General features: G+C 43.1%; 3 protein-coding genes and 1 long non-coding RNA gene across 5 annotated transcripts; 2 read left to right on the top strand and 2 right to left on the bottom strand.

The window, feature by feature from the left end:
* The first annotated feature begins 10,400 nt into the window (after positions 1 to 10,400).
* Positions 10,401 to 13,831, top strand: LOC116229829 (uncharacterized). Of its 2 annotated transcripts, none has more exons than XR_016470424.1 (3): positions 10,401 to 10,483; positions 10,954 to 11,033; positions 13,529 to 13,831. It is a non-coding gene; the product is annotated as an uncharacterized LOC116229829 (long non-coding RNA). The 2 variants fall into 2 exon arrangements; XR_004167117.2 differs by lacking the exon at positions 13,529 to 13,831 and adding an exon at positions 11,126 to 11,270.
* Positions 13,832 to 20,019: 6,188 nt separating this feature from the next.
* On the top strand, positions 20,020 to 23,658 carry LOC116229834 (trefoil factor 1-like). Its single transcript, XM_031594560.2, has 3 exons — positions 20,020 to 20,243; positions 21,502 to 21,648; positions 23,480 to 23,658. Exons 1-3 carry the CDS (start codon positions 20,165 to 20,167, stop codon positions 23,656 to 23,658), a joined length of 405 nt encoding a protein of 134 aa, XP_031450420.2. The 5' UTR covers positions 20,020 to 20,164.
* A 5,005-nt stretch (positions 23,659 to 28,663) lies between these two features.
* Positions 28,664 to 89,734, bottom strand: ABCG1 (ATP binding cassette subfamily G member 1). The gene is made up of 15 exons (XM_031594661.2): positions 87,343 to 89,734; positions 84,222 to 84,465; positions 52,371 to 52,488; positions 51,489 to 51,621; positions 50,082 to 50,132; positions 45,426 to 45,571; positions 44,639 to 44,762; positions 43,472 to 43,586; positions 42,617 to 42,765; positions 42,334 to 42,435; positions 40,303 to 40,471; positions 39,451 to 39,551; positions 38,837 to 38,995; positions 37,438 to 37,556; positions 28,664 to 36,005 (listed from the first exon to the last, which is right to left on the bottom strand). The coding sequence occupies exons 1-15, from the start codon at positions 87,592 to 87,594 to the stop codon at positions 35,777 to 35,779; spliced, it is 2,211 nt and encodes a 736-aa protein (XP_031450521.1). The 5' UTR covers positions 87,595 to 89,734; the 3' UTR covers positions 28,664 to 35,776.
* Positions 89,735 to 102,751: 13,017 nt separating this feature from the next.
* LOC149919950 (uncharacterized) lies at positions 102,752 to 113,608 on the bottom strand. Its single transcript, XM_090122971.1, has 10 exons — positions 113,401 to 113,608; positions 112,344 to 112,456; positions 111,767 to 111,986; positions 111,439 to 111,597; positions 111,258 to 111,356; positions 110,207 to 110,455; positions 108,820 to 108,903; positions 107,987 to 108,099; positions 106,023 to 106,221; positions 102,752 to 104,861 (listed from the first exon to the last, which is right to left on the bottom strand). Exons 1-10 carry the CDS (start codon positions 113,528 to 113,530, stop codon positions 104,656 to 104,658), a joined length of 1,572 nt encoding a protein of 523 aa, XP_089979097.1. The 5' UTR covers positions 113,531 to 113,608; the 3' UTR covers positions 102,752 to 104,655.
* Positions 113,609 to 133,420: the final 19,812 nt, after the last annotated feature.

Below are 133,420 nucleotides of genomic sequence, written 5' to 3'. Positions count from 1 at the left end.
AAAAAAAACCACAGGATTCAAGTCTTATATCATGTGGATGTGAGCAAAGTCCCTAAAGTGGATTTCTGAAGTGTTTTGTTGCTGTAAATGGCTCGGAAATGAGCAATATACAGACTGTAACTACCAAAAAATTCTGAGATCACTGAACAGTCTAAAAGAAAAGAAGAGCTGAAGTGCTATTGTGGTTTCCTGTTTTACAAGCCATTTTAATACAACAACGTCATGTTATGTTGAAAAACGCCTCACCATTTTGTACTTGTTCTTTGTTAAAATCCTGGGACATAAGTTATCATTATTAGAATTGAGTTCTAGGGGAGAGGTAGTCTGAATAACACATAATGTCAGAGATTTTCATTACCAGCCAAAACAGATCTTATCAAGTGATCACATGCTGCTGATCTGCTTGATATGTGGTTTTGGAGGCAGTTTTGTTTGCCTGTAAATCAGTATCTGGATCACAAATACCACCCTTCACAGCTGCAAGAAAGCGCAGGTGAAATGAGAGCTGCTTTCTCGCTGCAACATATTGGGTGTAAATTGAGAGCGAACAGTAAACCAGCACAAACTGGCAACCTCCCCACTGCTCTGAGGACACTTAGTTTATACCCGGAGGTCACTGCACCAGTACCCTTTTCTGTGGCCAGAGGAATAACAGTGCTGTAGGAATAACAGTTCCAGGGACATCATATTGGAAGCAAGAGGGAGGTACCATTGCAAATCTGACAGAAAACTCGGTATAAAATGGGAAATTTCAACTTGAAAGAAATGTGACAGAATTAAAATGAAATATGCTGAACCTTTGTGTAACTAACAGGTTTCAGAAGTGTTTTAATGCTCACTGTTTGTTTTCATAACACTTTCACTGCCACAGTATGGCTCATATATGATATGAGATGAGGGGATTGCTCTCAGTTCATAGATCAGTTATTTCTGAAAATACCCCTGAAAAGTCCTTTTGAATCATTCTATTTCCGTAGAAAAGACTGCTCAGTAAATATCCATTGTGCTCTGCTTTATATTTTAGAGATGTCCAATGTAAACCATGGAGGAGTCTTCCAGACAAGAAGGCACATTATCCCCTAAATCAATGATCATCAATGATGGATGCCCAAGATCTCAGAGCTGCAGATCTTTATTTGGCCCTTATATGGCCCTTATATGGCCTTTGCCATGGCGTCTCAGGTAGAGGAAAAATGTAATCACAAGGGAGTCACTCCAAAAAGCTGGATTTTCCTATCCCAACCTACGCAATTAATAAGAATGCCAGAGGTTTAAAAATAACTTTAATCACAGTACTAACATATTTGTGCTAAGCCAGGTGAAGATACATGGAGGTTTAGAACATTTACTGTGAGAAGAGTTTTGTTAGAGAGATGGCCATTTCCATCTCTCTTTTATTTAAAGAGAAGTAGGATAAATGAGGTGGTCTCTAGGGAATGAACTAGTAGACAATAAAGTACCTTTTCAAAGAGGTTATACAACCACATGCCTGTTTTTTCCTTGGATTTTCTTCTTCCTGACAATGAAAATAGTTAGCTACACCACATGTCTATGCACAGAGGTCTGCCAAAGCAGCTGGAGATGAAGGCAGCTCTCATTAACTAATTTTGATTAGGAGTTACATGGCTAACACCTTGGAAATATTTAAGATCTTTATTCTAGAGGAGTGTATATCTACTGCATTATTAAAGAGGCTGATGAAACAGCTTCTATCTTGTGAACTCACATCACCAGTTAAAATAGCAGCTAAAGAAGGATTACATTACAGTCATAGTATCCCTTAGAAATACAACCTGTTTTGCACCACCCATTTAGCAAACCTGCACCAACAGCAAGCATCTCAGAAAATTCATCCAGTGTAAAACTTCCAATAAATATCTAGCATATGAAAAACAATATTTTACCATCTATCACCTGTTCTTGTCATTGTGATATTAGTCCCAAAACTGAGACAAAGCTAATAAGTTTGGATGAACTTTTCTTCAATATGCACTTTTCCCAGATGCTCCAATAACATCATTTTTCACTTATGATGCATAAATAGAAATACAGTTTCTGCCATGATACATAGATAGATTAGCATAAGAACAAATGTGTGAGAGCAAGCTTGTGTTTCTTGTGTTCAAGAAAGCAAAAGTATTTTCTGAGGCTTTACATGCTTTCATATGGTAACACATCGTGCACCAGGAAGCAATCACTGCACAAGGAGGGGATATGAAACAGAGCTGGGCTCATAGGGCCTTTCTCACTGTCGAGATTCACGTAAGGCTCTAAATACAAATACAATAACAGCACATTAAACTTAAAAAAAGAACAGATTTGGCTCATCTAGCTTTTGACAGTCTTCAACACCCAGCTTCTATCCTAACTGCTGCACTGTAAATCCAGCTATTGTGCTGACACACCTAGGTCGAACCTAGGAAGGGGTATGTTCTCCAGTATCTGTGTGAGTGTACTAATGTTTCAAGATATGTGGATCAAGTTTCTTTTCTTCAACAAAAAGCTGTGTGAAAAGCAGTATCACACCTGTGAGCTGCAGAAACCTGTGATTATATAGAGCACAGTAAAAAATGAGCTTACTTCAGGTGTTTAACTTTAGGGAAAGTACAAGGAAGTGTTTCTTATCTAAACTGAAAGAGCACACTTGATCATTGCCTTTCATCTCTGTTTTTATGTGTTTTACAAGATGGAGGTTTCCAAGTTTGTTTTCTTGCCTTTGCCACATGATTTCTCACTGGTGGAGCTCCATAGCAATTTTGCATCCCCAGCATTGACACTGGGTAGCCAGGCAGGATTTTGAACTCTTGGCTTCAAAATTTGGTATGCAAGAAGTAAAAACATTGTTATGGGGATGGCAGAAAACAGAGTAATTTTTGCTAAAGAATATTGACTCTGTACCTGATTCATTTTCAAAGAGTTCTTTGATAGCTGCCAGCCTGAGCAGTATGAATATGGAAAGCAACATATTCCAACAGATGAGAGGAAAAAAATTAATGATCCCCCAACTATTACTACTGAAGTGTATTTATACAAGAGTACTGCAGGTTCAGGACTTGAAGTCGAGTTGTGAGCCTGGAATCACTATGGGCACCTACGTTGTGCCCATATTGCCAGGGCTGGACACAACTGTACAGCTGAAAAGAAGCTTCACAGAATGAAGAAAAAAAAAAAAAAATCTATTAGCAGAGACCTAAATAAATGTAAATTAGCTGCAGCAAGTAGGATCCTATCCTCTGCACCCATCTTTTAAGGTCCCCTGCCAAGCCTTATCCAGGGCTAGCTGGTGGGACTATGGGAGTTTGGGGCATACTGAGGCTCTCCTGAGAAAGGATGTCCTTGCACGGGTTTTGCTTGATTAAACTCAAGTGGCTGCAGAGGGCAATAATGGGGACAAGGCCTTCTTTTCTGAGATATAGTATTAAAATAGATGCGGTCTCCCCTAAGCTTTTGAGTGAGAAAGGAAAAGTAGTCAGAGAGTGAAAAATGAGGAGGGAGGTGTAACTTAAGTCTGTCTTGAGCATAAACCACTTGGGAAGGGAAATCATTTGCACTTAAAGTCACCAGCAAACTGTAATTCCTTCCTAGGGGTTTCTCCTGCACATTTCTCATTTGTTTGAGCACCCCTACCCTCTGCAGCATTGCCTCCATCAGCACCAAATGTGAAAGGCTCTGGATAATATTCATCCCACAGCAGATGGCAGCATACATCACAATTTCGCCTACGTCCTCCGCTCAGCAGAATAAATAAACGAATAAATGTTTATTTAAACTTTCAGCAACCTTCCCTTTTACTGACATCAGACTAGGATGGTATCACAACCTGCAGGCCTCAGGTGAAAAACATCTGCTACAAAATATATTTTGGTACAGAGGCCCAGTGCTAAGCACTTACAGCTGTGTGTAGACATCCGTCAGATAAGTTAATTTTAATAAACCCTTAAAGTTGGTGGGAAAATGGAAATGTAGGCTGGGTGCAGGGAAAGCAGGTGGTTTATTTACAATTTTTTCCTTTATCTCAGCCTCCTTGTTCTCCCAGTGGGAGGCTGTAGACAGGATCTCCATCCCTGCCCTTTTGTAGCACTGTGTCCCCATGTCTACCCACACCTCCATGATCTCTGCTTTCTATTGTCCCTCCCTGCAGTGCCCCTGGATCCTCTATACCTCTCAAGACCTCCTTCTCATCTCACAAGCCCTCTGAACTCTCTACCCACCCATGGTATCCCAAGGCATAAAACACCTTCCCTCCCCTAAATGCCTCTGGTTGCCCTTCATGTCCCCTTCCTATGGCAACCTCATGATTTCCCTGCTCCTTTCTTCATGCATTGCAGATCCCAGTCTCCTGCTCCAGGGCGTGGGACCATGTGCAGAACCTGCAGAGACAATGACATCCAGAAAGCAAGCACCTCTCTTTCTTACAGCCCCCACCAACCCCTCTGGCCAACCAGATAAAAAAACTTGACCAACAGGTTGAAGAGCTTTATATTGTTTTTCATTTCCTACCTCCCTTCAGGACACTGCTGCTTCCCCCTGCTTCACCACCAGTCTTCAACTGTCTGTATCGTTGATACAGATGTTGAAGAGCACCAGTCCTACAGCTGACCCCTCAGGGACACCACTCATGAGTGGCCTACACCCGGACATAGATCTGTTGACCACAGCCCTCTGGCTATGACCATCCAACCAATTCTTTATCCACCTGATAGTCCAGCCTTCAAACCCATATCTCTCCAGTAAGTATAAGGTGTTGGACCACATCAAAGGCCTTTTACAAGTCTAGGTAGATGACATCAGTTGCCCTTCCTTTGTCCACCTACGCTGTCACTCCATCACAGAATGTCACCTCACAGATTGGTGAGGCATGATCTGCTCTTGGTGAAGCTGCACTGATGATCTCAGATTGCCTCCTCATCTCACATACGCCTTAAAATAGTTTCCAGAAGGATCTGCTCCATGATCTTCCCAGGCATAGAGGCGAGGCACACCAGCCTGCAGTTCCCTGAGTCTTCCTTTCTCCCTTTTCTAAAAAATGAGCATATAGACACACATTCTGCCCAAAGGCTAAAGATGGAGAAGAGCAATGCAGGCTGTGATCAGATTCATCTGAAGTCTGGGTGGTCTCTGGTGGATGTGCGGGATGGCACTGCACGTGGTATGGTGCTGGGACTAAGTTGGACAGAAGGTTATTGATAACGTTTTCTCTGAGGCTGGTGTGACGCAGTGCAGAGACAGCTTCTCATGTAGCAGTGGATGGCAGTGGACAAGTGGGTTTTGGTAAGGCCAACCTGCACACTTCTCAGTGGGTGAACTGATTACAGAAATGAGTAACTAAAAGCTTATTTTTTTCTGAATCTGATTGGGAATTACTGCAGATTTTTGTCTTTCTTGAGTTGGTAGCAAGCAGATTTAATTTAACTACTAAGCAGCTCAAAAGGAGCAGCATCATTCTGCAGGCAGAGTGTGAAACAATGAAGCTATTTCTCTGCTTTGAATTGTGTATGGGTTCTTCTCTGCCACGTAAGTGGCTTCAGGAAAAGTAGTGTTGGGAACATCTCTAGGGGATTGGATTACAAAAGACCTAACCAATTTTCATTCTTCAAGTTAAATGAACTCAAAAAATAAGACAATATTCAAAAGCAAAGGAGATTTTCTAAGAGTGTCATTAATCAACTGCAAGTAATGTAAGTTTGATTTATTTAAATAAGTTTCTATGGTATCATCCTATATTATCTTTGTTATACATTGTTGAGAAATGTTCTTAATGCAAGTGCTTGCAACTCATCCAGCAGAGGAAAGGGGTCACTCAGAGAGCCTTTCAGATATCACAGTGCAATGTGCATGGACAGTATGATGTGCACAGGCAGTATGATGCAAAATAAGAAAGAAAGGATTTCTGCTGTGTTTTGGCAACTAGGAAGGGTGTGACAATGGATTCTGCACAGGAAAGTGAAGATTTTTGCCTGGGGAGACTGAAGGAAGATTCCCCACCCAGCAAGCCTATCTCCATAGAGGAGCTGGGATTTTTTGCATGATCCCCATCCCCCTTTCACAAAGACCTACTCTGTCTCATTCTTTTCAGTTTCAGTGGCCCTGTCTCATGTTTTAGTTAACATTCATGCCCTGCTTCTTGCTTACACTTAGGTAACTTTCAGTGCCTGTTGCTCTCAGCTTGCCGCAACTCTCAGCAGTGTGTTTGCATGGCAGTGCAGAAATAGCCCCTCACAGGTTCATCAGGGTGACACTGCAAGGCAATGAATGGTATGGCCGTAAGTACAGATAGGCACAGGGATAATGCAAAGAGAGTCAGTTTAAACTGAAAGGATTAGCATATTGCACTTCTGAAGGTCCGCCAAGACCACAGCCTTCTTCACTAAGTAGCTCTTTGCTTAAGGGATTGACCTGCGCTATGCCTATTTATAGTGTGAAGTGAATGTAAGTCTGAGTTCATTACTACGTCTGATATGTGTCCAGCAGGTTTGTGAGCCTGAAGCATCTGTGCTGAACTATGCAGAACTATGTGAAGGACGGGCTGTGAGGCCACAAGTGCCACCAGCCATCTTGTAAGAGCAGGTTTTGCTGCCTGGTGCTGCACAGCAATGCAGTTTTCCCTCCAAGCCATGACCTGCCTGGTGGGCTGGGTTGAGCTGCTGTGTCTCCTGTCCATAGCTGGGTCGATCATAGAACAATAAAATATGCCAAGTTGGAAGGGGCTTTCAAGGATTGTCAAGTCCAGCTCTGGGCTGCACACAGGACCACCCAAAAATCAGACCATGTGTCTGAGAGCACTGTCCAGACACTCCTTGAACTCTGATACTGAGGGCCGTGCCCACAGCCCTGTGCATCCTGTTCCATGCCCACCACCCTCTGGTGCAGACCCTTTCCCTAACCCCCAGCTGCCCTCCCCTGACACAGCTCCATGCCGTTCCCTCAGGTTCTGTCATTGGTTATCAGAGAGAGCACACCAGCACCTGCCCCTCACTAGCTTGGGTCTGTGCAGGCAACAAAGTGTACTCCAAAGAAAATCTTTGGTCAACTTGAACAATTTCAGTAGCAACAGGATAGTTCATTTTTTAAAATGTTCTCTCAGACAGGAAAAAGAATAATAAACAATGAGTGTTTAAGAGCTCTCCGTCTTTTAATGACTGAACAAGCAGAATTCCCAGAGTAAATCACTATCAGAGCAAAGGAAGCAATAGAGAGATGAGCTGCAGGAGGAAGGGCTCTGTTAAAAGTATTTATTCAAACAGTCCTGCTTTTCTGCTTCAAACAGAATAAATTTTATGTCAAAATGACCCTTGAAATAGTTTGGTGGGTTTGTTTGTTTGTTTGTATCTCTGAATGTCAAGCTTCTGTTTGTATACACCTTCTGATTCAAAAACTACTTTTGCATTTTTCAGTTGGTGTAAGAACTGAAGGGCTTGCAGGGAACATGTGCCCTGGAGCAGCAGCTGAAAGTGGCCTCAATCATGCACAATGGCACTGAAGAGGCAGGCATAGGCGACTGCATCATATCTCAAACCTCACTGTACATAATAAACATTTGGACCCACAGCACATGTGGACATCTGTAAAGTAGGGGCCTTATTAGCCATAAATATGGATACCTTATAGCTGCCTAACATACACGCTACATACATACTTGCATCATGTACTTCTGGATGAAAGTGCTAGTACAATTGATTTGGGCTGAATCTTACCAGAGCTGCCACATACATCTGAGAACAGTGTCTAGAACTGCCTGTCCAGCAGACAGTGGTCTTCTGTAGGTCCTACCAGCTCCGCGTAGGTATTTGGGATCTTCCAGGTGAGCATGGGCAGCACCAGCACCATTTGGCAAGCAGACAAATCTGGTCCCATGTGCCAACAGTGGAGAACTTCTCCATGCTCTCATGAGGGAGCTGGGAAGCTGAAGGGCTCAAATGCAAAAGCAAGCACCATCAGGGTCATCTCCCCAACACCAGGTTTTTGCTTTAGAGACCCTCCCATTGGGGCCTGCACCTCCCTAAGTTCAAACAGGAGGCTCCTGGCACAGACGGATCAAACAGTTTCTCTTCCAAAAAGGAACCAGAATCCTTTTGAGTGGGCAGGGATGACTGCAGACAGCTGGGCTGGAGGCAGCAGATCATAGAAGGGCTGAAGGCAGGTAGGGCCCAGCTGCCAGCACCTTTGGGCAGGGGACCATCACCACTGTTCTCCTTCACCCTCCACAGCACCCAATCCATGTGCCAGAAGAGGGAGTGCCAAGTCTACTCACAAGCTGAGCACAAATCCCTGGAAGATCTCAGTGCTCCCTAGGTTCCAACGTGCTTAATTTACAGAGGGAAAAAAAGAAGACCTCCAGTAATTATTCCCTTCGTATTTCTTGTCCCAACACTGGTGAAGAAGAAAAAGCAGAAGGCAAAACCTGGTTTGCACTTACCAGCCCTACTCATGCAGTGTGAGGACTGGTGGATAAGGGTGGCTGTGGGCCAACAGGATGCTCATTCATTGAGCACCAGATTAAAAGCCAAGAAGAAATGAGCATACAGTGTTGGGCTGTTTTTCCCCAGTGGAAAGGTGTTGGCACATTAAGCCCTCTGAAGCACGATATGCCTGTCCCATGAGGAGCTTGGGTGACACACCAGCAGAGGGGTAGCTTGCAGTGCAGCTGGAAACTTGAAAGCAAGTACCCATCCTGGCATGTGACTTTACATTTTAAATCATCTAAAAACAAAAAATGATACTAAGAGAAAACTATCTCTAAAAACCTTCTTCCAGTTACCAGGTGTGTCAAGGGAGAATATAGAGTTCAAAACAGTGTTAGTTGAGCAAAGCACAGGATTTAAAGTGCTTCTGCTTCATGGAAGTCCATGTTTGTTCATGGAAGTTCATGTATGTCCAGAACTTCCTAGATTTAACTTGCTAAGAAGGAAAGAAAACAAAGGGAAGATAAAGAAATATACAGTATTTAAGGGTTTATTTTCTTCCCATCAGGCCTACAGATAAATGGTTCACATTTCTATACCACAGAGAAACATAACAGATGATGGATGGAGCATATGAATCTTTTTGTCCCTTCAAGAACATGTGTAAACCTGTTTTATTTCTTTCTGTTAAAAAATGAAGTGATTGAGATCAAACCAACAGCACGGAGTCCTGTTGGGGTAGTGTGACCCACCTAACACAAATAGTAACCAAATGTTCATGCACAGCTGAAGCCCTGGCCATTGGGGCACTGCAGTACTCACTGTCATTAAAGGATTAGCAGAAGCACAGCAGCATACGCAGGACATGGGTGTGCTGTGACCCTGTGAACCATAGCTGCCATGTCCCTACAAGAAAATATTTCATTCTTCTGGCTCATGAAGGCAGAAATTTCACTTAAACTGGCTAAAATGATTTTCCAAGGATAAACTATCAAACATTTTTCAACCTGTTAATTTTACTATTTCCTTCTCAAGTTTCCAGCCACCATTTCAACTGATGAAAAAATTCTGTCTACATTTTTTTTCCCAGTGACATTCTTCATGACGGAAACGAAGTGAGAATTTTATTACACTTAACAGAATGGACATGTACTAACAAATAAAGCGTACTACAAAGATCAACTGAAACACTTGTTGTTGTTAGTCATTTGATAGAGGTGGCTCATCACTGCACCAGACAGCACAGGATGCTTTCAGACAGGCAGGTAAGCATCATCTTTATAGGGAAAGATTATAGGTGACATATATCTGTGCGGTCAGTAGAATATGGGCAAAAACAAACTAAGCAGCTGAAAGGAAAACCCATAAAATGCAGCCAAAAAAGTATAAGACATCAGAAGGATTGTAATGTGGCCAAGTACTTTGTTTAGCCAACATTATTCAGGCAGCTGCCTTACTTGCTTCTATCAGAGGAGGAAAGCACTGTGGCACTCTGGGCACTAAGAACAGAAACGCCCACCGTTCCCACATTCTCATTTGGTGATGCTGGGACACTGCTTCATAGCAACCATGGGAAGGTGAAGTTCTACCTCTTGGAGGCTGGCCACAAAGCTCATTTAAAGCTGGAGAGGCTCACCTTCACAGAATCACAGAATCAGTCACAGAATCAAAGAATGGTTTGGGTTGGAAGGGACCTCAAATCTCACCCAGCCCCACCCCCTGCCGTGGGCAGGGCTGCCCCCCAGCAGCTCAGGCTGCCCAGGGCCCCATCCAACCTGGCCTTGAGCGCCTCCAGGGATGGGGCACCACAGCTTCTTTAGGCAGCTGTGCCAGAGCCTCACCACCTTCTGGGGAAAGAATTTCCACCTAACAGCCCACCCAAATCACCCCTCATATCTCCTGATGGCACTTCCCACTCAAGCTCTCATCAGAGGTTGTCTTTTAGGGAGAGAAAACCATTTCTTTTTCTTGAGAAAACCATTTCTTTGCACCATTTCTAGGCCTGTTTTTCCCAAGAGCCAACAGTGGAAGATCTCTGATACTAATGTATACCTGAGAATTTACCAATTTTGTCTTTAAAGGTAGCAATCATTTTGTTACAGTTAAAATGGCCACCTTTAGTTGCAGAACTAAAGAAAACCTCTGAAAATTTCTGACCAGCATGTTGGCACCTCTAACATGGGCAGGGAACTATCTAATCTACAACTGTATAAAGGAACACTGAGGAATGGCAAACAAAGCATTTACTAAATAACAGTTATTCAGAAAAGATCTCAATGCAATCATCAAAGATTATAGAGACAAGAAATAATTTGAGTTAAACTACTGGCAGAACTTTTTCTGAATACTAATGTAATTTCACTAAAGATAAGTGTTTCAGAAGGGTAAAGGGGCTGAGCCAGGAATTACAGTACAGTCTAGGCTAGGCTTTGCAGAGAGCAAGGGGAAACCCCAAGGCAGAAATGCTCATGTTAGGGCACCTGGCCAGTACTCCCAGTTTCTGAGGCCTCCCTCTGACTCACGTAGTTCCTCTCTGTTTCCTCTCTTGCAGGAGGCCTCCTTAGTGCAAACAAATCTGTGTTACGTGAATGTGGCCAGTTTAGCTGCTTAATGAGTACCTTTGGCAGAAAGGTAAGGGCAGCTGGTTTGTTGTTCAGAAACCTGGCCTTTCATACAGAGGCCTCAGGTTTCCCACATTTCTAAAGTTCTCTTTTGTTATTAAGGAGATGAATAAAGCAGTTATAAACCTCTCCAAACAAAATCCAGCCAGCCCAAGACTATGATCTAGGAACAGCATTTGTGGAATGAGGCAACGATGGGTTCCAGCAACACTAAACTTGTCATTTATACATAATTAAATCTTGCTATCCCTCCCATCAGCAGTGGATGCTGCCATCACAATGCCTTTGCCTGCAAAGTGCTGGGGCTGTGGGGCTGGGAGCACAGCCAAGCCAGGGTGCAACAAAGCAGGGCTCTAGGGACGTGCAAGATATCACAAAGCAAAGCTCCAGGAAAGCAATAGACCCTGATCTCCCCAAAAGCCTCCTATGGTTCTGTAGCTGAGCTGGCTTGCTGTGTGTACTGTGTGGAAATGGCTGCCTGTTGGGTTACTGCTGGAGTGGCCAAATATCACCAGAGGCAGCAGAATGTCCAGGATGGTCTGGTGCTATTTCCCTTCACCCTTCTGGAGGGACCCACGGGAGAAGTGCTGCCTGGTATGGTGGTTTGCTTTGGGTGTGGGTTTTGGATGTTTGCAGAGGGTAGACAGCCCCTCTCTACCACCAGGTGTACATGCACAAGTCTTTTGTCACCTGGGTGAAAAACCTCTCTGAACTCTCAGCACTGGCTGACAATCCCAGAGCATGCGTTTGTGGCTATTTTGACAGTTTTGCAGCCAGTATCCATGTAAAACAGCATGTAAGAGTCTATTTCGCTAGCACAGATGCATCCCCTTCCTTGAGAAGGGGTAAAAGCCCTCAGGACATCTTTGATTCTCTCACTGAAGCTTATCCCAGAGCAGCATTCATCTGCACTGACACCAGCCCTTTCCGTTCCCTGCCCTTCCCACACACCAGCATCCAGCTGGCTGAAACTGAGCCCAGCAAACTGTGTGTTTCCTTTTTATATCTATTCTTAATTGTAGCCCCTTCATCATTAGTTCCCACAGGACCATCAATAGCATATTTGTCTGACACAGGCAGCTTCACTGCTATAAATTCTCCACAGCCCATTGAATAGAGACTTTTTAATTAGGTTTCAGAAATTTTCCATTAGCAGAAAGACACTGAGAATTCAGATCTTCTGAAAAGCAAAGTATGTTAAAGATGGCAGTGACTTGATTTATAGAAATATTAATATTTTCATCCCTCTATTTCTGGGCATGAATTAAGAGATGTTTTGCTAGTGAATGTCAGTTGTGCAACAAATGAGAGCATATGAAGTATACTCTCAGGAATTCACTGCATTCTAGTAGGATGCTGAAGCCCAGTTCTAGGGAAATTACCAGTAACAAAAGACCCTTCCTCTCCATCACCTTCTGTCATCTTCAGCCATACACACATATAGTGAAAGCTGTTTGCAGCATAACACTTATGTCTCATTTGCAGGACTCCCAGGGCACCTTGAAGGCATCACCCTCAGCAACCCCACATGCTGACTGTACTGGCTCAACACCAGACAGGCTTTCTGATTTCCCAGCTCAGCTTTGGACCAAACTTCGGTTTGGTCCTCAAAGAGAAGCTTGCATGAGATGATAGAGAGCCACAGGCTGGTCTCTCCCTACAAAGGATTTTCCTTGGATCCCACCAATACTAAGAAACTGGTTTACAGTGCTCTCCAGATCAGTTCATATAATTTTTTGCCACTTAATTAATTAATTAATACTAATTAATACTGGTCACATTTGTAAACAGAGCCTGAAACCTAAATATCTCCCAAACTTTATTTTTTTGCCATGGTGCCTTTTGATTTCCCCTCTGTATGGAAAGATACCCTTTCCTGAGCTAATTTATGCTATAAATATGTCCTGAAATGGGTAAATTACATTATAATGTGTTTCTGATTTTGCCTGTGTGGAAAGAACAAAAACGTCTTGGAGAGGGAACAAGAATTGAAAGGGAAATGCTTTACTTCCCCTGCTAAAATGTGAGGAGATTTTGGCTTTGAAGGGAGGAAAATATTCTTTCCCTTTCAGTCTCTTTCCAAATCTTTACAGTTCACTTCACATGCTCATTCTCTTTAAAATCCTTAGAAGGAAAACTGCAAAGGAATTTTACAGCAAACCTTCTTCTTTCTTTTAAAATTAAAACAAAAAAACTACTTATTTCCGTCATTATTTTGTAATACCTTTGAAGAATTTTACCACATGGTTTTTCCCTGGAAGTTCTCCCATCTATTTTTTGTATTCTCTATCTAGCATTAGAGTTTAATATTTCTCCTATTTTTTGTCTGTTTAATTGGTACAGAACAAACACGTTCTCCATTCACTACTGTCAAATAGTTAATGGATATTCATAACAGCAATGTTTTCACAAATATAAAAAGAGCAATAACTTAAAATTGCTAAAAGCAGCAACAGTTTTGGCTCCACTGTGCCACCACACCACAGTAGGTATTTTTGCTCGCAGCCCACGTCATTTCCTGCTGCTCCAAACAGTTGACCTCAGCACATCAACATATGAAGATGGTGATCAGCTTTGGTATCTCCCTGTTCCTGGTGAGAGATGCTGAATGGATCCTGCCCTTCGTGACTGCACCAGCTAGCTTCCCTCCCTCCCTCCTCACTGAGAGAGGAAACCATCACAGGAGAACCATCCCCTCTTTCATCAGTGGCATCTTTCTTCCAGTGATCACAACTGATATGCAGGAATGGGTTTGCTTTGAGATCAGGTGAGTCTCAGAAGCATCTCCATTCATCATGGCATTTTCCATTCTGCAAAGTGGGACATTTTTAACAGATTTAGAATTTAAACCAAGCTGTATTATCTCGATTCTGAGCTTTGCACTTTCAGCATGTGATTAAACTCCAAAATTTAGGACAGTTTGAAAAGATTTTCCTAAAAATATAACAAAAAGCACAAGAAGTAATCATAAAATCATAGGATTGTCCAGACTAAGCCAGGCTAGATCCATCTTTATTCCCGATCTGATACCAGGCATGGCCAGTCACAGATGCTTACAGGAAAGCTTTAAGAAGGAGTACAGACCAATCTTTCTAGTAGGTCATCCCAGCCAAACAAGCAGAAGTTTAGAGCCTTCTGAAGACAGAATTTATACCTTGAACATCATAAATAGCACTACCAGTGGCCCTCTGTGCTGGGTAGTACCATCTGTCTTACAGTCCTTGCACATCCCTGGCCTTCTGCTTCTGGAGAAATGAATTCCAGACCAGTCATACATTATATTCTTCTCACGTGCAGCTGCAGCCTCACTGTTGCAATGACTGACTTTCTCATTTTTGTATTCTGAGGAGCAGTGAGCAACATGAGCTGAAGGCCAGCAAGCATCCTGTCCTAAATAACAGCAAGAGCTGATGCTAAGGAAAGTTAAAGAGCAAGTCAGATGAGCAGTGACACTTCCCCGGATTCTTCCAACATCCAATGATTTTCAGCTTAGGCTTTTCTTGAGATAGACTTACAGCCCAGAACAAATTTTCTTCTACAGATTTTGATCACTCCCCAGATCCATGTGAAGCTTTAGCAAATGCAGGATCCTGCAGGAAGGAATTCCACAGCTTACCTACATCCTGCCCACGTGCCCATCTTCCTTCCTCCACTTTGAATGTGCTTCTCAGATGGTCAGACTTTTAAATTAGGTGAGATAATGAGCTAGTGGTATATTCTTCTGCCTTTTGTGACTTTGTAGACCTTGCAGCCTGGATAGAACCAACCTACATGGTCGTTCCTGGTGTGGATGCTGTCCAGCTTTCTTTCATCCTCGTGACTGGACCTTTTAGAGGTTGGAGACTGAGAAAAGGGCATGAGAAAAGCAGATGTACCATGAGTTTATAGGATGGCACAACAGTGTTTTCCATTCCATGTGCTATCTCTTCCCTAACTACTAACTGTCATTTGATTTCCTCAGTTACTAAGCACTGAGCTCTGTTTTCACAAAGCTCCCTCTCCTCCTCCATATGCCAACATCACACACTGCACTCACTCACAACCAGGTGATAAGAAACAGCTCAGGGCCATCATTTTGTTGAAGAGTTAGGGTTGCTCCTTTCCCAAATGAGCAGTGCTTCATATTTATGGGCAGTATCAACTGCAATCTTACCCTGCATCATATCATCAGTTCTGCATCTGCTTCATATCTTCACCACCATGGTGTTGCCAACAAATTTTACCCTCTCCTACCGTTTCAAGACAGTTTACAAGTTTGTTATGATGCAAAGGTCCCAGCATGGCTACTTCTGGCCTTTCCCTTTAATGAAAACCATTCACCTACTCTCACGTTATCTTCTTTCTTATCCAGGAAAACACTTCTCCCTCTGGCCTGTGACAACTTAGTTTCTAAGTTTCTACACTCCCCTAAATCTGGGTCCATAGCTGATTGCTTCCAAGCCTGGGACTTTTCTTAGCATCTCTTCAAATTGCGTTTTCTCCGCTTAATGTGGGGCATCCAGAACCTCACAAAGGGATGCAGGCATGGGCTCAGCGGGAACTGCAGTGGTGTCAGAATTACTTTTGCCACTTTGCACTCAGTCCCTTTTCTAATAACAACTAAAACTCAATTTGCCTTCTTGACACTTTGAATATTCAGTTGGTGTAACCAAAGCAATGCAGAGCTCTGTCTGAGTGACAAGAGCTAATTTACAACCCATCTTTGTGTTTACATATAATTAAGTTATTTTTCCTCCATGCACTTTACTTTGCAATTACTTACTCTGCCTTTCACTTGACATTTATCACTCTTGTAAGATATTTCTACAACTCCTCAGTTACCTGCACTTTTGGAAAAATATGACAAATAATTCTGAATCATCTGCATATTTATCACTTCATTATTCACCAGCATTTTCTTATCATTTCTGAGTTTGTTGAACAACAAAAATCCTCTTCTCCTCTTTGTGATAACTAAACTTTGTCTCCTATCTCAGAAGAAGTTATTTGTTTATCTCTTTCTGATTTTACCTCCATGCACTCGTTCTTTTTTTCTGTTTTCTTTATTTGGCTTTGAAAAAAAAAGGCCCTTTTTTCTTATAGTAGCTCCTTTACTTTTTGTTTAACTCTTCTGATCTATGAGCATACTTGAGGACATATCTTTTTTTTTTTTTCATGGTAAATATTTGTTCTCGGTCTGTCATATTGTGCCTGTAAATACCCACTGTGCTGTTTGCAAGCATTTCACCCATTTTACTCATCCTTTAAGTTCCATTTAGTTATAGAATCAAAAAGTATCCTGAGTTGGAAGGGATCCACAAAGATCCACAAGGAGTCCAATTTTGGGATCCACACAGGACCACCCAAAATTCAAACCCTATGCCTGAGAGCTTTGGATGTTAAAGTTCAGGCTTTTAGACCTAACTGAGCTCTGAGTTATATATCTGATTAACTTCATGTAATTACTTTTCTCATTTTACCATTTAGGCATGGATGCTGACCACAGAAATGTGTAGAAAGTTCATACTGTTTCTTAAAAAAGTCCTCTGAAAGAGTTTGTGCACACCAAGTTAAACGTGGTTTGGACACCCACGCTAATATATCTGGTATAGGTATATTTATCTAAGAGATAGGGCTGAATGGCTCTCAATGCTTACTTTAAACCATTCGTTCCCAGAGTTAAGATGTAAGGTTTTTTCTGTTTATTTTTTGAACCCACGGTGTTATTCAGTAGATAGGCAAATAACAACCTGAACTGAGAGCTTTTGTGTGCTTATTCAGCTTGTTAAAATACATGAGAGGCTGACGGTCCCATTGGCACCAGAAATGCAAGAGTTTTCTCACAGTGTATGCCTCAAAACAACTTAGAGAACTGTCAGAGACCCTGTTGCATCTCTTATCTTCACTGCTCGCTTTTTTGTATTTCCTCTTCTACAGGGGAAGGCTTCTACCTCTTTTTGTAGTTCTTCCCCCAGACCTATGCAGCTCTGGCTCTGGTCCCATGAGGATGATGTCTTGGCATTGTGGGGAAATGTGAGATGTGGTGGGACTCAGCCTTCAGTAGGAGCATTCATCCAGACTGAGGTGAACAGAAGGGTCACAGAGTTCCTCTTGTTTCCAATTGCTCCTGACTCAGTGTCTGTCCATGCTTTTCTTAGTGACAAGTATCTACCTCTGCAACAGAGGCAGATTTCTCTGTGGTGTGTCTTGCAAAGTAAGCTGTGCAAATGGAGAGCTGCAAAGCCTTTGGATGTACTCCAGGAGATTACAATTATAAACATGTGTTTAAATTTTTCCTAAGTTTCACCTGTTCTATTTTTCAGTCTGTATTTAACGGCATGCACACTTCCAAGTGTTGTGGTCTCATGTGCTGTCACACTCCACTGTTTGGTTTAGCTGTTTTTTTCCAGAAGTATTTCTTAGTTTGTCTGTGAGGCCTAGTTTTGCTGTTTGGTTCCAAAAGCAGGGCCCTCCCTAAAACAGAAAGGGAAAACCCAGCTTCAGCTCATGCCCAGCAAGGCTGACCCAGGCACAGGAATCTCTGATCTGCAGCACCCTTGTAGAATAAGGAAAACTGTCTGACAACAAAAGAGGAGAGTATTGCTCATTCCTGCAGTTCTCATAAACATTCTCTTAAAACTCAGCATTGCAGTGAATGGCATGAGATGAGCTTTGCTTATGTGGTGTAGATATACTATTTCCTCTCACGGGTCCTCCTCTTTACTGGGCATCCCTTGCAGAGTTTGAAGGAGCAGAATTGATGAAGACTCCCACAGAATGCAGAAATACAAACTGGAGACGTTCATTGTTTCTCTGTGCCTGAGCTCCTAGCTCCATTGTAGAGAGAGTGGTGGTGAGAGAGGCCAGGAGGCTGGAAGGAGGCAAAGAGCCCTTCCAGTCCCTTTGGTGCTCAATGCAGAGTGACCCAAAAGTCTGGGTGGATACTGGCCTCAGGGAAGGAAACACATTTGTGGAGAAACCCCTGATTGTGTCCAAGACTTTGCTATATAAACATATCAAAGATCTTAAAGTGATCCGCTGGCAGAAAGCGAGGGGCTCATTTCTTTCAAAGTGTTTGCTTTAAGATGCCAATCATGTGCTCTTTCCGTAGCAAGAACTCAGTGGTATATTTGCCATTGTGCGTGTGGTAGGATTGGGCCCAGGAGCTGACAGCTGGCAGATAAGGGCTTAACTAATGTTCTGTAAGAGGCAGGAGGGACATGGTGGTGTTATCATGGTGGCCTGATTCATGCCCAGGGCCAATAATCAGCTGCAAGCTGCTGCTGTAGCATGAAGGCTGCAAAGCTTTCGTGTGAGGCACAACATTTCAGCCAGGCTCAATGCCTTCTGAAGGAAGCTGGTGGAAAACTGATCTGGGCTTCCCCGGGACAAGCATCACCTCTGGCCTTTGGGAGTGCTGTCAGCATTCCCTGTATGGAGAAAAATGGATTTTTGAATTTTAGATCTGGTGTTTTCCCTCACCGATGAAAGTTGAAGGCGAGCGCTGGCATGCAGTCCTCCTCCACCTCCAGTTTGGTATCTTGTGCAGTGAAGGATGCACACAGTGTCTGATATTTTAATCATGGCTTTCAATGAGAGAACATAAATGAAGTCTTTAAGAAGTTCTACAGCAGGATTTGAGACCCTCTCTCTAAGAAAGAAATTGAGGCCCTGGAGTGTGTCCAGAGAAGGGCAAAGAAGCTGTGAGGGATCTGGAGCACAAGTCTTATGGGGAGCAGCTGAGGGAACTGGGATTGTTCAGTCTGGAGAAGAGGAGGTTCAAGGGTGACCTTACCACTCTCTGTAACCATCTAAAAGGAGGTTGTGATGAGGTGGGGTCGACCTCTTCTCCTAGGCAACAGCAATAGGATGAGAGGGAATGGCCTCAAGTTGCACCAGAGGAGGTTCAGGTTGGATATTAGGGAATATTTCTTAGAAAGAGAGGTGAGGAAGTGGCACAGTCTGCCCAGGGAGGTAGTAGAGTCACCGTTCCTGGAGATGTTCAAGAACTGTGTGGATGTGGCACGGAGAGACATGATTTGGAGTGGTCACAGGCATGGGCTGATGACTGGACTGTATGATCATGGTGGTCTTTCCAATGTTAATGATTCTATGATTCTATGAAAATTAATTCTTGTGTTTTGTTTTTTCTTCTTTGTAGACCAAAGGGTTCAAAATACATCTAAACAAATAAATTACCCTCAAAACTGTCTTAGAAGTTCAAAGTTTATCAAGGAAAGAGGAAGAAAATTAACTCATCTACAATAATTAAAGACATAAAGACATAATTTTGTCAAGGAAAAAAAAAAACAACTTTGAATTTCACTTCTGATTATGAACAAGATGAGTTCCCTGGTGGCGGGGAAGTCATAAGCCCTTGAAATTGATAGTATGCATATATTCTATCTAGGTTCACTTAGCTGGAACTAGTAAAGAAAAATACAATTAAAATATTCATACAGTAAATTCAGTTATTTAAAGAACCCAGATTTCCATGGGGCAGACACCCTTGCATAGGATGACACAAGCAGTATCAGCTGGGAGGTAGGGGACCAGCCCATGGACAAGCACCATTCCCAATGGGTCAGGCTGAGATCACACAAAAACTGTTCTTTTCTTACCCAAGTGTCCCATAGCTTGAAGGTGTCACAGCTCCAGCTGCCCTGCCACATAAGCTGAAGAGTAAATGTAATCCAGAATGAACTTAAGGACAAGGAATATTTGTGGCAGAAAGAACGCACTTGGAAAAGAAATATATGTATATGTTTTTCAGTAGAAGCAACCATTTGAAGCTGTTTAGTGTTCTGAAACACTCACATGGCTATGATGTCAGCTAGGAATGCCAGAGGCATGCAGTAATGTCCAATTAATAGATTAGGGGATCACGTAATAGATATGTGATCTAGGGGTATATAATAAATACGCAATGAAAAGTTCACACAAGCCTAGAAATTTATCTCAGGGATATCAAACTATACACTGTAACATTTCCTAATAAAACAACAACAAAAAAAGCAGCTTCTGGGTGAAGCTTTGCAGGGAACAATGTTATCAGATCTGTCCAGGTAAACATGAGGACCATATAAAACAGGCTGCTTGAGGCAAAGCAGCACCTCTCCTCCACCTCTCTTCTACGCCATCGGCCTGAGGGCTCCCAGAGCAATGGATGTGAAGGGGATCTGCTTGCTCTTTGTCATCCTCGCTGTAGCCCTCATAAGCTCAACAGAAGGAAAACCACCATGTAAGTACATTTACTTCCTGTTGCTTTTGCAGGTATGTACATCCGCTTGATCATACTGATTGTAATAATAGCAAGAGCATGCCTCCAGATCACATGCCAGACGATGATTATATTGCTCTGGCACTATTCCCAAATCTGGAGTCTTCTTTTTAATTCTGTTTTCAGAGAAAGCTACAGTAAAACAACAACAAAAACTGCAGGTGAACTACTAGTGAAATAACCAGAAACCTGCCTCGAAGATGGAAGAACAAAATGCCCAGGAGTTCACTAGAACAGGACGGGGACTGAAGTAGTAGTTAGGTTTGTCTAAAGAGTCTCCTGAAATCCATTTCATGTTACTTTTCTGCAGGAATGTGTTTTCAGATAAGTCTATCTGCCTCATCAGTAGAAGACAAGTCATTAAGTAACTTGGGAAGTGGAAAGCAAGTAGCTCAATGGCACGTGCAAAGGGACGTCTCCAGAATTTCTTGGTTGTAGTTGACTACGTAGTAGATATTAGTAGCAAAATATTAAAAGTCACCACTCAGAGAGTGGTGACACACTGGAATAGGTTGCCAAGGGAGGTTGTGGATGCCCCATCCCTGGAAGCATTCAAGGCCAGGCTGGATGTAGCTCTGGGCAGCCTGGTCTAGTGGTTGGCAACCCTGCCAATGGTGGGGGGGGCGGAGTTGAAACTAGATGGTCATTATGGTCCTTTTCAACCCAGGCCATTCTATGATTCTATGAAAGGTGCAGCTGCAATTATTTGTATGCAACACTGTTCTTACAGTGACCTAAAAGATAACACTAAGGTTTTGTATCTTTACACTTAGTAAAGATCCACAGGACCCTTAACTCATTCTTTTCTCAAATGAGATGAGCAAATCAACAAATATTTACCAGCTCAATACCTGAAGTTATGATTTTTTGGCATTTGAGGTGATCTGTTTGAATTTCACTGTCCCACTGTTCTGGGCTGGGCTGGATGCATGTGGGACCATGGCATACTGGGTGAAGTACAGATCTTACTGAAGTTGATATGGGAGTTTCACCTCAGCCATTAGGGAGGGGCCCAGCATTTCACTTGCCATCTATTTGCCATGAACAGATCTTAAAACAAACATTTTAAGTTCTGATCTTAACAAGCAAAAGAAAACATACACTTACAAGATGGACAGAGTCCAGGGAAAGCTTATGGTTTCAAGAGAACACTTGATAAATGCACCTCTGCTAAAAAGCAAACTAACACCAAGTAACTTTGGATTTCTGTGCTCAACAGCAAAATGCCAGTGCAAAATAGCTGCCAGGGAGCGGAGGAACTGCGGCCCCCCAGGAATCTCAGCAGCAGACTGCAGGAAAGCTGGGTGCTGCTTCAATGCGTCAGTGCCTGGCATCCCCTGGTGCTTCACTCCTAAACCAAAGAAAGGTAACACCTCCACCAGAAACACTAGCTTACCTACTGTTTGCTTATACAGAAACATGTACAATCAGGGAGCAGCTCTGTTCTTACTCTTGAGCCAAAGAAGTGGGTGCAAACCTCTCTCAGAAGACCTTTGGTAGAAAAATGCAAAGTCAAATATTGATTGCCTTGTCAGGCTTGGAATGCATCTTCTTTGCACAAGATATTTCTTTTTTCTTCAGGCTCTTAGTTATCAGATAGCCCAAGCTTACTGTTTAAAAACATTTCACTGCCAATTGTGGTCTTGTCTGTCAGTGGAGCATATGATGCTTGGCACTTACCTAAAATGGGCTTTCAAAGGCTTTCTATGTGTCTGACAAGGACATTAACGCCGCTTTAACAATATGTGTTAAAGAGATCAGAAAGTCCTCAGCAGATGAATCCACTGCAGTCATTTAAAAACATGGACAGGTTTTTCTCCTTTTCTAAGATTATTTTCATGTTTACCACTTTCTTCATTTTCTGCATGGTTCCCAGTATAATTCCAATGGGTAATTCTTTTTTTCTCTCCTGTTTTTTCTTCCAGTGTTCATTTAATGAAATCTCCAAATTACATCAGGGCAGATCATTTTCTCCATTAGATTCTTCCTTCTAAGACCCAATGGAAAATCTGAACTCCTTCCATCTTTTACCCTTATGTTCCCACAGAGGGTCAGTGATACTCACCCAAATCCTTCAATAGTTGAGTGCATTTCATGTAACTGTTTAATGTGCAGTGCCAACTGCATGACTCCTTCTTAGGAGAACTTCAGTGCAATTTTAGCCATTGTACCACCAGCCCTGGACACATGAAATAAGAGGAAGTGAGGGTACAAAGGCAGTGTTAACAACTAACTTGGTGTGAATCAAGATTGTTCAACAGGGCTTAGAACCGCTGAAATTTAATTTTGACTTTGAACACTGCTTGCTTGTCTTGTAAATCTTGAAAAAGAAATGGCTGTATCTTACAGTGTCATTTTCATGGAGTTGCTTCTCTGAGCAGTAATCTTCCAGAATAGGAATACCTAATTATTCAATCTGGGTGGTGAAAATATTTTAAGAAGGTTTTAATGTTGTGGAAGGGGGCTTAATGTAGATTCCCCACAACTACAGTTCCTATCTGTTGGTTGCATTCCCACAAAAGTTCCTTCCTTGCATGTAATTTTAATTTTCTGGATGAGCTGTGATTCCTCATAAGTGACTTACCTTCCTCCAGAACTGAAGTTGATATGGGGGTGAATGGATCTTCCTTTCCCCACGTCAGCAGGGCTGCTGAAGTGTTGGCCTCTTGCACTGAGCCAGACACAAGGCTGCTGTCTGTGGTATCATCATGGAAGACAAAGAATCATTGAATATTCTCAGTTGAAGGGAAACCACAAAGATCACTGAATCCAACTCCTAGCTCCACACAGAACCACTCGAATTCAAATCCTATGTCTAAGAGTGTCGTCCAAACACTCCTTGAATTCTGGCAGCTTGGGGCTGTGACCATTCTGCAGTCGGCTCTCTGCTCCACTGCTGGATCTGCAAAAGGCAAAAACAGATTGCTGCCTGCCAGGCACTTCTAGGGATGAACTTTGGCCCATCTAGCCCCTAGGGTGCAGCAGAAGTTCCTCATCTTTTGGTATGTAGCTTTGCATACTAGGCATAGTGAGAGTTTGTGTGATCGTCCTGCCTGAAATCAGTGTGGAAAAGATCACCACAGCTGTTGTGCTTGCTCATGGATCCCATCTACCTTTTATTTGTGAATTTTTCCACGAGGTACGTTGGGCATAATGTAACACAGCCTCTATCCTTCCTTCCTTTTTGCTTTACACAGTTAAGAAAGTGTGCCCTGCTGATCCTCGTATCCGAGTGAACTGTGGCTACCCTGGCATCACAGCTAAGGAGTGCTTAAGCAGGAGATGCTGCTTCCGGGCACATCCTGCTGGTGTCCCCTGGTGCTTCTACCACCGCACAGTTGAAGAAGGTAAAATCCAAATGAGATATCTCCCCTGAATCCCCATGGCCACACCACAGTTCCAGAACAGAACAGGATCATCTCTGATTCTCAGTGTGAGTTCAGAGCCTCCTCACTCAAAAGCATGAGTGGGTGATAAACCCTAAAAGACCAGCTTTTTGCACGGAGGGGTGGTGCTGATGTGTCCCAGGGTCAGGGATCTGAGGGCAATTGGGACTCTGGTGTGAGTGCAAGCCCTTGGCTAGCATGATGATAGAGGTGTGGCTGTCAAGTCCACATCTGCTTTATCACAAGAGGTAAAGGCTTCTTTTTAGAGACATGGAATGAACCTGACAGAAATTTCTGATGCCCTCTTCCTGTGTTACAGCACAACTGCTGCAGCCCTGGCTGTTTCCAAGCCACACCATAGTCTATTTTGCCACTGGGACTCTCATTTGGTTTTAATGATCTGAATCATAGCTAGGAAACACATGTCAAGATGGGTGGGACACTAGTTGCTAAAGTATGCTTGTTGGATGCACACACTCTTTTTAATGTACTGCATCTAGGCAAATACTTCCTTGCATCGTGTCAAATTTAAGGAAAAAACATATCCCTTAACCTGCTTCTCCTCTTTTCCTCTCCAGGTTGTTAAAGTAGAAACTTCCTGAAGAACCTGCTCAACTGGGAAATAACAGCCAGATGTCCCAGCTCCAACTTTCTGTTTGTAACAACAATGATTTCTAGGTGATTTTTTCTTCATTCTGAAGAAAATATAACCACAACTTTTATTCTCTCAGTAGGGTAGTACGTACAGTTTTTCAGTGTAATAAAAGAACCAAGACACAGTCCATGAGTCCTCTGCTATCTTTATTTTAAAACTGCATATTTCTGCTTTCCAGGAAGTCAGACAGCTCAGTGATGTCCGCTGCTTACATTTCACATCTGTGAGCAGCTGTGTGTACATGCTACCTGATAGGTGGCTGCACATGGACCCCTTTCTTTTCAGCACTGAAAATATTCAGCGCTTCCCTTCACACCGTTACAACAGTAGGGCTGATTTGCTTTTTCCCCTCAGGACATAAGTGAAGTTCCATTTACTTGGGTGCTCCACAGAAAAGAATCATAGTATCATAAAGGTTGGAAAAGATCACTAAGTTGACTTAGTCCAACCACCAACCCATCCCCACCATGCCCACTGACCATTTCCCTTTGTGCTGCAAGAAGAGAAAATCTCCTTGGAGATTCCACTATGATGATGATATCATCCAAGTGTGTAAAAATTAGTTATTCATAAAACTCCATTATCTCACACTTAAAGTGGGCTTAATAATAATGGGATTTGAACGTGGTTGCAATATGAGCAAATAAACTGAGAAGTCTTCTGAAGACCTTTGAAGTTCTTTGCTAAGGAAGATTTGGTGTTGTAGCCCAGAGGAATTTGGGAGGCCTAAGTACAGGATTTTATGTACTGCTACTATACAGGTCCTGCTGGCCCCCCCCATTACAACTTCCAGGATGTGTGTTTGGTAGAGATATGAGGTAGGGATGGGATGTGATCAGTAAGTCCTAAGGGACTTACTATGTGGGGAGTTTACAATATGTGAGTGACTGAGGTTTGTAGATGGTTTTCAACATTGCCCAAATATACTTGGAAAAAAAAGTGTGAAGAATGTCTAAACTGATAAGAGAACCGGCTGAACAAGGAAACAAAGTTCTGAATATTTTTCTGGGGAAACAAAAGTAGGTCAGCTACAGAACTATCATCAGCAGAGGTGCTACCATAATAGGAATCAATTCTGTGACACAAAGCCTTTGTGCTGACGAGGATGTTCCGCAAACAGTGAATGATGTTGAAAATCACCAGTGCCTGGTGGTCCTCAGTGGGCTGTTATCAGGACAGCAGATTGCAACCCATGCTTTGGCTTCTCAAAGACTGAGAAGAAATTGTTGGGACTGTAGATCGATTCCATGTGTGGCTCTTCAGTGAGGAGCAATCTGGCAGAAAGACGTGACTGAAAACACCTCTGCAGATACACTTTTTAACGTCTGCTTACTGTTGATCCCATCCCCAAATATCACTAGAAAGACCATGCTTTCTGTTCAAGCTCTGGCAAAGCTCCCATTCAGAGGGAAGATTTCAGGCAAGGTGCTGAACCAAACTGAAAAAGAGCACAGAAGCTGAAATTCCTGTAGAAAACAGCTAAACCACAGAGTTGTGTCACAAATATCCATGAGCTACTGGCCTAAAGTTTCAGCTCTGGAGTTTAGGAGACATTTCAAGACTCTTGGTCTCAAAGAAGAACCTGAAAGCTTGAAATGATGCTCTCAAACAGCAGAAGCTAAAACATAAGAGCTACTTCTGATTCCCTGATACAGCATGTGTGGTCCCTGCCCCAATTTACCCCAGGTACACCATGGCAGGAGGAGACTGACAACGTGCTCAGTGGTAAAAGACGATTTGGAAAACAGATAGACTTTGCCTTATGATACTTCTGTTGCAATGCACAATGTTTGGTCCACTTAAAGCAGCACTCGCACGCATGGGAGTGGACTGGTGTGGTTTGAAGCAGCTATCATCAGTCTGGTGATTTGAGTCTGTTGCATTTTGAAAAGCTGAATCTGGGAAGTAAAACCTGATCCATGTGCACCTTCTTCCTACAAAATGGGAATTTCCCCACTTCCTGCCCTTTCTCAGGGTTGGCACTAGACCTTATCCAAGGGGACACTGTCATGGCAGCATGCAGCTTTCAACAAACAGAAGCAGAAAAATCCTAAGCTTCATTTAACTTTTATTTTTTCTGTAATGATTTTGAAGCAACTTTGTCATTGTACCTCAGGAGAAAGCAAAAAAAGCACCGGTAAGACTTCTGGTAAAGCTACAAAGTATGTTTAACATCTAACTGTAAGGATATGGGGGAGTGAGTGAGGAGTGCCCAGGAGCAGGGGTCACAATTTGATGTTTCACTTTCATGTTTTCTTAATATTTTTCATCTCTAGGAGAGATCAGTGACAGGCACAAAACTGCAATGGTAAGCAGCTAGCAATGCAATTGTACAACATTGCATAAAAAGCTCTCAGATATTCTTGAAAAAATCTGCAAGACAACAAAAAAAGGAAGAGAAGGGCAGGAAAAAATGAGGCTATGGAATAAAAAAGAAAGACACAATTAGTACTAATGTGACTAATGCTGCCCTTGACAGCATTTTCTGACATAAATGGAGCTTGCAATATACATTTCCCAACCAAAACCTTTATTATGGTTCTCTTCAGATCAGATCTCGGTGTTGAAAACTGACAGCGTAACAACTGCTCACTGTCAACCTGGGCACTTGCATCCTTCCATGCTAAAAAAGGGGTCATCCTTAACTGTAGCAGCTTTCCTACCTTCTTCTGTTTCTCAAACTGCACTATGAAGGAGATTTTAAATTGATAGCTACAAGAAAATACAGCATAAACTGTTGTTTTCAAATGTTCTTTGTTTTATGAATCCATTTGGAGCACAGAGTGGAAAGTAATCGTGTGTGAGGAACATTAATTTTTGCACAGTTGCTAATGAGAAGCTTACAGTTGGCTTATTTCATAGCATTAATTATAATATAAGACACTAAAAGTAATTTAAGTTGCCCCTCTGGCTACAAAGGAGTTCTGTTCTTCTTTTCTGGTCTATGGAGATTTGGCATGGGGAGGCATCTAATTGGGGGCTGTAAATCCTTCAGTCCAGCATTTCTTGCATAGCATAAAATATGACCTCTATTATCATTAGAAAACTGTCTTGCCTTTAGTATGAAAAATGCAATCCTATTGCATCCTATGGGCTGTTTGTCCTTTAAAGCATCACGGCTCACACTGTCTAGGACTGGACACTTGACCAGCTTGCGAAAGCTGTGGCCATTATCCTTGAACTGTGGTGACAAATAGCTAACTCTGAGGCTGTGACAGGCAGGATGGGTGGCACAAGGACAACTTAGCATGAAAAGTCACCCTGCCAACAAAGTGTATGGCAAAGTAAGACACATCTATACCACAACCCATCTTCTGACACTGCTGTTCTTGGGGTTTGAAACAGGTCTAGTTTCCTATCCAAGAGTTTTTCTCTCAGCACAACAGGAAGCAGCACTCCCAGTGTCTCATGGTTTCTACACTGGGACACTGTTTCAAGTGATAGAGCTGGGAAGCATGTCATTTCTTGGACAAAGCAGATCTTCAGAAGAAATGTGAGCAGAAAAATACTGGTTTTCTAAAGGAGCTAAAGAGACCTTTCATGATGTACAACTTGACAGAAATGCATAGGAGGCCACAGAAGAACACTGTATGTGTATTGTGGCAGAACAAGGGAGAGCTGTGCTTTGTAAAACAGGGGATAGGTGTGACTGGCAGAATAAAACACGCTTTCCCTTCTCTTGGAATACGGGAGGAGGAAATCTATACATTCCTGAATACTGAGCAGAAAGAAAAAAGGGAATCACAGAATCATTAAGGTTGGAAAAAACCTCTGAGACCATGTAGTCCAACCATGAGCCCATCTCTCCATGTCCCTCAGTGCCACATCTGCATGTGATCATTCACTGCCTCCTGTGATGCAAGAGCATGGGGAACCTGTGCTGAAAAAGGTAGTGTGATGAATACGAGCAGGTGGTTCAAATAGGAATTAGACAAGTCCATGGAAGTTAAATCCATCAAAGGCAAGAAAATACAGAGAAACTCCCAGAGACTTAGCTAGTTATTGACTTGTCAGCCAAGCACACCTTGATGTTTTGCCCTGTTCTTACACCCTTCCCTGCGTAGTGCTGTTGCCACTATCAGATCCTCGGCAGCACAGATCTTTGCCCTGAGCCAAAGATGACTGCAATTCTGTTTTGAAGAATTTTTCTATTTGTATCCATAACCTAACTGCTCTGGGAATTTCATGAAGCTACCACAATGTACATCCAAACCAGGCAGTTTGCTGTCCTTGCTGACTGCCAGAACCTCATGCAATCCGTGAGAATGTACCTCTACCAACACAGCTGCCACATACTCCCCCTTGAGAGAGAACAGGGACAAAAGCAACTGTCTGAAAATAATAACACTTTATTTGATTTTTTTTTTTTGTTACATTATCATAAATGCTCTCTATTGTCAGAAAACAAAGCCCTAGTTTGGAAAATAATGCACATACAAATCTCTTACGGGTATTAAGTATACAGAAATATACAAAGATTTCTCTATTGTTGTAATATATCATCAGAATGTCCCACATCCCACATTTTTACTCAGGTTCACCGTACCAGTAAGCGTAAACTACAAAGGTAACAAGCAACCTGAAAAAGACATGGTTGATATAATTACATATATGTATATATATATATCTACAACAGTGCAAATATATCACAGCGTGCAGGCAGCAGTAGTCTCTAGAGAAGCATAATAAAACTGATTCATAGTAATGCAAATGCATTACAGAAACAAGAGACAACAATGACATTCGATATACAGAATATGCACACTTCAGCACGCTGATTTAAAACGATGCTTGCATTGACTCTTGCTTTAAAAACAAAAGAACAAATATTAAATAATTCAATTACAGATTCAAGGGCAGTATCTCACAATAAGGTCAACTGACTCAGATAAAGTAATTAACAAATCTGTACCAATACAGGTAAGAGTTTGGCTACACTGTAGGACTTGTTTTCTTGTTAGATATATCACGTGATCTTTTTCCTTAAATTTCATTCACTTTTATTGTAAATGAGGAGCATTTGTTCCATATTCTTTTTCAGAGTTGCTCAACAACTTTGAGAAGCAGTAAACCTGCTTCTTAAAGTGAAATAAAGGAGTCTGTATAACACTAAACGGGTTACTAAAATAATTTAAACTAGGGTCCAAAAAAAGACATCACAGATGTCAACATCAGTGTTAAAAATTCTCAAGTCACCTTATAATCTGCATAAAGAGACCCATTTTAGATTTTTCTTTTCTTCTTGAAAGAAAGAAGCACACCCTTAGATCCAGACTGTTTGGTATTCTGTAGCCCAAAGAAATCTAAAATGTCTGTGCTCCTTCTCAAACTACTTTGCACTACACTCCAGAAGCTCACTGTAACCACCCATGTGGGCAACAACCATTATCTAGCAAGGAGGACACACTCAACTGGTTCAGGTGGCCTGAGCTGTACAGCAGCCTCCAGAAGAAAAAGGGATCAACAAAATCTTGGTGAACATTGAAGGCATAAACAATGTCCAGAATGCAGGCTGGCAGGCTGAGTTATGGGAATTCGTTTTGCAAAAGGATCTGTATTTTCCTTAATCATCCTTTGTTTTACATTTCTTGTAATAAGTCTCAATAGAATTCTAAATCTCCATGAGGAAGCTTCTACAACTGACAAATACATAAAGTTACGGTCTATTGTTTTCAAAATAATAACAAACTTAAAGGAAGCTTATAAACAGGAGAGAAAAGGGTTTTTTTTTACATGGGTAGTAGGCCAAGGGGGAGCAGTTTTAAACTAAAAGAGGGGAGATTTAGATTAGATGTCAGGAGGAAATTCTTTCCCCAGAGGGCGGTGAGGCTCTGGCACAGCTGCCCAGAGAAGCTGTGGTGCCCCATCCCTGGAGGGGCTCAAGGCCAGGTTGGATGGGGCCCTGGGCAGCTGAGCTGGTGGGGGGCAGCCCTGCCCATGGCAGGGGTTGAAGGCTTTGAGCTCCCTTCCAACTCAAACCATTCTGTGATTCTAGGACAGGACAGTAGGAACTGATCCCTGAAAATGCTACTGCCTCTATCCAATAGCAAAGCCCATGTTTAATGTCGGTGGCACCCAGCACTTAAGCACTCACTTGTGCTGCGTGGCACCATCAGTAAGACCTGTGTCATGAGCTGAGCAACGATCAGCCTGTCATAAACTCTTACAAAGGATGTGACATAGTGTCATTTTCTGCCTACTCCTTGTTCCCAACAGTTTTTCAAAATGCCTTTGTGATTGTTGTATCTTATTAATGGATTTCCATACAGAACTAAAAGAAAGTAACTCCTGAGCAATCACACCCTTTTGGGGTGTTTGGTAGGAACACAGATACAATACGATCATTTGGTCTCAAATGAAAAAGAACAAAAGAACAACCTTTAGGACTGTATCTCTGCAGCTACCATTGAGATGCCCTCTGCAGAAATCCAGATCAATTACCCACCAAGTCACCTTGCTCTGGGGGAGTCTGAAGTCAGATAGTGCTAAAACTAACCCTGAAATTTTTTAACATTCTTGCTTCTGGCAGGGATTTTGCTGTCCTGCATGAATATTAAAGGTAAGAACAATTCTAACAGAGCTCAGAGTGAAATCCACTGTATCTGATAAGACATTCTGCAGTGCTGGGGAGGTCTCCCATTAGGCAGGACAAACACAAACACCCCTCTTCTCCACCAAGCCATCAGGTGTGATGGACCTACAGCTCAGTAAGTAAAGGCGATGTGGAAGAAGGGGCAGAGGCTGCAGAAAGAATTACTAATGTCATTTTCACTCTTCTCACATGCATTTTTTGAGGATCTCTGGAAACATCGCTGCCCACCTTAGGTCCCTCCCTCTGCCCTTTTTGTACTGGTCCTGAATATAAGTGCCACATGGCAGGAGACAAAAGAAGGAAATTGCATTTCATTTAAAGCTAATGCTGAAAATTTAGAACTAATAATTAAGAACCCTTCCTTCTTAGTTTGGAAAGAACAAATAAACACTGGCATTTTTAGTATGCAGAGCACTCCTGGATTGGCATTTCTGGTGCAGAAAGAAAAGAATAGAAACATCGTTTTTCCTTATCAAAATTATGCAGATAATAAAAGCTATTATGCAAACCCAAACTAAAAGTAAATATATAGGAAAACATACACTCCTCTCTATGCTCTATTTTAACTCTCCTTTGCCCCAAATATTTTCTGGTTCAAAAAGATTAATTCAAGATCACTGTAATCACCCAGCAACTAACCTAAAGCAAATGGACTTTTTGCTACAGTCTTTGAGTCTGTTCACACAGTCAACATCTCAGTTTTTTCCCATGCAATACGCCCTCAAACAGCAAAGCACTTAAGCCTGGACTTTATTTTAGAGATATCAGTCGTTCCTTTGATTCACGAAACAATACAGATATGAGGAGTTATTAACATAGATAATTACTTTTTTGGAAAAAGCTTTGGAGTAACCCATTAGAGCAGAATGCATCCATCTAATGCTGAGTACATCGCACAGATAGGATGTCCTTCTGTGAGAATCACTGCAGTGGTGCTACACGTCAGGGTGCACTACCACACTTTGTTTTAAAAATAAATGCTTAACATAACATTAATTTCTTTTGTCAACACAGACACTGGCACAAAAGAGTAGACTGAAATGGCTGCCATCTGATACATCCAGTTTTCAGACTCAAGTGCTCATTATCTCACAATTACATAATCATCTCTCTCTTTAATGTGCATATATACGCCCCATCAATAAGAAAAGAGATATTTGGGGTTCCAAATGTTAAGAATCGCACAGGAATTCAGCACCAGATATTTTTTCCATTACTCCCTTTGACCCATAAAGATGACATTTTCTCAATTTCTTATGAGAGTAGAAACCATTTTCCAAATCATTTATTTCATTGTAAATAAAAGAAAAAATAATTACTCCTAAAAACTTCCAGATTATATGTACGTTTCAGCAAAACAAAAAGGAAAAAGAAAAAAAAATTGAAGCATAAAGTCTTAACTGATGCACATAGTAACCAAAATTACATAAAAATAAATAAAAATGAAACAAGGAAGCCAACAGAATGCTAAAGATTTCTAGTAATCACAACAGCAATCATAGGTCTAGTCTACAAGAGACCATTTAAAAACCTTTGTGCCTTGTGCAATTTTTAAATGGATTGCAACAGGTCTGAATGGTAATAATAGCATTGATTTCAACATGTTTATGGCTATTTGTATATAGTTATAAAAATAGACTTTCTGAAATGTTTAGTTTCTTGCTGGCCTCATCTTTTTTTCAGCATGAAGCCCCCAGAGGTTGGCAAAGTGCTTGCTCAGTTCACTAACACAGGAATGCATTTTATCCTAGGCTGTTAGAGCTTATTTCTGCAAAACAATAGAAAGGCCAAACAGTATCTGTGTTAAAAGACTTCGCAGCTTACGAACATACAATTGGGATGCACTTCAAATATTTCTGTCCCACAGTAACATCAAGGGATGTCATTAGTTAATTTTAGCACCAAGGCAGGAAAGAATGATTATCTCATCTGTGGGTAGAACTGGCTTCAAGAGAATTCATTTATTTCTTTATTGGGATACTACAGCCTGAAAGTGTTCCTCAAAATAGTAACTTTCAGCTAAATTCTGCCAGCAGATGGCTGGGAAAAAGCACAGCTAATAAAAGCAGTGACAGAAATATTCTGGAGCGTCTATTTTCTTAGGAACACCCACAGAGGATCACATTTTTGGCTACCATCATACAATATATCATTACAGTACAGAAGGATATATTGCAGACTAAAGAGCTAAGATAAAATCTACCAACAGAGGAACAAGCACACAAGACAAGACAGTGTCCAAGGTGCCCATATTACTAAATTAGGTTAGATAGGAGAAGACAGCATTGTCCTCATCTAAGTGTAGAAATATCAGTTTTATCAGCAAGGTTATTTCATTTGGTAAACTGCAGGTGATCTTCAGTGTGCTGTTTGGTAAGTGGCGTTGGTAAACACAAAGCTTAAACCCTGAACTGATTTAATGATGTGGATGTCATTCATTCATACTTGACTACCCCACAGCTAGACCATCAGTGTGCAATAAAACAGTCATCAGGCAAACCCTGTTTTTTATCTGTTTGCAAACAGCCTGAAATACTTACAAATATTCTGAGAGTGTCAAGATAATCAAAGCAGGTTGTACCAAGGTATTTCCACTTGTGACTTATTTCATAACTGTTCATGGTTCTGAGTATTATTTAGAGCAGCCAAAATTCTTAATTTCTCATAGCTAACAGCCAAGTAGACATATACCTTCTTGTTAGCACGCCTGGAAACGCTGTGGAGCTGTACAAAAGCTCTACTGGCTTCAGGGATATTTTAAGAAAAGGAAAAAAAAAAAAAAAAAAAAACAGCAACAAAACCATGCAGATTGTACAAGGATTTTTTTTTCTTCTACAGTAAAGATTAACCTTGCTTTCACAGGCCAACCTTACTTCCAGGGAACATTCAGCTACCATTCCTAAAATGTGTGAAAAGACTTCAGTCTTCTGGAACACTGGCTTAACTCAATTATGCTGATTTTAATAGGTATACATAGTCTGTGTCTGCACCAGTAAATTAAAGATAGTCTGGGCATGGTTAAGGAAAACTAATTGTCTTCACTGAAAAATGAATGGCAGAGTTGTAGCCCAGCACAACACAAGCTTTTTCGGAGAGCATTTGAAGTTAGCATAGGGCAGAGATTGTTCCTAGCAGTCCCAGTTGTTAACAAAATAGCAGATTGTGCAAACTAGCCTAAAGGCCAGAGATCAGATCCTGGCATTATTTAGTTAACTAGTAAAGATATGTGGAGTCCTCAAACATAGTCTGTGAACTGTATTTGATGATGAGCAGATGAACAAGGTGTCTGTCTCTTCATCTACTCTACCATTATGAATTACTGAGCTCCTGAGTGGTTTGCTGTCACTGAGCTGCTTCCAGTCTACAAGACTTCAGCACTCTGTTAGGAATAATGCATTTATAGAATGTGTAGGTCTGGCTCAGATATCTATGACATTAGGTAAATGGAGAATAACTGCAGAAGATACTTGAAATACAAAGAATTTCACCAGGGTGTCCAACATGGGCATGAGTGCCATGCCATCATTTTGGGTTGCCAATCCATACCCATGAAAATCAGTAACAGAATTCATAACAACTTAGAGTCAGAATTCCCCAGCAAGTTTACAAAGGTGAGATATACAAAACAAATGCATGCCTCTTGCAATAGTTTCATTGGTGTTTAGATCAATTTGCTGTTAATTTTCATTTCACTTATGTAGACTTTTGGATGCAAACAAAACTGCTTGGCTTGCAGTGTTACATGGCCCTTTGCATAATCTGAGGAGACTCCTGCAAGTCATTTTTAACAGGTATTTCAAACACTGACATACAAGGCAGTCACAAGTGGTTTAACACAATACTCCAAGCTCTGAACTATAGACAGGTTTTGGACTCCATCAGACTATTTCTTAGACTTTAGGGATAGATTCTGCTTTCATAATTTAAGAAAAACTGAGCCTTGGAGCGCTTTGATCTTTTCATTCACAGGAGGTAGATCAAACAGATAAGGAGCGGTATCAGCATTTTCAAGATAACAAATCTTTAGGATTTAAAAGACACTGCAAAAGAATATATTTTCAGTCATTCAGCAGTAGCTTGAACATGTCTGTGCTATCTACTGCTGCTTCCAAATATGGATCACAGACTTAGCACAGACTCAGAATCTGTCCTGTCCTCCTGTCATGACCATTTTCAGATATGAGACCAGCTCGACAAGTAAAGCACCAGAATTCTACATTTAAACAGAAACAAAAATAATGACTTGAATCATTTTAGACTTTTTCTGTTTTTAAAAAGTACCCATATCAAAAAGATGACTCTTCCTTATTAATTATTACAGTTACAGACTATTGGCCAATAGGGGTAATGGCATGGAAAATAACTGCAAAATAATACATAGAAAACTACAAAGATGAAACTCTTCAATTTAAAAAGATGAGATAATCGTATTTTCTTTGCATTTCTCATTTTGCATTTCATTATCTTGTCACCTACAGATGACATTATACTATTCTGGCTACCAGGACTTGAATTACCTTATCGCATAATTGGTTTTCAGAAAGAAATTTCCTGCAACCAGTTTTTTTTTTTTTTAATTACAGTTACACTGTCTCAGTATTGAAATTCTGTGTTGTAAAATTCCCTTCTATTTCTTCTTCCTAGTTAAAGCTAGAAAGTGTAATGAAAACATGACCCAACCCAACTGGACTGATTGACGTAACACTATATGTCTTCTATCCCAGTGTGGTTCTCTATGGGCTAGGTCATAACAGCATCTAGCTGGGCACTGGAGACGGGCCTGCCACAGTGAGACAATGTCAACTGCCCTCTACTGTATGTCTAAAGATCTTCCTACTGCATCATTTTGGTTGTTTTTCCTCTACCTCTCTGCTCGGATTTTGTATCTGAGAACAAAATAGGCAATTAGACGCAGAGAGAAGAAGAAAATTCCGAGAACAATGAAGTCCAGGTAAAGTTTGGCATTTTCTACATCCAGTTCTCTCAGAATGGCCTCTGATTTTTGAAAATGGCAAGTATCATCTTTGTCACAATGCAGATCTTCTCGATCCAGTCCATAGATGGAGAGAATAACTCCTTCGAACCCGTATCTGGAAAGAAGAGTGGATCATAATGTAAAATGTTGACGATCCGTTTAGAAGTACTCCCACTGAAATATACTCTCTATAAGAGCTTGGATGGAAACACTGGGGAGTCCATACTATTCTGATGTATGTCCCAAGGTAAATTCTATCCTTATTACCATAAAGCAAATGACATGCCACAGGTATTTTACATGGTGCGATTTCTCAAAAAGGAAAATGTCAAAATGGTCTGAAGTCAGAAATATATTAAAACTATTATCAGTCTAGAACATTTCTTCTCTTTCCTTCCATGCACCGCAGTTTCGCTAATTAATATTGCACAGTTCTCCCATGTCTCTCCTGAAACCAGGTGCACTTAAGATTTTACTCTATGAGCAGATATGTTATCACAGTTCCCATGCATATGATAGCGACCTTCAGCTCCAGGAAACCCTATGCAGGCTGGACAATGACTTAAGGCCTCATCTTGAATTCTAGCTTAACTAATTCAGGGGGTGCAGTCTCTTTATCAGTGATGGGTCTTTGTGTAAGACCTCATTAGACAAATAAAAGGATATTCAGTTTGAGTTTTCTTAGTAATACTGCAGTATGGGCATGGTGGGGAGAAGGGAGTGAGCAAAGTGGGTATCACTAGAAACCTTTTTCCTCATACTAAAGGAGCCCTACACGTACACAAGCCATATACAAAATGATAGTCAAAAGACTTCTTATTAAGATGCACTTTAGCTCCTTCTGCGACATCTACTTCCTAATCATTTCATCTGATTTCAAAGAAAACCTTTTTATAATCACCATGGGAATTCACCATTTAATTTTAACCATAAATATTTAGGCGCCTAGTCCAGACTAGTCTGGCAGCCTCCAGAGGTTTCCTGATGACAATCAGACCATAAGATAACTGTCTCAAGCAGAGCGTGACTGACATAGATAGGATGCAATATGCCTATGTCTATCAAGTCTTGAGCAAAGAATTCAGATTAGTGGTGAAAAAAATCCTATGCCTCTTTGCTACTGCAAAATTTAAAGAAAACAATTTTTTGTCCAACAAGGCTACCTAGGATACAGCAATGATTTATACATAATTTTCTTCTGAAATGTAATGCTGACAACAATTTCTCAACAATTTTGCTGCCTTTATATCATAAATTCCAAGGAGATTTGGATGCTGTGCAATCCAGAGTACTTTCACAAGTACTTACACAGACTTGTGGCCAAGGATCCATACCAAATATTCCTGTTTATTTCACAGTAAACACAAAATAAAATTAAGTGAGGTAATGTGGCATTCACTTACATTCTCTCTCTCTATATATATCTATACTTCAAAAGAATGTCTTTTGAACATAGACTTCTTGGTGTCCAAAACAACCAAACAATCATGCAAAGGCAAATAAGTAGCTTTTCTAAAATGGGAAATTAATGGACTCCCTAGCAGTACCTGACATAGGAAATGTAGGACATCCACTGGAGGTATGTTGGGATGGTATCAAAGCTGACAAAAAACCCAGAAAACAAAAGCACTGGAATGGCAGTAACTGGACCCACAAAAGTGGCAACCTGGGAAGAGAAGGAATAGGTAGATTCTTGTCAGACAGAGAAAAAACTAAAAATTAACTTGCTCTTTCATCTGATGTCCAGACTTCAAGTTAGGAAGCCAGATTGTCAAATAGCACTTCTCTTACAAAAATCCTGGATTTTGTGCCAAACCAAACAGACAGTCAAATTCTACTTTCTTAGGCAGTGGAGAGTTCTACCATTCAAGTCATGCTACTTCACTAAATAGTTTCAAATGCCAATTGCTGAATTTTTTGGACAAAGTTCCTTAGAGGCAAGTTAACATTTAGTAGAGGAAAACGGGTCTTCTCATCTTCCTAAAACTTGTTCCTACTTGACTACATTGCTGCTTCAGGATCCATCCTTTGAAGGACTTGAACCCACCATGAAATTTACAGAGCAAGATGTACACTAGGATTCCTTTGATACTCAGTGTAAGTGTCCCCTCTTCCTCCCTGTTGGTTTGACAGACCAGTAAACACACAGCCCTCCCTCCTCATTAATCCCACATACAGAGCAGTTTCAACTGGTTCTAAAATTTGATGAAAGTGGTAAAAATCATTTCCAATTGAATGGCTTTGGTGAGGAAGACAGATATTGGTCTATCTCCAGCCTCTCCTCTCTACATCTCCTCTAGTGCAAAGGGTCATACAGGTATCTCTGGTGAAAGCAGAAGAACAGAGGTAGAAAAGAGTTTTGCTAATTTCCGCGGGATGGTACAGAGTAAACCAAGATTCACACTTCAGAAAACTTCACACTATCAGTGCATATTAGTATCAATATAACGTGTTAAAACAGGCACCACAGAACATTTCTGTTGTGAATTATTGCTTCATCCATCTCCCTGCCAGAAAGCAGAATGGAGTTACATGGCTAGCTTCCAACCTGGCAGTCACACCAACAGCTGCTTCCTGCCCTTCTTCTGCAGAAGTTTAATGTTTGGTCAATCTTTTTTCTACCCTTCTCCCTGCAACCTTCTTGCATGTGTGTGGAAGAACGCCATCCTGAGCTGCTAATCTCCATAGCCAATCTCCATTCTGTATATGCATACAAATGCATCAGTCCTCCTCAGCCAGGGATAAATACCAAAAGACAATCCGCTCAAGCAGGCACAGCCCATTCAGATCTGGTAGCAAGAAGCATCAAGTAGCTATATCAGGCAAAGAGAACTTTTTGCCTATCTTCTTTTAACAAATGTCTTGGGGACACAACAACATTCATAGCAAGCAGTCAGTGCTAGGAGATATCAGGATTCCTGTGAAATCACCAAATGCCATCGGTACCTGGAGAGATGTAGAGGCTGCTCCTATGAGAAGGCCCAGTGACTGTGCCACCAGGGATGTCATGGTTCCCAAGGCTGCAAAGAGGACAAATCGGAGTGCATCAGATGGCTGTGAAGTCATCCAGTACACGATGCTGCAATAAGCTACAGGAAACATGATCTGCAAGGAGATATACTTGTAGTTAGTCTATTGAAGCCTGATGTTCACTTTTACTCTGAATAAGATAAAAACATAGGGAGACCTAGTTAATCCATAGCTCTCAGTCTGCACATTACATGACACGCATGGTGTTCAGCTGAGAAGAATGAACTAATCTGCCACAGACTGTAGTATTTATCATATTACTTGTGTTTTAGACAACAAATCCCGCACACTTACACCCTGTTTCAACTTCCCTTTACACAAAATCAAAAATGGTAATTTTTTAATTAAAACAATACTAGGTCAGTTGTGGGCACACTATTTCAAGGTGCTTTTTATCTGAACCTGAGTCTAAGGCACACATGAAAAGTTTCTCCATCACTCAGATAAAATACTGTTACTGATCTTCTCAGCAAATAGACTTGCCATGAATTTAAAATGGTTCTTATTTCATTGAAGAGTAGCACATATACCTGAAAAGGAACATCAGCCATTGTTTTGGCAAGGTAGTAGGCTTTCAGGCTGTACCAGTAGTTCAGGTGCTCTCTAAGAAACACTCCCATCTCAAGAGGAACTACAGAAAATACAAATAAAGTTAGGTAGGTTGTCACTGTGTAATATTCTTCCACACAGTAACAAATCTAATAATATAATATAATAACAACATAATCCTTAACTGCTGTAGTCCGACAGTGGGACTGGAACTCAAATACCTTTGACAGACCAGCAGTAGTTTCAATATTTATAATGAAATGTGAGAAGTCAACCCTGAGAATTGCTAACTGTTGAGAATATGTACTGGGCTATTCAAATGATTTGAACTCTCCTCTAAGAGGCTTTTTAAAATAAAAAGAATTTCAAAGCCTGAAGGATCTGGTTATTCCTTTTGGTATAAAGGCGAATCTGAAGTAACAGTGCTCCCAGAAGAAGTACAGAACAGTTTGTTTCAGATATCACATGATTATACTGATTTAATGCAGCAGTCATGACTTCGAAGTCCTAGAGAAATTAGCATAGTTTCTCTAAGATTTAAAAAAAAGAATCTTAACAAAGCAGAGATACACTGGCACGTTAGGAAAAGGAGTAATTCCAGTCCAGGATTGTAACAGTAGACTGTGAGAGTTGAGAACTACTTGCAGAACTGTGGAGAGAAGTCTGTCCCTGTTAGCTTCTACACAGCAGTTAGTGAGAACAAGCTTTACCCTAAAGCCTGTCTTAGAATTGGAAGCACAATCAAATGTTATGGTACATGAAATAGATACACTGCCCTTCCAACTTGTTGTAATCTCCTTGTTTTTTAATTTAAGAGTATGACTGGTACTCACATGTAAGGACAGTTGGCATGAGTGCAGCAAACATAAGAAACAACATGGAAAAAAAGAGGAAGCCAGAATTGCTGAGAACCTTCTTAGCTTCATTGCCAATGCCTAAGTAGAGCAAGCCAATAAGCAGACCAATTCCAATGTGAGAGGTGATACGCAAATGTGTTAGGACCTATAAAAGCAAGGAAACAGAAGTATTTCTGATCAGAAAGTCTGAGTTCAAAAACAATGGAAATATGACTGAAATTAGATATACAGCGTGCAGAAAAATAATAATTATGTCCAGAAGAACAAATATAGGAATGTTCACTTTGTACTAGGAAACTGGGTCTTGACTAAGGAAAACTTACATTAATGAACTTTCTAGTGTGAATCAGACCCCGGGCTATTAGTCCAGATAATTTCTTCCACTAAACAAAAGCAGAAATTGTAAATATTGCAACCTGAAATCCTACTGTCAGGCAGTGTCATGGAGCAATTGTCCCTCACGCATCAGGAGACTTTCTCTCTCACTATAAGATAGACATCCCTGAGCAGATAAAAGTGGTAAGATAAGGACCAAATTAACTTAATCAGGCATACATAAGCCTTTTGTGTCTTCTCTGCAAGTCAGCAGTCCTACAAGAGACATGGATGAATAAAGAAAATAATAAAGTATGGAGAACCTGCAATAATTCAGTAAAAAAGTAATTTAGTTAGAGAAAACAGCTGCTTGCTTTTACTATAACAGTCAATACAGTGTTTCTCTTTCTAAAAAGGAACTAACACTTGTTATCTGACAGTGGAGGCCTGAGCACAGAGCCCCAGTAGATTTCTTCCAAGCCTGTAGTTCTGTGTACATGCCTATACTGTAAACTATTGTGTCCTAAAGAGCTACTTCCCTAGGTATGGGGCAAGAGCAGCACAGTCACAGCATCTGGAGCTCAGTGAAACTCAGCTTACTCTGTTGCAAGGGTAATTTACTCATGCTGAGCTCCATTTGGCTCAAGCACTTTTGGGTTTCTAGCTATCTCATACATACATTTTATGGCTTTCCCCTTTCTTAAAGACAGATATGTCTAATTAATGTGTATATTAGTGTCTTTTCTCCTCTCTCATGTGAAGCACTGAAAAACTTCCAAAAAACAGAAAAAGCTGCAAATAAACCTTCCTCAGATTTATCAGATGGCAAATTTGTCACTGAGAAACCACTTGGCCAAGGACACTTAACACTGATGAGTCCCTTGGACAAGTTTTTACATAAAGTCTACTTTTGAGGAAGCTCATCTCCTTAGCTTGTGCCTGTTAGTAGAGGGACATTCATATCTAGAGGACCTTTCAAAACAGGAGCATCAATCACAAGTGTAAATACTCCCATCTCTTAAATTCACAAACAATTCAGCTACTTCAAGATAAGAAAGACTTTTCTGAGTTTAAAAAAAATGTCCCTTTATATTTTGCTAATGCAAACTATCTCTGCAAAACATTTAATAAACTTACAAGAAAACTGCAGGCCTGGAAACTTTGAAGGAATTTATTTTTAGAAAAAGGTGAAAAATAGTTTTTTTTCCCCTGTGAATGAAGAGTTTCATTCCATTGCAAGCGTATGGAATCAAGTATTTCTTTTTCAGATAAGCAGGTTTTGATTTATTGATTTTATGTTTCAGGAGTAAAAAGAAAAATTTTAAGCATTAACTTTACATTACACTGATATTGTATCTCTGCCACCTTGAATATTCTGAAGAGACAATAATTTTGTGGCATGCTAGTACACCATCATTATCACTTTTAATAGGAAAACTTGCCAGCACAGAGAAAATTTAAGCTTTAGGTTTGTAGCCCAAATGTGTTTGAATTCTATTGAAGAAAACTGCTGTTCACAATTAAGGTGGTACAATTAATAGCAAGATTGAAAGAGAAGAGTCTTTACTTCAAAGATCATTGCCAATCTTCATGCATTGGCTGTGGACAAGACCCTTAAAGCATATTTATAATGCCTCACAACTAACTGAATAAACCTTTAGGCTCCAAAGGTACTATCAAAAGCAGACTTACTGAATCCCTCATGATGGTGAGAAAAGTTCTTTTGAAGAGGATACAGAATTGGGTTAGGCAGCTGGCGGAGAAGCTGTGGCAGCCTTCTGTGGAGGAGGAATCCTGCGGAAACACATGAAAGAATAAACTCCTTTCTTTGCAGTGTCTTGCTTAGTTTTAGTTTAGAAATCCCATTCTCATCAGCTGAATGTGCCCAAAAACTCCTCAGCTGACTGAGAATTTAAATTCTCTTCCTCCCTCTCCAACCTCAAACCATACCCATTACTTGTGATATATAAAATACCTCTTCAGAGGGCCGGTGCCAGAGAAAGGGATTCAACTCATTCTCACCGCCAACATCTCTCTTGTAGTCTGTGTCACATATCCTCTCCCGTACTGCCCTTACCAGTCGGCTGTTCTGGTCTCCATATTCACCAGATGCTACTTCCATAACTACACAAATCAGAAGATGAGTTACTGGTTTATACTATGGGTTAGTTACAGGCCTTATTACTAGGTTCCCTTGATTCCGTAGCGTTAATAGTTGTAGGAGTTTGTTTTTAAAAGGGCTCTAATCTAAATTCATGTGTATATATACATAATTTAAGTGTATTTTTCTATACATCTTCAGATAATTCACTTGATCTTCATAGTTAAATGAACCACTTTAGATGAAAAGTAGTAAATATGAAACAGTCTTGGTAATCAAAAGTGACAAAAGTCTATTTTGTGGTCCTTAGTTCATCTTTAGAATTAAGAAAGAACAGAAGAAAAATCTCAATTCTATCAGCTGTACGATACTATGATATTGTTCATGAAAAACAAACAAACAAAAAAACCCAGAAAAACGAACAAATCCAAAACACTAGAATATTGGAGTCACTTTGAAAAATCATTAAGATTAAATTACTATGAAATACAAAACGATATGTTTAACGTTTTATTTCATGAACCTGCACTTCTATCGGAGAGAAACAGTCACTAAATTCGACCACCAGATGGCATTCAAATTGCTTAGAAATAATCCAATTGATTCTAATTCCAATTTTGGTACATATACGTACACAGAAACATGTACAAAAGTATAAACTTCACCATGATTCCCCTTATCCTGAAGGTGCTAGCCAAACACATAACAAATTACTCAAACTTTCCTTACCAAAATCTGCAGGATTGTGATAGGTCGGACAATTCAAACCCAGATCTCTTAAGTAAGGGACAAGGTTTAATACTTTTCCCCGGTAAATACATTGACCTTGACTTAAAACATAGAGCTGAAACACAAGGCAAAGAAAAGAGAATCACAACATGAAATCATATAATAACATTTGAACATCCTAACTGTATGACAGCAAACCATGAACACAACATACTGTTGTAGGCCCAGTGAGAGAAATATCTTGGGAAGATTTGTTACCATTTGAAACTATGTTTGTATGGAATAACAACTAATGGAAGATGAAATGCTTGAGATGTGAATTCTGCAAACATTCCCTCCAGGACTTAAAGCACATTAACTCAGAAGCAGACTAATTCAAGCCTTAGACACATGCTGAAATCAGATAAGAAACTGCATAACCAAGCCATCTAATTTCCATATATTATGGATATTTTTTGTTGGGAGACGAGGCTGGTGAATGTAAGAACGGAAGAAGCAGAACAGCACAGCAACAGGAAACAGCTTGATTATCCTCACTTTTTGCTGCACTGCTGACATTAAATAACCCCCACCTTGCCAGACTGGTAATTTCTTGCAAGAGTTTGTTCACCTACGGTGTAGTAAGTTTTCTCTTGGCTCTAATTTAGATATCCTAAAAAGATTCAGGTAAATTTAAATCTAAAATCTAATCTAAAAGCACATGGTTCACATCTTATTGCTAGGTTGGAGAAAAGATCTCCAGCTGACTTCATTTCAGTTATTGTCAATAAACACTTCTGAATTTACACCTGTGTAACTAGGATAAGAATGTGTACTAGTAACACCGCAAACATCTGCAATAAGGCTCTCCTGCTCTTAAATTACCTCTCATTTACTTTACTGACAGCACCGTGCCCAGGAACAGTAGTAGGTGAAGGTATATAATTCCTAAGTGTGATAATCATAATTTTACAAACATACCAGAAAGATTCTTCAAAAATATTGCACTTTAAATAATGGGAACAGGCAGAGAAAGAAAAAGATAAAAGAAAACATAATAAAAAGTATTTTTTACTCCAATTTATTTATGTATTTGATTTCGAGCCATAGAGTTCATCTTTTTACTTAGAGAATGTAGCTTGGAAAGTATAGCCTTCCTAAACCATGTAAAAAGAGTGAGAATTATACCTGATCAAACAACTCAAAGAGTTTAGCACTGGGCTGATGAATTGTGCAGATGATGGACCGGCCACCCTGGGCTAAAGCTTTCATCAGAGAGACAACTTGAAAACATGATGCACTATCCAAGCCACTGAATGAGAGGAAAGAAGTCTGTTATCCATATGCACCACTCAGAACTATGTATCACATGTACTTGATACTTTGGTATCTCACTGTTATCTTTCTAGAAATTTTCTCTTTAACAGTTTAATTTTATCATATGCCAACCTTATGCTTGTATTTCTCCATCAGTCTTTTAATTAAGTTGGAAGCATGCCCAAGAATGAAAAATAGGAGTATTCTCAAAACTGCCTTAAGGGATTTCTGCATTTCAGAACTACAGATTTAAATGAGCCTAATTTTAATGAATAGATACATATTCATGGCCCTCCCAGCCTCCTCCTAAATTGATCATAGAATTTGATCCAAAATATGCTACACTTGTTATAAAAAGTTAGTCTTCAAAATGCTTATATTCAAGCTATTTTTGCTTGAAGAAGAAAGCTCAGGTGAAAACAATATCCTCTCTTTTCCTATTTCAGTTTATGTCTTTTTTAAATATTACTTATAGACCCATTGTCTCATGTTTACAGAAGTGAGCCAAGGCACTAAGTACTCAAATGAAAGTATTGGGACATTATTCAGTACCTGCATGCAATACAACATGAGCCTTTTCCAATAACTTAGACGTGAATAGCTGTTCTGAAGCACTATGCTACCATGTGAGCAATCTTAATTTTTGCCCTTGAAGTACCTGGTTGGTTCATCAAAAAACATAACAGGAGGATTGTTCACCAGCTCCAAAGCAATGGCAAGACGCTTTCTCTGGCCTCCAGAAAGACTCCCAGTCCTCGTATTGGCACAGGTTAGCAAACCAAGGGCTGTCAATATTTCCTTTACCTACCGGAAACACAACAATGCAAATCATTTAAATATCTTAGCAGAAAAGAAGAGCTTCTTTACTATAGCACCAATTTTCATGGAGAAAGTAAGCTAGTGTATGACTTTGTTTCACCACCTCTATATTAAAGACTATTTTCATATAATGTAGAAAAGATTAAACATTTATTAGATTCAGTGGGGCTTAACCTAGCACTAAACATTTTGACCAAAATTCTACTTGTCTGGACTGCACTATTTGTCTCAGTAGAAAGCCAGACCTTCCATAGTGCTCCTTGGATATGGTGCATATATCAAAAGACCTTGGCAGTATGTGAAGGCTTACTACACAGCAAAACCAACAAGCTTCTTTTATAAGAACTTCTAGGCTTACAAGAGAATGGAGAACTGTATAACACAAATGAATAGTTTCTAAAGAGGCTTGAGCTGTTCTCATATCTGTTCTTTCAAGTCCACTCTTTAAATGTGGCCACTGATTTTTAAGTGTTTTCATTCTCTCAGAGCCAATTGAGCTGTCATTAATTCTCAGATGTTTGGGAGTTCCTCAAGACATTGCCTTGGGAAAAGCAGTTTGTCCGAGGGTCTTCAGAACAAAGGAGAACAATCCTAGCTGCTGTGAATTTTTCTGTTTCAGTAATTGCAGATCCGGACTTGTAGCTCTATATAAGGAAAGCAACGCTTTGGCATCAGTAAAAACACAGACATAAAAATGTCTGGACCCAAGCAATACTACTACAATAAACCAACTGCCAACCAACTCCCATTCTGAGAGGAGCCCAACTACCTCTACACTTAATTCTCGGGAAGGTACTATGGAACATGGGCAACACATGCTAAACCAACCAGAAACTTCAGAAACAAACCACAAACTTCACTGGAGATCTTTCATTTGTCCCTGGCTGTTTTAAACAAGCATCTGTAATCTTGTTAACACAAGCGCATAAATTCATACAATTTAACAATGACCAACATTTACCAATTTTTAATAATAAAATGAATGATTTATTCCAGCACAGGCTAATAATACTAAAATGAGTGCCCTTTTAACTAGAGTTGTGCAAATGCATACAACGAAGTCTTTTCCTCAAATTGCTGTTCGTAATTACAGAAGAACTTGCTTGGCCTAACTTAGTAAAGTGCAAACAAATTAAGACTTTCAAAGTACAAGTGAAATAACAGTTGTTTCTGAATAAATACACTTTTCCAATTAAAAATGTGCATTTGTCATACTAAGAAAAATATATTTGAGTCAACCAAAGCAATTCTAACCAATATGTTGATTCACCTACCTGTCTGGAGTTTGTTCTGAATTTTCACAGATTATCTGAGATTGAAGAGCTTTAGAATGTTCCAATTAATTAGGAAATAAATATGGATAGCAGGCAGCAATGGAAACTGCTTCTGCATCTTTGAAGGTACCATTTTCATATTGTAGGCAAAGGATATACTTTCCCCCAGATGGATGAGAAGTAGTTTCCCATTCTCCTTCTGCGTGTGGATCTTAGGCCAGAAACATCTTTTACTAGAATAAGATACTCCTCTGGAGTAATTAAGTCCAGAAAGTCAAGTTCAGGTGTCAATCAGATGTGCAAGAATAAAACGAATAAGAAAGGCTGAGGGATCTGGGCTTGGTTAGCTTGGACAAGGGAAGGCTCCTGGGAGACCTCAACATGATCCTCTAGCACTTGAAGGAAGTGTATAAACAGGAGGGGTACGACTGTTTATGAGGGTGGATATTGATAGGACAAGGGGGAATGGTTTTAAACTAAGACGGGAGTGGTTTAGTTTAGATATTAGGAGGAAGTTTTTCCCTCAGAGAGTGGTGACACACTGGAACAGGTTGCCTAAGCAGGTTGTGGATGCCCCATCCCTAGAGGCATAAAAGGCCAGGCTGGATGTGGTTCTGGGCAGCCTGGCCTAGTGGTTGACGATCCTGCCCATGGCAGAGGGGTGGTAAAACTAGAAGATCATTGTGGTCCTTTTCAACCCAGGCCATTCTATGACTCTAAAACAAACTGGAATGTGAGGAAGAGTAGGAAGCATCTCATGTTCCTGAAACATCAGGCCACACCTTTCCCATGTGCGTGCTCATCGCCTTCTTCGTTCTGCAGACTTTTGTTTTAGTTGAGTTCTGTTACATGGCTTTTTCCAGCTGCCTGCACTATTCCTAAATTCACCTGTTAAGTGTACAGTTTTGGGAGCACAAAATACACCAGAATGAAAACATGACCCTTTCTATTATATGGAAAACAAACAAACAAACAACTCTGAAAAGCCATGGAAAGATTAGAACTTGAATTTTACAGGAAATATTTATCCAGAGTAACACAGATAGAAGGAGCTGCCAGTCTTCTTGGAAGGTAGATTTTAACTTCAGCAGTCGGACCATGTTATCACATAATCCCCATCAGCACTCACACCAACTCCCAAATAGCAAGTTGAAAAGGCAGTATATGAGAGAGAGCGATTATGCAACATCTCCTTGCTTGGTGTTGTTTTACACTGGACTGAAACATAGCTTGAGGCCAATAAAAACATTTCCAAACACTCTCTGAGCTACAGTTTCACTTTTAATGAGTCTCTCAGCAATGCAAACCACCTCTATTTTCAACAGCACCATTATTTTTTCTTTTATTTTTAGCTGCAGGCGTAATCCTCCCCAGGTATGTGCTGTTTTGAAACACTGCAGCACAGAACTATTCCTCCCATATGCTTCAGCATGTTCTGGTAATGCCACTCAAGCAGACACAGACACCTGAGTTCTGAGTATTCTTGGGTATGTAGAGGGCCAGATTTTTAAAGTGCAGAATAAATGGGGAGACATGGTACATTTTCAGCTCTTTGAACTATAACTGAGGTAACCAAAGCCAGGTGAGAACGCTGTCTCATAAGCTAACATGTCAGCAGCCCTTATGACTAGTCCAACACCTCCAAAACATTTTCTTTAAAAACACAGTGGTATGTAAGATCAAATAATCAGGAGGAACTGTGATAGTCAGATAAGTGAGAGAAGCACACAGTGCAGGTTCAGGTAGGTTATAAGTCTTCACAGGCAAAAATATACCATGGCTTTTCTCTCACTCAGACAAGCTGCATGACAGCAACAGCCAGAAGCAAGACAGTGCACCAAATGTACAAGTGTAAACTGTGCATCTAATTCCTGGTGTCTTCAAAAAGACACATGCATGTTTTAGCCTAGCTTCCTACTTATCCAAACCTTGGACACTTAAAAAAGCTTCAAATACATTAGCCTCTACCTGAACTGCAACTGCACTATCTTACCTGTCTGAGCAACATGATCTCAAAACCCATCCTTTCTGCTCACCAGCACAGCTACAATGATCAAAACTTTCAAACATGAGCACAGAAATTTCTGCAGTAGTTGCAAGAACTCCTGAATTTTTCATAATCCTTTGGAAAAACAAACACTTCAACTTTCTTGTTGAACACATCAACCTCCCTTGAAGCATTCAAGTGAACAAAGGCCTTTGCTCACTGTTGCCAGACATGACTGACACACAGAATCACAGAGAATTGTAGAATCACCAAGGTTGGAAAAGACCTTCAAGATCATCCAGTCCAACCATCCACCTACCACCAATATTTCCCAGTAAACCATAACCTTCAGTACAACATCTAAACATTTCTTGAACACCTCCAGGGTAAGTGTCTCCACCACCTCCCTCGGCAGCCCATTCCAGCACCTGACCACTCTCTCAAAGAAGTATTTCCTGACATCCAACCTGAATCTACCCTGGTGCAACCTGAGGCCATTCCCTCTAGTTCTATTGCTAGTTACTTAGGAGAAGAGGCTGATCTACTCCTCGCCACAGCACCCTTTCAGGTCTTCCCTGAGCCTCCTCTTCTGCAGACTGAACAATCCCAGTTCCCTCAGCTGCTCCCCAGAAGACTTGTGCTCCAGACCTCTCAGCTCCACTGCCCTTCTCTGGGCACACTCCAGGGCCTCCATGTCTTCCTTGCAGTGAGGTTCACAAAACTGAACACAGCACTTGAAGTACCGCCTCACCAGGGCTGAGTATTGAAGGATGATCACCTCCCTGCTCCTGCTGGCAGCACCATTCCTGATCCAAGCCAGGATACCATTGACCTTCTTGGCCACCTGGGCATACTACTGGCTCATATTAAGCTAAGCATCGACCAATACCCCCAGGTCATGAGCATGCCTGAGCCATCAGATATGCATATGAAAAAATCTACGCGTTAAGTAACATCAAAAGGAATCCTACAAAACCTCTGAATTCATTTTGATAATTGCAAAAAATCTATCAACTCATTATCAGCATCAGGCATACTGAAAGCAACTTTTATGCAATCTGTACTATGTCTTCCCTCATAATGATACCTGTCAACTTTGAGGATCTGATTTATTCCATTAATTTAAGTCCAATGCAATGTTCAGTTTTAGATTAAGAATATCAGTTTAAGAGTGCTCACTTCAGACCACTTTGGCTTCCCTAAAAATTCTCAGTTTGATGGAGAGTACACATACCATTTCTTTTCTGCCTTCATCTTTTTCTTGAAGTTTCAGATGAGCAGATACCTGGAGTACAAAATACAAAGGAATCTGGTTATGAACTGTTCTGATGCTTGCCCATCAATTACAGTGGATGTCTCAGGCAAAACATCGCAATGTACCATTTCACTGACCACTTCATTCAGTTTAGGCTGAACTATAATGTTCAAATCACTATTATCACATATGCCTGTGCATGAGAGTAATCTGACTTGAACACTCCAGCATCCAACAAAAATCACATCAGAAAGAAAGTCAGTTTTGCAAGTTAAAGGAAGATCAGAAGAAGACTGAAGAATCATGTTTTTGCAAAGCCACTAACTTCACAGGCACTGCTCAAAGCACAGATAGTCTGTGCTTCACCTATATCATGAGGATAACCAAAAAACGGTTGTTCCCAAGGAGGTAAACAAATGAGTACAGAAATAAATAATCTTATGAAAGATGTCACAGCTGTCCGAAGAGGTAGCTGCACAAAACTTTCTGATTAGCCTTTATGAGAAGCAATTAAACTGTTAAGAAATTATTTTTGTCAGAGACTTGATTGATTAATTTAGACAGGAAGTATCACCTGCGCCCATTTCTACGAAAGTGATCCTATGGGATTCTAACTACAGCATTCAAACAAACAAAAGAGGAAAAATTCCTCACGGGGAGTGTCAGGAAATCAGCCACACAAAGCATAGCCAAGACTACAGTTATTTCTTTGACCTTGAAATTTGTGAACTGAAGCTGATATACAGTATGAGCAACCTTAGACTTATTTTGATAACAATCTGAGAAAAATCACCCAGTTTCTCAAGCTGAGCAGCAGGCCTTTCTAGACCGATTAGTCTGTGTGGCAATTAGTAAACCTCTTGATGCTATGATAAGCAGCAAGAAGATTAATGATACCTATAATCGTAGGATTATTCTATTTCTGCTGTTTTCCTTTGAAGAACTCAAAAAGATTTTATACAATGCCTTTATTAAAGTCAAGTAAGAGTTAACTAGCAGAGAGACCATGTTTAAAATCAAAATAGAAACTTTACAGTCAGAGCATGGAAGATGGAGAGAAAAGGAAAGCAAATACTTGACCACCACCCAAGAAATACAATGGTTCCTACAAAGACTCATTCTGTATGGAATTGCAGGCTTCATTCTTTGGGAAGGCTATTTAGTACAGCCTTAGATTTTCTTCTAAATCATTATGCTCATCACAAAATGAAAGCAATAAAGCAGAAGAAGAATTCAAGTCATAATCAAAGTGCAAGTCTCATTGAGCAGGATCAAATAGAGCTAATAGTAGATAGCATTGCTAGAAGTAAGAATATGTGTGACACACAAATAGAGATTTTCCACTTTCTCCCACTCAAATAAATTACAGGTAAAAACAAAGTTCACCATCATAGCTTCTTGGACAGTCAGATGAGGAAGGAGCATGTCATCTTGCATGATGTAGCAGGAGACTTTGCGAAAGGAGCGCAGGTCACGAGGTTGCCCGTTGATGAGAATTTCTCCTTTCATTCCTGTCTCTCTGTAATGAATAAACAAAACAACCAGGCGTGAATCTTGCCTTCCCTGCTATGTCATAGTCCTCATTATGTGGCGGTCCTAGCTAATTATTGTCCAGTATGGAATAAAACTGATACAATGGATAGAAATGAAATTATTTTGTAATTATGTTCTCTTTCATAAGAGGCTTCATGCAATTTTGCTGATGATTTTAATTCACTACAAAATGCCTACTGTCTTACACAAATGTCTGAAAAAATACACAGCCGTTGGTTAGGTTTCTCTATCTTGTTCCTTGTGCACTATTGACAACAACATGGAGAAAACCTGTATTTAGCCAAACAATAGGAGATTCAGGATGATGAACCACAGTCATTTCACACATTGCAGTTTGGTCTAGAAGACATCAACATTGTGAAAGTATTCATTAAAAAGGGTCTTCTTTTTTCAGATGTTTGTAAGATTTGAATTTAAAACATGACAAACATAAGACACTGAATCAGATTCTCTACAACGCTGGAAGGAGAATTTTTTTTGGTGTTCTAGACTTCAAATTGCTTCCCATTTCTGGATCCAACTTGTTAACAGATAAATCATACGTGACCACAACAGGAAAAATAGAAAAAATAATATAAACAGTAAGAATCTAATAGAAAATCTGTGGAATACTTATTTTCTATAAACACTGCGTAAGATTTCTTCTGTTCTTTCCTCCAAGGAGTCATCAGGCTAGGTGATCCTTACTTTACTTGGGGCTTTCATGCTACTGACCTGTAGCCTGCCAGAATGTTCATGAGTGTTGACTTCCCAGCTCCTGAGGGGCCCATAATTGCAACAAGTTCTCCACTGCTGAACTTCCCTGAAATTCCTTTTAAAAGGGTCTTATAGCCTGAAAAAAAAGAAAAGTTTACTGAATCCTTCAAAATCACATCTAGTGGCCAATATAAATTTATTTCCACTACTCAGTGATGACAATTCAACATTACCAGTTCTTACTGAGAGGCTGATGTTAAGATCAGTACTTTGCAATAACTACTGCAGGCCAAATTGAGAGTGGCAGACCTCTCGTACTACACAAATGGAAATCTGCTCATAAGCACACACACTCTTGATTCACTCTATGAAAAATTTCAGAAACTTTTAAAGTTTTAAGCCTTGCTGCCATTTTCTAAGCGTCTTTTCAGAGTACTTTATGATTCTGAAGGCTCAGTTATCAGATTCAATACTCCTCAGTTAATGTAACTCCACAGACTTGGAGCAGATTGTTGTCCTCCAATCACTACAGTTTCAATGACAAAATTCTGCTCTCTCATCAGAGAAACTACTTGGATGGTAACAGCCAGTCCATCAAAAGCAATGCCCTATGATTTTGTCCCCTCCCCACCAAAAGAGGTACATAGCATAAACAGATATACAGTAAAAGACAATCCTTGAATTCCAGATTCAGACTTAGTTACATCCATTTTGTCTTGCATGATGCACATTTTAAGGCATACTACAGTCTAACATGTCTGCACTCTGGTGTGGGAAGTCAAGATTTCTAGTACACAATTTCTCAGTGCTGTGCAGAGGCATTTTACTAAAAGAGGGAAACTGTATGAATAAAGCTTACTATATTTACTGGCAAGCAAAACAAGAAGTTGACATTTAGCTAGCTGACATCTAAAAAACTGTGCAGTAATAATGAGATTATTGCTTGCAAAACATCACTGGTTAATTGGATTTTCATTATGATTTGCAATAATGACTCACAAATTCACCTTTTCCACTTATGATTTAGAGGAGGTCTTTTTCCTTTAGTGATCTCTAGAGGAGGAATAGGATAATGACTGTGTGAGGAGGGTGGAGAGAGCCCTGACCTGCATTTAAACTCTTCAGAACCATTTTCCCTTTTATTTATTTGCTTGCTTTACTTAAATGACCACTGCCTTTCATTAAAACTCTAACAATAAAAAAATGTCGAGTAAGGTGTCAAAAAACAATCCCACTCTATGTTGAAAATGATTTTATAATAAAATAAAGACAAAAATGGAAGGGCAGAAGATCCTTTTACATACAATATTCAGTAATATAGGATTCAGTAATCCATTTTGCCATATTAGTGCATACCCAGGCAGCATTTGTATTCAACAGGTAAACAACCCCAGTGCTGTGATCACCATTAGGCTAAGCTGTAGCTGGAGCACTGAAATGATGTAAAGAATCATCATGTACACAAGTTCCTAAAAAATGAATGGTTGATTGCCTTCTTCTGATTTCTCTTTCTTCCTAACTCCACCACATCTTGTTTTTCTCCTGTCCCCAGTTAGTATTCTCTTTAAATTTTCTTCTTTTTTCTAGTCTCAATTCACACTCTTTGAATACCAGTGAGCAAACATGAATGCCATGAGAGAACATGAATGTTATGTTGCCAGAAGACCGCCCAAGTACACAGCCGATACTTTCAGCATTCCCCACTGCAGGAGGAAAGCAGCAGCCACAGAAAATCTCTCTAGCTATACCTGAGCCTTCTTTTTCCACAGCAGATGTTCTAGAAAATGTAATTGAAAAATTACATTCAAAAGTATTGAAACAATGTTTGTGAGTTTTTTTCAATCAGGCCAGTAATTTTTCAGTCTAAAATCTTGTTCTGGACCTGAATGAAACAGTTTCCTGGGAAGATACCAAGATAACACAGGTATGAAAAGAACAGTATGAACAGGTATGAAACAGGTATGAAACAGGTATGAAAACAGCAGTGTATTCACACTACATCTTTTGGGGGCAAGTCCCATAACAAAAGCAAACAGAATCTAACAAAAGGAACAGCTGCTGAGAAAAAAAGAAATGCACGGTACCCCAACAAAAGCTAACAACCTTGTTCCTCATGCCTATCGTAGAATCACCAAGGCATGTAACAACCTTTTGGAAATCAGAATTTGAATGAAAAACACAAGGAAGAGATCAGATCTTTCAAACAAGACAGTATGTGCTAAATGGGATCTAGATATACAAGGTTTTCCATAACATTCCGTAAGTCCAATGAGAATCATCTACCTCCCAAACCTGTTAAATTTATAAGGGATTCAAGCATTTGACATTAACAGCACTGACTTGTATTATGCACACACCCACCACATACACAAATTATACACAGCTGGGAAACTCTTTCTCACACTGGTTAAAAGCTTGCCAAGTTGGTCTGTTATTAACTTTCACTGGGATAGGATTTATTTCACTGGATCCCACATGTAGTGTACAGGGTAAAGTACCCATTATGTCTTTCTTTATACTCTGTCCACTATTTTGAAGCAGTTCAAATAATGAAAAATCACATGCAAAAATAATGAAAAATCACATGCTAACTCTATTACAAAAAAAAAATATTCTATTGTATAGCTTTATTCTGACCTAGATCTTCAGTGTGAAGCATTCTTGTAAGAGGTCTGTAACAGTCAGCTCATCATGTGTGCCAAGATCAAGACAGTAATATTTCACAAACATAAAGAAAAGCAGAAAGAATGCGTACAGTCATGAATATTAAAGGAGGTACTATCCAAAACATACATTTGTCATCTGAAAATATCTATCAACATACACACCGTTACCTTGAAGTTTTAAAATTACATCTATTAAAGTCACTTTTCCAAACATCACTTCACAAATGAAATTAGTTTGCCTGTAGTTACATTATTTTTCTCCTCTCAACACTTGCACTTGTTTCTGCCCCTCTACCGGAGAATTTTATGTTAAGTGCCTTGCATGCAATGTTTAAATCAGACTGGGACACATCTCTACAATGCATCTGCAAAACCGTATGGGAACATAATTCAGGAAGAGAAAGAAAAACGTATTAATTTTAGATGAAGATCTCAATCACTGGCAATCTAAGTTGCTACAAACTCAAAGCTATCTCTTCTTTTGACAAGAAGCACATAAGAAGCCTTTCCATGACAAAGGCTAATTTAGCAAACCCACAAAAACATTTTACATTGTAGGAATAGCGTATCGACCAGTATAATCCTCTAGCAGGAATTAAAGACCATAAGTAACTACAGTCTTTTCTTTCAGAACATTGAGGCTAATCTGTAACCAAATCAGCTGACCTAAAACTTCTATACTGGGCCACATGTCTTGCACGAGAAACAGATTACACATTTGGAGGAGATTGTGTTCTTAAAGTACAGGGACTGCTTTATATCCCTCTGTTTTATACTAGGAGTTTCTGACCACCCTCAGTCTCAGTTTACCTTGTCAGCTCCATTTCCTTAGGTCACCAGCTCACGATGAGTGCAATGAGTTTCACTACCAGAGAGCTTTACCTCAAAGAAAACTCTCTACAATTAACGCACATTATCAGCCGTTCTGTAATAGTACCACTGAGGCCATCTCCTCTTGGACTGGACTTACATCAAAACAGAGTTAAGTATCATGACCTTCAGATACTTCTTTTAAAATTATTTGGATTGTGAACAGAGAATTCTTTGGATCTTTTCAGTTTTCCAATGTCCCCTCCCAGTGTTACTGTGACAAAACCCTTAAAAATATGTTTAGGGTCTTAAGCCCATGAAAATCTAAATATCTGTTTTCAAGAACTCCTTAAAATACTAATTCCTCAACAGTAAATTAATAAACCATCACCAGCTAAAATAACCACTTAGCAAATTTCTCAGTCCAACTCCACTAAATAAAGGACATGAAAAGTAAGAAATCAAAACCGAAGAGAAAATATAGGTTATGCAAAATGTTTTGGTCTTAATTTCACCTCACATTAAATTCCTGGGTTCTCCTGAAACATGAAATTCATTTATGTCTGTGTAAGGATTTCCCATGGAAAGCAAAGTCCAAGCTCTATGATTTTAGATTTCACTCATAGTCAGAACCACATGACTGGCTGTAAGAGACCCCTATTCAAGAGGTGGATTTCCCTCACTGTATGTATGAGAGCTCCACAAAGCCCATAGCAGCCCCTCCTTTAATTAACCAGCATGGCCTTTTTATTTATAATTTAAATTTAATTTATTTATAATTTATAATTTTATAATAGAGGAGCTCTTGTTGCTTAATTCACCTAAATGTTGCTTACTCATTCAACTGAAGAGACATACAGAGATGGCTTTATCTGCTTCCTTGCAGATTCTACAAGGGTTTCTGGGTAGATTTAGTTTTATCATTTTCCAAAAATTATGATTAATCTCGAAAAGAGGAAATTACTCCCTCCCCATATTTTGGATAGGAGCACATGCTTAAGTATGTGTTTGAATCAGCATCAAAAAATTCTAACTAGAACTTCTATCCTTACAGTGAATTTCCTCAGGTAAGAATTGCCTCTAGGTTTCTGATTCAGAAGTTTCATTCATTTGCATTTCATTGCCAGTAATATAGTCTGGTATTTGGAGAAATATCACACACTCCTAGAAGTTTCTAGGTATTTTGACCTAATTTTGTATCCATCAATAGGCATACAGAGCTCGCCCCAGATCCCAAGTGGGCCCAGCAGGCTTTCCCTGCTTGCTACAATTAGAGCTGGATTTGCCCTTCCAAGTATGTCTGAACTGGTTCTCTTTCATAAGCACTTCTGAAGGTAGGAAATAGCTGTTGATGCCCTAGCAACTACTACTGGCCTGAAATTGCTCAAAGGTTTCACAGAAAATTCACTGCAGCAAATAAGTAACTTTGAAAATTACAATTCAAATAGCTCAAATTTTGCAAAATGAGAAACTACTGAAAACAAACCTACAAAGTAAGAACTGGGCACTTAAATGTCAAAGCCAGAGTCATCATAGCCTGCTCAGTCCACACGATGGAAATAAGCTTGTTTTGTTAGAATAATTTATACAAGGACTACATTTCTATGTCTTGTTGTGCAATTTTTTTCAGATAAGATGTGATTTTCTACTGTTAGAAATATCCAGCTGGAAGTATAGAAGACACTTCTGACAAGTACCATACTAGTATCCAGTGACGTCGCCCAGGGGTCAGTACTGCTCTTCAACATCTTCATCAATCACATCAACAGTAGGATCAAGTGTAACCTCCACAAGTTTGCAGATGACAACAAGCTGTGGGGTGAAGTCAACGTGGATGGGATGCCATTCAGAGAGACTTAGACAGGCTTGAGCAGCAGGCCCAGGAGAACCTCATGAGGTTCAACAAATCTAAGTGCAAGGTCTTGCACCTGGGTCATGGCAACCCCCACTATTAATACAAGCTAAGGAATGAAATAATAGAGCACAGCCCTGCTGAAAAGGATTTGAAGATACTGGTGGGTGGCAAGCTGGACATGAGCCAACAATGTGTCCTTGCAGCCCAGAATGCCAACCATTTGCTGGGCTGCATCCAAAGAAGCGTGGCCAGCAGGGTGAGGGAGGTGATGCTGCCCCTCTGCTCTGCGCTGGTGAGACCTCCGCTGGAGCACTGCGTCCAGATGGGGAGTCCTCAGTACACGGAGCTGTTGGAGTGTGTCCAGAGGAGGGCAAGAAAAATGATCCAAGGGATGGAACAGCTCACCTACAAGGACAGGCCAAAAGAGCTGAGGCTGGTCAGCCTGGTGAAGAACAGGCTCCAGGAAGACTTGAGAGTGGCCTTTCAGAATCTTAGAGGAGCTATAAGAAGGAAGGGGATAGACTTCTTAGCAGGGCCTGTTGTGATAGAACAAGGAGATATGGTTTCAAATTAAGAGGGGAGATTTAGATTGGACAGAAGGAAGACTTTTTTTTTTACAATCAGGGTAGTGAGGCACTGGCACAGGTTGCCCAGAGAGGTAGTGGATGCTCCATCCCTGGAAACATTCAAGGTCTGGCCAGACAGGGTTCTGAGCAATGTGCTGTAGCTGTAGGTGAACCTGTTCATTGCAGGGAAACTGGACTAGATGACTTCTAAGGTATCCTTCCAACTCAAACAATTCTATGATTCTATGATTAGAAAAACTCCACTGCATTTTCCTATTCTAAAATTCATAGGTTTAATTCTCATCTTGTTGCCTCAATTTAAAGAACAGAACATAAATTAAAAAATAAAAACTATGTTGAAGCTGAGAGGATTCTCCAACACAGGAACTGAATAAGAGAAAGCTGAATCCAGACTCCACATCCCCACCTTTCCCTTTGACAGAGCAGTAGGCAATACTACTATTAGGAAAAATGCTCCTAGCAAAACTATGACTCTGCTGCTGTCTCTGAGACCTATTATACTCAAACAACAACAGTTAAAGACCACTCACTCCCTGGATTACCTACTGTAAAATAACACAAGCAACAGGCAAAATAGGTCACATATCATCTTAAAGGGCAAGTTAGTGACATGCATGAAGAAAGGAGCTTGCAGAAGTCTATCTGGAAGATCTGGAAAACATCCTCGTGATTACCTTGCAACCATTTCATTTGCAGACTCTTTAGATTCATAGCAAAAAAACTGAACATCTTTGCAATGCTAGCACAAACTCTGCAGTGAAGCAAGTTGAAACAAGCACACACGCACACAAATAGCCTTACACCAGACTTACATTAGAGACATTTGTAGATACAGTGTAGCATCAACAACAAGAGATAATGCTTTATCATTTTTACACTAGCAAAAAAATCTCTTCCATACACCTAGATGTAAATACGCCAACAAAACCTCCTCTTGCCCAATCCTTCACAAACTATTAGACACATTCTTTACCTCAGCCCTTGTTCTCACACCAGACCCAGGTTCTGGCTGTAGGCTAATCGGGCATACAGATTCAGAAGCAGCATACAGCAACAGAAGATGATGCTGTAACAGAAAGGGGGTGTTGTCTTTCTGCTCATTCCACAGGACACTTTGGTATCTTTTCCTGATCTGGCTTTCAAGTGTGACTACACAATGACTGAGTCACCTTGAACCCTGGAAATCAAAACCAAGGAAGGCGTGTTTTCAACTGTACAGGCCTTCACAAGAAGGCACCATCAGCAAGAGGGGCAGGGAGGTGAGAGAGTCCTTGCAGCAGCTGGGTACATGGCAGGCAGTTTGTGCCACCATCCAATCCATATCTTGAGACTTCATTTTGAAACAAAAATTGAGCTTATAGTCATATGAAACTAATCCCCATGCACAATTCATGCTAGGCCGTTCAAATAATTCCATTCCAAATTGAGTGCCTGTTTGATTTGTTGAAATACAGGACAATTAAATTACTTCTCAATGATAAGATTAAGATACGTGGGGCTTTTCACAGAAATCACAGTTTAAAGCTAAGGTGTCTTCATGAACTGACATACTCTCAAAGAGATGTTTTCTGTATATTTCTAATTCTAATTTCAAACCAGCCATGGCATCACATTCCTTGCTCACAATACAGACACAGAATACAGACACACTTTTCTCTCAGTGGTAAGGAAAGGGTTTGTTAATATTTATGTTCTCAGATGAGAATTACTATCTGTGTCAATTGATATTATTTTAATAGTTTGAACTTGAAAAACCTTTCAATGGGAATTATTTTAATAGGTATTTCTTTCCCAAGCTCCCCACTGAGCTCAAATGGACTTAAGTCACAGTCAATTACAGGCACCAATATGTGGAAAGAAAACCACGTATCTTTTAACTTCCAGAAAACACAAGGGACAGCAAAAGCTTTGCTGAGAAACAGAGGAAAAAATATAGAGCTGCTATAATTTGAATTTTCCTAAGTATATATCGGCCCAAACTGTACCTCTATAAATCCTAAGGGGAAAAGTCACACTACACATAATCAATATGTTTATTTTATATGTCTATCGAATGAAACTTAGCTATATATTCACAGGTCAGTGGTTTGTGACCTTAAGCAGCATTTGTGGATTACAAGTGAATAAACCTTTTTATGAATCATTTTTGTACTTTGGCTTATGAATCTATATATCCATATATTTACATTTCATTCACACATCTCTCAGGGACATAGAACAATAGGATTTGCCATTGTCTAAGCTTTGAGACCTGCTTTCTGACAATTAGTGGAATTTACAATTGTAATGCATCCTTATATCCCGCCTCAGAGAAACGACCTTCATTATGTAAATATCTGTAAAGCAGCATGCCAAGCACCAAAACGTCAGGACAGAGAGGGCAGAGAAGCTAAGTAAGTGCTTGAAGCAATCAGATCAAATGCTTTTGTCTCAAAGTCTTTTCTGACTCAAAAATGAGGAATCTGTTCCATTCTACATAAAAAATATTACGTCCTTCATACTTTACCAAAAAAGAAAGAAAAAAACCCACTGTGTAGTAAATCTTTTTGCAGTGAACTAAACTGCATTTCTTAATGTAGCTGACAACCAGGCTTTGTGGAATATATTACTCTTGATTCACAGCTCATTTCCCACTTAATGATCACGAGTGATTACTCACAAATCAAATAGAGAGCTTAACCCATGCTTATCATAGAACCATAGAATATCCAGAGTTAGAAGGGACATGTAAAGTTCCTTTTGCTTTATGTTGTATATCTAAAAATTTGACATGTAAGCTAAATTAATTGTCTAGAATCCATTTATTACCAATGAAGAGAGACAGTCACCCTTAGTAGGTAATTAATTCTACTTGTTTTGCTTTCCTGTACAGGGAAGGGATTGTAAGAAAACTGAGCTCTTACACTGGACACCTCCTGTCTAGATGCTGTGACAAATCTCATCTTTCATCAACACAATAAGGGCTGATTTCAGTATCAGTCAAACCAAACAGGTATCAAGATTTTTTCTATATTTCTAAAGTGTCAATTTGAATGTGGTCCCTCATTCATAAACAGCGTTTGCCCTGTTGTAGTAATTAAGCACACAGATCACATATGCAAAAGCTTTTAATTGGACTGGCACTCCATGTATTCGAGACGCTTCTCAGTAACATCAAGGATAGCATTCTGCCCATCTTTAGGACATACAAATGTAACAGGAATGGTGTTGTCACTTCATCATTAGTATTTAGCATTTATTTCTCACTTTTGTAACTGGAAAGTTCAGATCTCCATGAATTTTTGCTTCAAGTGATACAGTACCTCAAGAACCCATCACTGTACTGAGAGCACTTGGTTCACACTTAGCTAGAACATCTCAAAGGCCAAAAAAATGCAAATAAGCTTTGGAAGCTTATGCAAAAGCTACAAGTGTGAGAAGAAACTTCTGAAGCAGCTTTTAAATTCTGTTTGTGTGGGTGCCTATGTTTTGAATTCTATCAGCACACTTCCCTTGCACTAATCTATCTGCTAACTTCTTTCTGTGGAAAGTCAGTAAACAATATAGTAGACTGCAGCCCCCGAGATTGTAAGTCCCAAAACCAAGATTTATATCGAGGAATTCCTACCTACATTAGCCAATGGTGTATAATAAGAGGTAATATGTTCATGAGAAAATGGGAATCTAGGTAAGAAACAGAGTTCTAGCAGAAGGAGAATCTTAAAGCAAACTATAGATTTTAAAGAATGAGAAAAGACTCTTTAATTTCATTGCTCTTTAAGATCCCAGGACTACATATAGAGCTTATGCAAGGCATTGGATCTGACAGTTCACATGGTCAAATTAAAAAAAAAAAAAGCCCTGACTAAATAAAGATTTCTCCCTCCTGAAATCTCAGAATAAGGGTTGTGTGCACCATACTCTTTACCTATCTGCAGGCTGCTCATAGCATTGTTTTAGTATCTGAAAATTGTTTTTCTTTAGCATAACTGATTAGATATGACAGTCTGTTAGACTGCAAGCTTCACAACCCCATAAATTTGAATCTGAAGGTTTAATAAACAGTACAACCTCACTCACCTTGTCTGGCTCTATCACACTTTCTGTCCAGGCGATATTTCTCTAGGAACACAAGGAGTTTTCTGCACACAGAGCCCATACCACCAATTAACATGGGACTGAAGGACTTGCAAGTGAACATAAAATTTACAGACTTCCTTGAAACATAACACTCTACCAGTAGTGCAGAGAAACAGAATGGGAAGCAGTAGCATCACGGGAACACTTCTCGGCTCCTGCAACTATAAATTACACCTCCCCATCATGCTGAAATATTTTTTGTGCCAGCTCTCATTAAGTCTGCACTCTCTACAGCTATGACCAGGAAGTATTTAAGTACCTTATCAGTGAGGTGGTAACAGGACAAGGTAACTGTTTGACATCTTGTTAAAGAAATACCTCACATGCAGTGACATTAACCCCACTTGAACAGTTGCTGAGAACCATTGGTTGTATTCACCAAACATCAATTCATCTACTTCTATGACCAGAATAAGACAAACAAGACCTTCCCTATTTCTTTTCCAACACAGTAATTCCAAGGGTGTAATAACATTGTTTTGGTCCACTCACAAAAACCGAGAGAGGCCAAAATGAGCAGAGATTTAGTGAAGAATACAATGCACAGTCAGTCTCCACAGATACCCAGAGTTTTCAAAGAAGCTCCCTTTATCCTGCTCTACACAGAAATTAGATACAGCTTTCAACTGAAGATGATTTCAATGATGTACTGGTATTCATTTTATTCAGAAAAATCCATATCAAGATTTGGGTCTTGTCTGTTTCTCTGGTGAAAGTTTTTTGAGAGCCTTAAAACTGCTTGTCTTTCATATGTGTGCACATCAAGCCACATAACTGCAACTGAGGATAGGGAATGACAATTAAATGGGTCAATGAACGAAAGTAACCTTCAACCATGAATGCAAATGAATCTGTGCTTGCAATAAGACCTGATGGCTTCAGAAGCAGTATTTACATGTTGAAGCATTTGGAGATCTAGGACATAGCCTGTGATTTGCTTGTACAGAAAATTGCTACCCTAATTTATCTTCAACCCTTAGGAAACATGAAAGAGGCAAAAAAAAAAAACCCACCAAAAAACATGTATGAATGACGCACAGCTTTGTCCTTCTGCAACTACTGGAAATGTATTTTCAAAGCAATACCCATAGCCCAACCCTTGTTCAGTAATTGCTTTTAGCTGCCTTTTTTTTTTTTTTTTTTAAATTAATTGCCTTTGTTTCTGTTACTTAAATGCGCAAGAAAGGTCTTCCCTGACAAAAGAAAAGCCAACACAATTTGAAATGAAAGGCTGACACATTCTCTCAAATGACAAACTGAAGTCACGAGCCTGATGCATACATTTGGAAATGAAAGCTGTTTACGTATGCCATTCAGGCAAAAAGCAATTTCCTTATAATTGCAGTACCTTTATACCTCAAGTACAAATAGTATTATTCATAGTCTTACAAACAGATAAAACCAAAACTCTCTCCAACATCCCTTCCCTTAAAAAGAAATCTTCAAGCAGGAGATATTCTAAAATAGTCCAGCAGCTGTTAAGAACTGCCCCATCTGCCTTCATTTTAAAGTGGAGATGTTACTAGATCACCCTGGAATGGGAGACAGAAACCCTTCCTCTCTCAGAGAAGATTACATCGGGACTTCTAACATTTATGTTCACAGTAGCCACATTCTTTGCTTCTGCTCTCTCCCTTTTTCCCAACCTCTCCCCACTCGCATGCATAAAGCAAGAAAGCAGAGAGAGAAAAAAGGGAAAAGAAAAACTTTGGGTCCCTCCTCCCACCTATCTTTGCGTAAGGGTTAGAGAGAAAAGCCTTGGAGCTTTTTAGAGCTACAGCAGAAGTTACATAGCACTCTTTCCTTCAGGCTAAGCCTTCTACCTAGTTTGAAGAACTTCGATGTGTAAGGAAAAGCTTGTTGTAATACTTCACCACAAACAGCTTTATCAGAAATTCTAGGTTAAAAACGCATACGAGGAAATATCTACTATGAACTACATAGGGAAAAAGTAGAACTTTTTCCTAGATTACTAGAAGCAACTGTGGTTTTTAAAAACAGAGTTCTCAGATGACTTATGTTCACAAGATAACATTTTGCCTCAGCCATTACAGCCACTGGAAGACACATTCCCTGGATTATGAGAAACGTTTTCAGTTCTGGTTACTGCAATTTAAAAGATGTCACAGTGCTTGACCTTTTAGAAGAAACTGTAGTTCACAAGTCAGCTTCAATAATTCAAAATATTACATTTAACTCCAGAAGAAAAATAGTGTTTTACAGCAGTCTTATCTAAGAATGGTAGTCGTGACAGCTTATTTCAGGAACTTTATCCAATGAACAGCCAACCACTTGACCATCCAAACTTCTGGACAGCTCCTGACATTCTTCTCCTGACTATTCCCTCTTCTCTCAACCATGTAAAAATGTTCTGTACTGCAAATTGCAAGAATTCCATCTCTTCACATTTCCACTGCTATCATTCCCATTCTCTGTTCCACAAGAGACTTAAGAACGCTTGTAGCCAAAAATACCCTTTGCAACAGGGTACTTTTGAAAGTAAGGTACACTTAGAGGTAAATATCAGAGGTGTTTTAAAAGAAAACTTTAAACTTGGGTATTAAAAGTTTCATTATAATAGACACACACACTCAGGAGCAGAGACAGATCGTAACATCAAAAGTTGGCCTCAAACTGGAGAAGGTCAGTGAACAAGAACAGGAGTCACATTGAGAAGAACCGCTGAGGCTGAAGAAGCTGCTGTGGCAGTGGGATATCCTTATGGCCAGCCATATGGCAGGTTGGAGCAATTATTTTGGGAGACCCTGGTTTTTAGAAACAGCCATGCTGATTCTGCCCATTTCTCCTCAACATTTTCATGACCTAGAAACATGGGATGATACATTTACTTCATTCTAGCACTAACCTAATGACAGATTTAAACTACGATTCTAAATGTTGAAATAAAGGGAAACCTGAAGTGTGTGCAGAAATAAACTCTGGATTAGCTCCAATTCTTGCATTTTACTTAGAAGAATTGTGTTTTTCTCTCTCCTCTTGAATATTTACCCTAATGAGGTTGCCCAAATTAAAATACTTTTCGTTGTCAGCAAACTAAATATAAAATCCTCTAAACACCACTGAACTAATTATCGTTTTCTGTAGCATGTCAGAGCTGAATGTGTTACAAAGAGAATCCAACTGCATATGGCATCATTGCTTCTGGAATGAAAATGAGTTGGAATAAGCGGCTTTTAGGAGGCTGATTTCTGCTTTTTCTGCAATTTGGAACTGGAGAAGTTGGCAGCCTTGTGGGGACCGGCATCCATTGAGCTACCATAAACTCCTAAACTTCCATCTGTTTTAAAAAGCTCCAGTTGACCTACATTTTATGTTATGGATTAGCTGAAGCTGATAGAGTAACACAGACAAAGCCTGACTCTTGCTGCCAACCATATATCCTTAGCAATTAAATATTTTATCAGTCATACGTTCCATGTAAAGATGAGAATTTCAAAGAGGAAAACTTCTAGTGTTTCAAACATACAAACCAGAAATAATCACTTGACAGATGCACGTAGACTGCAATGTAAATATCAAATTGATTAACTTTTCTTTTGCCTACTAAGACCTAATTCAAATGTACACACTAAAATTATTTGAAGTTTTAAAAAAAAAAAGCTAATTAATTCACAATTTCAGGTCACACTAAAATGAGGCACAAGAACCATTTGGCATTTTGGAAACTGTGTTTCTCTAAGTTATCTACAAAATGATTGGTAAAGTAAGCCAGAAAGCAAAAATTTATCTAAAAAAAGCATGATTTCTGCCTCAAATTTTCATGTTGTTCTTATTCTGAGGTAGAAAGAAAACCTTGAGTTGGTTGCTGTTTGTTTGTTTGTTTTTTACCAACCAGTAACATGTCATTCTACAGGCCAGAGGGACACATTGAGATAAGGTGTATCAACTCTAAGCCCCTGAGTCAGATCAGGAACTCAAATTTGAATCTCAGTGTTCTGATCATCAGGTAGATTAGATTTTCTCTCTTCCTCTTCTTAATCAGAAAATCAGAAAAATGTAGTGAATATAACATATACAAATATAAACAACATATTTCTACTCCAATGCACTACCATTAACAAAACAAAGAGGGTACAGAAAAATTCCTGATGGATTATCATTATAGGCTCATCAGGAGACCCCCTTTGTTAATAGTTGTTTTATTTATACTTATCTCCACATTGGCTCACTTCCCTGTAACACTTGTAACTAATTTTGAAGCATTTTGTCCTTCTCTACTCTTGTTGAATGAGGTCATTCAATATTTTTCTGTTTAATTAGAAGTGAAGAGGTAAGCTGTAGACACACTTAAGCTGGGTGTTGGATCATCCAACTGGTCTATCAAGACAGGGAAAATTTCATAGCGAAAGCAGTTGTTTCATTCACAGATTGGAAGTCCATCAAAAGAAATCAGCTATGTTAATGTCCTGAAGAACTTATATGCATCACTAGTTATTAGAAAGTGCTGGTCTTCTCACATCCTTCTAATTAGATGTTCCTGCTAACCACATTCTAAAACATACCTGTTTTCCGAAGTCAAGACATGCTTTCATTTTTCCTGCCCACCAACTAAACTGACTAACATTTCAGAAAAATGCCAGTTAGATACATTATCAGAAAATGAAAATCGACTTGTTTCTTCAGCTTTCTTCATTCTCTTATTGTATGATTTTATATGACTATCTATGCACGCTTCATATGCTTGTCAGTCACTTATCCATGCTATCAACATCTGCATGCTAATTGGAAGTAGTGAATAAACTCCTTATTTTTTTTGCTTGCATGTGCAGCTTTGCTTCACTTTTTAAGCTGTCCATATCTTAGCCTGTAAGTTTTCAGTTTTTCATTTTCTGTTTTCTTCCCCATGCTTCGGTGGGGTAATGAGAGAAAAGCTGCAAAGGGCTGAACTGCTGAATGGGGTCAACTCATCACAGCTGTTCTTCCTAGCAAGTGTGGAGGAAGAGTCTCTTTTAGGTTCATTTAGGATGAAATGAACAGTAACCTACTCTCCACTGATTGTCAGTGACATCTCTGTGGTCTGTAACAAGCCAAAGCTGTTATCTAACTTGGACACAGACTCATATGGTAGAAACCTACACTTACTCAGATGAATCTGTTGTATGTCTGCCGCTGCTGTGATGTGCCTAAGGGAAGATGTGGTCCAATGTCTCTTAGGTATAACTGCAATTTCTGTTTTTAAAAATAGCAATATACCTGAGCATAACACCAAATCTCACTGTGAGACGAGCAGCTTCATTAAACATAGTGATAGAACAAGCTGCAGTTTACCTGGCTACAGACATTCCCTCTTACAGGTAATACACTCAGTGCCAAAATGGGGATACACAAATTCAAATTCTTCTGGGTAATATTTTCTAGATATAAATGAAAGAACAAGAGAAAGTAATGACAGCTGTAGCCTGTGTACCAGTGGAAAAAATAAGTACATTTCTAATATTGTTGGTCTTCGTTTTAGTGCTGGATAAATGCTCTGATTGCTACATGCAAGAGGTGAATGCACTATGTCTTTGTGACAACAGGTGAGATTCCATGATGCTGACAAGTGTTTTAACAATCTGGGTAATGGCATAAGAGCAGTACAGTGTTCTGCCATCAGATCACAACATTTTGAAAATGTTACTACTTCCTTAAATTTCTGTATGTATGTGTTAAGACTGAGTCACCATTCCACTTCCAGCAAAGACCTGAATAAAACAAAGCAATGTACTTTTAAGCTCTGCTACCTGCCCCTAACAGATGAGTTTCCACTCATACATTTGTAAAAATTTCACGAGTTCTTCTGTATTTCACAGTTGTTGCAGTTATTACAGTAGCCTCTACACACTCCACATTCATAGTGAACTGACATCAAATATCAAGATCAGGAGGGACGGAGTATGTTTTACTCTGTTCTTCTCTTTCACATTCTCTATTTGTCTGCTCATGGTAAACTGTCCCAGTTCAATGAAAAGATTCGCTACAATATGTTTTTATGCATGGGATTCATTTGGATCCTGCAGGGATCCAAAGCACCGCCTTAAGACCCTTACTGGTCAAGAAAATGAAGCTCACAAAAGGGTTAAATTCCCACAGAGTGGTAAAAGTGAAATTTAATCAAACCTACAGTTTGGCATTGCCCACAAAATCCTACCATCTGTTATAGTTGAAGAATTCTTGGGGAAACTGCACAAGATACGCTCTTATAGAAGGATGTTTGCTGATCCATGAAATCAGAATCATTTCAGAAGTGAACCAAAACCAAAATCACAGGCACGAGTTCCAATACCCCAAGAATGCAACCCATAAATCACGTAGCAAGAGCCTCAGCTGGAGTTTCTCTCTATATGGAACTATCTGGCACTTGGCCATTTTCTGCAGTAAAGTATGACAACTATTGGATGATAGAGTCCTTGTTCAGGCACAGGACCTTTTCTGAGAACTGGCAAGAATTCTCTGCTCCCTTCCATTCTGTCTCCATATACCTTGCCTATATTATAGCTCCAGGTTCCTCCCAAAGGCTATCTGTGCCTGTCATAAAGTAGCATGTATTATTAAAAACCAGCTGGCTATATTCTCCAATCCAGTGAACTTTAATAGAGCTGTTCTGTCTCTGGACCAAAAACTTATGAACAGCAAAGAGAAAGGTCCCCTACAACGGTTGTTCAAGTGTCAGTGATTCAGAGAGAAAGAAATCTCTTTAAAGGCAACGCATAAGGAGAAGAATGTAATTGCCTTTGGGGAGGTTTGCATCTGTCACTTTTTCCATCTTGCAAATCCACAGTGAAAATGGTGTAGGTGGACGGCTGAAGATTGTTCTTCTCAAAGGCTTCCTCCTGAAATGGGTGCCTACGCTCTAATACTGACTAAGCCACAGGGCTTTGCTTCTGATCTAATTAGATAATGATACTGCAATACAAAAGGAGAGGTTAATCTTGACTCCATCTTCAACCTTCTTTCCTTGTATGCAATTGTAAACACCCTGGAAGCATTTGGAATCACCTCTCCCTATGTGTTTTAGTATCAGCACATGCACAGAACAGCTACAAATACGCATTATTAGGGGACCTGGAAAAGAGGAGAAAGGAAAGCCAATCTTAAAATATATGGAGCATTCCACACAAATCCAGAGGTATATTAGTGCCTGTGTGGATAGGAAAAGAAGATAAGAACAGCAACAGATTCTGACCACAACCAGACAATATTCCCATTAGCCCCTTCCCTCCCTTACAACAGAAGTGCTCAAAGAAGGCCAACATAGCCACAAGTGAACACAGACACCCATCATACACATAGAGCTGTTTCTGGAAAGAGCCCTCCTCTTGCAGACCTCAGCTGCTCCCTCTGGCACTATCGACTCTGGATTTTGCCTTAGGGCAGTCAAGGGATATTTCTGGCCCTTAAGAAAATCAGCCACTCAAACATCCCTTCTAGGTCCCTGTTCTCTGCACTACTCTATCTGTGCCTTTTGCAAACTAAATAGTCACATTCCCATTAGTTTGCATAAAACCCTACACTTTCCTTCTGTACTTCAAAACATAGTCTCCTTCCCATTTTCTGTCAACAGCAAATCACTATCAAACAAATAAAAGTACACATTTATCTAACACATAAGCATAGTCTCCCTTACATCTAGGAGGAAAGTTAGTTGAACTAATGCTCAATTTAATAAAAGGGGAAATTCAGATAATGACATTAGTAGCTGTAAAAAGACAGGAAAAGTTGTCTAAACATGTATGAATTGAATCACCACTGATACACGAGGGCTTCAAACTGTTCTTCCTTATAACTTCTAAAGAAAACAAGAAGAAATAAAGCTAAAGCAATCTGATTACAAGAGAAATTACTGAGAACAGAAAATTACTCAACTTATGTAATGCAATAAGCTCCTATTGAAAAGCATCAGTAAAATGCTGTCTTTTCTTTATACCATTCTTTACACTAGTGGCATTCACCCACCATTTTACAGTCATTTCTCCTGCTATTTTACCTTATTATGCCGTTAATCCAGCAGCAGCAGACTTGAATCTTTATTAAGCAACTGAAATTATTTTGCTTTTCATCAAAAAAAAATCAGGTTGTTACTGCATTTCCATAATTACATCACCTTGTCACTGCAAAGGAAGAGGAATACATACCTCAGTAAAAGATTTTACCTTCAAAATATTTGCAGTAGTGACTTACACCCAGATCTCGTACATAAATATTTATACCTGAGTGAATGGGCTTATGTGCATAGATATACAAACAGAGGCAGTATGTATACATACACACACATTTACACATATCAGTATGATGCCTGCTGGCACCTTTCCTCTACTATACAAACATGCCTTGCTCTGCTTTATTTGTAATGCTGGTTGTTTGGACAAGAGTTGGACTGCAAGTCAGGACAAGTTTTCTCAGATTAAAACAGAGGATGATCAGAGTGCGCAGAAAAGAGAGGTTCTGCTTTGTTATGCTGGTACTCCAAAGTCCAGCTTGCTTGACATTCATCACTGGCATTTAATATGAACTGGATTAGCTTCTGCCTTTTTTAGAATGCAATTTTAGCATTGAACCATATTAATAAGTGAAAGTCCCTTTTAAGTAGTAGGTCATACACTTCCTTCAGCAAGCTTTATTAATTTCAGTCAATTTATATCAGGGATGAATTTGGTCCAAAATGTTTCAGTGTAAGACAACACTCCTGGAACACTATCTATAACTATTCTTCTAATGCCTATCCAATATGCTGCTGCTGTGATTTCAAGATTCATTTGGCCATATAGTTTTCAAGTTGTACAAGTGTCTAAGCCAACACCTAGGTTTGCTTCACAGTTAGGTTTATTTATTGCAGGATGTATGTGACTTTTTGTTCCCAGCTTGGCTTGAAGAGGTTTATTTTCCCTGCTTAAGTCCTGTCAATGAGAATCAAACAGCGTTTAAACACCACAGTAACGCTTTATATGAGGAAGCTTACTTTGTTTTTAATACTTTGTATACAGGGTATGTGGGATTCAGGAGGTTGAGATAATGAAGAGTACACTTGATAAGTGGTATAATGAATGTTACAGAGTTACATTTTACTAGTAGTAGTATCCCTAGGAGTCTTACTATTATTGGAGAAGACAATCATTGTCAGTGAACACCAGTTTTAAAGTACTCCAAGAGCCTATGGATTTGTGTCTACTTCAGGCTATATTTTCTGGAGGTTTACATTATCAAATTCCAGACAAGAAATCAAATAGCCTTATTCATGAACATCTGTCAAGGTCCTCTGACTATTTTTAGTAAAGCAACTTGCACACATAGCCATAACTCAGCCTTAAAGACAGCAGAAACTGATGTATTATAATCAAAAATGGCAGCACCTCTATTCCCTGTATGCAGTTACAATTTTCCTGATACTCTCACATGTTAGGGTAAAAACATGCATTCGTGAGTTACAACACAATGATGATTTGAATCAGAAATTAAATTTTCCATTGACTTAAAACAAGCTACTGGCCAGGCACAATGTGTCATTTATTTTTCAGTAACAGGCTTAGCAAAGTCAAATCGACCAAGCAGATCTAGAAATTGTCACACTGAACATAAAATCCAAGACTCAGATGACCAACAGGTGCACCAGCCATACCAATAGCCAACAGAATCAACCACTTTTAAGACTCTTGAAGGAAAAGGACTGGAGCACTGGCCTACTATGATGCACCAATGGGGTGACTCTCCCTGGAGGGGAATAGGACTTGCCATGCAGAGGGAAGAGAAATGTGGATTAGTGCAAAATGACCTATGGGATGGTTATGGGAGAATTACAAAGGAAAGTAAGCAAAATTTATCACAGGATGTTTGGAGGGAATCAATCACCAAAGGCAGGGAAAGGAAGGGATCAAGCACAGAGATGGTCCAAGATCAAGAAAATGGGGAGGTAAAGGGATATATGAGGCCAGATCAATGTGAATATGCAGCTGCTCATCATGCTTGTCTGACTGAGCCTTGCACCTAACCACTGTTGTCTAACCTGCTATTAAATCCCATTCCCAATTATCCTATGTGGATGCGCTCTCTGTTATGAGCCTGCGTGTCTGAACCCTACCAAAAACCAAGAAGGGCTTATTGGTGAGTAGAAGAGGTTTGTATGCCAACCATTGGAACAAGTCTGGGGGCTTGTAGGCCCAGGTAATAACAACTATAGGAGTATGGACCAGCTTTGCACTAACAGCGTCCAAAACCAGTCAGGAGATCTGCTTTATGTGTATGTAACCCACAAACAGACTTCAATCCTGATCAGCTAGTGGGGATGAAATGCAGCAAGCCATTTATGTTTTGTATGTTTGCATGTGCCATCTGCATCTATATGGGTGGAGCAGAGGCACTTCTGTGTTTATGCAGGTCCATATGACTGGCTGTGTGCAATGCATATATGGACATATTTGTGTGCCCAATGGAATACGTGTCCTGCCTCCTTACTAAGTGGATCTGTAAATATAGGACCAAGGCTGCCATGTAGCCATTGGACGGGGGCAGGAAGAATAAATCCTCTTCATTCCCAAAGCCCCACCAGACTTGGCTACGGCTAATAGTCTTGTTTAACAATCATCAAAATGAGAAATTCTTGCAGATTTCTTATAAATAACTTGCATTTCTGATTGAAAAATCAATCTGATCCACCTGGTTTTCAGTAAGGTCATCAAATCATATCACAGAATTACAGGATGGCTTAGGTTGGAGGGTACCTTAAAGATCATCTAGTTCCAACTCCTCTGCCATGGGTGGGGTTGCCAACCACTATCAGGCTGCACAAGGCCTATCCAACTTGCCCTTGAATACCTTCAGAAATGGACTGTCCACATTCTCTCCACACGATTTGTTCCAGTGCTTCACCATCCTCTGAGTAAAAAATTTCTTCTAACATCTAACTTAAATCTATCCTCTTTTAGTTTAAAGCCATTTTCCCTTCACCTGTCTCTATAAGACCAGGTAAGAAGTTAGTCCCTCTCCTCATAAGTTTCCATCAAGTACTGGAAGGCCACTGTGAGATCTCCCTGGAGCCTTCTTTTCTACAAGATGAACAAGCCCGGCTCCCTGAAGTTTTCTTCATAGGGGAGGTGCTTCAGCCCTCTGACAATCTTTGTAGTTTGCCTCTGAACCTGTTCCAACAGTTCTGCATCCCTCTCGTACTGAGGATGCCATGCTTGGGCACAGTACTCCAGATTGGGCCTTACAAGGCAGAGTAGAAGGGGACAATCACCTCCCTCTCTCTCTCCCTGTTGGCCACTACTCTTTTGATACAGCCCAGGATACGGTTGGGATGCAAGCACACACTGCTGGCTAATGTCTAGTTTTTCATCCATCAGGATTCCCAAGTTCTCTGCAGGGCTGCTTTCAATGAGCTCTTCTCCCAGTCTCTGATCCAGCATCTGTATGCTTAGCATTTACTTACTGTTAATTTGTTCCTCTGGGGAAAATTATCCTTCAAGTAATTCTGCAAGATTCAGGGTCAAAAACAAAACCCAAAGAGTAACTTATCATGGAGTGCTAAGCAAAAACGTATCCCTCTGCATTTTTCCTTATTTTTCCAGATCTGAAATTTCTCTCCTGCTGGTCTACACCTCTCTGAATGGAAAAGGAAGTAGAGCTCACTCACAGATGGACACCCACAGATGGTTTTAGGGCCTCAAATGGTATTTTAGGCAGTCGGGCCTTGAAGTCATATTCAGTAAGTTGGCTGAAATTACTGTTTTTCTGACCCAGGTAAAATAACTCTTCTTACTCTATGAACAAAGCATTTAACTTCAGTCCCCATTCTTTTAAATGCACTCATTTACCAATTCTAGCCCTTTTATGCCTGTGCAATTTGAGCATTTAATTTCTGAAGATAACAACTGGATCATGATTAAAAAAATTATACTAGCAATGCTCTGCTAGTGTAGCCTCAACCACTTGAGCTCTTCCTCAAGCACAAAAGATATGCAAAAGCGCAGAATTTAGTTCTATTGCTTAACAAGAGTAATAAAACCTTCAAGTTTTGTTTTTGTTTTTTGGTATTAACTAACTGCATTGTTTCTTTTCTTTTCCTGACCAGCGTGAAAACCCACTCTCTGAAGATCAGCACAAGACAGAGATAAAGTCTCATTCTCATCTACCTCAGAACCTTACCATGGCATGCTCCATTTTTCTTGCTGCTGTAGCAGATGTATTGCAACTATAAACAACATTTGTTATTATTCTAAACATGCAAAGCAGGAAGAAATATGATTCTTACACAGAAGATTTAGGTTGTAGATGCTAGATGAGAGGCAGATGATAAATCATTTGTAAAGCCAAGGTCTCTGTCCTTTATTTTCCTTTGGAACAGATACATAAGGAATGATGAACAAAGAAGTGGTTTACTCAGTTTGACTATTATGTAATTCCACATACTTCTTTCTGTTAACAATTTGGACTTCATCCACTTCATCCCTATCCTTTCCAAAGAGAATTAAGTCTTCAAATTGCATCTGTTTCTCTCATCAAAACCAACAGCCTAACTGAACTGTAGATGAGAACACAAGCCTAGCAGTAACAAGAAAGTCCAATCAGGAAACACAGCTAAAAAGATTTCCACAGCATGACTAAAGTAATGCAGTGTAAGTCTATAGCCATATCACTTCCTATAAGGAATTATTTTGTCCTTATTCTACAGATACTAGCACAGCACGAGTGTCTCCCTCTTATATTCCTTATCAAATATTCATTCTAAAATATTATTTTCTAAAAAGAAGTAACCAAAGGTCAAATAACCTCAAATGTCTGCACCAAAGCATATAGTTCACAAGGGAGTAATTGTCAATTTACTTACATTTTTTTTTATTACCACTGGTGGGATATTTCAGTGGGCCTCCTAATAAGAAGTTAAGGAATAAATGAAATATACATGAACATTTGCTTGTAGGAAGCTACTGAGATTCAAACAGTTACTTAAAAAAACTGAAATTTCTTGCCCTTCTAGCTAAGTTCCACAACCCATTTCCATCAGATTACAGTATTGTTTTGGAGATGAACATGTTAAAGAATTGGTTGAAAAGGAGCACATATTTTATTAAACTTTAACTTCTTTTCATGCCTTTGAAAATTGGCAAAAAAGCAAGTACATTTGGAAGAATTTGAAGACCCTAGTCTTACTGCTTCCTAGTGAAGGCACACTTTGCTATCCAGAAGATGACAATGCTACTAAGAGAACTCAATTTTCCACACGGTACGATCTAAGCAAGGGCTGCTACTTTTGCCATGCTCTATGCTAATGGAGTTAAACAGAAACTGGTAGCTTCTAGGTTCAAAGCCTCGCTGGCACAGTAGGCAGGCAATCTGAACCTAACATCTCAGCTTGTCACTGTCCCAGTGTTTCCAATAGATAAAAAGGCAGAACTCAAGCAGAAGTCTCTGATACAAAAATTGGTTATATAAATTGCATGACTGCACGTGATGTATTTTGGAAGTAATACATAAAAAAAAAAGGCCATTTTGTCATACTATATAAATATCACAGGAAAGTTTCAACAAGGTTTTTTATTAAAGTTATTAAATAATGAACGTGACAAAAAGGTAGATGGATGGCTCTCAAATAAATGAGAAAGCAGATAAAGCAATAGGAAACAAGAGGAGTCAGTAGTCAATCAATGGAGAAAGTCTACCCCTGAGTTTCAGGGGATCTGTATTGAGATATGGGCAGTTCACCTCACTCCTAAATGATCTGAAAAAGGAGGCAAGCAGCACAGTGACAGCATGAATAGAAGTCTGCTTAGGTTCTGAGTGCACTTGAATAAAAGAAAAATCCATGAAAAGCTGTCAGTTGTAAGAACCCAGGGAATATTCCAGGTCTGCCTTTTCTCACATTCTTCCCAAAATACTTACCTTTGCCTACTGTCAGAGAACAGACATGGGATCAGTTGGACCTTCTCTGACTTTGTGCAACAGCAAACTGACTTAAATTCCCAAGCTCTCTCTTTGCCAAAACGTTAGACTTCTATCCTTACATGCAGTGAGAGTATACAAGCCACACAAGTTTTGAGGCATAAGATCATCCAGACTAATGCCACATTTTGAGTACTATCGTGTTTCCTGAACTCTATCTTCCCAAAGCATGTCAGTTTATGTAGAAGAATGCTACAGGGAAGCTTGAGGGAATTAATTTCTTAGAGAATACAGAGCTGAACTCTGAGATCTTAAATCCTCTGAGAATAAAAGATCTGTCTTACTACAAATGTAAGTTTAGACGCTGTGGGCTTACAGAAGGGCACTTTCCAAAACAACATGTGAACACGGAAGTGAAAACAGATTCAAGAACATTTTTACATTTGCACTAACTTCTGTTCTTGGCTGGTGTGATGCTGTTGTTTGTTGTTGTTTTTTTTTTAATTTATCTTCCCTCTTACTGAGACCATAGGAACCCTGATCAACCATCTAATGACGAAAGTCTTCAGTTGCAAACTGATCTTTACCTAATCTTTGTTTGGACACATCTTCAGACTATGACCAAACTCTACTTTGAAATATCATCGTGCAAAAAAATTATATCCATATTTCAGTCTGTGGTTTGTTATGCCATTATCAACATGGTGCAGCTAAACACCATGTCTTCAGATGGTGCATGCTTTCTCCTCAACATCTCGAGCAAGAGATCTGAATGTGGGCAGGGGACAGCAAAGCAGACCCTACTAAATATAAAGAGGGTTGCAGTGGAGAACTGTCAGGGTGAGTTACAGCCAGCTCCCAGAACATGCTGTCTGTGAGACGGAAACAGTGGAGACTGCAGCTAGAATTCCTAGCAGCCCATCACCACTGCCATCACCAATTTCCTTGCATATAAACTCTGAAATGTCTTAACTAGTCTCTCTCTAAAACTTCCTTTCCTGGCCACAAGTTTTCAAAACAGCAATTAAAAAAATGCATCACAGTAAAACATTAGGTAGTATGAAAAACAGCAAGGTCATAGTAACGTTTGGTTTTAATAAACAACGTGTCAAAGTGAAAAAAGAAAAACAGGTTTTACTCATACAGTAAGTGATCAAGACTCACTGAATCAAGCTCAGACATGTATAGAAGGAAATCCTACAGCAATAACCATGGGCTTTGTATGAAGGAAAATAAGTAATCCTAATACTTCAGTGGAACCACTGCTGAAGGAACGTCATTCTTGTCTGGGAAGCAGTAGAACAATCAGACAAACAGGCTGACCAAGATTTGTCCCTAGTAACCCCTATTTCATACAACATGCAAGATGATGCTAAGAATTATTATAAATCTATTAATAAAATGCAGTGAATTATTCCAGTAACAATGACTTGTCAATGTATTTTTAACATATTGAGACAGCTTAAGTGATACAAGAGAAACTGCATGATTTTATTGAGGCTGAAATGGGAATTTAGAAATCCTGTTAGAAGTCATGCTTTGTTTTCATTAATTTCACTAATATTTTAAGTAATTGAAAAAGAATCCACAAAACATTTTGTTGAAGAGTTCTTACTAGCATCACAGCTCATTTCAACCAGTTTAACTTGTTTATTTGTTCTAACATATGGATCCTAATTTGCACACATTCTGCTCCCTGAGATGAAACCACGCTCTCAGACAAAACAGGCAAAAACCAGAGAAAACAATGCAACCCATCTGTTGGAGAAAGGCGAGAAACAAAAAATCCCCCTCTTGCAAACGGTTTTTTTCTCTCTTTTTTTTTTTTCTTCTCTTTACCGCTCATCTCTTCCTCTCCTCTTAGCAACAGCACATGGAACAGCCAACCAGGACCCGCTCCCGGCGCTGGAGCATCACACAGCCGGGGTTACTGCCGTGCACTGACCGCCAGTAACCGCGAGACTGGCAGCCCGAGCATGCGGCACCTCTACTGCAGTGCACCTGCTGGGGATGAGGACAGGCTTTTTCCGACTCCTCTGGCAAGGATTAGCAAATAATTTAGGGCAAATCCTCCCCCCCCCCCCCCCCCCCCCCCCTTTATCTTTTGGGTCTTTGGATATCTCCAGGAGGGGGGGGGATCTTTTAAGTGAAGTCACTGCAAAGATGCAGCAAAAAGAAAAACCTAGCTTAATAAAAAGAAACAGGTCAACCCGAGTGCACAGGAGTACACATAGCAGAACAAATTCATAGCAGAGCACCAGAGCGAATCAGAATAAGCCAGTCTGTGCTGAGGATTTGACAGTGGGTCACGTTTCCATCTTACTCAGAGATCAATATTAACATAATACACAGACCTCTCAGCTAAAATATCAGTATCAGCTGTTCTGATGACACCATCTCAGACTACGGTGGACACATGCAGTGCCTTTCACGAATGCCGAGCAACCTGCCAAACATTCTGTATTTCCCCACTGGACACTATGGAGCCATTCAGAATAAACACCATCCTTCACCTCCCTCCTCTCACAGGCAAATCTCTGAATGTTTCATGTGCTCCATCTCAAAGTTATGAAGTTGTAATCTTTTAAGAAAATACAGGACCTCTCAAGCTACTCGTTTTCCCATGTTCTGAGCTACTGCTACAACCCCAGAAGAGAAGAACGATGGCTTTTTCTGCTGAGCGTGAATTTCTGTTGCTGCTAATCCACTCAGTAAGTAGACCAGATTGCAGCTTGACTGGCTGGAACCCCTTCCCTGAGAGGTTACTAGAGATCAAACCCTACCAGCACCTCCATCCTGAGGCAGTACAAATGAGTCACTACATTTCTCAAAATAACAATGGAGAAATTTCCAACTACACCATTGCCTAATTAACCACGAATACTGACAAGTACTAGAAAAAAAAATGAATTCCCAAGTTCCCGTGGAGTTTTAACAGCCAATTTATTACTGTTTTCTCAAATTATGTAGAAATGATAGATTCCTACATTGTGGCAAAAACACCTAGAAACAAAAAGGATAAATGTCTTTTTTTGCGTGTGCATATAGAATCAAAGTAACACTGAAAGAATTACAGCAAGACAGAAGACTGCAAGCTATTTATTGTGCCTTCCTCTTATTTATTTGGGACTGTCCGTAATTCTACACTGAAATCACTCATCCTATTCAGATTACCTTATGGTGCTCACAACAACAGCAGTAAAAAGCTAAGGCACTGACTTTTCTGTAAAATCCTCTTGCAAACAATTTTCAGACAGTCCTACATTTAAAACCTACGCCTCAATACACGTTTCTGTAGTTTGTATTTTAAGCTGCATTTTCAACCTGAAATACAGTTTAAGCAGGTAGTTTGGAATCCAAGGTAAGAGGCACAGTCACAGCTCTTTTTCAACCTGGTAAGACAGTGAAATTTTGAGCATGGTTTGCTCTGAAGCTCTGTGACACTGCATTTCCTCATTTAAGAAGTCCACATATGATCTCATACAGGGCTCTCCCCCTCTGAATCAGCTGGCTCCCTCATCCTAAAAGAGAAGAGAAGGCATTCTAGGACTAAGCAGTTCTATTCTTTGTTTGAGTGCTGAATTTTCCTTTCTCTTGCTTTGCCAGTTCATCTTAAACTTACAAAACAAATTATCTGCTCCAGCAGTCCTGGAGGTATCTTATGGAAATCCTGAATCTTGCTGACCTGCAGGAGACTTTTGGCACATGCTAGAACAAAGACTGGAACCAAAGAGCGAGTCATTTTTGGTACTGGAAGAGAGTGGTTAGGCTATGATCCTTCACCTCAAAAGATCTGAATCAAGTCACTTATCATCCTCTTTCATTCAAAACGAGTTCATCCTACCGATTGAGTAATTCCTACATGAGGAATTCCTAAGCTATGTGAGACCTTCTGAAAATTTTGTCTTTGTAGCATTTTCCAAATTCCCATATACTGATAAGAAGTCTTACTGAACTGAATGGGGCAAATACAGCTTCTTTGATCAAGCGTTCACTTGCCAGATTCATCCCTGTTAACACCACTGACTTCAAGTAGAATTACACCATGAATCAATCAGACTTAGTAGCAAACAAACAAACTTTACTACGAGTTTAATGAAAATTCATTAAAACAAGTGGAACAAGCTTTTTTTTTGTAGCAAGATGCATTTATCAGACAATTCTGAGAATGAAAATGCACTTTCTTGGTTTTTAAAGAGAAAACAAGATTTAGTAGATAAATTAAGCATGTTAAGGCCGAGTCACAAATCAATGAAGAATTCTAATTTGAAGACTAATATGTTCTAATATCTTTCAAATAATTAGTTGTTTTTTGTTGTTTTTTTTTTACTGTTGACAAGCAACTCAAATTCACCTTCTTTGTGCTTTTAATAAAAAGTAAATGATATTACAAATCATTAGTTTAACTGTCTGAATGATACAGCAAAGTACAAAACACAGTGGCAGAATTACTCACAAGTCCTCCTTTTGTTAATTTATAGTCTAACCTTAACATTACTTTACAATACCATTCTCATTGAGGGGAGTACATTTTTTTTATTGTTGCTTTTTAGTTGAATTCCTCTTCAATTAACACAAATTGTCTTTCAGAGCAAACTATACTTCTCCCTTTGTGATCCAACACTTACTGAAAAGTTTTCACTAATTCATCACAGTTTTGGAAAAAAAATGTAGAGATTTTTTCATCTCAGAATAGAAACACTAGTTTAAAAGGCCATTTTTAGAATGGCATCCCTTGTCCCTTACTGCTATGAACAGCACCAAAGAGAACAGTATGAACTGAGATACATCTTCCATTTTTTCTTTTTTTTTTTTTTTTTTTTTTTTAAGCTTGTACATACAAGCTTACTGTTGTTTGGTTTTTCTGGTTAATTTGTTTTTGTTTTTTAAATCAGATGGATTTCCAACACTGGACTCTTGCCTAGTGGAGAAATATTGGCGGTAGGCAGACAGTTGGACTAGATGGTATTGGTCAATTTAAACATCTCACTTCATGGCAATGAGAAATCCTTTTCATGCAGGGAATCCCATTTGACTGCAGATCTATAAGAGTCACCAGCATCTGAGGGTAAGACATTACCCATCTGCTGAACCTAATATTTTGATGCCCACCTTCATTTAAGAATATTTAGGCAATTCCTTTTTCAGTCTTCTATTTTGCTTTTGGAAAACCTTCTCTACTAAAATCAATACACTGGGTCAATTCCTGGAGTAGGAAGAAAGTTTCTTTCTTCCATAGTCTGGTTAGTAACTCAGTGAATCATAGAAGTGTTGCTTGAAAAGGACCTCTGGAGATCTAACCTAGACTTCTGCCCAAAGCACAATACTCACCAACACCAGATCATGCCAGCTGTGGCTCTGCCCAGCCCAATCTTCTAAACCCCCCAGCATGGAGACACTACACCATCTGAGTGGATTGTCCCAGAACTGCATTCCTCTACGGGTAAAAACATATTTCCTAACATCCACTGTAAGCCATCCAAAATGCAGTATGTCAGCTGGCAATACCTACAGGAATTTGGCTCCAGTGTCTTTAGAGCTGCCCTTTGAGTAGTTGTAAACCACTACAAGATGATCCCCCAGCTTTCCCTTCACTCGACCAAACAAGAGCAGCATCCTCAGTCTCTCTTCATAGGTCCCCAACCAATTTTTCACTTCTCTGATAGACCCTTCCCAACCTCCCACTACCTCTGTTGAACTGCAGGGCGCAAACCAGATGCAATGTTCCTGTTGTGATCTCACTAATGTTAACTAGAGGAAGGATAATTTCTCTCCACCACCTGGCCACATCCTTCAAAAGGTAGCTCATTATGTTATTTGCCTTAGTTGCAGTGAAAGTAGTCTCTGGCTTTTATTCAGATTGGCTGAATGAACTCCCCCCAGATCTTCTAGATCCCTGGTCAGCAGAAGGGTGCCAAGACCTGCTGACAGACAGCATTCCTCACAACTACTCAGCAGCTGACCTTAGTGATCCAAGGAAAGACACACAAGGTGCAAGCCAAGCAAAGAGTAAAGAATAAGAACTCCTGCTCATAGATACCCAGAAGCTGGAGAATCCATGTCTAACAGTCATTCATGCCCTACAGCCAAATGCCACAACTGGTCCTTTTTAGCAGCAGGACATTTCGTTGGGATGTGCTGTTTGGTTCAAGCCAAGTCAGCCTCAGACATATCAACAAACATGCAACCTTCTACATAATTATAGAAGTGCAAACATACAGTTTTGATGTTGAAAAAAAAAAAAAAATTAAAACCACAAGTTTGCACCTCCTTCAACAAATGATTAACTGTATGCTTAGGCTATCCAGATATGGAACCACTTCCGTGGCCACAGCACAGTGTTTTTCGTATCACACATTTCTCTACAATTAAAGCCTCTGTGTTGTGATAACGTCAAAATTTCCAGTCAGCAGCAAGGTACTCTGTGAAACAATTTCAAGTGGAAACTCTAACCTAGTGGAGTTACAGATTCAAAGCAAGTGCAGGTACCTAGTATGGCTCAGTCAAGCACCACACTGGCAGGGTCTTATCATTTAAAAATAACTAAAGCACACAACCATACCAATTTACATTACTAAGAGAGAATTCCTTGAGGAAGAGCAATTATGTCACTTAGCACACAAAACTTTCCTTAATATTTCAGTAATTTCTTTTGGGCTTCCTTCTTTTCACTTGGAGGAATTTACTTCACAACCTAGTTTTCCTGTTGGAAAGATGACTAGTCACACACTTATACACACCACACACACACTTATACACACACACACAAAACTTCCCTGAAAACACATGGCTACAACAAAGCAGATGAAAGTATAAAAAGAATGAATGCAAAGCAGATGAAAAAGGACGGAACCACTTCACAGCCACCTTTCAAAACTGTAAGAGACCAAAAGTATATGAAGAACAGAGTCGAATGTGCCCTCCCAACTCCCATCAATATTTCAGCACTGGGAGCAATGTCTCAGAACTATACTGGAAACTGTATTGTGAGAAAAAAGTGGTAATGCTTCAATTTCCTGACACGCATCCAATGCCCATACTGTTTTGATGTGCTTTGTGTTGCAGGCTGAGAACTCTGTGCCACGTATTGGCAAATTAACTAGCAAAATAGCATCCCCCTACTTGACTAAAGCTCAGGAGTTAGTCCTAGCAATAGCCAGCAGTTTCACCAATTAAAAGAAATGGTAAACTTAAAGATCCCTATCTGAGAAAAGCAAGAGTCTTGGAAGAGCTGATAATCCTACAGCCCATGGCACTGATTTCCAAGCACAATGTTTTAAGAGAATAATCATCTTGGTTTCAAATGCCTTCTGAAATTCTTAGATGCTTACTGTTAAGGGTACTTAAAAAATATTCGACAAAACCTTATTATAGAATTAAAAACAAACAAAACACCACTCCCTCCCCCCAACCTCTGTCTTTAAGCTACTGCATGCTCTAATCACCCCCAACAATAATCAGGCAAAATCACAGGACAGATGACTGGCAGCACAGAAGTACAGTACATACTTCAGATACTTTAGAATTGGGAAGCAAACAGTTAAATAAAGTGCAGAATTTCCTGTTTCTCAGAGTGCAGAAAAGTTCAGTTGCCTCCATGTTCCTCAAAACAAAGTAGTGTCTGCTTCCAGAGCTGGGACAAATACTACACCTGGGCTTCCAATCAGTCCTGCAGCAGCTTCTTTATGCTCTCTTCAGCCATAATACATTTTCTAGCCCTTGTTCTTTATGTTCTGGTGGGTTTTTTTGGTTTTTTGTTTTTTTTTAATTTAGAGGGAACTATTTATCTCCATACTCTTAGGAGTTTGATATATTAAGAACCCAAGTAAAAAGCACTGTGAAAACATGCTTCCCTTACTTTCTTTGCTTCATTAATCCACAACAGACTCATTTCAGCTACCACGACTATCCACATAGGCAATAACATTTGTATAGTCGCTAAAATATTACTTTTCCTCACCTTTCTTCCTCCACCATGGCCCTTCTTGGACAGAGTAGGATAGTTCTTTAAACTCAATATTTACAGCTGGTCTGCGTGGTAGATAGGAGAAACGGTGAGCTTCTGTCAGAGTATTGTCCACTTTTTTCAAGTGTCCATTCATCAGTCGAATGTCTTGGTTATCTGTGCCATTTGAGACCACTTCATCCACTGAAACACACACAGACTTTGGCTCGACCATAGTACAAGCAGAATTGCTGGCGTTCTAGAGAGAAAGTTGAAGAAAAAGCGAAGTTCACATGCTTTTGTTTGGGAACACATTTTAAAATCTTCTGCATAAGAATTATTATTATTTAAAAGTAAAATCCAAGCACATAATCTAGAAAAGTCTGCTGAAAGGTGAAAAAAAAATAACCAAAAAATAAAAACAACAACAACAAAAAACAAAGCCACCTTTTATTTGTTCCACCAGTATCTCGTAAAAGAGGCATAAAAGAGCCTGTGCACTTATGGCACACAAAGGGCAGTTCCTTTAGCACTAGTTTCCTCTCAAAAGCTACAAACAGCACATCAGTATCTACCTTCAGAAGTGAATAGCTCTTGGACCAGAATAATACAGCAGAAGAATGAAATTTCTAAGTACAGTTGCACTGTATTCCTTCCAAGAATTGAGTTCTAGTTGCTCTAATCCCGGGGCTTGTACTGGGACAGAGTTGAAGGATGAAGGAAGTTAGCTGAACAATTTTGGTGGCAGAAATGTCAAAAGACAGCCACTGAAAAAGTCCAAGACTTATCCCTTCAGATCAGAACACACATCTGTAAATGTGAAATTGTACAAGTTACATTTCTGAAAATTCTGAAATGTGCAGTTTTCTGCCTTATCTGCTCATGCAGCGATAGTTCTGGAGGCTCTGCAACCCTACAGCAGTACAAGAGGAAAGCACTAAAATTTCCATCCAAAATCTTTCCTTACTCGACAGCAATCCCTAATGGAAATCTTATCAGCTCCATAAACATACTAAACCCTGTTCCAGTACTAGCACTGCTGACACTGCAAGGTCAATGCTCTCAGCTCACAGCCTCTTGCCACGCTTTGCCCAGCATAGCACTCAGTGCAATTCCACTTGGCATTCTTTGGACTGAGGCTCTTTCCTCTCCTCTACTGATCATACGAGCGGCCTGCAGCCTGCCCTTCTCTTCTTTCTAATTCACATACACAAAATCTGAACTTTTCCCATTCCTTTTACCCACATGAGCACCTTGCATCAGTATCAACAGAGTATGTCCAAAGCCTCAAGGAAAACAACCAGGAATCTTATTCAGCTAAACAGAATTTTGAACAGTTCAGAGGATGTCCTTTATCGTAAGTATGTAACATCATATGTCATAAGCGTGTAACATCTGTGCAGTCTCCTATAAAACCTAATGTTTTTAATGCAGATCTGTATCAGAAAATAATTCCCTAGCTGGCTTATGGACTAGGCTTTCCATCCTGCCAACCCTATCCAACAGCCTACATCTCCCCAAAGATATCTGATGAAAAGCAGATGTGCTACACTTCTTTCAAAGGTGCCAACCTTGAACACTCAACAAGGAGCTGTAGGTCATGCTACTGTCAACTTCTATTTGCCCTCCAAAGCAGCTAAGTCACACTGCCACTTCAGAAATTGATACATTTCCACTGTGTCACTGTCATCCTCTCTGTTATGGAGAATGGTCTCCCCACTCATATGGTAAAAATAGTGCTTTCCAAACTGGTCACTTATCATGAATGCTGATGAAAAACCCTAAAGCACAGTCCTACAAAACCAGTAGAATCTGGAATCCTACAAAACCAGCAGACTGTAGTCTTCCAGTTCTTCTTGGTTCTAGATGTAAAAATCCAATCTGCTCACCATACTTTCTCAAGCGAGCAACTTTAATTATGCTCTCAAGTGACTGAGAGGTCAGGTATCCAGTAACACTTACTCCTGATTTCTTAAAGAGTTGACTGTAATGGCACGGAATTTGAACAAAACAAGCATCATGTGAAACATCTTAGACTTGAGCCATTAAAGCAAGGGGACCTCCCTCTTCCTTTAAAAAAAAAAAAAAAAGATGGCGCGTTAATAATATTTTTTTCCTGAATGTTTTCAAGGCTTAACTTTGAAACTCTCAGACTGCTTGGTTCACAGAACCTACTGAACACTTTCATATGTCACAGAGAATATCCAAAAAGTAGCCCTCAATGAGCAGGTCACCTTGAGCACTCAAGGGACAGTGAGGGCTCCTCCAGCTCATTTCGATCCGAAAAGAAACAAGCTTGCCAGACAACTTCAACCTGCTGGGAGTAGAAAGCCAGACACTTCTATTCCTGGGATACTGAGCAAACCGTTTTGGTCTCTGGGTGGACTGAAGCGTCTGTTTACAGCAGACCATGACACAACCCAGCCAGCCCTTAGGTCACACGCCATTCTCTTTGGGGGACGATGCCCCAGAGGGCTGGGGCAAACGAATCCCGCCGACCGCCAGGTGGGCACTGCCGGTTCATGGAGCCGCAGCCCTGCACAGTGATTCTTTAGGCACGCTTCCTACATCTACAAACACAAACAAGATGCTTGCTGCTCCACTGACGCGGCGATGCGTGCACACATCAAACCGTCGTCCGTCTCAGACAGAAACAGCATTTGTACTGAAGGACAGCGTTACATCGCAGCTGAGCTCACGCCGCCGTATTCCTCATCTTCCCGCACAGCGCTCAACGCTTGCTGGTGTTTACACGGCAGTGAAACGGTCCCCCACGCACTGCAAACAACTTCCCTCTCTCATCAAACCGAGGCCGTTACGCACCAAGCCGATGCTATTATGCAAAGACCCGGAGAGGTTACGGTCCTCCCGCAAATCTGTTTTGAGAACCATCGGAGAACGCCCGCAGAAGCCCCTAATCCCCTTCAGCAGCTCAAACCCAGAGGTAACTGCCGGTCAAACTCCGCCGTCCTCACAGCTGCCGCTGCCGCTACCGCCGCCGAGGGGCTGCCCCGCCAACCCCCAGCCCACAGCCGCCCCGCGCCGACGGTCGCCCCCCGCCCTCCGCCCGCTGCCCCTCACGCCCCCTCGTTCCCCGCTGACCCGTGGGGAAGCACGCGAGCAGGGCACCCCTTACCAGAGCGGTGCCCAGGGAGAAAGCCGCCATCAGGCATGCCATGTGCCCCGCTGCCCGGCCGTTTGCTCTCGCTGCTCCTGCTGCTCTTGCTGCTCCTGCTACCGGCGGCTCCCGCTCCGCCGGCGCCGCGCGGAGCCCTCGAGAGTCGCCCGGATTGGTGGCGGAGGGAGGGGAGGAGGAGGAGGGAGCGATCTCCTGCCGCGCCCAGCTGGCCCCGCCCGGCCCCGCCGCAGGCTGAGGAGTGCGGTCCATAGCCACCCAGATCCGTTCCCTTGGGATACGGGGTTTGTCCCCGCTCTGGGCAGGGCATGGGGATCTTGGTGAATGGCAAGCTGGATGTAAGCCAACAATGTGCCCTTGTAGCCCAGAAGGCTAACCGTGTCCTGGGCTGCATTCAAAGAAGCGTGGCTAGCAGGGCAAGGGAGGTGATGCTGCCCCTCTGCTCTGTGCTGGTGAGACCTCACATGGTGTACTGCGTCCGGATGGGGAGTCCTCAGTACAGGAGAGATGTGCAGCTGTTGGAATGTGTCCAGAGGAAAGCCATAAAAATGATCTAAGGGATGGAACACCTCCCTACAAGGACAGGTTGAGAGAGCTGGGGCTGTTCAGCCTAGAGAAGAGAAGGCTCCGGGGAGACATGAGAGTGGCCTTTCTGTATCTAAAGGGTGGCTGTATGAAAGAAGGAGGAAGACTCTTTAGCAGGGTCTGCTGTGATAGTACAAGGGGAAGTGGTTTCAAACTAAAAGAGGAGATACTTAGTTTGGATATAAATAAGTTGTTTTTTAAATAAGGATGGTGAGGCACTGGCACAAGTTGCCCAGAGAGGTGGTGGATGCCCCATCCCTAGAGACACTCAAAGTCAGGTTGGATAGAACTCTGAGCAATCTGATCTAGCTGTAGGTGTCCCTATTCACCGCAGGGGAGTTGGACTACATAGCCATTAAAGGACCCTTCCAACACAAACAATTCTATGAGTCTATTTAAGTAGGAGCCCAAACCACATCCTTGCACATTAAGTGCACTGGATGGTGTTTGTGTGCTGTTAGTGTTGTGCTGGCACTCCCAATACGAATACGGATCCATGACTAGATTTCAAGTCATAGTAGTTAGCCTCCCTACCTAGTGGCAGAGAGCTTGGCCCAGCCACGAGCCTTCCCTTGTGCATCTGAAGTTACATGCCCTCTGGGCCCATTTTCCATAAGCCCTGGTGCTCCCTTCCCTCAGGTACCATCAGAAAGAGCAAAAGGTAGATAAATCGTAACAGGGATCTGAGAACTGGATTTAAAAATGTTTTATACATATCTCCCACAAGACCTGAGAAGTGCTGTGAAACACGGCTATGTATGTTAGACATTTAAAGATGTCACATATTTTGACTGCTGGGTAGAAGGAGATAAAGTGCATGAGATATCCTCATTTTAGTGCCCATGTGATACAGACACAGCACAACTCTTAGTTCTCCTGCCTTTCAACTTCTTGAGAAGAAGCAAGATAAAACTACTGTAGCACAGCACAAATGTACAGTATGGAAATCTGCTGCACAAACAAAAGTTTTAGCTCAGGCTGTAAGCAGCTTTTGACACTAAGGTTGAATAGTGCCATTCACAAAGCAGTCCTGCAGAGAAAGGTATGCACAATTTGTCTGCTTTGGGAGTACCAGTGCTGCCCGCCAGGACCAGCCCAGCATGGAGGGAGGTAATGTTATTTGGGATGAAGCGACATGGAGACACAAACCCTTCTCACGTGGGGCACAATATGAAGACAAAGGAGGGCTCCATCGTTCATATTACTGTCCATGGAAATTCTGCCTGAGCATGAGTACATGATCACATCCCAGGATTTATTTTTTCACAGTGGCTGCAGTATCAGTACCTACCAGAGCTTCCTGTAAAACACTGAGACGTAGAAACAGGTTTCACAGAAACTGAATTCTATTTGGTATCTATTTTGATATCACACAGGGAAAAAAAAAAATGATTACATAAGAAGAAGCCTGCTAAAAATAGCAGTCTCCTGCATTCCTACATTCCCTCATTAACTCTTCTATTAGCTTTAAGGGTGATCCCCTGGTCCCTGCAGACAAAAATATCAAGAACGCAACTCTGAGAAGAAAGAAAAGAGGAGAGAAAACCTGTTAAAAAAATCCAGGGCAAAAAAAGAATAAAAAAGAAAAGAAAAAAAAAGAAAAGAAAAAAGGAAGCTACAAATGAAGGTGAGGACAAGCAGGCAGGAACAAAATTCTCACTCCTAAAATAGATGAGGAAACAGTAGTAGCTTCCAGGCTTTACAGCAGGGTAAGCATTGCAGGCAGTGGGTTGGTGCAGCCCACGGGAAAGAAAAAGGACAGCACAAGAAGAAATGAGCTGGGAAGGGCAGGGCAAAGTGGGAGCATGTCAGCAGTAGGAGGGGACAGATTTACAGCACGGTCACAGGAGTAATTGTGGTGACTTACTGATAGCTCTGGTGTCTCTGTACAAGATCTAGTTCACATGGAGAAGCAGTATAGCCTGGGGGAAAACAGCAGCCAGTATGGATGTAGTTGATAAGGTACAACATGTAAGAAAAGTTTAATTCAGAAGAGTGGAATAGATGGATGAGGAAAAGAAAGTATAAAATATGAAATATTCTATATGGAGTTTTCGTTAAAATATATATATATATATACACACCTTGGCTGTAACTATTTGCAGCTTGTTGATTTTAAGTGGTTTAGGCTGAGTTCAAGGAATTTTGGATAAAAGATATAGAGAGTTTTCAAAACATTTTCAGTGCTTTTAATATTTACCAGAGATAAGCATTTGGAGCTTTCTTGCCACAACTCAACTTATATCTACCTAAAAAGCCAAAGGATCTGTGAGCAGAAAGAAGCGTATCCCAACGTAAAATGCTCACACACAGTTATTGACCCAAATTAAAACCCAAAATCAACAGTTCATCCCAGACAGTTTGTCACCTTCCTGTTTCAAAATATCCATTGCTTTGGATGGTTTCTGAATTATGTTTTTTCTCTTCCTGTGCTCTGCCTCAGTTATCCTATAGATCTAACACAGTAAGGGTGAAAAGAACATCAGTAGGTTTGAGCAGCCAAAAGGTGAGGTTGAGAAAAGCCCTTATGGTCTGATTCTAGGTAAGGCTGAGAGCCTTTATTTCTGGCAGCTAAGAGCTGGGAGTCTTCATGATGCCATGAAGCTGGAAAGCAAATGATGATGATGATGATGATGATAACAATGCAGTCTTACTGGAAGACAGATGTTTGAAATAAAGAGATAATTTTCTATTTAAGTACCCAAGTAATAGGAGTTGGAAGACATCAACACTTTCATATGATACGTCAGACAAAACACCGGTGACATTTCAGATTTTCCTTACAAGCCCTAAGCTCAGTATCCAACTAAAAAGTTACAGCATTTTTTGGAAGTGGGCTGGAAATTTGAAGATAGATCTCAGCAAGAACACAATAAACCCTTGAATTAGACCAGATTATTCTTTTCCCTTGCTGCTGTTTACCTACCCTGTTTTAGTGGAACAATATAAACCCTCTCATTTTTTCTCATGTCTTTTTGTACGTGACATTAATACTTCCCTTTCTATATTGGAAATATTCACATAATGCTATTTGAGAAGAATACAGTCAGTTTAAACAGATCTGCCTTGAGATCTATTTAATATTGAAGAACATAATCAGTCATTCCTTTCATGTTACCCTCTGTTTAATGGGTGGGATTCATTTCTAATTTTAGCTGCCTGGAAAACTGTTATCTAAGCTAGTCATGCGGAGCCTTTCAGTCAGTGGAGAGAAATGGGTCTCCACAAAAGAAAATTCAGTCCTCTTAAATATTTACCTAGATTTAGGATGAATAGGCTTCTAGACCCATCTTGGCTTCCCAGTCAACTAGGGACTCTAGACACCTCGCTGGGATTAGCCATGGCCACTGCTACAGAGATGGATACCATCTAAGCTGTGTTCTTAGTCCGCTTTTGTCTTCAACTAACATTTTCAGGAATGACACAAGAGATGTCACATGTTTATTTTACATGAGATATCATGTCTGTTTTTATAGCTGAGTGCTCCAACATCCAGAGATTCAAGGAAATTCAGGAACTAAAGACCAATTTATTTCTTACCAGTTTTAGTTGCAATTCATTTGTATGGCTACTGCCTATTATACTGATGGGAATTAGTAGGGCTCACAGCACTCACTTTGATACAAGCAGGTTATTTGTCTCGGTTTTTTAATTCAAGCATATGGAGGTGAACAGTGGAAAAAACTAGCAGTAGGAGCACCAGATTAGCTCAATTCTGCAGAAGTTGATTGTCCATTACTTTATATTTAAGTAACCCTCACTTACCATAGCCAGCTGATCCCAAGATGTGCTAGGAGAGAAAAAGAAAGCACATCATCCTTTTTCCTGCTCAAACAAATAGTTATTTTCTCAGGGATGGAGCATAATTTATATGAACTCTCTGCTTTCAGTTGATACCAACATAGTACACTCACAGTATATTTATTTTCCTTTAGTTATAATGAGATGAGAAATAGTAAAATGTCATCCTCACATCATACTGGAGACAGATAGGGACTGAGTATCTCTAGGGAAAAGGTCCCCAGTAAAGAGTCAATAAAGAGGCTGTTTCAGACAGCCCTATAGTTTTGCCCCATGTGGCAGCCCCTTAAAAGGAGAAATGAGATAAGATGGGGAATTGCCTAAGCAATCAGCATGCTCTGGGAGTGGGTATAAATTACAAAACCAAACTAGAGATGCAGGCACTATGACTGGAAGTCACAGCTAAGAACAGCTGGATATGGGGGTATCACATATTCCTAGATTGCACCCTAACAGGCAGGCAGCACAGAGTGTAGCCTCAGGGTCTGAGTGCTGGGAAGCAGGTGATAGCGATCACAGTGACAGCCAATGGGAGGAGCTTCAGCAACCCTGTTGTGAGCAAATCAGGAGAACATCATATTCTTGTGGCCTGAAGAAAAGGCTTCAATCTCAATTCACAGGGCAACTTGACATTTAGACGTGGCACCAGGCTTCTGAAACTCTTTATCACCTTAAGCTCCCTATACAATGCCTAAAGAGAGCATCAGCCACCTGGGAAAGGAATACAAAGAAGCCAGCAGGAAAAGTTAGGCCAAAGAAAATGCCAAGGAAAGACTAGTGCCTTGAGGACTTGGACTCAGTCTTTGAAATCTGTTTCCAAAGGGAATTCTCAGCCATGACGCTGCTTCATGTTTTGCTATGGAAAGCTCCAAACAACACCAATCCCACTACACCCAATTATCCTGCAACTGAGCATTCATCCTTGTGCTGAAAAGCAAATTTCAAATTCTGCCTCTGCTCAGTTTCAGGAAAAGTCACGGACAGGCCTGTTGAGATGGGACAAGGTCCTTATAATAAGTCAGGGAAACTTAAAATACTTAAGTTTCCCTGACTTATTAGGGACTCTAGGGAAAGTATTTGGTGTCTCTCCCATTACAGTTCTTTGAAAACATATATGAGCACTAACTGGGGAAGGGATCTGAATGCCATCCTCGCCTTTGCTTTCTGTGTGAAGCATAACAACTTCAAGCAGTCAGGAGTTTCACCCCAGGGCATGCAGCTCCACTACAAAGGACATGAAGCTCAGGTTCAAGCTCTCTGCTCCATTTTACATGGAACAGTTATGGTGCCAGCTAGAAAAACACTCCAGTGTTGCACTGCAGCACTGAAATCTTTGCAGTATAATAAGTATGATTCCCAGGCAACAAAACCAGATTGTTGGACACTTGGCCTCATAGAGAAGAGGCTGGGAAGCTTATTACAAGCGTATTGCTTGTTGCATGCACTTGGTAATGCTTTTGTCTAAGATTACATTTCAGAACAAGAAATATGTGTGATGCACGCTGAAGGGGATGCTTGATCTCTGGGAAGCCTCCCAAGAGAGAAGAGCTGCCATTACCTGTCGGGCCAAACTGCACAGCCTGATATGTCATGGTTATCAGAATGAGAAAGTGCCACTTTGGATCAGTGAGCTTCTTGGAGTCCCTGACACAGCTAACTGAGGCTTGCGGATGGTGAACTTGGAGACCCAAAAATAATTTGTCACCATCACAAACCTCATGGCCACAACATTCAGTAGTGCTTGTCTTCCTTGGTCAGGCCACAGGCCTGGTGAGAATGCCTTCATGATGAGCCTTTCCCAATTAGCTGGTAGACTGATACATGTCAAATGAAGTGGCCTACCTGCTAGTCTGATCCCTTATACATCATGCGTCCTTCAGTCATGTGTGGTGACCCTGTATGGGAAACAGCAATATTCAACTCTCTTCTGAACAGATGTTCTGGTTTGATTTTAAGGTGTGAAATCAAAGAAGGGAAAGATCCTCTTTTGCAGTTTATACCACTGTTTTGCCATTTGCTGTAAAACAATCTGTAGAGTATTTACATGTCTATCACAGCTCCTGACTGTTTATTTATATGTATAAATAACCAGGTTAAAAAGCCCTTTATAGTTTGGTATTTTTCTATCCCCTGGTCTCAAGAACATAGATAGTTAGACATAACAAGCTGTACCCAATCTTCTGTTTGATAAGCTAAACAAACTGAATTCTTTAGGGCTTTCTACCAGGCAATTTCACCAGCTATTTTATCATTTGTGGAACTTTTTCATGCCTTTTCAGCCTCACTTTAGGAACAGCTGATGTCAAAATGGGATGCAGTATTGCAGTGTAAGTACCACCAGTGCCATATCCAGAGAACATTACCTTACTTATGCCCCATTCATGCACTGTTAGTCCAAGATACCATTAACCTTTTTTGACAACAGCATAACTGTGGGAGCTCATGCTGGTTTGCTTATCCTTTGATTGCCAAATCCTTTTCTGAGTCCATTCCTGCTGCGATGCTGCATCCTATTCTGTAGGCATGACCTTCTTTCCTTGCTTCTAAAAGTGTGTCTGTGCAGTTAGCTACTTAAATATATTTCACTTAAATAGGTCAAGCTTATCAAGAAGTCAAGATTGTTGTATGCAACATTTCTAGTCTCTTTGTTTACCGTTCTGCATAAGTCACACACCTTAATCAGCAGAGGAGATATATTTACTTCTGAATCACTGATGCAAATATTTAATCACTTCAGGCCTAACACTATCACCAGTGGAATCTTAATCAAAACATGCCCATTAGAAGTTTCTCCTATGATGATTGCCTTGAGGTGTGTTAGTTTACCACTTTGCTAAACTACTTAGCTTATTTTGTAATACTGTATAGTATTGGGCAGGTTCTCACAGGATACCAATCCAAACCTCTCAAGAATGTAGCTATATCACATGTGAGTGTGCATGTATGTTCATAAATCAGGGCTGTATCTGCTCATGAAGAAGGGAGCCATGATCTGGCTGGGACAGGCTCAGAAAAGGGCAGTCTTAGATGGCATTGAAAGCACATATCATTATTACTTTGTCTCAAGCTGGTTACATGCTCCGAAACCCAATCCAGCCCAGTCTTTTCTGAATTATGGTTCAACGCTATTAAGGATAATGGAATTTCCCCAGGATTCCAAGTTTAATTCAACTTGATTAAGTTTCTATGATATTTTTATAGTCACGTAAAAGAATTGAAACTATCCAGGCTAGTGATTTAAAAGTATGGTAAAATTAAGTGCTATGTAGCATTCACCTCCATCCTAAGAACCTTCTTACTTCATAGTACTTTGTACTTCCCTTGAATTCATCAACTTACTCACACCATGCAGCTATTTTCTAAATACTAAGCAGAAATATTTATTAAATTATTTTTTTTCTGCATTCATCAGGCATGTCAGGTTCATAGAAGGTCTGTCTCAGACTCTTCTTATGTTGTCTTGCTTGTATACAGACAGACTGGCACCAGCGGTCCCTCAGCAACTGGTGGTTTCCAGTCCAGTAGAGACAGTAAGCACCCAGCTACCTTGAGTCAGATATGGTGTTTTTAAGCATTACCAATCTGCTACTTTTAAAAACTCTGGCAATGGCTCACTACTGACACATCCATGTTAAGGTCTGCTTGCATTTCCACCAAGGTGCACTCTGCATAGTGCATGAACTACTGGTTGTGTCCAGTAGTTCTTTATTTTCCTTCTCTTTCTATCTTAAGCCATTCAGATCTACTTTCTATGTTATCTGTGCACACACTGTGGATGTCTGGAATTTCCAGTTGTAGAGCACTCTTGGTGAAAAGTTCCTTATAACTACACTTGAATATTGCTCTGGTTAACCTATGCTCAGTGGCAGCAGGTTGTATCATTGAGGAAAGACAGACCACTCACATGGACATCCCAAACTAATGCCAGTAATCCAGTGAATTTAGCTCAGATAATTTTTCTGAATAGAAGAGGATAAGCAGGAGGGACATAGCAAAGTAACCCCACTTTGGATGGAAATGTCTCAGTGCCATTTTATTGAGAAGATGTCAACAGGTTTGTAGCAGCTTACCAGATTTTGGTTGTGAAAGAAAGGTAAAGAGGAGAAGGAGCCCTCAAACAGGTCTTGGATAGAAGTATTAGCTTCCCAGCTCCCGCCAGCCCAGTTGGTGCAGTGGATTGAAAGCCATCACCAGCAGCCTCCCCGGCCAGAGGCTGAGCAGACTGACAGGATAACAAGCAGGTTCCTGCAGAGCCATTTGACTCTGGCAGTTTTCCAGCATAAGACTTTTCGGCTGAAAAAATGACAAGCAATTTTGTACGTTAAGTCTGTGTCAGAGGTAGTTCCAAAATTGAATAGCCATTCCATTCTCATATAAGCCCCTCAACTCCTCCAGCTCTCTTGTCAAGAAATCGAGTCAAACAAAAAAGAAATCACTAAATATTGTGCTTGTAACCTTAGTGAAAGAATGACTAATTAAAGTCATCATGAAATAATTACATACTGCATTGTACAAATGAAAAGGGAAACTGTTCCCAGCTACCCATGGAAACATCATTTAATAAAAGGGAAGGAGACAACTGCAATACAAGCTGTAGGGTGAAGAAAGAAACCCTATTTTCTCATATTTTGGGTACCAATCAGTTCTGATGTAGCACAAGTGACATAAAACCAGATTACCCTTTACAGTGACCCATGGGCTTTCTTTGCAGGACTTTTTTTTGGCAGTGACAGATTAGTCCATATTTTCCTACAAGTTAAATACAAATATGACTTACACACTTTTGCACCATCGTGTTGCAAAATGACAACACAGCAAGTGCCAAGTTATTATAGCAAAACAGGTAGCACTTATTAACATGAGAATGAACAATTCAAGATGAATGGAGTATTCAAGTATGAAATAGGCTGGAAATTCTCCCTCTGATCTGAATAAGACTTTCAGCACTTTTTGCTGAATTAAGGAAATTGTTCACAGAGCAGTATGACCCCACCCATTATTAATATCAGGCCAAACTCAAGCTTCCATGCACATAAAAATTCAAAAGAAGGGACATAGGGGTTCATCGTCTATTGGATGAGACATCTGCCAGCTTCCTTGTCTGAAGCAGACAGGTTGCTGGCAGTGAGAATCATAGCAGGTGCGTCCCATCAGGCTTGCAGAGCATTAACACATCCCTGATTCTTCGCTGCTCTCAGAGCCCCATGCGGTAGGCATGATGAATTTGCAATGATGGACAATGATCTCTCATGAAGGAGTGAAGCAGTAATTGTTCTCGTTAACAGTTTTCCTTAGTTCTAGCAGTACTCACTCACAAGTCCTGAATTTAGCAGTAAGAGTTTTCAGCTTTTCCATGCTTTAATCCTTTTATTTTTTCCTGTCCTCCGTGCTCATCCTGCATAATCTGCACATGCTTATACTTTCTTTAGGGCCTGGATTGCACATTCTTTGATGATACACATGAGCTGACTGCAGTTCTCATATAAGCTGCATAGGCTGGGAGGCACAGTGATGTAGACGAGAGTGTGTGCAGTAATGCCCTGGTGTGTCTGAGCACCTTCTCCAATGCAGGTATGTTGGGGATAGGATGTCCCTTCACGATCAAGGTGAGAGGAGTGGGCTGGTGGCATGTTGGACAAGGATGGCACCTTCTTCCAAGGCATGAAAGCTGGGGAGGGATTTTCTTCTAAGACCGGCAGCTGTCTCATAACATAGGTATCCATGATACCGTGTTGCTCCAAGTTCCCTTAAGAATCATGTAATCATACAACCATTAAGGTTGGAAAAGGCCACTAAGACCATCTAGTCCCACCGTTAGCCCATCTCCACCATGCCCACTAACCATGTCACTCAATGCCACATCTTTACAGATCTTGAATACTTCTAGGGACGGTGACTCCACCACCTCCCTGGGCAGCCTGTGCCACTGCCTTACCACTCTTTCTGAGATGTTTTTCCTAATACTGAACTTGAATCTCCCCTGGTGTAACTTGAGTCCATTCCCTTTCATCCTATTGCTGTTACTGGAGAGAAGAGGCCAGCCCCCACCTTGCCACAATTTTCTTTCAGGTGGTTGTGGAGAGCAATAAGGTCTCCCCTGAGCCTTCTTTTCTCCAGACTGAGCAAGCCCAGTTCCCTCAGCTGCTCCCCATCAGACTTGTGCTCCAGAACCTTCACAGCTTTGTTGTCCTTCTCTGAGCACACTCCGGGGCCTAAATGTGTTTCTTGTAATGAGGGGCCCAAAAGTGAACACAACACTCGAGGTGTGGTCTCACCAGAACTGAGTACAGGGGGATGATAGCCTCCCTGCTCCTGCTAGCTACACCATTTCTATACAAGCCAGGACACTGTTGCCTTTCATGGCCTCCTGGGCGCACTGGTGGCTTGTGTCCAGCCAAGCATTGACCAACACTCCAAAGTTCTTTTCCTCTGTGCAGCTTTCCAGCTATTCTGCCCCAAGCCTGTAGCGTTGCAATGGATTGTTGTGACCGAAGTGCAAGACCTGGCATTTGGACATGCTGAAGCTCATACAATTGGCCCCAGCCTATCCAGATCCCTCTGCAGAGCCTTCCTACCTGCAGGCATCAACACTTCCTCCCAACACATAGAAGTATTTCTTATTGGCTTCACCTCATCTAAAATAGACATGTAAAACAAAGGCAGATGAATCCTGTTCCAGGGATGCTCATTTTCCTCTCCTAACTACAAATGCCCTCATACCTGTCACAGTATTGAGCAGCAAATACAGCTGCATCTTCAGGAATAGACAGAGCTGTGGTCTCACAGGGAGAGCTCTGTCCTTGGGGACAGCCTTACCAGGTGGCAGGAGCTGTACCCTGCAGATTTAGGCACCATGCAGCAGAATAGAAGGAAAAGGATATTTTCATTGTACACTAATTAGGATTTGAAAACCAAAGCAACAGCCTCCCCAGGGCAGTAGTCATAGCACCAAACCTGTCAGTCTTAAATAAGCGTTTGAACAATTCTAATGCTCTCAGACATAACATCTGATTTTTAAATGGTCCTATGTGGACCCAGCAGTTGGACTAGATGTCCTTATGGGTCCCTTCTAACTTGAGATATTCTGTGATTCTATGATTCAGGTTCTTCTATGCAATGTTCAGTGCCAAGTGAATCCTCTGATAGCTGACACTCTGCAGCCATCCACTTCCCCAGACTAGAGAAATGATTAGGCAAGTGAAATGACCTTAGTAATAGCTAAGGAAAATGACACTTGGAATATCAGACTTTTTAATTAGCTGAGAGCTAATATTTAATTACATTTTTGATTTATAGGGTGTTTTTTACTCAGATAATTTGGCCATGCTCATAAAATTATATTTTTTTAATAATGATTTACTTTAGATGCTGACTCAGTAAAAATCTCCATAAGAAGTATCAATACAGACTAAGAATCCATACTACTGTATGCGGCTTCCGAATGTAAGAACAGAAAACAAATTAACATTTTGAACATTCTTGATGTACAGTTAACCTTTTAATCAGCAGAACAGGATGCGTGGTGGTGCAGTGAGATGAATTAAAGTTTAGGAGCTTGTGTCAATACAATACCACAGTGACAACACCACAACAGCAGTGTCTAAGTCCAACAAATGCATCAGTCCCCTGGCTCAAGCTGTAAGCAATTCCTTCATCTGCTGCCAACGTGCTTCTCTGAACCAATCCAGAGCATACAAAAGAAAGAGGGGTGAATGGGGAAAGCAAATCAAAACCTTTTTATTTAAATGTTTTTGTGGATTTCAGGGCCATGCTTTATACTGGTATTTAGGCACTTGAAGAGACAGGCAGGATCACACTGAGATTCCCACAGACACTTTCATCCCTTGCTTCTGTGACTGTAATCCTGCTATGAGTAACACGTGCTGGAAAAGAAACACTTTGGGTGGCTTTGAGACAGGACTAAAGTGCATTACAAAGGCCATTAAAAGGGGAGTCAGCTTCCAGGCTGCCCTGCCGCTGAAACTGAACCAATAATTTAGGAATTTTTGAAGTTTTTAATGCAAATGCTTCGTGAGGCAGCTGGTATGGGTACAGGGAGCACCATCTGCTGGGTACTGCTGCACAGTGCAGCACCTTGATTTGGTATTTTCATGAATAGTTTTCTGTCCATGTCTAATCAATGTATTAATCAGACATTTAGAAGCTCAGAGATAATGTTATATGCATCTAATCTCAAACAAACAAACAAAAAAAACAACCAATGAACCAAACAAAAACCTTCTTTATGAAGCTAGAAGAAAGGGAAGAATTGCCACTAAAGTAGCTTTGAAGTTGGTTCCTCCTCTCTTTTTTTTAAATTAACCCCAGAGATTCTTTTTTTTTTTTTCTTCTTTAATTGTTTGCTTGACTGTGCACATGTGCCACAGGATCACATGCCTGCCCCGATTCACTAGAACAACTAGAAGTGAACCACAGAAAACTAGACTGGACTTGGCTTAAGTGACCTCAGTAGTCACAAAGACAACAAACTGATCCCATGAAAGAACCAAGTCTTCCTAAAGGCATCCTGACTCTTCTAGAGTCCCATCTAACCTGTGCTCATGTTGATGCTAGTGCAGGATTGTGAGGAGCTTAGAAAAGGACATTTTCAAGCAAGTAGTGAAAGCTTTCATTTCTCTGGGCTCAAGCATCTATTATTGCTTCATGTTCTAGCATAATTTCAGGTCTCCACAGACAGCAAGAATGACTGAAAAGAGATGGGAGAGAGCAAAGAACAGCTTTAGCAGTTCAAGGCAAACTTTTAGCTGGGGGCATGACACAGCTGACTGGATGTGAGCTGGCCACATTCCAGCCTCTCACTACAAGCTTTCTAACCACAAACTGAGTACAGCCTATTTATTTCTTAAATGTTTGAAAGCTGAGTCCTTCAAGAACCAATTAACACTTGGAGACAATCAACAAACAGACTTGTTTAGACAGTAAAAATGTTTAAGCACAACCTCTGTTTAGCAGCAGCACTGTTTGACTCTGTTTATGAAGTAGAAATCATGTTTCCAGCAGGCAGATGCACCAGTTTGATCCAGTCAGTGGTAGCTGAACAGATACATTATCAGTTTGGGTCTCCAGAATTTGATGATCTGGGATCACTAAATTCTTACAGAGTAAGAATCACAGAATGGTTTGGATTGGAAGGGACCCCAAAGCCCACCCACCCCAACCCTTGCTATGGGCAGGGCTGCCCCCCACCAGCTCAGGCTGCCCAGCGCCCCATCCAACCTGGCCTTTGGTGCCCCCAGGGATGGGGCACCACAGCTTCTCTGGGCAGCTGTGCCAGCGCCTCACCAACCTCTGGGGAAAGAATTTCCCCCTGACATTTAACCTAAATCTCCCCTATTTAGTTTACAGCCATTTCCCTTTGTCCTATCACTATCACACCCTCCTACTTATAAGCTCCCTTCAAGATTTGAAGGCCTCTGTCTGGATCCTTCTCTTCTCCAAGCTAAACAAGCCCAGCTCCCTGAGCCTATTTTCACGAGGAGTGCTCCAGCCTTCTGATCATCTTGATGGCCTTCCTCTGAACCCACTCCAACAGCTTCGCATTCTTCTTTTGCTGAGAGTCCTATGCTTGGACACAAGAAATGGGAATCTGGATTATCAACTGGAATATTTCTTTTGCTAGATTATTTTCACATTTTAACATTTTAAAAGAAATGTCAGCAAGTTCTTCAAGTTCTTACTACAACATCAATCATAAGGATTATACACAATCCTAAAGCCTTGGCTTTGATCACAACATATGAAATGGAAATAGCAGATTTGGTGACTAGCACTTAAAGGTAGCTAAAATTTGAACAGTGGAGACTAATATCACCCAACACAGAATGAGGCTCACAAAATAGATAGCTCGTCTTTTATCTTCAAGCTGTTGGAGTTGGAATGCTAGGTTAGGTGGGCCTTGTCTTCTAAGCCAACAAAGCAAATCTTAAACAGCACGCTGAAATATTTCTCGATTCTTATTCTATATCCCCACTCATGGGAATAATATCAAGTTATGAGCCTTTTTAGAGGCCAGAAGGCAAATGCTGCCAGAAAAAGAAACATCCAGACCTTGTAATTGTTGGAAAATAACGTAAAATTTCAACATTTGCAGTAAACCTTCTGTGATACTCTAATTTGAATACCACTCTGCAAACTTCAGAGGATATATCTTGCAGAGGTTCACCTGAGTGAAATATGCATTATCTACACTTTCTATATTTCCCCACACAGACACAAAAACGGTGTGAAACATTAAGATATGGTGCGTGTTGGGTCAGTGTTCTACTTTCAGACTAACACATGCGTCATGCTGTCCTACAGAAGTCTCACTTAGTGCTTAGTTTGTTACCTTCCATATTTAGGAACTTCAGTATCATACCTCTATTTTTTACTGTTTTATAGAGAACATCCTATGACTGGAAATGCTGTTAGTACCACAGATGAGATGGCCCAGAGCCTTCTGCAGAGTTTATTTGTTTGAAAGCATTCTTCTCTCCTCCTGTGTGATAGACCTTACAGCAGGTTAGACAAGAGTCTCACCCTGGAGACATAAACAAAAGCCAGCTATATAGGTAACTTTGGATATCTTACCCTCAGCCATCTCTGTCCCGCATTCTGGCCCCACATTTCAGAGCAGAAAATGTACACAAGCCAGTCTGACTGCCACTTGAAAATGAGGAAGAAATACCCTGGCGAAGGGAGTGCTCTGGCTCTTATTTTCAGAGAATTCTCAGTGTCTAGATAACATGGTAGTATAGGGTATTTTTGGAACATGAAAAAAAATGTTAGGTGCAGTAGATCTAACTTTTCGTGTTTAACCTAGTTTAAATTGTGCAGCTCTTAAATCATATACTAGACCAAGGTAGCTTTGTTGTTGATGGAAGGAGCCATCTTCCCCTTGTGCACCTTGAAGAGACTCCACTTTACACAGCAAAAACAACAGATGCCTTCAGAATACGAAATTGTAAAAATAGAAATTTTATTTGTAAAACTTTCGGGAAAAAAAGTCATTTAAAATACCATATTTCTTCAGAGAAAAAAAGCATTTCACAAGGACTGTTCCCAGAATTCCATGTACAACCCTGCTGTACATGCTCTTTAGTTCAACATTATTTGCAAGGACATCAGAAAGCTTTACAAACAATAAGATATTGCTGTTCAAAGTAGACTCCTCAAAAAGAATGAAAAAGTATTAAAATAAGCAAAAGAACTCATTGGTATTTTCAACACAGCTCACCAGAAAACTTATATGTACTGACAGAATGCATTGTTAGATGTTGTTTTCCCACTCAGGGAAAAATAACAGCATAAACCAGCTGTATTCAAAACATACAAGAAATAATTTTTAATAAATATTAATCACACTGAGGTGCCCATGCAACCAGCACAAGCCATTGGCCTCACACCAACACTGCCTCTAAGCCCAGGGCAGAGATCATTGCTGGCTGTGATTTCCACCAGGACAATATTACAACCTGAACTAAAGCAGCCTACATGTGTTGAGGCCAGCACTTAGACAGCTCCACCTTTCTGCTTACCCAGGTCCTTGGCAAGATTCATCCAGGATATAAAACCTGACTGCACACAGAGGCTCTTTTCAGTGCTGATGTCCTGTAACATGCTACGATTCTGGACGCTTCCCTACTCTAACCCTTGCTAACTAACCATAACGCAGTCAGCAGAGACAAAGGGCATGAACTGCTCAGAGGGCTGGAGCTAGGGTCTCAGAACATCATGAGGTATTCAGTGCTTCAGTACTTCAGTGCTGAGCATTGGCATACAGACAAAATACACAGACACAGGGAGAACTGCTCTGAGATTAAATAAATAACTCCTACTGAAAATATGTACAGAAATATACTGCCTTTTATTATTTGTTCAGCACTTTCCAAGGAGAAAAATACACCACAGGAGAAGCAGACAGTAACCTCATTGGGACTGCAGCTAAGAGTGGTGAAAATAAATAAAGGCTGTTTCTTTCCATTTTCCTGGAACACAGGGTATTGTGCAGAGCCACGGGATCCACTGGGCTTCTTTCAGCAGACTCTGATTTGTGATTATCAGGAGCAAGGCAAAACAGCATTATATGACACACTCTTGCCCAGCTTTCTTTCACAGGCATAAATTAAAATGACAAATTACTTCAGTTCAGATGAAGTTTTTTATCCCTTCTCCCATCTTCTAGTAACATGTCAAGCTATTCAATTACTGATTTCCTATTAAATGACATTTCTATCTAGCATGCTATCCATTTGTCACATGAAGGCATATGTTTCTTCATAGCCCAAGAGTTAAGGAATCAAGTCTTGAATTCAGAAGCCTTTAGATAATTTTCCTGTTCCACCAGAGACATCTGTGGCAAGTCCATACTGCCCAGATTTATCTCACTTTCCTCCAGGCTCTAAATCAAGCTGTATATGATACAACATGCACTGACCTAGGCCCATTTTACAGTCACTGGAGACAAAAAGGCATCTTCATATAGTGATAAAAATCTCACATTATATAAATCACCTGGGCTCAGATTTGTGGTCAAGTGTCCTGCTATAGGTACGAAGATCAGTCAGTTTGCTGTGTCATCTAAACATAAAAGAGTATTGAACAGTTCTAATTTTGTCTCTCTTTATGGCTAATCCAATGGCTAGGAGTCATTGCACTGCTTACAGTGGGTAGTATAAACAGGAGTTTCTCAGTACCTTAGTCTTCCCCACTTCCTATGAGGAAAATCCAAAGTTCCTCATCCAAGAGTAATGTTGAAAGGATAATTCATTAGAAAATAATTCATGAGCTCAACAAAAGACATTGGGAAGGAGAAGGTTGGGTTATCTTAGTTTAACATAAATGATTAACAAAGACAAAAGGATTTTAAGACAAATATATTAATTTTCCCCTGTACTCAAAATGTGTAAGTCAAAATGATGGCTTACATTACAAGTGCTTGTAGACAAAATTTCCCAGGAGTCCTGTAGGTTCAACCGGGTATTTACCTGATCTTTTCTTCTTCCAAATATAAACCAACATTAGCAGAAAAAATAGCACTAATGCAACTCCAAATAAAACTCCAAGGACAATCACTGCCACTTTCCAGGAAGAACTTCTTTCAGTTGAGGGAAGAAGTTGTCCAGTAGACAGAGCTGGAATTTAAAACACATTTTAGAGATATTAGTTAGAAATTATTAAAAAAGGAGGAGTAGGAAAGCTTGGAGCTCAAAGTGACATCTGCATTTTATTTCTGGACAGCTCTGAAACCTCTGAATAATGTAAAAATGTTTTTGTTTGAAGTAGAGCTTTTTTAAGTATGAAATTTTATGGACCCATCTCCTTCTGAAGATTCTTGAGATCTCTTGGTGGCACCTGTCATCAACAGATTTGAGGTTTTGTTTGGTGGAAAATGTCTGGATGGCTCTGGGATAACTCCAGTTTGCACCTCAGAAAAAGTTACTCCAAGGTGTGAAAAACTGGGGTAAAATGTACATATTTTAACCCTCACTCCTTATACTTGCACAAGCAACTTTGTAAAATTATTTGAGACCTAGACTGCTAGTCCATGGATTGCTCCAGATGAAGGCAGTGAGGGGGCTGTAACATGTGTAAACATATCGCATCTCTGTAGTAAAGATGCACTTGGTGGAAGGGCACATAGACTAAAGGATAGTGTTAGCCAGCCTTTTATAAAAAACATTAACTAGGTCTGAGAGAGCATTTGTGTTGCATGAAACCCCCTCAGCTCACAGCAGGTCAATGCAAAAAGTGCTTTACCAATAGAGTGAGCATGACAGATACCATATTTTGGATGAATATCCCTTTGCACAATTTCTGCTTTCCCTCTCTGCCTCTCAGCAGCTCTGCAATACTTTGTGTTACTAAATCCACACTACATCTAACCAGGAAAGCAGGTGTCAAAGGTTTTTGAGAGTTGTCCATTAGACAAGAAGAACCATTTCAGTACATCTGTACCAAGGGAAGAGTATTATAGGTGCCACTACAGAAGAAATATGGATTCTCATTCCCTTCTTCACAAATGGCACATCTCTTTCAGGATCTGTGTGGAGCATGTAAAAATGGCTACATGCTACCTAACCCTCCTTCTGTGTAAAGATAATCCATTCTTATGGAAATGGCTAAGCTATTTAAAGTAGATCTGTAATCTACATGATAGTTGGAATATGCTTTCTCTTTGAATAGATATGCAAATCTCTCAAAAAGAAGTTAATTTATCTGCTTTTTTACATAGAAGAAGATCTGATCCCTAATCCCCACACCATTACAGAAAAGATGTGTTTAGCATCACTTACATTGTACTGTTACTTCAGTTTGATCACCAAACTTGCTCTTTAATATTTGGCTTAGGTATTCCTGCACAATATCCACATCAACAGGCTCTTGTTTTTGTAGTACAGAAATAAAATCAACAATCACACTCCCGGGTCTGAATCCAAGCACCATAATATCAAAATGATCATCTTTCAATTTGATGCGCATTTCTGAAACAATCTGTAGAAACAGAAATTTATGTTTGTCTCACTGTGTCAGTCAACTGAGATACATCAGGAATTACTGCATCAGGATATTTACTTTCTGAATTTCTCCTCCTTTCAGTGTTGTCTCTTTGGAATAACAAACAGAATAATGACAGTCATTTTTTGTCAAGACCAGTAAAATACTTATGGAAGGATAATTCTGGAGCAGAATGCAGTCTGCATTGAAAATATGAAATCAGACTTTGACTTTCACAGCAGTAATCTGTTTAGTTAATCAGTATTTCATTGGAATTAGTTGTCCTTCTCCATAAACTACAAACCCAACTGAAAAAAAAAAAAAAGTACTTAAAACTATGTGTAAGGTTTCTAAAATTATTGTTAGTTGCCCTTGTTGTATTTTTTTTTCAAACAGCTCAACCTTGAGCATGATTGTCATGCAGATGGTACCAGGGCAGAGCTTGCTGTTAGAAATTTTGCCCTATTCTAAATTACTACCCAACTAAAGTAATCTATTTCTATTCTTCGCCTTGGAACAACCCCCATCTCAGACTACACATCCCTACAAATTACACTAAGATTATGTTTTTCTTTTGCCCACTGTGAGGAAAGTTTTAGAAAGGAAACCTGGACTATGCAGATGAATGTTAAAAAAAATCAGAACTATAATTACAGTGTGGGATCATCGTGGAATTTAAAATAAATAGTTCAATATTCAAATTGTATTTAAAAAAAAAAAAAAAAAAAAACAGGCAACGTTGAAACTGACAACATGTTCAGTCATGACAATACAATTTCTTTGGTATTATCAAATTTTAAAGAAAAAGTGTAGAAACAATAAGAAAAGTGCAATATGCCAGGATAAGTGAAAGTTTATTAAAAGGCAACAAAGAGATTTTTCTTCATTCAGTCAGGTTAGCAGAAGCCTGTTAAATTGACTGAAGTCAATTCTCTACCCATGAATTGGAGACACTAAAATTAATAAGACAGAATCACTTCTGAGTTGGTGTTGTGAGAACAAAGTAATCACTGCTTATGAAATCCATAGGGATTCTTAGGTAAAAAGTAAAAATCACACTAAAAATATTTTTCTCTGTTAGTTACACAAAAGCAGTCTATTCCAATCTTAGAACAGTGGTACCTTTCCAGTGAATTCACATATATCAGGATTCCCGGGTGGTATGTAAATTGACTAGTCCTTTTCTTTAACATTCCCTTAAAGATGGCTAAGTCTGCTGCTTCTGCATGTCAGCTTTACTAGAGTCATCACCATCTCTAAACTTCCACTTTCTCTCTTCAGTTTCTCTGTGATACGGTCTCCTCATTCCCTCCTCCAGTTCACCAGCCGCTACTCTAAAGAAAATTCACAATGATCTGGTCTAACAGTACCCACTGGTGAAGGTCCCATATTTCCTAGGTGTATGCTGAACTATCTTTTTTTCCCTTCTCCACAGGCACGTTTAGTATAGCAGAGCAAAATTAAGGAAATAGAAAGTTCCTTATGTTGTAGAAAAGAATTTTAAATCATCTTTCACTAAATACTGCACATTTGAAGACTAGGTAGGCAATGTACCCCTCCTCGGCAGATGGCATGATTTGTCTCCTTTGGCCAATACAGTTCTTTTTGAGCAAGTGATTCATATGCAAGTTTACTGAGGAGGTATTATCTTTTTCTCCTCTCACAAATCTTGATTTAACAAAGAATATAAGTGACCAATATTGCTAATTTCAAAAATTCTCTCAGCTTATTTGTGGTAACAAACAATATTACAGCAACTTACTTCTGTTTTGATACTTTCAGACATTGCTTTGTAGCCTCTACTATTGGTGTCATAAAGGGAATTGTTAAATGTCTCTTTTCTTAACAAAGCTCTGCAGGCAAAGGATTGGTAGCCTGGAAAAAAGAAGAGAAAGAAAACAGTAGGTGAATCCTGGGACACCACTTTACAGTTGCATTATGGACTTTGTTTTCTCATGTTATCAGTTTGTAATACTAATTGATAGAAACAGGAACTAATCAAACAGTAAGAAAGAAGTCTATAAAACAAGTGTTTACTGGCTCCTGAACCTTCAGAGTTGTCTCATCTTCCTCTTCAAATTTGCCCGCCATCACAATCCTCACATGGATTGTGCAGACAAGAGCAGAAACTTGTTGTGCCGCATCCAGGCGATGAGGGCTCACACCTTGGGCACAGGGCACAGGTTGGGCTTGGAGGCCTCGAATTGGTCAGGGAAGCTGTGTTATGTTGTTAATCATTCCTATATTATTCAGGGCGTATCCCACTCCCTCATTCAACAGTCATTTTCCCATTGATCTCAGCAGAAGTAAGATCAGCATATTAGATTCTGCAAAACACTGAGTATGCTTCAATCCTCATGAGTAGGTGGATAAGCCCTAAGTTGAAAGAAGTACACTTTACACAGAAAAGTCCTGTCTAAAAATAGAGATTCAGACTGACATTAAGTCAGTTTCCTTACCAAAGAAATGTGAACTTCAGGTGCTATGTGAATTGGCATAAGAAAGCAGATGACAAAATACTCATGAAGGATTTATATTGTGAAATGATACTCTATATTCATGAACAAATAAAGAATAAAATTATATAAAACTTACTTGAGCATATAATATATTTTAAGTCTGGACAACCATGATTCTGTGATAGGCAAAAATCAGTTCTGTTGAAACAGGAAACAGTATCTGCAAAATAAATAACAAAATCAAGAGAACTGCCTTTGTGCACAGGTGATTAGTGCTGAGAATTTAGAACTGCAGATTATGAAAACTGAGTGTATCAAAAAAGAGGCAGGTGATAGGTATGTAGGGGAAGTGCATAAAAGAGAACTCCACATTTAACTACTAGAATAATAGTCCTAGAAAGGTTTTGAAAGTAGTCATACAATCCACGAGAGAATGGAAAAGACACTTGCAACAAAGAGAGTTATATAGAGAGGGCAAGAAATGATGGAAGAAAATAAGAATCACATAAAGAAAAAATAGATACTTCAAAGGATATTAAAAGAAATAATGAGAATTTTCTCAGGCACTGAGAAAACATGATAAAGTGCAATATAATTTTATCAAAAGTAAATTGTGCTAACGTAACTTAATCCTTTGACAACTTGATTAAGATCTCTTCCAATCTTTTCCAATAAAGTGCTAAGTAATATTTTTAGAGGAAAAAAAAGGTGTTTAAAGGAATAGGCTAATGGGAAGATGGAAACAAGTAGCTTCAAAAGACAAAACCTTGCATTGAAGGAGTATAATTTGTGATGTTTCTTGAGAACCACTGAGAACTTGATTGGCATTTAATAAATAAAAATAAATCTTGCTGGAAAATATAGGAGTTTTCTCACAAAACTTTCTAATGTCATAAAGTTAGCAAATGTCATTAGTACATAGGAGTACTGAGGTACTGTACAGAAAGAATTGGGTGAAGCTAACACCGAAGTAAGAGCAGTAGGATGGCATTTCCTGAAAACTGGAAAATATCCACTGAAGGTTGGGCATTTGAGGATTAATAACAGAAAATTTTTCTCTAACTTGGGCTTTCAGACACTGAAAAGTGGCCCATTGCCTAAGCTGATCAAAGCTGTTATGCAACTATGAAAAAAAGCATGTGTATCTAATGCATTGCTCAATACATTTCCAGCAAAGATGATAATATTAATGATATTGTAAGCACAGTGGTACAACCTTGCCTGGATTATTGTGTGTAATCCTAGTTGTCCACTTTCAAGCTCCTATTTTGAAGAAATTAAGAGCGATTGAGACTTTCAAGAGAAAGAAGAATTATCTGGTTCATCAGAAATTTTACAGAATAAGCAATTACTCTTGCAAACTCCTGTTTAATCCAAGCAGTCCCTTCCAAGGAGATGAGTCAGATAAATAAAGAAAACTTACAATATTAGTAGTATTTGAAATCAAATTCAAATCACATCGCAAAAAGACATTCTAAGAATATATTCATTAAAAATAAATGACAGTATGATCAAGGAAATACCTGTTCGGACACTCACTGAAGTCCTGCTATTCTCAGCACAAGATAATATTTCCACAGATATTGTGTATACGTGACCAGGAAGCAGATATTTAAACATTATTGTTGCTTGATTTGTAGTGGTTTTATTTATTTCTCGGATTCCATCCATGAGGAAGACTGTGTAGAGACTGTCTCTCTTGCCATCCTCTGAGGTCCAGCTAAGTTGTATTGCCTCCCCAGTCACATTCTCAACTTTAATGAACACTGGCACTGCAAAGTAAAAATGATTCATGCACTTGAGGGGATTCTGCTCATTTATGCAATTCTAAACATTTAATATTTAACCGAATAGCTTGAAATAAACCAACACTCATTTTGTCAGACTGCCCTTCTTCTGCCATCTGTCACATGGCAGATGTGATATGAAAGTGGAACAGAATGTTGGCAGGAAAGTTCAACATCTACTGCCATATCATCAACATCCACCCCTGATGTTGTGGGCCAACTTAGTAAAATAGGAGGTGTTACTTTTGGAGCAGTCCTCATACAAGAAATGTACATTATTTGGTGGCTCAAAAACATAAATGGGTGTAATCTCGCTTGTTTCTAGTCTCTCTCATCACAGGCAAAGCAGTTGCTCTGATTGATGAGTGTACTGAGTTGGGCTGCTATCTGACTGATATTGACATTTGATATAATCAGGAGGATCGGTTACTAAAAATTTGGCAGGACACCCGAAGTTCAGAGCAGTAAGCAGGCATTTAATAATTGTGATTCATAATAACATTACAAAAATGGTCTATCACTGTGGTTTATCCTTGGAAGTAGGCATTTTTGTCCATGACGAACACCACAGTGTCCAGGATGACTTTACCAAGATGTAGAAACTTCTTTGACTGATATTTCTGTATCAGCTTCCAATGGTTCTCTCAGCCTATTCTTTAAGAAGCTGTGTCTTGAAATTTTACTTCATAGCCAATATGACTGATGAACAAAACTATTATAACCGATTTTAATAACTAATCTCAGAAAAAAAATGTATTCTAGTGTTCAATATTAAATATTTACTCACTGCAAGATCCTGAGGTAAACTTGGTAGCAAAAACAGAACTAGTTGTGGTTCCTGTAGATCTACCCATAGCACTTTCTGGAGGGACTGTAGTTATCAGTTCTGTAAAACAGAAATTTGGAGGCTGTATGCACATTTTTAAAGCTGACAGACATAAAACAGTTTAAAGACATAAAACAGTTACGTGAAGGTGGATTCTGCTTTAGTTGGCAAACTCTCCCTGGAACTGGGGGACTGTTATCTGTGAATCCTTCATTGCATTGACAGGAATAAGTTGCTCCTTCAGCAGTGCAGGTAGCATTTTGTGAGCAGTCATTTAATCCTGGCTGACAACTATTCCTTGCTGCAGTGTGGTTAAACAAAATGGAAAAAGAAGAATATTTTAAATGAGCACTGAAAAAAAAAAAAAAATGAACAGAATACTATTTGCAATTGCTTCATGCCACTTAAATCCCATTTCACTGGATTCTACCATCAGTGAAAGGCACACTACTAAATTGATGAATTCATACCTTCTATAACAGTCTTTTTAAGATCAGCTTTCAGTACTGTACTCATGTTAAGGGCCTCCGTAAAAGCATCTGAAATCTCTGTCTTTGTTAAATTTTCTCCTCCATCCAACACAATGCTGAAGAATGCAATCACACTGCCATTCCTGAGGCTATTAATTACAATACGCATTTTTCCTTCCTCTATTAATTTCAGGATCATTGGTGGCAGATATTTTTTAATCTGCAAAGTAAAAAGTTTAAGTTATTATCTTTTTTCTCCTTTAACCCCAAGAATTGTTATAGCAATAAGCTGCTCTAATTCATTTTGAAGCATCTATTATAGAATGGGAGTACATGTATCAGCCAGGTAGAATTACTTTTAATTTATGGCTTCAGAAGACCACAGCATAAATGAGAATTAAGGTCTCAATAAGTGCTGCTTTGTTTATAACCATTATATTCTTTTCAAAACCTCACTAAAGATTATTCATACCTGGATCCTCATGCTTATTAACATTAAAAAGAGTACAAGAGAAAATAACATTAAAAAGAGTACAAGAGAAAATAAATCTTGGGTTACAGTTCCTAAGCAAAATACCTCCTCAATGAACTTAGCTTCAAATTTCTTAAATTCTGTACTTGATTTGTTCAGATATTCAGGTACGAAGTCTTCACTGGTAATCCTAGTCATTCCATTGAAGACTTGAGCAGCTGTGGAGATATAAAAGACAGAACTACCAGCAAAAGCAAAGTTACTGTTTAAAAATGGCTCTTCAGCTAAAATCCTCTAAGGGCAAGAGTGAACCAGAGATGAATATAGGCAGGTTAACTCCCTGCACCCCAGATGGCCATAGCATAATGCATAAGTACGTTGTACCACTCACTGACCAGTCTATCCCTCAACTTTTATTTGAATGTGTCATTGAGAGAAGAGGACAAGGTGTTACACAAGAAGAATATCACTGAGCTACGTGCCTCACATCAAGGCAACTTGAACACCATGAAGAGACCTGCCCTTGACCACCACTGCATTGACTGCTCCTTCCAATATGTTGTTCCATGTACCAGACACAGTCACTCCTAAAATCAGAAATCATGCTATGCAATAGGAAGGCAGAGGAAGACTCCAGGTATTTCAATAGTTCGGATAACTGGTAGATTTTACTGCCATCGTTTGTAAGCATAGGCAGCTGCTTGCTGAAGAAGAAGCTGGGATTTGCAAAGGGAAAAGTAGAAGCTGCAGGACTCCAGGATTTCCTTAGCGTAGCCTGTAAGATTACAGGAAGATTATGGGTTTAAACCTGCTGTCTGCCATGTAACTGGGAACTCAAAAGAGCACAAGTTGCATGTGAAGAGCAGGGCAGGCCCGGGAACCGAAGAGTATGGAGCTGTGAGAGATGGGCGTGTTGAACATTGGTTCTAGTTCAGCAAAATCTTGAATTTGGCAGAATAGTAAGGGGAAGATTAGGACATTAGTTGATGAAAAATGTGAAGGTTAGCTTTTAGTGTCTGGAGTTTTGGGCTCAGTTTTCCGGTACATTTCAGTTTATAATTTATTCATGTCCAGGACAGTACTCAATGAAACGGCCTTCACTGTCAGGCCACGTGTATGTTAGTGTGCTAATGAAAAAATGGAAAGATTTCAAAGGAAATACCTGTCCGAATGGTCATCGATGTACTGACATTCTTAGAGCAAGTTAAAACATTCACAGATATTTGGTATTCATGATCAGAGACCAGACGTTCAAATGCAGTACTAGTCTCATTTAAGTTTCTATACTCCATTTCTCTAGATCCGTCCCAGAGCTGCACACGATAAGGACTGTCTCTTCTGCCACCTTGAGGTTTCCAGCTGAACTGTATTGTTCTACTGGTCACATTCTCCAGCTGTATGGACAGAGTAATCGGAGCTAAAAAAGAAAAACAAATCCCTGTAAGACATGTTGTTGCAATAGGTGAGTTGAAAAGAATAAAATACTAATGCAAAACGCCTTGCCTAAGGAAAAAAAATTAAATCTCTGCAATGTTTTTATAAACATGTGAAATTCCAGGTTCTACGTTAACATGCACATGGCCATCTACTATTGAATCCAATGACAGCAATACAACAATAAATATGGGTAGCATGAAAAACATTGTTTTAAAACAGGAAAGTTATTACTTCCCTCAAAAGATGAAAATGATAAAAACAGAAACATCATTTATTCTAAATTTGTGAAGGAAAAAAGCGCAGAATTATATTATTTCATCCCGCATTTTTACCTGAAAAAATAAAGAACATAAATTAAAACAACGTAGATAAATTACACAGGGTAAAAACAGGTAAACATTAAAAAAATAGGCTAATATAAAAAACAAAAAAACAAAGAACAAAATATAAACAAGAAAAGCACAAAAGTATATCACTAGATTTCTAAGAATGAGAAAATTCAATTAAAAAAAAAAAGTAAAAATTAGCAATAATTTCAGATCCAAATAAAAAACAAAAATCATAGACTACACTGGGTAGAAAAGAATCATAATGATTAGCTAATTTATATCACCGCATTAGGTGTAGGGTCAACAAAAAAAAGACTAACTTAGAAGAAATAAGAGAGGGAATATAAGAAAGAAATATATAAGATATGATGGAAAACCAGAGAAAAAAAAAAATAGCAAAAAAAAAATACAAAATTAAAAGAGATACAAACAAAAAATATATAGAAACTATTAAAAAAAAAAAAAGGCAAATTAAAAAAATTATGTATATATATATATATAGAATACATAGAAAAAATACCACTCACAGCAAAGTACAGGTGAGGATGCCTTGAAAGATGTGGATGCAATAAAACTTGAGAGAGATGAAGGTTCCAATGTTATTGCAGACAAAGATGACGACAAGATGGGGGTCAGGGAAACGGAGACAGCACTACCACTCGCCGTGGCAATGCTTGTGGAACTGGTGTCAGGCTTCAGTGTTGTGGAAGCGGCCGTGGTGGTCTGGCTGCCGCCAGATCCCCCCGGTGAGCTCACCGTCGCAGACAGCATTGTGGGGTTGAACTCCGTCTGCGCTCCTCTGCCGTCCGTCGTGGCCACGGACACAGCCGTCAAAGATGTTGTAAAGAGGAACCTGGATGTCTGGTCCTGCAGGCCAGCCGTCGTGCCGCTCAGCTGGGTTGCAGTTGGAATTGCACCTGTGCTAGCTTGAGTGGTGGCTTTGCTCAGAGCTGACGTCGGAGCTGGGGAAGACAACGGGCTCTCTGTGGACCGTGATGTGGACGTGATCGGAGCTGTGGCCTGCCCCGGTGGTTGCGCTGCAGTCCCAGCACCCGCAGTACCAGCAGAGGACGCTGGAGCAGAGGATGGTTCTGCCGTTGAAGGCTGCGATGTCTTGGTCAGCCCAGCCTCAGTGTTTTCACTGCTGCTGCTTGGCGTGCTGCTGGATGGCCCAGGTGAGGAGCCCACCAGCGAAGAAGAGTCACTGGCAGCTGCCGAGCTGGGCATTGGAGACCCAGAGCCAACACTGCCACTCGCCGTGGCAATGCTTGTGGAACTGGTGTCAGGCTTCAGTGTTGTGGAAGCGGCCGTGGTGGTCTGGCTGCCGCCAGATCCCCCCGGTGAGCTCACCGTCGCAGACAGCATTGTGGGGTTGAACTCCGTCTGCGCTCCTCTGCCGTCCGTCGTGGCCACGGACACAGCCGTCAAAGATGTTGTAAAGAGGAACCTGGATGTCTGGTCCTGCAGGCCAGCCGTCGTGCCGCTCAGCTGGGTTGCAGTTGGAATTGCACCTGTGCTAGCTTGAGTGGTGGCTTTGCTCAGAGCTGACGTCGGAGCTGGGGAAGACAACGGGCTCTCTGTGGACCGTGATGTGGACGTGATCGGAGCTGTGGCCTGCCCCGGTGGTTGCGCTGCAGTCCCAGCACCCGCAGTACCAGCAGAGGACGCTGGAGCAGAGGATGGTTCTGCCGTTGAAGGCTGCGATGTCTTGGTCAGCCCAGCCTCAGTGTTTTCACTGCTGCTGCTTGGCGTGCTGCTGGATGGCCCAGGTGAGGAGCCCGCCAGCGAAGAAGAGTCACTGGCAGCTGCCGAGCTGGGCATTGGAGACCCAGAGCCAACACTGCCACTCGCCGTGGCAATACTTGTGGAACTGGTGTCAGGCTTCAGTGTTGTGGAAGCGGCCGTGGTGGTCTGGCTGCCGCCAGATCCCCCCGGTGAGCTCACCGTCGCAGACAGCATTGTGGGGTTGAACTCCGTCTGCGCTCCTCTGCCGTCCGTCGTGGCCACGGACACAGCCGTCAAAGATGTTGTAAAGAGGAACCTGGATGTCTGGTCCTGCAGGCCAGCCGTCGTGCCGCTCAGCTGGGTTGCAGTTGGAATTGCACCTGTGCTAGCTTGAGTGGTGGCTTTGCTCAGAGCTGACGTCGGAGCTGGGGAAGACAACGGGCTCTCTGTGGACCGTGATGTGGACGTGATCGGAGCTGTGGCCTGCCCCGGTGGTTGCGCTGCAGTCCCAGCACCCGCAGTACCAGCAGAGGACGCTGGACCAGAGGATGGTTCTGCCGTTGAAGGCTGCGATGTCTTGGTCAGCCCAGCCTCAGTGTTTTCACTGCTGCTGCTTGGCGTGCTGCTGGATGGCCCAGGTGAGGAGCCCGCCAGCGAAGAAGAGTCACTGGCAGCTGCCGAGCTGGGCATTGGAGACCCAGAGCCAACACTGCCACTCGCCGTGGCAATGCTTGTGGAACTGGTGTCAGGCTTCAGTGTTGTGGAAGCGGCCGTGGTGGTCTGGCTGCCGCCAGATCCCCCCGGTGAGCTCACCGTCGCAGACAGCATTGTGGGGTTGAACTCCGTCTGCACTCCTCTGCCGTCCGTCGTGGCCACGGACACAGCCGTCAAAGATGTTGTAAAGAGGAACCTGGATGTCTGGTCCTGCAGGCCAGCCGTCGTGCCGCTCAGCTGGGTTGCAGTTGGAATTGCACCTGTGCTAGCTTGAGTGGTGGCTTTGCTCAGAGCTGACGTCGGAGCTGGGGAAGACAACGGGCTCTCTGTGGACCGTGATGTGGACGTGATCGGAGCTGTGGCCTGCCCCGGTGGTTGCGCTGCAGTCCCAGCACCCGCAGTACCAGCAGAGGACGCTGGACCAGAGGATGGTTCTGCCGTTGAAGGCTGCGATGTCTTGGTCAGCCCAGCCTCAGTGTTTTCACTGCTGCTGCTTGGCGTGCTGCTGGATGGCCCAGGTGAGGAGCCCGCCAGCGAAGAAGAGTCACTGGCAGCTGCCGAGCTGGGCATTGGAGACCCAGAGCCAACACTGCCACTCGCCGTGGCAATGCTTGTGGAACTGGTGTCAGGCTTCAGTGTTGTGGAAGCGGCCGTGGTGGTCTGGCTGCCGCCAGATCCCCCCGGTGAGCTCACCGTCGCAGACAGCATTGTGGGGTTGAACTCCGTCTGCGCTCCTCTGCCGTCCGTCGTGGCCACGGACACAGCCGTCAAAGATGTTGTAAAGAGGAACCTGGATGTCTGGTCCTGCAGGCCAGCCGTCGTGCCGCTCAGCTGGGTTGCAGTTGGAATTGCACCTGTGCTAGCTTGAGTGGTGGCTTTGCTCAGAGCTGACGTCGGAGCTGGGGAAGACAACGGGCTCTCTGTGGACCGTGATGTGGACGTGATCGGAGCTGTGGCCTGCCCCGGTGGTTGCGCTGCAGTCCCAGCACCCGCAGTACCAGCAGAGGACGCTGGAGCAGAGGATGGTTCTGCCGTTGAAGGCTGCGATGTCTTGGTCAGCCCAGCCTCAGTGTTTTCACTGCTGCTGCTTGGCGTGCTGCTGGATGGCCCAGGTGAGGAGCCCGCCAGCGAAGAAGAGTCACTGGCAGCTGCCGAGCTGGGCATTGGAGACCCAGAGCCAACACTGCCACTCGCCGTGGCAATGCTTGTGGAACTGGTGTCAGGCTTCAGTGTTGTGGAAGCGGCCGTGGTGGTCTGGCTGCCGCCAGATCCCCCCGGTGAGCTCACCGTCGCAGACAGCATTGTGGGGTTGAACTCCGTCTGCGCTCCTCTGCCGTCCGTCGTGGCCACGGACACAGCCGTCAAAGATGTTGTAAAGAGAAACCTGGATGTCTGGTCCTGCAGGCCAGCCGTCGTGCCGCTCAGCTGGGTTGCAGTTGGAATTGCACCTGTGCTAGCTTGAGTGGTGGCTTTGCTCAGAGCTGACGTCGGAGCTGGGGAAGACAACGGGCTCTCTGTGGACCGTGATGTGGACGTGATCGGAGCTGTGGCCTGGCCCGGTGGTTGCCCTGCAGTCCCAGCACCCGCAGTACCAGCAGAGGACGCTGGAGCAGAGGATGGTTCTGCCGTTGAAGGCTGCGATGTCTTGGTCAGCCCAGCCTCAGTGTTTTCACTGCTGCTGCTTGGCGTGCTGCTGGATGGCCCAGGTGAGGAGCCCGCCAGCGAAGAAGAGTCACTGGCAGCTGCCGAGCTGGGCATTGGAGACCCAGAGCCAACACTGCCACTCGCCGTGGCAATGCTTGTGGAACTGGTGTCAGGCTTCAGTGTTGTGGAAGCGGCCGTGGTTGTCTGGCTGCCGCCAGATCCCCCCGGTGAGCTCACCGTCGCAGACAGCATTGTGGGGTTGAACTCCGTCTGCGCTCCTCTGCCGTCCGTCGTGGCCACGGACACAGCCGTCAAAGATGTCGTAAAGAGGAACCTGGATGTCTGGTCCTGCAGGCCAGCCGTCGTGCCGCTCAGCTGGGTTGCAGTTGGAATTGCACCTGTGCTAGCTTGAGTGGTGGCTTTGCTCAGAGCTGACGTCGGAGCTGGGGAAGACAACGGGCTCTCTGTGGACCGTGATGTGGACGTGATCGGAGCTGTGGCCTGCCCCGGTGGTTGCGCTGCAGTCCCAGCACCCGCAGTACCAGCAGAGGACGCTGGACCAGAGGATGGTTCTGCCGTTGAAGGCTGCGATGTCTTGGTCAGCCCAGCCTCAGTGTTTTCACTGCTGCTGCTTGGCGTGCTGCTGGATGGCCCAGGTGAGGAGCCCGCCAGCGAAGAAGAGTCACTGGCAGCTGCCGAGCTGGGCATTGGAGACCCAGAGCCAACACTGCCACTCGCCGTGGCAATGCTTGTGGAACTGGTGTCAGGCTTCAGTGTTGTGGAAGCGGCCGTGGTGGTCTGGCTGCCGCCAGATCCCCCCGGTGAGCTCACCATCGCAGACAGCATTGTGGGGTTGAACTCCGTCTGCGCTCCTCTGCCGTCCGTCGTGGCCACGGACACAGCCGTCAAAGATGTTGTAAAGAGGAACCTGGATGTCTGGTCCTGCAGGCCAGCCGTCGTGCCGCTCAGCTGGGTTGCAGTTGGAATTGCACCTGTGCTAGCTTGAGTGGTGGCTTTGCTCAGAGCTGACGTCGGAGCTGGGGAAGACAACGGGCTCTCTGTGGACCGTGATGTGGACGTGATCGGAGCTGTGGCCTGCCCCGGTGGTTGCGCTGCAGTCCCAGCACCCGCAGTACCAGGAGAGGACGCTGGAGCAGAGGATGGTTCTGCCGTTGAAGGCTGCGATGTCTTGGTCAGCCCAGCCTCAGTGTTTTCACTGCTGCTGCTTGGCGTGCTGCTGGATGGCCCAGGTGAGGAGCGCGCCAGCGAAGAAGAGTCACTGGCAGCTGCCGAGCTGGGCATTGGAGACCCAGAGCCAACACTGCCACTCGCCGTGGCAATGCTTGTGGAACTGGTGTCAGGCTTCAGTGTTGTGGAAGCGGCCGTGGTTGTCTGGCTGCCGCCAGATCCCCCCGGTGAGCTCACCGTCGCAGACAGCATTGTGGGGTTGAACTCCGTCTGCGCTCCTCTGCCGTCCGTCGTGGCCACGGACACAGCCGTCAAAGATGTCGTAAAGAGGAACCTGGATGTCTGGTCCTGCAGGCCAGCCGTCGTGCCGCTCAGCTGGGTTGCAGTTGGAATTGCACCTGTGCTAGCTTGAGTGGTGGCTTTGCTCAGAGCTGACGTCGGAGCTGGGGAAGACAACGGGCTCTCTGTGGACCGTGATGTGGACGTGATCGGAGCTGTGGCCTGCCCCGGTGGTTGCGCTGCAGTCCCAGCACCCGCAGTACCAGCAGAGGACGCTGGAGCAGAGGATGGTTCTGCCGTTGAAGGCTGCGATGTCTTGGTCAGCCCAGCCTCAGTGTTTTCACTGCTGCTGCTTGGCGTGCTGCTGGATGGCCCAGGTGAGGAGCCCGCCAGCGAAGAAGAGTCACTGGCAGCTGCCGAGCTGGGCATTGGAGACCCAGAGCCAACACTGCCACTCGCCGTGGCAATGCTTGTGGAACTGGTGTCAGGCTTCAGTGTTGTGGAAGCGGCCGTGGTGGTCTGGCTGCCGCCAGATCCCCCCGGTGAGCTCACCGTCGCAGACAGCATTGTGGGGTTGAACTCCGTCTGCGCTCCTCTGCCGTCCGTCATGGCCACGGACACAGCCGTCAGAGATGTTGTAAAGAGGAACCTGGATGTCTGGTCCTGCAGGCCAGCCGTCGTGCCGCTCAGCTGGGTTGCAGTTGGAATTGCACCTGTGCTAGCTTGAGTGGTGGCTTTGCTCAGAGCTGACGTCGGAGCTGGGGAAGACAACGGGCTCTCTGTGGACCGTGATGTGGACGTGATCGGAGCTGTGGCCTGCCCCGGTGGTTGCGCTGCAGTCCCAGCACCCGAAGTACCAGCAGAGGACGCTGGAGCAGAGGATGGTTCTGCCGTTGAAGGCTGCGATGTCTTGGTCAGCCCAGCCTCAGTGTTTTCACTGCTGCTGCTTGGCGTGCTGCTGGATGGCCCAGGTGAGGAGCCCGCCAGCGAAGAAGAGTCACTGGCAGCTGCCGAGCTGGGCATTGGAGACCCAGAGCCAACACTGCCACTCGCCGTGGCAATGCTTGTGGAACTGGTGTCAGGCTTCAGTGTTGTGGAAGCGGCCGTGGTGGTCTGGCTGCCGCCAGATCCCCCCGGTGAGCTCACCGTCGCAGACAGCATTGTGGGGTTGAACTCCGTCTGCGCTCCTCTGCCGTCCGTCATGGCCACGGACACAGCCGTCAGAGATGTTGTAAAGAGGAACCTGGATGTCTGGTCCTGCAGGCCAGCCGTCGTGCCGCTCAGCTGGGTTGCAGTTGGAATTGCACCTGTGCTAGCTTGAGTGGTGGCTTTGCTCAGAGCTGACGTCGGAGCTGGGGAAGACAACGGGCTCTCTGTGGACCGTGATGTGGACGTGATCGGAGCTGTGGCCTGCCCCGGTGGTTGCGCTGCAGTCCCAGCACCCGAAGTACCAGCAGAGGACGCTGGAGCAGAGGATGGTTCTGCCGTTGAAGGCTGCGATGTCTTGGTCAGCCCAGCCTCAGTGTTTTCACTGCTGCTGCTTGGCGTGCTGCTGGATGGCCCAGGTGAGGAGCCCGCCAGCGAAGAAGAGTCACTGGCAGCTGCCGAGCTGGGCATTGGAGACCCAGAGCCAACACTGCCACTCGCCGTGGCAATGCTTGTGGAACTGGTGTCAGGCTTCAGTGTTGTGGAAGCGGCCGTGGTGGTCTGGCTGCCGCCAGATCCCCCCGGTGAGCTCACCGTCGCAGACAGCATTGTGGGGTTGAACTCCGTCTGCGCTCCTCTGCCGTCCGTCGTGGCCACGGACACAGCCGTCAAAGATGTTGTAAAGAGGAACCTGGATGTCTGGTCCTGCAGGCCAGCCGTCGTGCCGCTCAGCTGGGTTGCAGTTGGAATTGCACCTGTGCTAGCTTGAGTGGTGGCTTTGCTCAGAGCTGACGTCGGAGCTGGGGAAGACAACGGGCTCTCTGTGGACCGTGATGTGGACGTGATCGGAGCTGTGGCCTGCCCCGGTGGTTGCGCTGCAGTCCCAGCACCCGCAGTACCAGCAGAGGACGCTGGAGCAGAGGATGGTTCTGCCGTTGAAGGCTGCGATGTCTTGGTCAGCCCAGCCTCAGTGTTTTCACTGCTGCTGCTTGGCGTGCTGCTGGATGGCCCAGGTGAGGAGCCCGCCAGCGAAGAAGAGTCACTGGCAGCTGCCGAGCTGGGCATTGGAGACCCAGAGCCAACACTGCCACTCGCCGTGGCAATGCTTGTGGAACTGGTGTCAGGCTTCAGTGTTGTGGAAGCGGCCGTGGTGGTCTGGCTGCCGCCAGATCCCCCCGGTGAGCTCACCGTCGCAGACAGCATTGTGGGGTTGAACTCCGTCTGCGCTCCTCTGCCGTCCGTCGTGGCCACGGACACAGCCGTCAAAGATGTTGTAAAGAGGAACCTGGATGTCTGGTCCTGCAGGCCAGCCGTCGTGCCGCTCAGCTGGGTTGCAGTTGGAATTGCACCTGTGCTAGCTTGAGTGGTGGCTTTGCTCAGAGCTGACGTCGGAGCTGGGGAAGACAACGGGCTCTCTGTGGACCGTGATGTGGACGTGATCGGAGCTGTGGCCTGGCCCGGTGGTTGCCCTGCAGTCCCAGCACCCGCAGTACCAGCAGAGGACGCTGGAGCAGAGGATGGTTCTGCCGTTGAAGGCTGCGATGTCTTGGTCAGCCCAGCCTCAGTGTTTTCACTGCTGCTGCTTGGCGTGCTGCTGGATGGCCCAGGTGAGGAGCCCGCCAGCGAAGAAGAGTCACTGGCAGCTGCCGAGCTGGGCATTGGAGACCCAGAGCCAACACTGCCACTCGCCGTGGCAATGCTTGTGGAACTGGTGTCAGGCTTCAGTGTTGTGGAAGCGGCCGTGGTGGTCTGGCTGCCGCCAGATCCCCCCGGTGAGCTCACCGTCGCAGACAGCATTGTGGGGTTGAACTCCGTCTGCGCTCCTCTGCCGTCCGTCGTGGCCACGGACACAGCCGTCAAAGATGTTGTAAAGAGGAACCTGGATGTCTGGTCCTGCAGGCCAGCCATCGTGCCGCTCAGCTGGGTTGCAGTTGGAATTGCACCTGTGCTAGCTTGAGTGGTGGCTTTGCTCAGAGCTGACGTCGGAGCTGGGGAAGACAACGGGCTCTCTGTGGACCGTGATGTGGACGTGATCGGAGCTGTGGCCTGCCCCGGTGGTTGCGCTGCAGTCCCAGCACCCGCAGTACCAGGAGAGGACGCTGGAGCAGAGGATGGTTCTGCCGTTGAAGGCTGCGATGTCTTGGTCAGCCCAGCCTCAGTGTTTTCACTGCTGCTGCTTGGCGTGCTGCTGGATGGCCCAGGTGAGGAGCCCGCCAGCGAAGAAGAGTCACTGGCAGCTGCCGAGCTGGGCATTGGAGACCCAGAGCCAACACTGCCACTCGCCGTGGCAATGCTTGTGGAACTGGTGTCAGGCTTCAGTGTTGTGGATGCGGCCGTGGTGGTCTGGCTGCCGCCAGATCCCCCCGGTGAGCTCACCGTCGCAGACAGCATTGTGGGGTTGAACTCCGTCTGCGCTCCTCTGCCGTCCGTCGTGGCCACGGACACAGCCGTCAAAGATGTTGTAAAGAGGAACCTGGATGTCTGGTCCTGCAGGCCAGCCGTCGTGCCGCTCAGCTGGGTTGCAGTTGGAATTGCACCTGTGCTAGCTTGAGTGGTGGCTTTGCTCAGAGCTGACGTCGGAGCTGGGGAAGACAACGGGCTCTCTGTGGACCGTGATGTGGACGTGATCGGAGCTGTGGCCTGCCCCGGTGGTTGCGCTGCAGTCCCAGCACCCGCAGTACCAGCAGAGGACGCTGGAGCAGAGGATGGTTCTGCCGTTGAAGGCTGCGATGTCTTGGTCAGCCCAGCCTCAGTGTTTTCACTGCTGCTGCTTGGCGTGCTGCTGGATGGCCCAGGTGAGGAGCCCGCCAGCGAAGAAGAGTCACTGGCAGCTGCCGAGCTGGGCATTGGAGACCCAGAGCCAACACTGCCACTCGCCGTGGCAATGCTTGTGGAACTGGTGTCAGGCTTCAGTGTTGTGGAAGCGGCCGTGGTGGTCTGGCTGCCGCCAGATCCCCCCGGTGAGCTCACCGTCGCAGACAGCATTGTGGGGTTGAACTCCGTCTGCGCTCCTCTGCCGTCCGTCGTGGCCACGGACACAGCCGTCAAAGATGTTGTAAAGAGGAACCTGGATGTCTGGTCCTGCAGGCCAGCCGTCGTGCCGCTCAGCTGGGTTGCAGTTGGAATTGCACCTGTGCTAGCTTGAGTGGTGGCTTTGCTCAGAGCTGACGTCGGAGCTGGGGAAGACAACGGGCTCTCTGTGGACCGTGATGTGGACGTGATCGGAGCTGTGGCCTGCCCCGGTGGTTGCGCTGCAGTCCCAGCACCCGCAGTACCAGCAGAGGACGCTGGAGCAGAGGATGGTTCTGCCGTTGAAGGCTGCGATGTCTTGGTCAGCCCAGCCTCAGTGTTTTCACTGCTGCTGCTTGGCGTGCTGCTGGATGGCCCAGGTGAGGAGCCCGCCAGCGAAGAAGAGTCACTGGCAGCTGCCGAGCTGGGCATTGGAGACCCAGAGCCAACACTGCCACTCGCCGTGGCAATGCTTGTGGAACTGGTGTCAGGCTTCAGTGTTGTGGAAGCGGCCGTGGTGGTCTGGCTGCCGCCAGATCCCCCCGGTGAGCTCACCGTCGCAGACAGCATTGTGGGGTTGAACTCCGTCTGCGCTCCTCTGCCGTCCGTCGTGGCCACGGACACAGCCGTCAAAGATGTTGTAAAGAGGAACCTGGATGTCTGGTCCTGCAGGCCAGCCGTCGTGCCGCTCAGCTGGGTTGCAGTTGGAATTGCACCTGTGCTAGCTTGAGTGGTGGCTTTGCTCAGAGCTGACGTCGGAGCTGGGGAAGACAACGGGCTCTCTGTGGACCGTGATGTGGACGTGATCGGAGCTGTGGCCTGCCCCGGTGGTTGCGCTGCAGTCCCAGCACCCGCAGTACCAGCAGAGGACGCTGGAGCAGAGGATGGTTCTGCCGTTGAAGGCTGCGATGTCTTGGTCAGCCCAGCCTCAGTGTTTTCACTGCTGCTGCTTGGCGTGCTGCTGGATGGCCCAGGTGAGGAGCCCGCCAGCGAAGAAGAGTCACTGGCAGCTGCCGAGCTGGGCATTGGAGACCCAGAGCCAACACTGCCACTCGCCGTGGCAATGCTTGTGGAACTGGTGTCAGGCTTCAGTGTTGTGGAAGCGGCCGTGGTGGTCTGGCTGCCGCCAGATCCCCCCGGTGAGCTCACCGTCGCAGACAGCATTGTGGGGTTGAACTCCGTCTGCGCTCCTCTGCCGTCCGTCGTGGCCACGGACACAGCCGTCAGAGATGTTGTAAAGAGGAACCTGGATGTCTGGTCCTGCAGGCCAGCCGTCGTGCCGCTCAGCTGGGTTGCAGTTGGAATTGCACCTGTGCTAGCTTGAGTGGTGGCTTTGCTCAGAGCTGACGTCGGAGCTGGGGAAGACAACGGGCTCTCTGTGGACCGTGATGTGGACGTGATCGGAGCTGTGGCCTGCCCCGGTGGTTGCGCTGCAGTCCCAGCACCCGAAGTACCAGCAGAGGACGCTGGAGCAGAGGATGGTTCTGCCGTTGAAGGCTGCGATGTCTTGGTCAGCCCAGCCTCAGTGTTTTCACTGCTGCTGCTTGGCGTGCTGCTGGATGGCCCAGGTGAGGAGCCCGCCAGTGAAGAAGAGTCACTGGCAGCTGCCGAGCTGGGCATTGGAGACCCAGAGCCAACACTGCCACTCGCCGTGGCAATGCTTGTGGAACTGGTGTCAGGCTTCAGTGTTGTGGAAGCGGCCGTGGTGGTCTGGCTGCCGCCAGATCCCCCCGGTGAGCTCACCGTCGCAGACAGCATTGTGGGGTTGAACTCCGTCTGCGCTCCTCTGCCGTCCGTCGTGGCCACGGACACAGCCGTCAAAGATGTTGTAAAGAGGAACCTGGATGTCTGGTCCTGCAGGCCAGCCGTCGTGCCGCTCAGCTGGGTTGCAGTTGGAATTGCACCTGTGCTAGCTTGAGTGGTGGCTTTGCTCAGAGCTGACGTCGGAGCTGGGGAAGACAACGGGCTCTCTGTGGACCGTGATGTGGACGTGATCGGAGCTGTGGCCTGCCCCGGTGGTTGCGCTGCAGTCCCAGCACCCGCAGTACCAGCAGAGGACGCTGGAGCAGAGGATGGTTCTGCCGTTGAAGGCTGCGATGTCTTGGTCAGCCCAGCCTCAGTGTTTTCACTGCTGCTGCTTGGCGTGCTGCTGGATGGCCCAGGTGAGGAGCCCGCCAGCGAAGAAGAGTCACTGGCAGCTGCCGAGCTGGGCATTGGAGACCCAGAGCCAACACTGCCACTCGCCGTGGCAATGCTTGTGGAACTGGTGTCAGGCTTCAGTGTTGTGGATGCGGCCGTGGTGGTCTGGCTGCCGCCAGATCCCCCCGGTGAGCTCACCGTCGCAGACAGCATTGTGGGGTTGAACTCCGTCTGCGCTCCTCTGCCGTCCGTCGTGGCCACGGACACAGCCGTCAAAGATGTTGTAAAGAGGAACCTGGATGTCTGGTCCTGCAGGCCAGCCGTCGTGCCGCTCAGCTGGGTTGCAGTTGGAATTGCACCTGTGCTAGCTTGAGTGGTGGCTTTGCTCAGAGCTGACGTCGGAGCTGGGGAAGACAACGGGCTCTCTGTGGACCGTGATGTGGACGTGATCGGAGCTGTGGCCTGCCCCGGTGGTTGCGCTGCAGTCCCAGCACCCGCAGTACCAGCAGAGGACGCTGGAGCAGAGGATGGTTCTGCCGTTGAAGGCTGCGATGTCTTGGTCAGCCCAGCCTCAGTGTTTTCACTGCTGCTGCTTGGCGTGCTGCTGGATGGCCCAGGTGAGGAGCCCGCCAGCGAAGAAGAGTCACTGGCAGCTGCCGAGCTGGGCATTGGAGACCCAGAGCCAACACTGCCACTCGCCGTGGCAATGCTTGTGGAACTGGTGTCAGGCTTCAGTGTTGTGGAAGCGGCCGTGGTGGTCTGGCTGCCGCCAGATCCCCCCGGTGAGCTCACCGTCGCAGACAGCATTGTGGGGTTGAACTCCGTCTGCGCTCCTCTGCCGTCCGTCGTGGCCACGGACACAGCCGTCAAAGATGTTGTAAAGAGGAACCTGGATGTCTGGTCCTGCAGGCCAGCCGTCGTGCCGCTCAGCTGGGTTGCAGTTGGAATTGCACCTGTGCTAGCTTGAGTGGTGGCTTTGCTCAGAGCTGACGTCGGAGCTGGGGAAGACAACGGGCTCTCTGTGGACCGTGATGTGGACGTGATCGGAGCTGTGGCCTGCCCCGGTGGTTGCGCTGCAGTCCCAGCACCCGCAGTACCAGCGGAGGACGCTGGAGCAGAGGATGGTTCTGCCGTTGAAGGCTGCGATGTCTTGGTCAGCCCAGCCTCAGTGTTTTCACTGCTGCTGCTTGGCGTGCTGCTGGATGGCCCAGGTGAGGAGCCCGCCAGCGAAGAAGAGTCACTGGCAGCTGCCGAGCTGGGCATTGGAGACCCAGAGCCAACACTGCCACTCGCCGTGGCAATGCTTGTGGAACTGGTGTCAGGCTTCAGTGTTGTGGAAGCGGCCGTGGTGGTCTGGCTGCCGCCAGATCCCCCCGGTGAGCTCACCGTCGCAGACAGCATTGTGGGGTTGAACTCCGTCTGCGCTCCTCTGCCGTCCGTCGTGGCCACGGACACAGCCGTCAAAGATGTTGTAAAGAGGAACCTGGATGTCTGGTCCTGCAGGCCAGCCGTCGTGCCGCTCAGCTGGGTTGCAGTTGGAATTGCACCTGTGCTAGCTTGAGTGGTGGCTTTGCTCAGAGCTGACGTCGGAGCTGGGGAAGACAACGGGCTCTCTGTGGACCGTGATGTGGACGTGATCGGAGCTGTGGCCTGCCCCGGTGGTTGCGCTGCAGTCCCAGCACCCGCAGTACCAGCAGAGGACGCTGGAGCAGAGGATGGTTCTGCCGTTGAAGGCTGCGATGTCTTGGTCAGCCCAGCCTCAGTGTTTTCACTGCTGCTGCTTGGCGTGCTGCTGGATGGCCCAGGTGAGGAGCCCGCCAGCGAAGAAGAGTCACTGGCAGCTGCCGAGCTGGGCATTGGAGACCCAGAGCCAACACTGCCACTCGCCGTGGCAATGCTTGTGGAACTGGTGTCAGGCTTCAGTGTTGTGGAAGCGGCCGTGGTGGTCTGGCTGCCGCCAGATCCCCCCGGTGAGCTCACCGTCGCAGACAGCATTGTGGGGTTGAACTCCGTCTGCGCTCCTCTGCCGTCCGTCGTGGCCACGGACACAGCCGTCAAAGATGTTGTAAAGAGGAACCTGGATGTCTGGTCCTGCAGGCCAGCCATCGTGCCGCTCAGCTGGGTTGCAGTTGGAATTGCACCTGTGCTAGCTTGAGTGGTGGCTTTGCTCAGAGCTGACGTCGGAGCTGGGGAAGACAACGGGCTCTCTGTGGACCGTGATGTGGACGTGATCGGAGCTGTGGCCTGCCCCGGTGGTTGCGCTGCAGTCCCAGCACCCGCAGTACCAGCAGAGGACGCTGGAGCAGAGGATGGTTCTGCCGTTGAAGGCTGCGATGTCTTGGTCAGCCCAGCCTCAGTGTTTTCACTGCTGCTGCTTGGCGTGCTGCTGGATGGCCCAGGTGAGGAGCCCGCCAGCGAAGAAGAGTCACTGGCAGCTGCCGAGCTGGGCATTGGAGACCCAGAGCCAACACTGCCACTCGCCGTGGCAATGCTTGTGGAACTGGTGTCAGGCTTCAGTGTTGTGGATGCGGCCGTGGTGGTCTGGCTGCCGCCAGATCCCCCCGGTGAGCTCACCGTCGCAGACAGCATTGTGGGGTTGAACTCCGTCTGCGCTCCTCTGCCGTCCGTCGTGGCCACGGACACAGCCGTCAAAGATGTTGTAAAGAGGAACCTGGATGTCTGGTCCTGCAGGCCAGCCGTCGTGCCGCTCAGCTGGGTTGCAGTTGGAATTGCACCTGTGCTAGCTTGAGTGGTGGCTTTGCTCAGAGCTGACGTCGGAGCTGGGGAAGACAACGGGCTCTCTGTGGACCGTGATGTGGACGTGATCGGAGCTGTGGCCTGCCCCGGTGGTTGCGCTGCAGTCCCAGCACCCGCAGTACCAGCAGAGGACGCTGGAGCAGAGGATGGTTCTGCCGTTGAAGGCTGCGATGTCTTGGTCAGCCCAGCCTCAGTGTTTTCACTGCTGCTGCTTGGCGTGCTGCTGGATGGCCCAGGTGAGGAGCCCGCCAGCGAAGAAGAGTCACTGGCAGCTGCCGAGCTGGGCATTGGAGACCCAGAGCCAACACTGCCACTCGCCGTGGCAATGCTTGTGGAACTGGTGTCAGGCTTCAGTGTTGTGGAAGCGGCCGTGGTGGTCTGGCTGCCGCCAGATCCCCCCGGTGAGCTCACCGTCGCAGACAGCATTGTGGGGTTGAACTCCGTCTGCGCTCCTCTGCCGTCCGTCGTGGCCACGGACACAGCCGTCAAAGATGTTGTAAAGAGGAACCTGGATGTCTGGTCCTGCAGGCCAGCCGTCGTGCCGCTCAGCTGGGTTGCAGTTGGAATTGCACCTGTGCTAGCTTGAGTGGTGGCTTTGCTCAGAGCTGACGTCGGAGCTGGGGAAGACAACGGGCTCTCTGTGGACCGTGATGTGGACGTGATCGGAGCTGTGGCCTGCCCCGGTGGTTGCCCTGCAGTCCCAGCACCCGCAGTACCAGCAGAGGACGCTGGAGCAGAGGATGGTTCTGCCGTTGAAGGCTGCGATGTCTTGGTCAGCCCAGCCTCAGTGTTTTCACTGCTGCTGCTTGGCGTGCTGCTGGATGGCCCAGGTGAGGAGCCCGCCAGCGAAGAAGAGTCACTGGCAGCTGCCGAGCTGGGCATTGGAGACCCAGAGCCAACACTGCCACTCGCCGTGGCAATGCTTGTGGAACTGGTGTCAGGCTTCAGTGTTGTGGAAGCGGCCGTGGTGGTCTGGCTGCCGCCAGATCCCCCCGGTGAGCTCACCGTCGCAGACAGCATTGTGGGGTTGAACTCCGTCTGCGCTCCTCTGCCGTCCGTCGTGGCCACGGACACAGCCGTCAAAGATGTTGTAAAGAGGAACCTGGATGTCTGGTCCTGCAGGCCAGCCGTCGTGCCGCTCAGCTGGGTTGCAGTTGGAATTGCACCTGTGCTAGCTTGAGTGGTGGCTTTGCTCAGAGCTGACGTCGGAGCTGGGGAAGACAACGGGCTCTCTGTGGACCGTGATGTAGACGTGATCGGAGCTGTGGCCTGCCCCGGTGGTTGCGCTGCAGTCCCAGCACCCGCAGTACCAGCAGAGGACGCTGGAGCAGAGGATGGTTCTGCCGTTGAAGGCTGCGATGTCTTGGTCAGCCCAGCCTCAGTGTTTTCACTGCTGCTGCTTGGCGTGCTGCTGGATGGCCCAGGTGAGGAGCCCGCCAGCGAAGAAGAGTCACTGGCAGCTGCCGAGCTGGGCATTGGAGACCCAGAGCCAACACTGCCACTCGCCGTGGCAATGCTTGTGGAACTGGTGTCAGGCTTCAGTGTTGTGGAAGCGGCCGTGGTGGTCTGGCTGCCGCCAGATCCCCCCGGTGAGCTCACCGTCGCAGACAGCATTGTGGGGTTGAACTCCGTCTGCGCTCCTCTGCCGTCCGTCGTGGCCACGGACACAGCCGTCAAAGATGTTGTAAAGAGGAACCTGGATGTCTGGTCCTGCAGGCCAGCCGTCGTGCCGCTCAGCTGGGTTGCAGTTGGAATTGCACCTGTGCTAGCTTGAGTGGTGGCTTTGCTCAGAGCTGACGTCGGAGCTGGGGAAGACAACGGGCTCTCTGTGGACCGTGATGTGGACGTGATCGGAGCTGTGGCCTGCCCCGGTGGTTGCCCTGCAGTCCCAGCACCCGCAGTACCAGCAGAGGACTCTGGAGCAGAGGATGGTTCTGCCGTTGAAGGCTGCGATGTCTTGGTCAGCCCAGCCTCAGTGTTTTCACTGCTGCTGCTTGGCGTGCTGCTGGATGGCCCAGGTGAGGAGCCCGCCAGCGAAGAAGAGTCACTGGCAGCTGCCGAGCTGGGCATTGGAGACCCAGAGCCAACACTGCCACTCGCCGTGGCAATGCTTGTGGAACTGGTGTCAGGCTTCAGTGTTGTGGAAGCGGCCGTGGTGGTCTGGCTGCCGCCAGATCCCCCCGGTGAGCTCACCGTCGCAGACAGCATTGTGGGGTTGAACTCCGTCTGCGCTCCTCTGCCGTCCGTCGTGGCCACGGACACAGCCGTCAAAGATGTTGTAAAGAGGAACCTGGATGTCTGGTCCTGCAGGCCAGCCGTCGTGCCGCTCAGCTGGGTTGCAGTTGGAATTGCACCTGTGCTAGCTTGAGTGGTGGCTTTGCTCAGAGCTGACGTCGGAGCTGGGGAAGACAACGGGCTCTCTGTGGACCGTGATGTAGACGTGATCGGAGCTGTGGCCTGCCCCGGTGGTTGCGCTGCAGTCCCAGCACCCGCAGTACCAGCAGAGGACGCTGGAGCAGAGGATGGTTCTGCCGTTGAAGGCTGCGATGTCTTGGTCAGCCCAGCCTCAGTGTTTTCACTGCTGCTGCTTGGCGTGCTGCTGGATGGCCCAGGTGAGGAGCCCGCCAGCGAAGAAGAGTCACTGGCAGCTGCCGAGCTGGGCATTGGAGACCCAGAGCCAACACTGCCACTCGCCGTGGCAATGCTTGTGGAACTGGTGTCAGGCTTCAGTGTTGTGGAAGCGGCCGTGGTGGTCTGGCTGCCGCCAGATCCCCCCGGTGAGCTCACCGTCGCAGACAGCATTGTGGGGTTGAACTCCGTCTGCGCTCCTCTGCCGTCCGTCGTGGCCACGGACACAGCCGTCAAAGATGTTGTAAAGAGGAACCTGGATGTCTGGTCCTGCAGGCCAGCCGTCGTGCCGCTCAGCTGGGTTGCAGTTGGAATTGCACCTGTGCTAGCTTGAGTGGTGGCTTTGCTCAGAGCTGACGTCGGAGCTGGGGAAGACAACGGGCTCTCTGTGGACCGTGATGTGGACGTGATCGGAGCTGTGGCCTGCCCCGGTGGTTGCGCTGCAGTCCCAGCACCCGCAGTACCAGCAGAGGACGCTGGAGCAGAGGATGGTTCTGCCGTTGAAGGCTGCGATGTCTTGGTCAGCCCAGCCTCAGTGTTTTCACTGCTGCTGCTTGGCGTGCTGCTGGATGGCCCAGGTGAGGAGCCCGCCAGCGAAGAAGAGTCACTGGCAGCTGCCGAGCTGGGCATTGGAGACCCAGAGCCAACACTGCCACTCGCCGTGGCAATGCTTGTGGAACTGGTGTCAGGCTTCAGTGTTGTGGAAGCGGCCGTGGTGGTCTGGCTGCCGCCAGATCCCCCCGGTGAGCTCACCGTCGCAGACAGCATTGTGGGGTTGAACTCCGTCTGCGCTCCTCTGCCGTCCGTCGTGGCCACGGACACAGCCGTCAAAGATGTTGTAAAGAGGAACCTGGATGTCTGGTCCTGCAGGCCAGCCGTCGTGCCGCTCAGCTGGGTTGCAGTTGGAATTGCACCTGTGCTAGCTTGAGTGGTGGCTTTGCTCAGAGCTGACGTCGGAGCTGGGGAAGACAACGGGCTCTCTGTGGACCGTGATGTGGACGTGATCGGAGCTGTGGCCTGCCCCGGTGGTTGCGCTGCAGTCCCAGCACCCGCAGTACCAGCAGAGGACGCTGGAGCAGAGGATGGTTCTGCCGTTGAAGGCTGCGATGTCTTGGTCAGCCCAGCCTCAGTGTTTTCACTGCTGCTGCTTGGCGTGCTGCTGGATGGCCCAGGTGAGGAGCCCGCCAGCGAAGAAGAGTCACTGGCAGCTGCCGAGCTGGGCATTGGAGACCCAGAGCCAACACTGCCACTCGCCGTGGCAATGCTTGTGGAACTGGTGTCAGGCTTCAGTGTTGTGGATGCGGCCGTGGTGGTCTGGCTGCCGCCAGATCCCCCCGGTGAGCTCACCGTCGCAGACAGCATTGTGGGGTTGAACTCCGTCTGCGCTCCTCTGCCGTCCGTCGTGGCCACGGACACAGCCGTCAAAGATGTTGTAAAGAGGAACCTGGATGTCTGGTCCTGCAGGCCAGCCGTCGTGCCGCTCAGCTGGGTTGCAGTTGGAATTGCACCTGTGCTAGCTTGAGTGGTGGCTTTGCTCAGAGCTGACGTCGGAGCTGGGGAAGACAACGGGCTCTCTGTGGACCGTGATGTGGACGTGATCGGAGCTGTGGCCTGCCCCGGTGGTTGCGCTGCAGTCCCAGCACCCGCAGTACCAGCAGAGGACGCTGGAGCAGAGGATGGTTCTGCCGTTGAAGGCTGCGATGTCTTGGTCAGCCCAGCCTCAGTGTTTTCACTGCTGCTGCTTGGCGTGCTGCTGGATGGCCCAGGTGAGGAGCCCGCCAGCGAAGAAGAGTCACTGGCAGCTGCCGAGCTGGGCATTGGAGACCCAGAGCCAACACTGCCACTCGCCGTGGCAATGCTTGTGGAACTGGTGTCAGGCTTCAGTGTTGTGGAAGCGGCCGTGGTGGTCTGGCTGCCGCCAGATCCCCCCGGTGAGCTCACCGTCGCAGACAGCATTGTGGGGTTGAACTCCGTCTGCGCTCCTCTGCCGTCCGTCGTGGCCACGGACACAGCCGTCAAAGATGTTGTAAAGAGGAACCTGGATGTCTGGTCCTGCAGGCCAGCCGTCGTGCCGCTCAGCTGGGTTGCAGTTGGAATTGCACCTGTGCTAGCTTGAGTGGTGGCTTTGCTCAGAGCTGACGTCGGAGCTGGGGAAGACAACGGGCTCTCTGTGGACCGTGATGTGGA

Source organism: Phasianus colchicus, chromosome 1 (assembly GCF_987193195.1).
Source record: "Phasianus colchicus chromosome 1, bPhaCol1.hap1.1, whole genome shotgun sequence".
Classification (NCBI taxonomy): Eukaryota; Metazoa; Chordata; class Aves; order Galliformes; family Phasianidae; genus Phasianus; species Phasianus colchicus.
This window is presented reverse-complemented; position numbering and strand designations above follow the sequence as displayed.

Bases quoted from the DNA above. Each gene is read 5' to 3' on its own strand.
- LOC116229834 (XM_031594560.2), top strand. From the start codon at position 20,165: ATGGATGTGAAGGGGATCTGCTTGCTCTTTGTCATCCTCGCTGTAGCC. The intron at 20,244-21,501 runs GTAAGTACATTT...TGTGCTCAACAG, and splicing joins AACAGAAGGAAAACCACCAT to CAAAATGCCAGTGCAAAATA. The intron at 21,649-23,479 runs GTAACACCTCCA...TGCTTTACACAG, and splicing joins CACTCCTAAACCAAAGAAAG to TTAAGAAAGTGTGCCCTGCT.
- LOC149919950 (XM_090122971.1), bottom strand. From the start codon at position 113,530: ATGGAGTATAGAAACTTAAATGAGACTAGTACTGCATTTGAACGTCTG. The intron at 111,598-111,766 runs GTATGAATTCAT...ACCACACTGCAG, and splicing joins TAAAAAGACTGTTATAGAAG to CAAGGAATAGTTGTCAGCCA. The intron at 106,222-107,986 runs GTAAGTTGCTGT...CTGTTTCTACAG, and splicing joins CTGAAAGTATCAAAACAGAA to ATTGTTTCAGAAATGCGCAT.
- ABCG1 (XM_031594661.2), bottom strand. From the start codon at position 87,594: ATGGACCGCACTCCTCAGCCTGCGGCGGGGCCGGGCGGGGCCAGCTGG. The intron at 38,996-39,450 runs GTATATGTGCTA...ATCTCCTTGCAG, and splicing joins TGGCTGATGTTCCTTTTCAG to ATCATGTTTCCTGTAGCTTA. The intron at 36,006-37,437 runs GTACTGCTAGGG...TCTTCTTTCCAG, and splicing joins TCCTACATTTCCTATGTCAG to ATACGGGTTCGAAGGAGTTA.